The 112,500-nt window shown below is 46.8% G+C and overlaps 4 protein-coding genes and 1 pseudogene across 6 annotated transcripts; 3 read left to right on the forward strand and 2 right to left on the reverse strand.

Annotated features, from left to right (window-relative positions):
• The first annotated feature begins 11,908 nt into the window (after positions 1-11,908).
• STX4 (syntaxin 4) lies at positions 11,909-35,811 on the forward strand. The gene is made up of 10 exons (XM_040356048.1): positions 11,909-12,017; positions 14,330-14,419; positions 18,325-18,424; positions 20,343-20,417; positions 21,907-21,974; positions 24,356-24,464; positions 26,397-26,470; positions 29,077-29,214; positions 30,017-30,127; positions 35,259-35,811. The coding sequence occupies exons 1-10, from the start codon at positions 11,988-11,990 to the stop codon at positions 35,337-35,339; spliced, it is 876 nt and encodes a 291-aa protein (XP_040211982.1). The 5' UTR covers positions 11,909-11,987; the 3' UTR covers positions 35,340-35,811.
• Positions 35,812-47,105: 11,294 nt separating this feature from the next.
• ZNF668 (zinc finger protein 668) lies at positions 47,106-60,506 on the reverse strand. Of its 2 annotated transcripts, none has more exons than XM_040356050.1 (2): positions 60,366-60,506; positions 47,106-48,950 (listed from the first exon to the last, which is right to left on the reverse strand). In XM_040356050.1, exon 2 carries the CDS (start codon positions 48,936-48,938, stop codon positions 47,244-47,246), a length of 1,695 nt encoding a protein of 564 aa, XP_040211984.1. In that variant the 5' UTR covers positions 48,939-48,950; positions 60,366-60,506; the 3' UTR covers positions 47,106-47,243. The 2 variants fall into 2 exon arrangements, with proteins under 2 accessions (XP_040211984.1, XP_040211983.1); XM_040356049.1 differs by lacking the exon at positions 60,366-60,506 and adding an exon at positions 60,122-60,359.
• Positions 60,507-60,678: 172 nt separating this feature from the next.
• On the forward strand, positions 60,679-81,214 carry LOC120943013 (zinc finger protein 646-like). Its single transcript, XM_040356051.1, has 2 exons — positions 60,679-61,089; positions 73,364-81,214. The coding sequence occupies exon 2, from the start codon at positions 73,545-73,547 to the stop codon at positions 80,547-80,549; it is 7,005 nt and encodes a 2,334-aa protein (XP_040211985.1). The 5' UTR covers positions 60,679-61,089; positions 73,364-73,544; the 3' UTR covers positions 80,550-81,214.
• On the forward strand, positions 67,848-67,985 carry LOC120944501 (annotated as a pseudogene).
• A 14,504-nt stretch (positions 81,215-95,718) lies between the features above and the next one.
• Positions 95,719-109,286, reverse strand: LOC120943014 (cardiotrophin-2-like). 2 transcript variants are annotated; one of them, XM_040356053.1, is made up of 3 exons: positions 109,203-109,266; positions 98,237-98,358; positions 95,719-96,617 (listed from the first exon to the last, which is right to left on the reverse strand). In XM_040356053.1, the coding sequence occupies exons 1-3, from the start codon at positions 109,216-109,218 to the stop codon at positions 96,192-96,194; spliced, it is 564 nt and encodes a 187-aa protein (XP_040211987.1). In that variant the 5' UTR covers positions 109,219-109,266; the 3' UTR covers positions 95,719-96,191. The 2 variants fall into 2 exon arrangements, with proteins under 2 accessions (XP_040211987.1, XP_040211986.1); XM_040356052.1 differs by having other exon boundaries at positions 95,720-96,617; positions 98,237-98,361; positions 109,203-109,286.
• Between the last annotated feature and the right edge of the window lie 3,214 nt (positions 109,287-112,500).

Here is a 112,500-nt window from a genome sequence, read left to right on the forward strand (position 1 = left end):
ACGCTGGGAAAATTCGCGGACGGCGCATGCGCTGTTCGATCGGCGGGAGGACGCGCCTGATTTAAATTGTAGACGCCCCCTAGCCGCAAAATTTGAATTCCGCCTGGGGATTTACGATACGCCACCGCAAGTTTTGAGGTAAGTGCTTTCTGAATAAAGCACTTGCCTTAAAAACTTGCGCCGGCGGATCGTAAATCAGATAGGTTACGCGGATCTAAAGATCCGCTAACCTATCTGAATCCGGCCCTGTGTTTTTTTTTAAATCTCAAGATTATAGTTGCCCCACCTCTACAGTACCTTTTCGGTGTGTGTGTATACTGTATGTGTGTGTGTATACTTTGTGTGTATATTGTGTGTGTATACTGTATGTGTGTGTGTATACTGTATGTGTGTGTGTATACTGTATGTGTATATTGTGTGTGTATACTGTATGTGTGTGTGTATGTGTGGGTATACTGTATGTGTGTGTGTATGTGTGTGTATACTGTATGTGTGTGTATGTGTGTGTGTATGTGTGTGTATGTGTGTGTATACTGTGTGTGTGTGTATGTGTGTGTATACTGTATGTGTGTGTGTATGTGTGTGTATGTGTGTGTATACTGTGTGTGTATACTGTATGTGTGTGTATACTGTATGTGTGTGTGTGTGTGTATGTGTGTGTATACTGTATGTGTGTGTATGTGTGTGTGTATGTGTGTGTATGTGTGTGTATACTGTATGTGTGTGTGTATGTGTGTATACTGTATGTGTGTGTATGTGTATGTGTGTGTGTATGTGTGTGTATGTGTGTGTATACTGTATGTGTGTGTATACTGTATGTGTGTGTATGTGTGTGTATACTGTATGTGTGTGTATGTGTGTGTATGTGTGTGTATGTGTGTGTATACTGTATGTGTGTGTGTATGTGTGTGTATACTGTATGTGTGTGTGTATGTGTGTGTATACTGTATGTGTGTGTGTATACTGTGTGGCTCCATAATGTCCTATGTCAGTCCACCCTTGATACCATCCATAGTATATACCATCTATATTATATATCAGGGCCGTCTTAATAGCATCATGGGCCCCTGGGCAAAGTAATGCTCTGGGGCCCCTACAATGATGACAGTGCAGGTAAACAGACATCAAGTGGGTAAGAGGCAGACTGCCGCCCTTGTGTATCCATCACTCTCAGTGCCATCACGGGGCCCCCAATTTCGGGGCAGGGTGGGCTCAAGGACCAGCTGCTTTGGGCAAAGTGCAGGGGACCCCCATGCAGCTGGGGCCCCTGGGCAGTGCCCAGGTGTGCCCTCTCATTAAGACAGCCCTGTTATATATCATCCATATATCATCTATAGTACATACCATATACCATTCATAGTACATACCATATACCATCCATATTATATACCATCCATAATACATATCACCCATAGTACATATCATATATAATACATAACATATATCATCCATATTATATACCATATATCATCCATAATATCATCTATATTACATATCATATATAATACATAACATATATCATCCATATTATATACCATATATCATCCATAATATCATCTATATTACATATCATCCATAATACATACCATTTATAGTACATACCCTCCATATACCATCTATACTACATACCCTCCATAGTATATACCATCTATACTACATACCCTCCATATACCATCTATACTACATACCCTCCATAATACATACTACATATCATCCATAATACCATCTATATGATATGCCACCCATAGTACTTACTTTCCACAGTATATACCATCCATAATACATACTATCTATAATAAGCCCCTGTCCTGGTTGGGTTTGTCACACTCTCCACAGTACATATCATCCATACTACATACTCTCTATAATACTTACCATCTTTACTACATACCCTTCATAATACATACCCTTCATAATACATACCATCCATAATGCTTACCATCTATAAGTCATACCCTCCATAATACATACCATCCATAATGCTTACCATCTATAAGTCATACCCTCCATAATACATACCATCCATAATACATACCGTCTATAAGTCATACCCTCCATACTACATACCCTCCATAATACATACCATCCATAGTACATACCATCTATACTACATCAGGGCTCGACAAATCCCGGGCGCCAGGTCGCCATGGCGACTAGAAATGGTGTCCTGCGACTTGGCTTGGAAGGTGGGCAAAAAAAAAAAGGGCTAGAATTATTGCTCTCGCTCTACCAATCGTGACGATACCTCACATGTGTGGTTTGAACACCGTTTACATATGCACTTTTGCGCGCAAGCTCGTCGGGACTGGGTGCGTTTTCTGGCTCCTAACTTTTTTAGCTGGCTCCTAGATTCCAAGCAAATTTGTCAAACCCTGTACTACATACCCTCCATAGAACATACCCTCCATACTACGTACCCTCCATACTACATACCATCTATACTACATACCCTCCATACTACGTACCCTCCATAGTACATACCATCTATACTACATACCCTCCATAGAACATACCCTCCATACTACATACCCTCCATACTACATACCATCTATACTACATACCCTCCATACTACGTACCCTCCATACTACATACCATCTATACTACATACCCTCCATACTACGTACCCTCCATAGTACATACCATCTATACTACATACCCTCCATAGAACATACCATCTATACTACATACCCTCCATAGAACATACCATCTATGCTACATACCCTCCATACTACATACCCTCCATAGTACATACCATCTATGCTACATACCCTCCATAATACACACCCGCCATAGTGCATACCAGTGGCGTAGCGTGGGGGGTGCAAGGGGGGACAACGCCCTGGGCACAAAATTCAGAGGGGCTCTGTCACGAGTGTGGAGAGGAGGGAGCGCCAACAACAGGTGGGACATAGTAACATATGCACGACGTCACCACTCCAGGCTTTACCAGTCATTATCAAGCACGCTCTCCTCTTCCCTACAGCCACCGCTGTCTCACACTGTGGGTCACATGACCAGACTGGAGCTAGCTAAAAATAGGTAAGTCCATGGGTCAGGGGGCGCAAATTACTTGCCTCGCCCCAGGTGCTGACAACAACCCCCCCATACGCCACTGGTGCATTCCATCCAAAATACATACCATTCATTTCAGAGTACATACCATCCAAAGTACACTCCATCCATCTATAGTACCTGCCATTCATAGTACATAACATCCACAGTACACATTGGCCCGGATTCAGTAACAATTGCGCTTTTTTTTTACGGAGGCGCAGGGCAACGTTTTTGCCCTGCACCCCCGCAATTTTTTTGCGCTGCCCTCGATTCACGGAGCAGAAGCTCCGTAAATTGCGCGGGCGCGCCGGCAAAATGCCCGGCGTAAGCGCGCGCAATTTAAATGATCCCGTAGGGGGCGGGAATCATTTAAATTAGGCGTGTTCCCACGCCGATCGTAGAGCGCATGCTCCGTCGGGAAACTTTACCGACGTGAATTGCGGCAAATGACGTCGCAAGGACGTCATTTGCTTCAAAGTGAACGTGAATGGCATCCAGCGCCATTCACGATTCACTTCCGCAAACTACGTTAATTTCAAATTTCACGACGCGGGAACGACGGGTATACGTAACATTGGCTGCCCCTGCTAATAGCAGGGGCAGCCTTACGCAAAAACCGCCGTACGGAAACAACGTAAATTGCGTACGCAGGGCTCGCGCAACGTTGTGAATCGGTGTTAGTATGCAATTTGCATACTATACGCTGAGCACAACGGCAACGCCACCTAGCGGCCATCGCAAGAATGCAGCCTAAGATATGCGGGCATAAGAGCCTTATGCCGCACATATCTTAGGCTGCAGTCGGCGTAACGAGGTTCCTAAATCAGGAGCATTCGTAACGCCGGGGCAAGTAAGCAATTGCGCTGTGTAACCTATGGTTACACAGGCGCAATTGCTTCTTGAATCCAGGCCACTATTTATAGTATATATATAATCTATAGTGCACACCTATGCACAGTACATATTATGTATAGTACATATCTCCCATAGTATATATCTTCTATAGTATTCCTTATATTCACTGCACGGGGATGATGGGGAAATACATCTTAGGATTTGCCTTCTATGGGTTATAGTGTATGTGTGTGATTGTGTGGAAGTGACAAGGACATGTGTGGGCACAGCGATGATCTATAGGACACATGATGGAGGAGCGGGTCACATGACCCTATGATGACATCCCATAGACAGTGCAATGTACGGAGGAGGGGTCGGGATCGTTTGACCACAATCATTGCAGAGAAAGAGAAAAACATCTGACCCGTCACCGCGCATCTATGTCTAATATTGATCAATCTATTCTCCTATCTATCTATCTATCTATCTATCTATCTATCTATCTATCTATCTATCTATCTATCTATCTATCTATCTATCTATCTATCTATCTATCTATCTATCTATCTATCTATCTATCTATCTATCTATCTATCTATCTATCTATCTATCTATCTATCCTATGGGGCTGCTTTACTAAACCTGGAGCGCTCAGAATCTGGCGCAGCTGTGCACGGCGTCCAATCAGATTCTAACTTCAGCTTCTTCAATTAAGCCAAGACAACAACAAAAAAAACTGGAATCTGATTGGTTTCTATGTAGAGCTGCTCCAGATTCTGCACTCGTCAGTTTTAGTAAATCGACCCCAATGTGTCTATCTTCTAAGTGTCTTCTATGTGTCTAGAAATCTGTGTCTCTATCTAGAAATCTATCTATCTATCTCTGTCTGTCTGTCTGTCTATATATCCATCTATCTCTCTTTCTCTCTGTCTGTCTATCTATCTATCTATCTATCTATCTATCTATCTATCTATCTATCTATCTATCTATCTATCTATCTATCTATGTATCTATCTATCTATGTATCTGTATATCTATCTATCTATCTATCTATCTATCTATCTATCTATCTATCTATCTATCTATCTCTATCTCTCTCTCTCTGTCTATCTATCTCTCTATCTATCTATCTATCTCTGTCTGTCTGTCTGTCTCTCTCTATCTCTGTATGTCTGTCTGTCTCTCTCTGTCTATCTATTTATCTATCTAGCTATCTATCTATCTCTCTGTCTGTCTGTCTATCTATCTCTCTCTCTATCTCTCTCTCTATCTATCTATCTATCTATCTATCTATCTATCTATCTATCTATCTATCTATCTCTGTCTGGCTGTCTATCTCTCTCTCTCTCTCTACCTCTGTATGTCTGTCTGTCTATCTCTATCTCTCTCTGTCTCTCTCTATCTATCTATCTATCTATCTATCTATCTATGTCTATCTCTCTCTATATATCTATCTATCCCTGTATGTCTGTCTGTCTCTCTCTCTCTGTCTGTCTCTTTCTATCTATCTCTGTATGTCTGTCTGTCTATCTCTCTCTCTGTGTCTATCTCTCTCTCTGTCTGTCTCTATCTATCTATCTATCTATCTGTCTGTCTGTCTGTCTCTCTGTCTGTCTATCAATCTCTATCTATTTATCTATCTCTCTCTATCTATCTATCTATCTATCTATCTATCTATCTATCTATCTATCTATCTATCTATCTATCTATCTATCTATCTATCTCTATCTATCTCTCTCTCTGTCTATCTATCTCTCTATCTATCTATCTATCTATCTATCTATCTATCTATCTATCTATCTATCTATCTATCTATCTATCTATCTATCTCTGTCTGTCTGTCTGTCTCTCTCTATCTATGTATGTCTGTCTGTCTCTCTCTGTCTATCTATTTATCTATCTAGCTATCTATCTATCTCTCTGTCTGTCTGTCTATCTCTCTCTCTATCTCTATATCTATCTATCTATCTATCTATCTATCTATCTATCTATCTATCTATCTATCTATCTCTGTCTGGCTGTCTATCTCTCTCTCTCTCTCTCTCTCTCTCTCTCTCTCTCTCTCTCTCTCTATCTACCTCTGTATGTCTGTCTGTCTATCTCTCTCTCTCTGTCTCTATCTATCTATCTATCTATCTATCTATCTATCTATCTATCTATCTATCTATCTATCTCTCTCTGTCTCTCTCCCTCTATGTAGCCCTCATCTGTGTGTCATCTCTATCTCTCTGTTGGATACATTGTATATATTATTATGACGCATGTCTTCTGAAGTGTTGTATTCTTTTGCATATATTTAGGTGTCAGACACTCAGTGGATTTGGTGAGTTGTCTGATATCTGCACACAGTGATGCTTGGGGTGGATGTGTTCTGTAGTACACACATTTGCTGGTGTAACTATATAAATATCTAGATATATATAGATATGCATGGACTTGCAGCGCTGTATTTGCCCTCTGGCTTCACATTCCAGCAGAGTGGTTCCTAAATGTGACACACAATGATGTTTCTGCATTTGTCTTCCCCCTCTGGCTGCAGAGTGAAGACATAATGCAGAATCTTCAAACTCCAAAACAACAGAATACAAGGATGTCCTACGTTGGTGTATTCCCTCAATGTCACTTCTGAAAAGCCATGCCGGCTGTGTGAGGCTTGTCCCTGGGAAGGGTCATTTTAGAAGTAAGAAGGCCTTATAGCCAAGGCTGGATCTAGAACTATGTGGAGTAGGCCTGTGCCGATTAGGGCAAAAGGGGAAGCTGCCTTGGGCCCTGGGCAGCTGCGGTTTCCAAAGCGAGCAAAGTCCTTTCTTGTATAAGAGAGGTATGGACTCCAGAGAGAGAGATATCATTTTGTCCCCCTCTACAAATCATTTTTAAAGATGGCCCTGGTGCGGATAGGTGCCAGGGGTGAAGAGGAGGCTTTCCTCTCTATATTTATTAGTAGGGATGAGCTTCGAGTTCGAGTCGAACTCATGTTCGACTCGAACATTGCCTGTTCGGCGAACAACGAACAATTAGGGGTGTTCGCGGCAAATTCGAAAAGCCGCAGAACACCCTGTTAAAGTCTATGGGAGAAATCTAAAGTGTTAATTTTAAAGGCCAATATGCAAGTTATTGTCCTAAAAAGTGTTTGGGGACCCGGGTCCTGCCCCAGGGGACATGTATCAATGCAAAAAAAAAGTTTTAAAAACGGCCCTTTTCTCAGGAGCAGTGAATTTAATAATGCTAAAAGTGAAACAATAAAAGTGTAATATTACTTTAAATTTAGTACCTAGGGGGGGTGTAAAGTCAGCATGTGAAAAAGCGCATGTTTCCCGTACATAGAACTGTCCCTGCACAAAGTGTCATTTCTGAAAGAAAAAAAGCCATTTAAAACCGGCTTTGCGGCTCTAATGAATTGTCGGCTCTTTCAATTACAGAGATGATTCATTCATAAAGGGAAAAAAAAAATGTGTGGGGGTCCCCCAAATTAAATTACCAGGCCCTTCAGGTCTGAAATGGATATTAAGGGGAACCCAACCGTAAAAAAAAAAAAAAAATTACGTAGGGTTCCCTGCAAATATCCATACCAGGCCCTTCAGGTCTGGTGTGGATTTTAAGGGGAACTCCACCCCAAATTAAAAAAAAAATCCACACCAGACCCTTATCCGAGCAAGTTAACCTGGCCGGCCGCAGAAAAGAGGGGGGGACAGAGTGCGGCCCCCCCACCTCTCCTGAACCGCACCAGGCCACATGCCCTCAACATGGGGAGGATGTCCCCATGTTGATGGGGACAAGGGCCTCATCCCCACAACCCTTGCCTGGTGGTTGTGGGGGTCTGCGGGCGGGGGGCTTATCTCGAGGTCAAGCATTTGTACCAAGTCACTTTATTTCCACGAGGATTTTTTAGTCACTTATATGAACTTTTTATCACATATGTCAATTTTTATTATTGCATCTTATTATATGGCACATGGTTTTGTTTACACATCAATTGATATATGCATATTTAATTTTATGTAGTTGCATTTCTCTGCACATTTGCACTTTATCGATACAGGAATATTGATACATATTTTACAAGCGCTGCACTTCTTTTTATCCAGTTTGACTTTGTGCCTAGTATTCAGGTTATAGTGTTCAGCTGCTGTTTGATATATTTTAAACTGAGCGCGGATATTTCACCCATCTACATTTATGATAATGGTATCATTCAGCTGCCCTGCAATGTTTCTTGAAACTCTTCCAAATGTGTATGACTGACTGAATGAAAGGAATGAGGATCCCATCATTTTGGTATGTTGTGTTCTTCTCTCTGAGATGACATTGGTGGAGGAGAGGGTCACATGACTTTGATACAATCATCACTTAGAGGGGTTCTGGTTAGGAAAAGCTGCATACACATAGATAGGCAACAGTGACCTCTAGTGCTACAGTTGCAGATTGCAGCTGCCCGAAGCGCCATAAGTCTGCATGGATGTCAAAAAAAGGTCCAAAGGGACCAACAGTGAGCTCTGCCTCCAGTACTCATGAAGACCCGGCCAAAAGGAAAAGAGTATTATGTGAAAAAAGTCAAATTTACAGCAGTCATGTTTCATGGGTAAATAGTCAATGCCACCTCACAACAGTTACACTTGGCAGGAATGGTAATGTCGAAATGCTGGCGTTCTGCTTTCATTTTGGCCTTTATTTGGGAGACTTACCAAACGGTGATCATCCCCTCAACCTGGCCTGAAATACTAACCATGATATGAGATCCAGATCTCGGGAGACCTACCAAAGGGTAATCATCCTCTCTACCTGACCTGAAATACCAACCATGATATGAGATTCAGATCTCGGGAGAACCGCCAAATGCAAACCATCCCCTCTACATGACCAGAAATACCAACCATGATATGAGATTCAGATCTCGGGAGACCTACCAAACGGTGATCATCCCCTCAACCTGACCTGAAATACCAACCATGATATGAGATCCAGATCTCAGGAGACCTGCCAAAGGGTAATCATCCTCTCTACCTGACCAGAAATACCAGCCATGATATGAGATCCAGATCTCGGGAGAACCGCCAAATGCAAACTATCCCCTCTACATGACCAGAAATACCAACCATGATATGAGATCCAGATCTCGGGAGACTTGCCAAAGGGCAACCATTCCCTTTATCTGACCAAAAGTACAAACCAGATATGAGATCCAGATCTTGGGAGGCCTACCAAGGTGTAACTATCCCCTCTAACTGATCCAGATCTAGGGAGACCTACCCATGTGGTAATAATTCTCTCTACCTTAAAGGAAAACCAACCATGATATGAGATCCAGATCTTGGGAGACCCGCCAAAGGGTAATCATCCCCTCTACCTGACCAGAAATACCAGCCATGATATGAGATCCAGATCTCGGGAGAACCGCCAAAGGGTAATCATCCCCTCTACCTGACCAGAAATACCAACTCTGAATGGGCGGCTGCAAAGAGTGGGCGGCCATGGGCTCCAAGAACAGCCAAGCTGGGTGGCTATGGGCTCCAGGGACAGCCCTGCTAGGCAGCCGCGAACAGGCTGGAAGAGCAGTGTGGGCTTCAGGAACAGCCCAGGATTCATTGACCCCGGCAAATCGTCATGTGACCCCCCCGGTTGAGAACCACTGCTCTACATTGACCTGACTGGGACAATAACCCATGATATGCGATTAAGATCCTGCCCAAGGGTGACTGTTCCCTCTACCTGACTAGGAACACCCACTGTGATATAAGGTCCAGATGTAGAGAGAGCTGCCAAAGGGTAACCATTCCCCGTACATTGATCTGCCTGGAAATACTCACCATTTTCTGTCCCACTGACCCCCCACACCACCTCCAGGACAAGAAGTGAGGGGAAATCTCTGCATGGGGACACTGATAGTAACTCCACCTCCACTTACAGGGATATTTGTTACTCCTGGGTCCCTTTGATTCCTGTCCTAGGGGCAGTGAGTGGTCAGAGGGACAGGAAGTGAGGGGACACCACACCAATACAACCTCTGAGAGTTTCTGACCCTCCCTGCTGTACTGGAACATCTATTATTCTTGCCTATGTCCCCTCACTTCCTGTTCTAGGTAAAAAAAAGGACAGGAAGTGAGGGGGGTCTCTTCATGGGGACACCAACAGCAATACATGACCTAAGAGTTTCTAACCCTCCCCCACTGTAGTGTACAGGGACATTTGTTACTCCTGGGTCCCCTCACTTCCTGCGCTGAGTGTAAGGAGGAGTCAGGGGGACAGGAAGTGAGGGGAAAGCTATTCTTGAGGCATCAACACCCATACAAACTCTTGCAAGTTCTAACTCTCCCTGCTGTACTGGAACATATATTATTCCTGCCTGTGTCCCCTCACTTCCTGTTCTAGGTAGGACAGGAAGTGAGGGGAAATCTCTTCAGGGGGACACTGACAGCAATACATGACCTCCCCTGCTGTACAGAGATATTTGTTACTCCTGGTTCCCCTCACTTCCTGTCCTGGAGGCAGGGCAGTGTTGCCAACCGTCCATATTTTTACGGACAGTTCGTAAAAACGGGCACCTTTTCCCCAGTTCATAAATGTCCGTGGTTGCGGGAATGTACCAGTAAAAGTAGCCAAGATCGCTTCGGCTTGGAACTGCGCATGGAGATTGGAGGCAGGGGGTGATGGTGGCTGCGGTGGCACCACAGAGGGGGATGGAGGCAGGGGGCAATGGAGGCAAGGGGTGATTGGAGGCAGGGGGTGATGGTGGCTGCGGTGGCACCACAGAGGGGGATGGAGGCAGGGGGCAATGGAGGCAGGGGGTGTTAGTGGCAAGGGGTGATTGGAGGCAGGGGGTGTTGGTGGCACCGCAGAGGGGGATGGTGGCACCGCAGAGGGTGGGGGATGGAGACAGGGGTTGTTGGTGGCACCGCAGAGGGAGATTGGAGGCAGGGGGAGATTATGGCACCGCAGAGGGGGGTGAAGGCAGGGGGTGTTGGTGGCAGAGGGGGATGGAGGCAGGGGGTGATGTGACTAAATAATTTGCCTTTATTATTTTGAAAATAACAACAATATGTTTTTTTTACCTTAATATCTACCTTAAATCACATTGCTATTTGCCTAGTGTACTTGTTTGTAGCCTAAATACTGAAATTTGCACCTAAAAATGTAATATAGTAACTTTTGTGAAATGCCAGTAAAAAAGTGGCTGCGCCAGTAAATTTCGGGTGTCGTGCCAGTAAATTTCAATCTGGTAGGTTGGCAACACTGAGGCAGGGATGGGTCAGAGGGACAGGAAGTGAGAGGAAATCTCTTCATGGGGATACCAACACCAATATAAACTCAGAGCGTGTCTAACCTTCCCTTCTGTACTGGAACATCTATTATTCCTGCCTATGTTCCCTCACTTCCTGTTCTAGGTAGGGCAGGAAATGAGAGGAAACCTCTTCACGGGGACACTGACAGCAATACATGACCTGAGGGTTTCAAACCCCTCCCCTGTTGTACATGGATATGTGTTACTCCCTCACTTCCTGTCCTGGGGGCAGGGATGGGTCAGAGGGACAGGAAGTGAGGGGAAAGCTCTTCATGGGGACACCAATATAATCTCTGAGTGTGTCTAACTCTCCCTGCTGTACTGGGACATCTATTGTTCAATAGCAGGGATTTTTATTGCTATCAATGTCCCCTGGAGGAAATGCCGCCTCACTTCCTGTCCTACATAGAACAGGAAGTGGGGGGACATTTCCTCCAGGGGGCATAAAAATCCTTTATATTGTCACCCTCCTCCACTGTAAAATCTGGAGGTTTGGCTCCATCCACCATTAATAATGTATTGTTATGATTTCAGTGATATACAGGGGGTGCTCTGTGTGTTATACAATATGGAGAGGAGATTCATGAAATCTCAGTCAGGATATGTACAGGATGTGACCTTCCTCCACCCTCCCCCCTTCCTCCCCCTCTCTCTGCAGCAGCCCGGGTCCTCCAATGGCCCAACATGCAGCGCTCCTCCCCCTTCCTCCTCTCGTCTCTATGGTGCAGGTGGCTCGTCACAGGGTGTAGTGGGCGGTGACGCGCAGGCGCAGTGAGTGCAGGGAGAAGTTCTGGAGAAGAGCTACATTGTACCTACAGGATGAGGGACCGCACCAAGGAGCTGGGCTGTGTGAGTGACGTCACAGGGGGGGAGGGAACTACAGGGCCCAGCATGGACTGCCAGGGGCCCCCATGTATGATTTGTATGGGGGGGGTGGGGTTATTCATTGCAGACTACAGTGACAGCACTGAGGAGGGGGGGACTTCCCTCCAATCAGAGACACAGATTATGTATATGGAGGGGGGGTCACCATTACAGGTATAAGGCTTGAATCTCACTATGACATCACTGGGGGACTACAGGGCCCAGCATGGACTCCAGGGGCTTCATCCCTATAACCAGGGACATGTTTATTATTTATATATGGGGGGGTCACCATTGCAGACACAATTCCCAAAGTGACATCACTGGGGGGACTACAGGGCCCAGCATGGACTGCTAGGGGCCCCATTCCCTTTACTGGGGACGCTAGTGTTATTTATATATGGGGGGGGGGGGCTTTATATTGCATTGCAGATTCAATTCACACAGTGACATCACTGGGGGGACTACAGGGCCCCGCATAGCCTCCAGGGGCCCCATCACTCCTGCCAGGGACACTGGTATTATTTATATATGGGGGGGGGGGGGGCTCCATTGCAGATGCATTTCACACAGTGACATCACTGGGGGGACTACAGGGCCCAGCATGAACTGTCAGGGGCCCCATCCCTATAACCAGGAACATATTTATTATTTATATCTGGGGGGCTCCATTACAGACTCCATTCACAAAGTAACATCACTGGGGGGACTACAGGGCCAAACATGGACTCCAGGAGCCCCATCACTCCTGCCAGGGACACCGGTATTTATATATAAGGGGCTCCATTGCAGATACATTACTGGGGGGACTACAGGGCCCAGCATGAACTGTCAGGGGCCCCATTCCCTTTACCAGGGACACCGCTATTATTTATATATGGGGGGGGGGGCTCCATTGCAGATTCAATTCATACAGTGGCATCACTGGGAGGGACTACCCAGCATGAACTGTCAGGGGCCCCATCCCTATAACCAGGGACATATTTATATATGGGGGGGCTCCATTACAGACTCCATTCACAAAGTGACATCACTGGGGGGACTACGGGGCCCATCCCTCCTGCCAGGGACACCGGTATTATTTACATATGGGGGGGGGGGGGCTCCATTGCAGATGCTTTTCACACAGTGACATTACTGGGGGGACTACAGGGCTCAGCATTGACTTCAGGAGCCCCATCCCCTAAACCAGGGACACATGTCATTTTTTATGTATGGGGGGGCCCCATCCTCCTGACCAGGGTAATGTATGTGATTTATATTTAGGGGGAGGGCTCAGTTCACAGAGCTGTCAGGCAAAAGAAAAAAACAGGCAGTCTGCCAATTATCACAACATTCCTCAGCTGCTGAGCGAACTATAAACATTGTAACTTTTTATTCTTTAGGCCCCTTTCACACTGGGGCGGGAGCTAAAAATGGCGGCGCTATACCGTCGGATTCGCCACGGAATTCGGCTGCTAGCGGTGCGGTATTAACCCCCGCTAGCGGCCGATAAAGGGTTATTGCCATTCGCAATGCGCCTCTGCAGAGGGTGCATTGCGGGCGGTATAGCCGCGGTTTCCCATTGTTTTAAATGGGAAGGAGCCGTATACACGCCACTCCAAAGATGCTGCTGACAGGAGATTTTTTTTCCTCTCCTGCCAGCGCATCGCCTCAGTGTGAAAGCCCTCGGGCTTTCACATTGAGTATGCAGTGCAGGCGTTTTTTTCAGGCGGTATAGCAGCGCTATTTTTAGCGCTGTATCGCCTGAAAAACTCCTCAGTGTGAAAGGGGGGTCTTGGATTTGGTCATTTTCTGACATTTGTTGCTTACAAGTTAAAAATATTATTTTTTGCTAGAAAATTACTTAATACTCTGGAGAATTAAATGGTGGTTGTTGCAAAATTTTATGTCACACCGTATTTACGCTGCAGGCTTTCAAATTTATTTTTACACCTTAATGAATAAAAAAAAATAAAAAAGTTAGCCCAATTTTTGTTGTGTAATGTGAAAGCTGATGTTGGGCCGTGAGAGGATCGTGATCTTTATTCTAAGCAAAAAATGTATAAATTGTGATTCTCATTTTGGGCAGAATGGCGCAGCTCTACCGATATCCATTAAAAGTGAAATGGAGAATAGGAAAGTGCAGCTGATATAAAAGGAAACGCTTATCAACGAGGGTTTCATTTTGGGGCCTCTACCCACCCAATGGGCGCCATTGCCCCGGCTCATCACTGAGCTGCAGCAATGTCTCTGGGTAGGGATCTGGGCTGTCATATTAATGGGCGTTTTTTTATTTATTTTTCCCCCTTCTGCAGACTGAAAGCGATTCAGAACCGGATGAACACAAAGTGCTGGTGGAGCCCTCGCAGAATGGAGAAGAGCTCGACAAGCAGTTCTTTGAAACGGTAACACTAGTGGGCGCTGAGGGGGAGGGGGGGGAACCAGTGTTCAGTTTCAGGGTGCACCGGGAGGGGCAGTTAAAAAGATATCAAGGACTATTAGTGGAGTGGCAGCTAAAACAAAACTCCGGTGTATTTTCACATTCTGCTGCCTATCGTAGAATGCTGCGGAAGTCACGTGGCGGCCAACTGCGCGATGCGCTCCAAACGTAAGTGCGATGCGTTCCAATGGATTCACGACTGTACACACCAGTGAGACCTCGGCCGGCATCCAGGCTCTTTCCTTAACATCCCCGTGGATTGGAGGATGTTAAAAAAAGAGCCAGGAGGCCGAGCGAAGCGAGGACGTGAGGCCGACTGGCCACTTTCCTCTAATTCCACGTCGCCCTGAATGCCGGGTTCGCTGGTGTGTACTGCCGTAAATCTATTGGAACGCATCGCACTTGCGTTTGGAACGCATTGCGCATGCGCAGTTGGCCGCCACGTGACTTCTGCAGCAATCTACGATAGGCAGCAGAATGTGACACTACACCGGCCTTGCATGGTTCAAATGTCAGCAGGAACCAGTTGGTTTCTCTTTCTCTTTCTCTCTAAGGGTCCTTTCACACGTGCGGACCGTTCGTCCGTTTTTTTCATACGTCCGTTTTTTTCATACGTCCGTTTACGGACTGCAATGCTTTCCAATGGGATAGCGTACGTTAGCGGATGAGCATCCGCTAACGTCCGTTAACATCCGTCTCCGTTAAGCTCCGTTTTTTTCCTATTTACCCTATTTTTCTTCCGGCAAAAAAACGTAACGGACGAAAAACGGATGTTAGCGGACGATCCGTTTAACATCTGATCCGCTAACATCTGTTTTTCATCAAAATATGTAATAAAAATAAAAATAAAGTTCTAACAAAAAAAAAAAACGGATCAACTGATGATAAAAAAACTGATCTAAAAAACGGTCCGCACGTGTGAAAGAGCCCTAATTCAAATAAGCTTTATTGGCAGGACCAGATACATGTTAGCGTTGCCAAAGCAGTTGAGTTTGTATAGGAAAAGGGGAAGGGGGGTAATATAAAGGGGAAGGGGGGGTAATATAAAGGGGAATGGGCATAAGTCTGTGAAAGTCCTCAGTTTCTCATGTCCCTCTCAGTCGGTGACACGCTGTCACATATTGGGCAGCTCTCTTCACCATTGGCTCCTCTTCTCCCAGTAGAAATTGGAGTTTCCTCTTCTCTTCTGTAGAGTTGAAGTCCGGGATGAGAGCGGAGAGTCTCTGGAAGTGAGTGTCCCTCACTGATGAGTACTTGGTGCAATGTAGCAGGAAGTGTTCCTCATCCTCCGGGACCCCCTGGTCACATTGTAGCAGGAAGTGTTCCTCATCCTCCGGGACCCCCTGGTCACAATGTAGCAGGAAGTGTTCCTCATCCTCCGGGACCCCCTGGTCACATTGTAGCAGGAAGTGTTCCTCATCCTCCGGGACCCCCTGGTCACATGGTAGCAGGAAGTGTTCCTCATCCCCCGGGACCCCCTGGTCACATTGTAGCAGGAAGTGTTCCTCATCCTCCGGGACCCCCTGGTCACAATGTAGCAGGAAGTGTTCCTCATCCTCCGGGACCCCCTGGTCACATTGTAGCAGGAAGTGTTCCTCATCCTCCGGTACCCCCTGGTCACAATGTAGCAGGAAGTGTTCCTCATCCTCCGGGACCCCCTGGTCACAATGTAGCAGGAAGTGTTCCTCATCCTCCGGGTCCCCCTGGTCACATTGTAGCAGGAAGTGTTCCTCATCCTCCGGGACCCCCTGGTCACATTGTAGCAGGAAGTGTTCCTCATCCTCCGGGACCCCCTGGTCACAATGTAGCAGGAAGTGTTCCTCATCCTCCGGGACCCCCTGGTCACATTGTAGAAGAAAGTGTTCCTCATCCTCCGGGACCCCCTGGTCACATTGTAGCAGGAAGTGTTCCTCATCCTCCGGGACCCCCTGGTCACATTGTAGCAGGAAGTGTTCCTCATCCTCCGGGACCCCCTGGTCACATTGTAGCAGGAAGTGTTCCTCATCCTCCGGGACCCCCTGGTCACATTGTAGCAGGAAGTGTTCCTCATCCCCCGGGACCCCCTGGTCACATTGTAGCAGGAAGTGTTCCTCATCCCCCGGGACCCCCTGGTCACAATGTAGCAGGAAGTGTTCCTCATCCTCCGGGACCCCCTGGTCACAATGTAGCAGGAAGTGTTCCTCATCCTCCGGGACCCCCTGGTCACAATGTAGCAGGAAGTGTTCCTCATCCTCCGGGTCCCCCTGGTCACATTGTAGCAGGAAGTGTTCCTCATCCTCCGGGACCCCCTGGTCACATTGTAGCAGGAAGTGTTCCTCATCCTCCGGGACCCCCTGGTCACAATGTAGCAGGAAGTGTTCCTCATCCTCCGGGACCCCCTGGTCACATTGTAGCAGGAAGTGTTCCTCATCCTCCGGGACCCCCTGGTCACATTGTAGCAGGAAGTGTTCCTCATCCTCCGGGACCCCCTGGTCACATTGTAGCAGGAAGTGTTCCTCATCCTCCGGGACCCCCTGGTCACATTGTAGCAGGAAGTGTTCCTCATCCTCCGGGACCCCCTGGTCACATTGTAGCAGGAAGTGTTCCTTATCCTCCGGGACCCCCTGGTCACATTGTAGCAGGAAGTGTTCCTTATCCTCCGGGACCCCCTGGTCACATTGTAGCAGGAAGTGTTCCTCATCCTCCGGGACCCCCTGGTCACATTGTAGCAGGAAGTGTTCCTCATCCTCCGGGACCCCCTGGTCACATTGCTGGCACAGTCTCCTCTCCCTGGGCTTGTAGGTCTGTCTGTGCCGCCCTAATTACATTTCCAGGCTGTGGGCGCTCAGTCTGTACGGCTCATTGTCTGTCTGTCTTTGGGGTCTTGTAGCACCTCCAGGTACGGGGCCAGTTTGTATTCTCTCTGCAGTGACTGGTAAATCAATAGTTTTTTGGAGTTTGTTATTGCGTATCTCCATTCTCCAACATGTTTTTCTTTGGAGTTATCCATTATGTTTTTTATTTGAGATTTTGTCAGGCCGAATTGCTGAGAGTTTGGGGGAGACGAGGTGTTTTTATAAGTTGTTGCAGGCCACACGGTTTGGACTGGTTCTTACTGTCCAGTAAGGCTTGATGGTGGTAGGAGTTGGGACTGCTGTTTTGTAGGTGGTCCCAGTATGATAGCGCCCTCTTCTGTACTGCGAGAAGTAAGGGAAATCTGCCCAACTCGGACCGGCAAGCACTGTGGGAGGAGCTCCGATGGACTTGGAGGAGGTGCTTGCAAAATTCCAGATGGAATATTTCTGTTGGGCTGGGGTCCCATTTGGATTGGTCTGGGTAGGTGACAGGACCCCAAACTTCTCTCTCTCTCTCTCTCTCTCTCTCTCTCTCCCCCTCCTCTGTTGTAAACTCTAATGGAGTCTGGAGGGGACGCTTTGTAACAGACTGTCTAATTGACACTATTAGAGGACCCCCCCTCCCCTCCAGGTCCCATTAAAAAAAAAAAAAAAAAAAAAAAGTCAGAAGTTGTACTTTGTGCGAAATGTAGGGGCAAGGTCAGGGGTGGGATATGGGCGTGGCCTGACAGGGGGCCCTTGCTTTATTTGGTCCAGGGGCCCTGAGTTTTGTCAGTCCGTCCCTGCTGCCAGGATCACCAGGTGAAAGTAAAGGGAAAAATCAAAAAGTAATGTTATCATCACATCTAAGGACTAAGAAGCTGCAGTGTGTAACATTAAATTTAGTTCTTTCTAGGATATATATATTATAATGTATGTAGTCAAACATGGCGGACACATGGTCATAAGAAGGCGGGGTCAAATGTTGGAGGAGGATTCATAGAAAGAAGAATGTGATGTTGGGGTAGATTGATAAATGATCGATTTCAATCCTCAGACGCGGCAGATTCAAGAGTCCCTACAGCTCCTCAAGAATAAAGTGAAATCTCTAGAGTCCAATCAGACGACAGTTCTCAGCCAGCCGCTTCCGGAGGACAGTAAGTGTCTGCTCCGTCTGCCATTATGTTTATTTTTTTTATGACTGCTCAGCCCACCCTCATAATTAATGCTCAATTTTATTTACTGCTCTGCTTATCCAATGCCAACTGATACAGTTGATGCAGCACTTCTATTGACTGTCCTGTCCTCCCAGCCACTACAGCGCTCTTCCATTGACTGTCCTGTCCTCCCAGCCACTACAGGACTCTTCCATTGACTGTCCTGTCCTCCCAGCCACTACAGGGCTCTTCCATTGACTGTCCTGTCCTCCCAGCCACTACAGGACTCTTCCATTGACTGTCCTGTCCTCCCAGCCACTACAGGGCTCTTCCATTGACTGTCCTGTCCTCCCAGCCACTACAGGGCTCTTCCATCGACTGTCCTGTCCTCCCAGCCACTACAGCGCTCTTCCATTGACTGTCCTGTCCTCCCAGCCACTACAGCGCTCTTCCATTGACTGTCCTGTCCTCCCAGCCACTACAGGACTCTTCCATTGACTGTCCTGTCCTCCCAGCCACTACAGGGCTCTTCCATTGACTGTCCTGTCCTCCCAGCCACTACAGGACTCTTCCATTGACTGTCCTGTCCTCCCCTCCCAGCCACTACAGGACTCTTCCATTGACTGTCCTGTCCTCCCCTCCCAGCCACTACAGGACTCTTCCATTGACTGTCCTGTCCTCCCCTCCCACTCCCAGCCACTACAGGACTCTTCCATTGACTGTCCTGTCCTCCCAGCCTCTACAGCGCTCTTCCATTGACTGTCCTGTCCTCCCAGCCACTACAGGGCTCTTCCCCTGACTGTCCTGTCCTCCCAGCCACTACAGGGCTCTTCCATTGACTGTCCTGTCCTCCCAGACACTACAGGGCTCTTCCATTGACTGTCCTGTCCTCCCAGCCACTACAGGGCTCTTCCCCTGACTGTCCTGTCCTCCCAGCCACTACAGGGCTCTTCCATTGGCTGTCCTGTCCTCCCAGCCACTACAGGACTCTTCCATTGGTTGTCCTGTCCTCCCAGCCACTACAGGGCTCTTCCATTGGCAGTCCTGTCCTCCCAGCCACTACAGGGCTCTTCCATTGACTGTCCTGTCCTCCCAGCCACTACAGGACTCTTCCATTGACTGTCCTATCCTCCCAGAGACTACAGCACTTCCATTGACTGTCCTATCCTTCCAGCGACTACAGGGCTCTTCCATTGGCTGTCCTGTCCTCCCAGCCACTACAGGGCTCTTCCATTGGCTGTCCTGTCCTCCCAGCCACTACAGGGCTCTTCCATTGGCTGTCCTGTCCTCCCAGCCACTACAGGGCTCTTCCATTGGCTGTCCTGTCCTCCCAGACACTACAGGGCTCTTCCATTGACTGTCCTGTCCTCCCAGCCACTACAGGGCTCTTCCATTGACTGTCCTGTCCTTCCAGCGACTACAGGACTCTTCCATTGACTGTCCTGTCCTTCCAGCGACTACAGCGCACTTCCATTGACTGTCCTGTCCTCCCAGCGACTACAGGACTCTTCCATTGACTGTCCTGTCCTCCCAGCGACTACAGGACTCTTCCATTGACTGTCCTGTCCTCCCAGCCACTGCAGGGCCCTTCCATTGACTGTCCTGTCCTCCCAGCCACTGCAGGGCCCTTCCATTGACTGTCCTGTCCTCCCAGCCACTGCAGGGCCCTTCCATTGACTGTCCTGTCCTCCCAGCCACTGCAGGGCTTTTCCATATTACCCAAACTATTCCATGCACCCTGAAACTGGTGTTCTCATGCAGGCTGTTCCGGTTATCACAATGTTTTCCTGCTAACCAGTTTATTTTTGATTACACTTCAGTATTACTAGCTGATATCGCAGCTGCCAATATCTGATATGTTGTACTAAATACAGCTGCCGGTAATATGGTCTCCATAATGGCTCTCTCTGTCTGTCAGGTATGAAGAGAGATTTGCAGTCTCTGAGAGAAGAGATCAAAGTTTTATCAAAAGAGATTCGGAAGAATTTGCAGAGTAAGTGAATGGCCTCTTAAATTCATCATTTATTTGTGTGTATGTCTGACTCCTGTCTGTCCTCTTCAGCATGGCCAGCAGGGCTCCTGTCTGTCCCCATTAGTATGATCAGTCCGTGTCCTATCTCTGCTTGCATCTCTTGTCTTCTTGGTTTGTCTATCAGTAGCTTGTTAATGTCTCCTGGCTGTCCATTTATAGGCAGATGTACAAATGTTCAAGTAGACCTTTCATTGCTATATACCAGGGGTCTCCAAACTTTCTTAGCAAAGGGCCACTGTTCTTCAGACTTTAGGGGGGCCGGACTGTGCCCAGTGGGGGGAAACAATGCCCCATCTTTGGTATTAGGGGGAGAAACAGTTGGTGACAGTGGGAGGATCTAGGCCCCATTGTTGGTGATAGTGGGAGGATCTAGGCCCCATTGTTGGTGACAGTGGGAGGATCTAGGCCCCATTGTTAGTGGGAGGATTTATGACCCCATTGTTGGTGACAGTGGGAGGATCTAGGCCCCCATTGTTGGTGACAGTGGGAGGATCTAGGCCCCATTGTTGGTGACAGTGGGAGGATCTAGGCCCTATTGTTGGTGACAGTGGGAGGATTTTTGGCCCCATTGTTGGTGACAGTGGGAGGATTTTTGGCCCCCATTGTTGGTGACAGTGGGAGGATTTTTGGCCCCATTGTTGGTGACAGTGGGAGGATCTAGGCCCCATTGTTGGTGACAGTGGGAGGATCTAGGCCCCATTGTTGGTGACAGTGGGAGGATCTAGGCACCATTGTTGGTGACAGTGGGAGGATCTAGGCACCATTGTTGGTGACAGTGGGAGGATCTAGGCCCCATTGTTGGTGACAGTGGGAGGATCTAGGCCCCATTGTTGGTGACAGTGGGAGGATCTAGGCCCCATTGTTGGTGACAGGATAAAGAGCCTCAAGGGCCGGATACAGGCAAGCAAAGGGCCGCATCTGGCCCCAGGGCCGCAGTTTGGAGACCACTGCTATATACAATGTAATGTATGTGTCTTTGTTTCGGGAAGCAACGCCCCCTTCCTGATAAGCCCCACCCCCCACTTTTTTTTACAGCAGCATTATGACAGGCAAAACAAAGTGGCCACTGCCACACCCGTACAGGAGAAGTCTAGGTATGGGGCCACCTATATGGTGTCTCAGTAGGATTGTATGTTTATATATCTGGGCAGTTAGTTGGTGTCTGTCTGTCCAGCTGATCTCTGACTTCTTTCTGTGTGCCCATTTAAACCGTCTCGATTCTCTTATCTTGCTTTTTTACTTTTTATCTGCTGGCATTGGAGGGTGTAAGATGGCCCAGTGGTAAGTTTCTATCCTTAGTCCTCTTCTCTCCAGTAATCTCTCTTAGTATTCTGGTTTAGTATGTGTCTGTCTCCGATCTGCAGGATCTAGTCCTGAGACCACAGTTTGTCCCCCAATCACCCTCTTGAGGTTGTTTTTTTGTGTCTCATAGAGCTCTTCTTTATTTTAGAAATCGAGGTAAAAGATGACGATGAAGTGGTGAGAGGGTCAGTTTACAAGCGGGTGAAGAAGACGCAGGTATCGGCCACTTGTATGTGTGTATGGATGAGAGAGAGAGAGGAATGGCGAGAGAGGAAGTGGAAGAATGGATGGTGAGAGCGCAGGGAGAAAGGAGTGATGGCGAGAGAGGAGGGAGGGAAGAATAATGGCGAGAGAGAAGGTAAGGAAAAATGATGGAGAGGGCGGAGGGAAGGAGGGGTCATGGAGAGGGCGGAGGGAAGGAGGGGTCATGGAGAGGGCGGAGGGAAGGAGGGGTCATGGAGAGGGCGGAGGGAAGGAGGGGTCATGGAGAGGGCGGAGGGAAGGAGGGGTCATGGAGAGGGCGGAGGGAAGGAGGGGTGATGGAGAGGGCGGAGGGAAGGAGGGGTCATGGAGAGGGCGGAGGGAAGGAGGGGTCATGGAGAGGGCGGAGGGAAGGAGGGGTCATGGAGAGGGCGGAGGGAAGGAGGGGTCATGGAGAGGGCGGAGGGAAGGAGGGGTGATGGAGAGGGCGGAGGGAAGGAGGAGTGATGGAGAGGGCGGAGGGAAGGAGGGGTGATGGAGAGGGCGGAGGGAAGGAGGGGTGATGGAGGGAAGGAGGGGTGATGGAGGGGGCGGAGGGAAGGAGGGGTGATGGAGAGGGCGGAGGGAAGGAGGGGTGATGGAGAGGGCGGAGGGAAGGAGGGGTGATGGAGAGGGCGGAGGGGCGATGGAGTGGGCGGAGGGAAGGAGGGGCGATGGAGAGGGCGGAGGGAAGGAGGGGCGATGGAGAGGGCGGAGGGAAGGAGGGGCGATGGAGAGGGCGGAGGGAAGGAGGGGCGATGGAGAGGGCGGAGGGAAGGAGGGGCGATGGAGAGGGCGGAGGGAAGGAGGGGCGATGGAGAGGGCGGAGGGAAGGAGGGGCGATGGAGGGGCGATGGAGAGGGCGGAGGGATGGAGGGGCGATGGAGAGGGCGGAGGGAAGGAGGGGCGATGGAGAGGGCGGAGGGTAGGAGGGGCGATGGAGAGGGCGGAGGGTAGGAGGGGGCGATGGAGAGGGCGGAGGGTAGGAGGGGCGATGGAGAGGGCGGAGGGTAGGAGGGGCGATGGAGAGGGCGGAGGGTAGGAGGGGCGATGGAGAGGGCGGAGGGTAGGAGGGGCGATGGAGAGGGCGGAGGGTAGGAGGGGCGATGGAGAGGGTAGGAGGGGCGATGGAGAGGGCGGAGGGTAGGAGGGGCGATGGAGAGGGCGGAGGGTAGGAGGGGCGATGGAGAGGGCGGAGGGTAGGAGGAGTGGCGAAGGGAAGGAGGAGTGATGGGGGGGGGGGGGCGGAGAGGAGCGATGGCGAGGGCAGGGAGGAGCGATGGCGAGGGCAGGGAGGAGCGATGGCAGGGTGGAGGGAGGGGTAGGGCGGAGTGGAGGGGTAGGGCGAGGGGGAGGGGAGGAGCGATGAGGCGAGGGGGAGGGGAGGAGCGATGAGGCGAGGGAAAGATAAGAGGGAGTAAAGGATTACAGTGAGAGAGAAGGGAGGGAGAGAATGTTGGCGAGGTTTGTTTTTTATTTTCTAAATGGGTTCCTTTAAGCTCGTGCATTGCTGGTTCACTTACCTTTTCCTTCCATTTCCCTTCTAAATTTTTTTTTTCTTTGTTTTCTTCGTCTGAATTTCTCACTTCCTGTTCCTCCCTCAGTAAGCAGTTCTGGCTGACTAACCCCCAGCCAGATGATGGGGGAAAGCTTACTGAGGAGGAACAGGAAGTGAGAAATTTAGACAAAGAAAAAAAACATTTAGAAGGGACGTCATTGGTTTCGACGTGAACGTAAATGACATCCAGCCCCATTCACGGATGACTTACGCAAACGACGTAACTTTTTAAAATTTCCATGCGGGAACGACAGCCATACTTAACATTGTTGCGCCACACTTACGCCACCATATAGCAGGGGCAACATTAGGCCGGGAAAAGCCTAACATAAACGTCGTAACTTTACTGCGTCGGCCACGCGTACGTTCGGGAATTCGCGTATCTAGCTAATTTGCATACTCGACGCGGAGATCAACGGAGGCGCCACCTAGCGGGCAAAAAAAAAATTGCAGTTACGATCCGACGGCGTAAGAGACTTACGCCTGACGGATCCAATGGTTATATATGCGTAACTGATTCTAAGAATCAGTCGCAAAGATACGACGGGCCAGATTAGGATTTACGACGGCGTACATGGCGCTGCGCCGTCGTAAGTCCTTTGAGAATCTGGCCCTAGGATTCTAGATTTGCATATATTGCATTACATGTTCAAGCTGGCAAATTGCGCCAAAGTGCGGAGGAATGACGCGGAATTGTGCTGAAATCATATGACAGGGAATAACCGTTCTCCTCGCCGCGCTCTCTAGGACATGGTGATGCAGTGGATGACGTTTGGCATGTTCTCATTTTATCTTGCAGCATGGCGTCCTCTCCCAGCAGTTCATCGAAATCATTAATCAGTGCAACGTGATCCAGACGCAGTACAGAGACAACAACGTCAAGAGGATCAAAAGGCAGCTGCAGATCAGTGGGTTTATATTTATTGTGCAATATGCTTTGTTTATGGCGCGATTACAAAGATGCCGGCCATATGTTATGATCTCCTTGTTCAGTATCTGCCGTTCCCTATTGGGGGGGGGGGGGGGGTGGTGGCATTTATGGGGCCCCAGAAACCTAATCGTAAAAGGGTGACCCATAGAATGCATAAGGTGAAAAAATGCTTTCCTTTACAACCCCTTTAACCGCTTGCCGACCGCCCACCGTAGTTTTACGGCGGCAGGTCGGCTCGGCTGCGCAAAATCGCATAATAAAACATTATTTTTGCATTGCGCCCCCCGCTCGCCCCTGGTGCCGATGCGAGTGCCCGACGGGCGCGATCACCGCCAGGCACCCGCGATCGCTCGTTGCAGAGCGAAAACCGGGAGCTGTGTGTGTAAACACACAGCTCCCGGTCCTTTCAGGGGGAGAAATGACTGATCGCATGTTCATACAATGTATAAACGGCGATCTGTCATTTCCCCTAGTCAGTCCCCCCCCCCCCCCTCAGTTAGAACACACCTAGGGAACATAATTAACCCCTTCCTCGCCCCCTAGTGTTAACCCCTTCCCTGCCAGTGACATTTTTACAGTAATCAATGCATTTTTATAGCCCTGATCGCTATAAAAATGCCAATGGTCCCAAAAATGTGTCAAAAGTGTCCGATGTGTCCGCCACAAGGTCGGTGTACCGATTAAAAATCACAGATCGACGCCATTACTAGTAATAAAAATCCCATAAAACTATCTCATATTTTGTAGACGCTATAACTTTTGCGCAAACCAATCAATAAACGCTTATTGAGATTTTATTTTTATTTTTTTACGAAAAATAAGTAGTAGAATACCGTATTTATTGGGGTATAGCGCGCTCCCCTAAAGTTGCCCCCAATTCCTGTGGAAAAAAAGATTTTTGTACTTACAGTTTGGTGTTTTGCGCGGGGTCCGGCGTCTGTCTGTGGCTTCAGGTGTCCTCCTTGTCGGGTCCGGCGTCCTTCTGCGGCGTCCTCCCCGCTCGTTTCCCGCGCCGAGTTTGAATACTGCGCCAGCATATACCGAGCGCAGTACACTCGGGCAGGCTCGGCTACTCTCGCGCTGACGTCCTGTACGTCCAGGACGTCAGCGCGAGAGGAGCCGAGACTGCCCGACAATACACGAGTGTACTGCGCTCGGTATATGCCGGCGCAGTATTCAAACTCGGCGCGGGTATCGGCGTATATCGCGCATCCACGATTTTGCCCTGATTTTCAACTGAGGATTATATATATATATATATATATATATATATATATATATATATATATATATATATATATATATATATATATATATTTTTTTTTTGGGGGAAATTTATTATCGCAAAAAAGTAAAAAAAAAAATGTTTTCAAAATTGTCGCTCTATTTTTGTTTATAGCGCAAAAAAATAAAAACCGCAGAGGTGATCAAATGCCACCAAAAGAAATCTCTATTTGTCGGAAAATGACGTCAATTTTGTTTGGGAGCCACGTCGCACGCCCGCGCAATTGTCAGTTAAAGCGACGCAGTGCTGAATCGCAAAAAGTGGCCAGGTCCTTTTACCTGCATATTGGTTCGGGGGTGAAGTGGTTAAATCAAATCCACCTTGCTGCTTGCTATGGGAGCACTCGTGCATGCCCGCTCCTGAGCCCTGCTCTGTGTGTACATAAGGCACACGGGGCTCTGCCTTGATGCAAATTAGGAGGTCAAATTAACCTGCCAGTGAACTGAGAATGATCTCAGACTGATGTTCTATGTCAGCAGAATGCCCCTGGAAGCAGGCTGCAATGGCCTACTGATGAAGCTCAAAGGTATCGAAACAGGTCCTGAATGTCTGTGGGGGGGGGGGGGGGGGGGAGACCCGTCCGTTTTAGAAGAGTTTCCTAACCAATTTGTTCTTTTTTCACAGCTGGGCACAGTGTCACAGATGAGCAGTTTGATGAGATGCTGGAGAGTGGACAGAGCGACGTCTTCACATGTAATGTAAGCAGCGGTGGTGTGGGAGTTCTTACCCACTGGAGTCTTGTGTGCCGCTTTACCCCCCTAGAGCTCAACTGTTCAGCCCCTTGGCTTCTAACCTTGCTACACAGCGCTATAATGGAGCACCTTCAGTGGATCGCTGTAATGCCATCCTTGTGTGATTTACCACGTCTCTACTTTACCAAAACTTTACACAACAAGGCTAACAAAAATTAAAGGGGGTTGTAAACGGCTGAGCAGGTTTAAGTGCCTGCACACTATGGGCCAGATCCACAACCAGCGGGCGCAACTTAAATGTTCCGATTTAAGTTACACCGCCGCAAAATCTCTACCCAAGTGCCCGATCCACAAAGCACTTACCTAGAAATTTGCAGCGGTGTAACTTAAATCTGTCCGGCGCAAGGCGGGCCCAATGTAATGGGGCGAGTCCCATTTAAATTAGGCGCGCTCCCGCGCCGGACGTACTGCGCATGCTCCCGACGCTATTTTCCCGACGTGCTTTGCGTTACGTTGCGTTGCGCCGAGTTTTGTGAATCCCGACGGGTAAAAAAGAGATGCGGCGGGGGAAAAAAAATGTAAAAAAAAAATTTGACAGTGACGCGGGAAAGAAGGGTATACTTTTACATGGTGTACTAAGTTTACACTTTGTAAAAGCAGCTCTAATTTTGCGACGGCAAACTAACACGGAGAAATAACGAAGGGAAAAAGCTTTGTGGATCTCCGTAAGTGCTAATTTGCATACCCAACGCTGGATTTCGACGAGAACTCCCCCCAGCGGCGGCCGCGGTATTGCATCCTAAGATCCGACAGTGTAAAACTATTACACCTGTCGGATCTTAGGGATATCTATGCGTAACTGATTCTGTGAATCAGCCGCATAGATAGAAACAGAGATACGACGGTGTATCAGCAGATACGCCTGCGTATCCCTTTTGTGGATCTGGCCCTATGTATCTGGATCTGGAACTTTCCTTCAATATTGGCATCCGTTAGATCCACCCACAGAAAACAAAAAGGATCTCATAGCGTAAAAACGTTTATTAAAAGCATATTTTAAAAAAAACAGGCTGATTGGCCTCTTACTTGCGAGTGTGCCTACCCGACACTGGGACTGCTGGCGTGTCACCCCTAGGTTAATGGACGTGTAGACGCTGTTGTGCTGTGATGGCAGTGGCTGTGCCGCCGGGTGTCCTGTCTTCTATCTGCAATCGCGTGTGCCGGGATCAGCTGTTTGGGGAGACCTCGGCACTCCAGCTGCGGTGAAACTACAAATACCATCGCGCCCTTAAATAAACTCTTCTAAGGTCAGGTTGGCCCTTTGTCCCCGAAGAAGCCAGGCTCAGTAAATGGTGTGGCAGACCTGGCATTCCCTGTGTTGTCAAAGTATCTGCTTGGTGCTCCATTGGGTTGGTGACCAACAATATGGAAGCCTGTACCAACGCTAATGCACATAGGCATGGCATGGCAGGTTAGTTGCAGAGCAGGGAGTGTGTGGGGGGCTTGTGTCTGGAAGGAGAAGGCTTCCTACCTGATAATTCTTATGTAGCAATCACATTACCAGTCTAACTTTGCAAAGGGCCATTTTCTTCAATGAGAGGTTTTAGGCAAAATTTCCTTTATCCTATTTATGGAAATTCTGTACCACTAGCTATGAGGGTTGTCCCGATACCAAGCATTTGCCCGAGTACTTGTACTCGGGCAAATGCTCCCGATGCTTCACCCGATACTTGTACTGTCGGCGGTGATCATTGCGTGGGTAAGTTGCAAGCACCGATCACCGCTGATTTTAAAGCAGCTGAAAGCCGCCGTGTGTATCCCGTGAATGCCGCCGTGTGTATCCCGTGAATGCCGCCGTGTGTATCCCGTGAATGCCGCCGTGTGTATCCCGTGTATGCCGCCGTGTGTATCCCGTGTATGCCGCCGTGTGTATCCCGTGTATGCCGCCGTGTGTATCCCGTGTATGCCGCCGTGTGTATCCCGTGTATGCCGCCGTGTGTATCCCGTGTATGCCGCCGTGTTTCTCTCCCCTTCGGTGCTCCTCCTCCACCCCCTGGAAATGTCAGGATGGAGAGCGGGGTAGGAGCCGGTAAATCCAGCTCCTTACTGCTCCGAATGTGATCACTGACTCTGTCCATTCACATAACTGAAACATCGTAACCTGTGTTTACAAATGTTTCAGTTTATGAATGAAGAGAAGCAGCTGTCTTCACTCCATTCATTTTCAGCGCAGCTGATGCTGCTGAGAAAGGGACAGGGGAACATGTGTGCCTAGTCTCTTTCCCTGTCTCAAAGGGAAGATGTCAGAGGTCTGTTAAGAGTCCCCTGATATCTCACTAAAGCCCCCCCCCCAACAGGGCTGAAAAAAATAAAAAATAAAGAATAAAAAAAAATGATTGTAGAAAATAAAAAAATTAAAGAAAAAAGTATCGGTATTTGTACTCAGTCTTAAAAAAGCTTTATCGGGACAACCCTACTAGCTATGAGCATTTCTGATGGTAAACCTTTTGGGTGGAGAACCTGCTTACTCAGTAAAGGACGGGTTGTTGGGTTTGGTTTGATGGGGATCACAAGTAAAGACCACTGAGTCCCATTTGTATTTCCTTCCTCAGCTTCTGAAGGACACGCAGGTCACAAAACAGACCCTGAATGAGATCGAATCCAGACACGACGAGATCCTGAAGCTGGAGAAAAGCATTTTGGAATTACACGACATGTTCATGCTGCTTTCCATGGAAGTCGAAGCGCAGGTGAGTTTGGTGGACCCAACACCACCACTTGCCCCCCTTCTCTGTGTATCGTTGCTGCGGAGGAGTGTGGGGTGTAGCAAGATGGCGGCGACGGATCGTCACTTCCGTTACACATTCTGACGGGTCACCAAATCTGACCGAACACTGGAAAGGAATGTATTGCCATGTGATCTGCAATGCTTTCAGTGGAGCCCAGATGAGACCCTGCATGTCTCATTAAAGCGAACCTGTCCCCTAAAAATCCATTATATATAGGGACTCTGTCCCCTCTGTTCTAAAAAAAAAAATGGGGAGAGGGGGGGGGGGGATTTTATGTGCTTTTTTATTTAATGGAACACTAAATAACAAACATGTTGTACTTACCTCCACTGTGCGGCTCGTTTTGCACAGAGTGTATCCCCTAACCCGGTCTTCTGGGGTCCCTAGGCGGCTGTCTCGGCTCCTCCTTGCAAAAGCTTTCCACCTTAATGCGAGCTCGCATGGTGGAAAGCTTTTGCAAGCGCGCTCCCGTGATACAGCGGCAGGCATAGCCGCCGACTGTATCACTATGACCTTTGTGGTAATATTGTGTTACATAAAAAATTGGAACTGACGCTATTTTCTTCTCAAGGTTGTCTGTGTTCAGAAAATATAGACTGCTTGGGGGGTTTTGTGTTTTGTGTTTTTGTACAAAAAAATGCAGCGAAAAGCTTAATGTTCGTAAGGAAATTCTAAGGCGAACTTCCACTTTAAATGCAGGGCTGTGTTGTATTTATTGCGTTTTCTTGCAGTACATTATAAAGTGTCTCTCTTCAACCTCCAGGGTGATATGATTGACAACATCGAGAAGAATATTTTATATTCCACCGATTATGTACACAAAGGGCGAGAGCAGCTGGCGCAGGCGGTGGTGAACAAACACAAAGCCCGCAAGGTGAGCCGGAGATTTGGCGTTCCGTCGGTCTCCTCTCTTTGTATTAACACAAATTTCCACCTTTTCTACAAAAGTGTCGTCATGATTGTCATTCGCTAAATGTGTTTCTTTTACATCAATGTTACCAACATTTCCAGCATTTGTTACACAAATTGAAGTATAGGGAATCTTCCTCCTCGGTTGTACGGTCTGCTTATTCATGGTGACCCCTCTCTATAAAATCGCCATTTAATGACTTCCATAGTTCAGGGGGCGACGTCATCCAGAGTCGGTGCTAGACTAGCACCCTTTAGCGCCCTAGGCAAGACCAGTTACTTGCACCCCCCCCCCCAAAAAAAAAAACTGTAAACATTCCACATAATGCCACCCCTTTAACCCTACACCCCCTCCTGTTTAAACTGCTCCCCTTCCTGCACACACTGCTCCCTTTAATGCTACACCCCCTTTAACCCTACACCCCCATTTCTGCACACGCTGCCCCCTTTAACCCTACATCACCCTTCCTGTATACACTGCCCCCCTTAACCCTACATCACCCTTCCTGTATACACTGCCTCCCTTTAACCCTACATCACCCTTCCTGTATACACTGCCCCCCTTTAACCCTTCATCACCCTTCCTGTATACACTGCCCCCCTTTAACCCTTCATCACCCTTCCTGTATACACTGCCCCCCTTAACCCTACATCACCCTTCCTGTATACACTGCCCCCCTTTAACCTTACACCCCCTTCCTGCGCACAGTGCCCTGTATAGACTATACCCCCCCCCTGTGATGTGTGTTGCCCTCTAATTGAACTGACCTGCGCTGCCTTGCCGGACACAGCAAGCAGCGCATGGCCTGGTCTGTCCGTCCCCTCTCAGTCCAGCCAACTGGCTTGGTACTTCAACGGTTCCACCTGGTAACAGAGTTCGTATGGCGGCTCTCGAGATGACATCGAGACGGAGATAAGGAGGTGACAGGAGAGGAATGTGGCACTGGCCTAGGTGGCAGTGTGCCCTGGGCGGCTGTCTAGTTTGCCTAGTGTTAGCACCGGCCCTGACGTCATCCTCCTGATGTCAAGATCCTAGGGAATGCCAAGTGTCCTAAATCCTTTAAGACACTGCAATACAGTGCATCATCGTCTTCTTGAGGTTTGTGCTGTGCAACGTATCTTCCCCCCCCCCCCCCCCCCATCCCGAGATCTGGCTGGAAGGGGGACATTGTCCTCACCTAGGTGTTGTGGGAGGAAGTCTGGGACACGTAAGTGGATTAATTAACCTAATTTGTTGTTTTAGTGAGGTCATTAGATTGGCCACACAGTGTATGTCCCTGTGTATCAGACTAGGGGCTAGATTCAGCATTGAATTGCGCCGGCGTATCTATAGATATGCCGCGTAAATTCAAAGCTGCGCCGGCGTATCTTCTTTCTGTATTTAGAAAGCAAGATACGCCGGAATTAGGCTAAGATCCGACTGGCGTACGTCTCTTACACCGTCGTATCTTAGGGTGCATACTTACGCTGGCTGCTAGGTGGCGCTTCCGTAGTTTTCGGCGTAGAATATGCAAATGACCTAGATACGCCGATTCACAAACGTACGTGCGCCCGGTGGAATTTTTTTACGTCGTTTGCGTAAGGCTTTCCCGGCGTAACGTTGCTCCTGCTTCTATGAGGCGCACGCAATGTTAAGTATGGACGTCGTTCCCGCATCGAATTTTTAATTTTTTTTTACGTTGTTTGTGTAAGTCGTTCGCGAATAGGGCTGGACGTAATTTACGTTCACGTCGAAACCAATGACGTCCTTGCGGCGTACTTTGGAGCAATGCACACTGGGAAATTCCACGGACGGCGCATGCGCCGTTCGGGGAAAAACGTCAATCGCGTCGGGTCACCAAGATTTAACATAAAACACGCCCCCTCATCCTCATTTGAATTACATGCGCTTACGCCGGCTCCATTTACGCTACGCTGCCATAACTTAGGAGGCAAGTGCTTTGTGAATACAGCACTTGCCTCTCTAACTTACGGCGGCGTAGCGTAAATACGATGCGCCACCATAACAATGCGCGCCCCTACCTGAATCTAGCCCAAAGTTTGTGGACACCTGACCATCACACCTTTTTGTAGCAACAATTATGTGGACCTGAAGACTGAAGGGTCCTGTTATTCCCTTCATCTTACAAAGAAATTGTAGACAATGGTACACGTCCATCCTTGAGGTAACAGTTTGGTGAAGGACGTTTTCTGTTCTACCATGACTGTACCGCAGCGTACAAAGCCAGCTCTATAAAGTGATTGTTGGGTGTGGAGGATCTCCAGCCCTGACTTCAACCCTACTGAACGCCGATTTTTGTGAGCCAGGTCTTCTCATCCAACATTAGTACAGACACACATTCCCATAGACATCCTTCCCAGAAGAGCAAAAATAGGACCAATTCCAAATGAATGGCCATGGTTTAGTGTGATGGTCAGATGTTCACACACATTTGGCTATATAGTTTAGTGGGGCACCACAGTGGTTGGCACTTCTGCCTTGCAGCACTGGGGTCCTTGCCAGCCAGGAACACTATCTGCATCGAGTTTTCATGTTCTCCCTGTGCTGGGGTGGCTTTCCTCAGGTTACTTAACGTTTTTCTCCCACACTCCAAAGACATGCTGGTAGGTTAATCGGCTCCCGTTTCAATTGGAATTGTGGTCTCTTCTGTCATAAATGCCTCTCCTGGCCTGTTGGTGCCATGCATGCAAAGCTCAGACCATGTTTACGGCATTCGCTCTGTGCTATGATGAAGTGTCTCCTGTGCTCATGTGTGGGCAGGCCCGTCGCGACAAGGGAAGCAATTGCTTGGGGCCCCCGAGCTGGCCTGGGGCCCCAAGCAGGGCCCCTACCGCGCTTCCTATAAATGCTTCAGCCGCCTGAGCGCTCTGTAGAGAGCTCAGTCCCCTTGCCTGTAGTGTGGCCCGAGCTTCTCTTCCTTCCTCCTGTCAGTCTGGGTACCGCGCGGTACAGGAGATTCAGTTTCCTGTTCCCGGCCGGACTGACAGGAAGTGCACACTGAGTGTTGGGGGGGGCCTTCATGTCCATTTTTCTTGGGGGCCCCCAAATTCCTTCAAACGGCCCTGTGTGGCTATTCAAGCGTCCTGAGACAGCGAACTCGGAAGGAAGACCGGGCAAAGATGGAAGCCCCCGGGGCCAGCTAGGGACCGATGACAGCGCAGCATTAGAGGGTAAATCTTCCATAAGGTGCTAATATGCTGTGAATATTATGGCAGAACCCTCCTCGGGGGTGGGGGGGGGGTTGCAGAGTTTAATTCCACTTTAAATACAGGGAAAAAAAAAGGAAATCCGTTTTCTGAGTAATAAGGAACCTCCAAACATTTCTCCACTTCAATCTGTACCACAGGAGGTCCGACTTCTAAAAATTCCCAGAGCAGCCCGTCCTACATGAAGACACTACAAACATTACAACACGAGAACAAAAAAACTCTTCTTCTATTTACTGCTAGAAAACAGGAAATGTCACGTAAGAGGGGGAAGCTGAGATCTGGTTTCGCTTAGCACACATACTCGGCTGTTGCTGTCGGAATTTTAAATACTTTTCACTGCGTTCATAATTCTGTTTTACACACTTATCTATAGTCTGGTATTTAAGTGGTTTGCAAAGGAAAGTTTTTTTTTTTTTTTCCTTTAAATAACAAACATGTCTACACTTGCATGCTCTGTACAATAGAATTGCAATGATCGGTCCCGATCCTCTGCTTCTCGCATCCCCCGCCGGTGCCCCTGGCTCCTCCTCTCTTGCTGGTGCCCCCCCCCCCCCCCCGGGAGCAGGATCCTTTTTTTGGGGGGGGGGGGGGTTTAAACCAGGGTTTGACGAATTTGCTTGGAATCTAGGAGCCAGCTAAAAAAGTTAGGAGCCAGAAAACGCACCCCGTCCCGACGAGCTTGCACGCAGAAGCGAACACATACGTGAGCAGCGCCCGCATATGTAAACGGTGTTAAAACCACACATGTGAGGTATCGCCGCGATTGGTAGAGCGAGAGCAATAATTCTAGCACTAGACATCCTCTGTAACTCAAAACATGCAACCTGTAGATTTTTTTTAAACCTCGCCTATGAAGATTTTAAAGGGTAAAAGTTTGTCGGCATTCCACGAGCGGACGCAATTTTAAAGCGTGACATGTTGGGTATGAATTTACTCGGCGTAACATTATCTTTCATAATATTAAAAAAAAATGGGGATAACTTTTCTGTTGTCTTTTTTTTTTTTTTATTAAAAAAAAAAAAATTCCCAAAAAAGTGCGCTTGTAAGACCGCTGCGCAAATACGGTGTGACAAAGTATTGCAACGTTCGCCATTTTATTCTCTAGGGTGTTAGGATAAAAAATATACTGTTTTTATCGTGGTATACCGCGTTATACCGCGCACCCCTAAAGTTGCCCCCGAAATTCCTGTAAAAAAAATGTTATATGATTTTATTACTTACAGTTTTGGTGTCTTTCCAGCGTCCATCGTCCGGTCCGGCGTCCGTCTGCGGCCTCGATGGTGTCCTCCCGGCTTCTCCAGCGCGCGCCTCAAGTCGAGTTCCCGCGCTCAGTTCGAACGCCTCCGCCGACATATACCGAGTGCAGTACATTCGGCAAGGCTCGGCTTCGCTGACGCTCTGTGACGTTTATGCGTGAGCACGAGCGAAGCCGAGACTAGCCGAATGTACCCGAGTGTACTGCACTCGGTATATGTCGGCGCAGGATTTCAAACTGAGCGCGGGAAGCGGCTATCGGCGTATATCGCGCACCCACGATTTTCCCCTTATTTTAAGGGGAAAATATATACGCCGATAAATACAGTATATAATGTTTCGGGGTTCTAATTAGAGGGAAGAAGATGGCAGTGAAAATAGTGAAAAATTACATTAGAATTGCTGTTTAACTTGTAATGCTTAACTTGTAATACCAGCGGCCACCACCAGATGGCGCCAACTTGCACATCTGGTGGTAATAACTTGTAATACCAACGGCTCACCACCAGATGGCGCCAGCTCACATTTTGTCGAGCCCTGGTTTAAACGCCTTAATGTCATTTTAAATGTCTTGTGTATAAAGCTTCTATGAGATTTTGGTGATTGAGTTTCTGTGTTTTTGTTCCTTGCAGAAAAAGGTTTACATAGCGATCTGTGTAGCCGTCCTGGTCGTCGTCCTCGTCATCATTATCACCGTGTCCGTTATGAGCTAAGCAATCCTCATGGAGGATCAAGCCACACCCCCCCCTCCGTTTCTGGACTGGAAGCCCCTCCACCCACTGCCGTCCCGAGCCTGGCACTGAAACGGTTTATCTGGAAGCCGGACACTAGAAGGAGGGTCTGGCCGGTGGGGTCACCAGGCTACCATGGTGCCTTTTTACTCTCTCGCTGTATTATTTTGTGTGCGCGCATCTCTCCCCAAAGCCCCCCCCCCCCAGTGTGCCTTATTTCTGCTGCTAACAGACGGCCTTGTGACCGAACGCGTCCGCCGGATTTCTCCTATCATGATCTCATGCTGTATTGAGGACGTTTTTCGATCACAAGGCCCAGAGTGCTTAATTGAACGCAAGTATCTTTATATCGTTTTAGCTGTGGTGTCCCCTGTACTTTTTTTATGTAGTTATGTATAGGGGGGGCCAAGCATGTATATATGTCATGGTATAAAAAAAAAAGATGTTGTATTAACCAGGTATTAGCTATTCAATTGGACCTCAAAAGTTGTTGTGTTTTTTTTATAGTGGGGACCCCCAATTTCCTGTGTCACCGAGGCCAGAAATGGTGGAAATCTCTCTAATGCTGGCCATACACTATACGAAAAATCGCCCGAAATTCGGTCGTTTGGCCAGTTTTTTCGTTTTTTGGACAGTTAATGGGCACAAAATCAAAAATTGTTGGGATGTTTTTTTTTTTTTTTAAGCCGAAAAAACAAAGGACAAGTTTGGAAATTTTCTGCCGAACGAACGATAAATTGAAAGGTTAATGTGCTTCCCGTCCAAACTGTTTGCACTAGGTACAGTGGAACCTTGGATTACGAGTATAATCAGTTCCAGGAGAATGCATGTAATCCAAAGCACTCGCATATCAAAACGGGTTTCCCCATAGAAGTCAATGGAAATGAAGATAATTCGTTCCGCATTGACTTCTATGGCATGCAATACCGTATTTGGCCAGAGGTGGGGGGGGGGCTCGGAGAGCCGCGGAACTACTCTGGGACAGCTCGGCTGATCTCGGAAACACCCGGGAACTGAGTGTTTCCAAGTATTTCTGAACGGCTCCGAGTGTCACTGGTGCCCCCGGACCTCTAGCCAAATGCGGTACTGCACACCCCCCATTAGCTTGAATTCTGCTCATTTTGTGAGACAACCCTAGCAAACCGAGTCAGGATTTTAAAAGAAATTGCCCGTCTTTCAAAACGCTTGTTAAAGCGGGATTCCACCCGCAATTTTTTTTATTTTTTTTAAAAGTCAGCAGCTACTAAGGACACTTACCTGTCCTACTTGCCTGCGCTGATGGGCCCCCCCCCAATGCCGATCCCACGAACGATGCAGGTCCCGCGCCGCCATTCACACTAGGGGAAACGGGCAGTAAAGCAGCCTTACGGCTTCACTGCCCATTTCCTACTGCGCATGCGCGAGTCTCGCGCCGACTTGTGAATGGGCGGCTGCTCTCTGAGAACACACACAGTTCCCAGAAAGCAGCGCGCCCCATTCACTAGGAGAAGTTGAAGAAGACAGACCGCGGCTACGGAAGAGGCAGATTACGAACTTCCGCATAGCAACAGGTATTTCGGGTGAGTATAATTTTTTTTTTTTTTTTTCGCTTTTTTTTCAATTTTATTTATGATTTTTGGGCAATTGTTGTTTTCCTGGGTGGAACTCCACTTTAACTGCCTTACTCGTAAACCAAGGTTCCACTGTATATGGTGCGGGGGCGCCGGGACCGCTTGGAAATACTCTGAAACACTCGGTTTCCGAGTGTCCCCCGATTATTTCTGCGGCGCCCCCCACCTCTGGCCACATGCGGTATTGCATATCATAGAAGTCAATGCGGAACAAATTATTTTCGTTTCCATTGACTTCTATGGGGAAACTCGCTTTGATATGTGAGTGCTTTGGATTACGAGCATTCTCCTGGAACGAAGAAAAAAAAAATTGATTCATTTATTCGGTCATTACATGATGGCACCATCGTTTGCTCTCACGGCCGAATGTTCGATTTTTTTTTTTTTTCGAAAATGGGTTCAGCCGAATTTTCGTATAGTGTATGGCCAGCATAAGGCCCAGCCATACATGTTCCAATTCCGAAAGAATCTTCTTTCGAAATCTTCAAAGAAGTTTTTGTTCGAATTTCGCACCATTGGGCTCCATTCACACTAATGCGTTTTTGGTGCATTTTGCAGAAAAGCAGGGAAAATTTTTAACATGGTTTCCTATGGAACGCGTTCACATCAATGCTTTTTTGTGCCTCTGCGTTTTTGGAAAGGGTCGGGGACTTTTTTTCCAGCAAAAAGCAGCGTTTTGCATGCAATAGAATTCAATGGACCTGCATCCAAAACGCATTTTGACGTGATTTTCGTTTTGCGTTTTTTTTTTCAACCTGTTCATAGTTGGTTGTCTAAGGAAATGTAAAAAAATTAAAATTACTGGCTAAAAAAAAAAACGCAAATCGCTTTAAAAACGCACGTCAAAAAAACGCAGCAAGCACCGCAAAAAGCATTGCAAAAACGCTCAAAAGCAACATGCATAGGTGTGAATCGAGCCTAAGTGGGACACAGCAACGGCCGATTTTTTTTTTGTTTTGTGTGCGGCTATCGAATATAAATGATCGGCCATGTTGAAATTTTTTTGAAAAACCAATGATTTTCTAATCGATGACGGGCGAATTGTGTGAGAAATATAATTGAAAAAGAAATGCGCAAGAAAATTTCCGGGATGTGACACTCCCGGAAGTGTCCGATTCTAAAGATTCTCCAAGCAGCTGTATGTCCATAAGGCTGCTTTCACATTGAGGCGTGCAGCCGCGGTGACGGTATAGCCGCGCTATTTGTAGCGCGGCTATACCATCGTATTTACCGCGTTATTCGGGCGCTAGCGGTGAGGTTTTAACCCCCGCTAGCGGCCGAAAAAGGGTTAATACCGCCCGCGTTTTCCCATTGATTTCAATGGGAAGGCGCGGTATAGGAGCGGTGAACACACCGCTCCTATACCGCGGTAAAGATGCGGCTAGCAGGACTTTTAGCGTCTAGCGCACTGCTTACCGCGGTAAAGATGCGGCTAGCAGGACTTTTAGCGTCTAGCGCACCGCTTACCGCGGTAAAGATGCGGCTAGCAGGACTTTTAGCGTCTAGCGCACCGCTTCAATGTGAAAGCCTTCGGGCTTTCACATTGAACACTGCAGGGCATGATTTTTCATGCGGTATAGCAGCGCTATTTTTGACGCTGTACCGCATGAAAAACGCCCCAGTGTGCAAGGGGTCTAACAGAGCAGATCGGTGATGTGGGAGAGTAAAGTATGAACACTTGTCTTGGCAGAGGGGACACTTTCCAATGCATATTTATTCTAGGGACACTTCCAACAAAAAGTATTCAACTTTTTTTTTTTTTTTACGGGCCCCATTTCAGAGGTTTCACTTTTATTTTTTGTGCATCAACCACAGTGACACAGCAGAACATGAGTGGGCTTACACCAATGGGAGCAGCCATAGAGATATGACAGAGATTGTATTCCCTATATCTTCTTCTCTGTGCAAAATAAATAAAAAATAAATGTATTTGGGAGTTCTCACCCTTTAAACTGAACCAACCACAAGCATTAGGAGTTTGGAAATTTTGTGTGTTTTTTAATTTTGTTATTAAAAAAACTTTAATATTTTGGAATGTTCTACAAAATGGATTTTTTTTAAATAAAAATATAATATATAATCATTTTTGTTGTTTTTTTTTTTCTTTTATAAGCCTTGAGATTTATTATTTTTTTTATGAAAGATGAGGACAGAATGCGTAAAAAAATAAATAAAAAAGTGTGTAAAATATATATATATATATATATATATATATATATATATATATATATATATATACACACTATATATTGTATGTGTGTGTGTGTGTGTATGTATATGTATATGTGTATATGTATATGTGTGTGTATATGTGTGTGTATATATATATATATATATATATATATATATATATATATATATATATATATATGCACTGATCACCTATAACCTTATGACCACACACACTAAATAAAAAAAAAAAAAAAAATCTATATATATATAATAAATATAATTACACACTCTTTTTTTTTTTTAAATATATATATATAGTGTGTAATTAGATATAATTATACATTTTATATCACAAGACACCTTCTCCCATTGACTATCAATGTAAGGAGTAGCCTTCGCCCATTGACCATAAATGTAAGACGAGGCCTTCGCCCATTGACCGTCAATGTAAGGCGAGGCCTTCGCCCATTGACCGTCAATGTAAGACGAGGCCTTCGCCCATTGACCGTCAATGTAAGACGAGGCCTTCGCCCATTGACCATAAATGTAAGACGAGGCCTTCTCCCATTGACCATAAATGTAAGACGAGGCCTTCTCCCATTGACCATAAATGTAAGACGAGGCCTTCTCCCATTGACCATAAATGTAAGACGAGGCCTTCGCCCATTGACCATAAATGTAAGACGAGGCCTTCGCCCATTGACCATCAATGTAAGACGAGGCCTTCTCCCATTGACCATCAATGTAAGACGAGGCCTTCTCCGATTGACCATCAATGTAGGACGAGGCCTTCTCCCATTGACCATAAATGTAAGACGAGGCCTTCGCCCATTGACCATAAATGTAAGACGAGGCCTTCTCCCATTGACCACAAATGTAAGACGAGGCCTTCTCCCATTGACCACAAATGTAAGACGAGGCCTTCTCCCATTGACCACAAATGTAAGACGAGGCCTTCTCCCATTGACCACAAATGTAAGACGAGGCCTTCTCCCATTGACCACTAATGTAAGACGAGGCCTTCGCCCATTGACCATAAATGTAAGACGAGGCCTTCTCCCATTGACCACAAATGTAAGACGAGGCCTTCTCCCATTGACCATTAATATAAGTAGGGGCCTTCTCCCATTGACCAGCAATATAAGGAGGGGCCTTCTCCCATTGACCATCAATATAAGAAGAGACCTTCTCCCATTGACCATCAATATAAGTAGGGGCCTTCTCCCATTGACCAGCAATATAAGGAGGGGCCTTCTCCCATTGTCCAGCAATATAAGGAGGGGCCTTCTCCCATTGACCATCAATATAAGTAGGGGCCTTCTCCCATTGACCAGCGATATAAGAAGGGGTCTTCTCCCATTGACCATCGATATAAGGAGGGGCCTTCTCCCATTGACCATCAATATAAGGAGGGGCCTTCTCCCATTGTCCAGCAATATAAGGAGGGGCCTTCTCCCATTGTCCAGCAATATAAGGAGGGGCCTTCTCCCATTGACCATCAATATAAGGAGGGGCCTTCTCCCATTAACCATCAATATAAGGAGGAACCTTCACCCATTAGCCCAGGTTCACACTGGGCTGCGGGAGTGAAGCCGCGGGAGTTCAGCTGAACTCGCACGATTTCACTCCCGCTGGCAGTCCCGATTTTGGCTGCGATTTCAGAGACATCTGTGCAGCTTTCTGTACAGATGTCAATGTAAATCGCGGCCCGAAATCGCAAAAAGTAGTACAGGAACTACTTTTTGAAATCGGTGCAGCGCCGCACCGATTAGGACGGTGCCATTGCCGGCAAATGCCGCCAATTTGAGATGCGATTTGACATCTCAAATCGCACCAGTGTGAACCAGGCCTTAATGTAAGACGAGGCCTTCTCCCATTGACCAACAATATAAGGAGGGGCCTTCTCCCATTGACCATCAATATAAGGAGGGGCCTTTTCCCATTGACCAGCAATATAAGGAGGGGCCTTCTCCCATTGACCAGCAATATAAGGAGGGGCCTTCTCCCATTGACCAGCAATATAAGGAGGGGCCTTCTCCCATTGACCAGCAATATAAGAAGGGGTCTTCTCCCATTGACCAGCAATATAAGGAGGGGCCTTCTCCCATTGACCAGCAATATAAGGAGGGGCCTTCTCCCATTGACCAGCAATATAAGGAGGGGCCTTCTCCCATTGACCATCAATGTAAGAAGAGATCGTCTCCCATTGTCCATCAATATAAGGAGGAGACTTCTCCCAATGACCATCAATGTAAGAAGAGACCTTCTCCCATTGTCCATCAATATAAGGAGGGGACTTCTCCCAATGACCATCAATGTAAGGGGGCCTTTCAGCCACTGACCACCAATGTAGTAGGGGGGCTTTCTCCTTTTGGCCACCAATGTAAGGTTTTCTCCTTTCCAATGACCACCAATCTACGAGACCCTTTCTCCTACTGACCACCAATGCAAGGTTCCCCCTTTTCCATTGACCGCCGATATAAGGGAAGGAATCTGCTAATGAAAAGGGTTCCTCCCCCCAATGATCACCAGCATAAGAAGTCACTTTTCCCAATAACTTCCGATGTAAGCAGGTCCTTTCCCCCCCAATGTACCTGGTCCCTTCTCCCAGTGACCTGCAAATGTAAAGAGACACTACAACTTTTACTGGCTTCCCAAGTTCGCAAAATTCCACACAGAAACAGCCTCTCATTTATTTATTTTTTCTTCTTCAGGTAACTTTATTGTACTGGATATGCTACAAAGTGAACGATGCCCTTTGCCAGACACTCTGACACGTTTCACTCTTTGACTTTGTAACCAGTCCATGGTACAATAAAGTTATTCGAGGACAAACAGGAACTGGTGGCTTCGGTTTCGGTTTGGAATACTTTGAGCTGTAGGGGGTTTCCCAAAACCTGGAAATGTCAGGGGTTCCTCGGGGGCGGTATTAAAGCGGAGGTTCACCCGTATATATGACTATATATGACTATTTCCCCCTAGATTCCTGCTCGTTTTGTCTAGGGGAATCGGCTAGTTGTTTTAAAATATGAGCAGTACTTACCCGTTTACGAGATGCATATTCTCCGCCGCTTCTGGGTATGGGCTGCGGGAATGGGCGTTCCTATTTTGATTGACAGTCTTCCGAGAGGCTTCTGACGGTCGCATCCATCGCGTCACGATTTTCCGAAAGAAGCCGAACGTCGGTACGCAGGCGCAGTATAGAGCCGCACCGACGTTCGGCTTCTTTCGGCTACGAGTGACGCGATGGATGCGACCGTCGGAAGCCTCTCGGAAGACTGTCAATCAAGAAGGAACGCCCACTCCCGAAGACCCATACCCGGAAGCGACGGAGAAGATGCAGCTCGAAAACGGGTAAGTACTGCACATATTTTAAAACAACTAGCCGATTCCCCTAGACCAAACGAGCATGAAGCTAAGGGGAAAAGAGGAAAAAACAAATAAATGGGTGAACTCCCGCTTTAAGGCTGAGAAGGACGCTATTTAATACTCTTAAAAAGAAGACTATTTTTTTAGTTACTCAGGCAAAGTCTTTATTATTTCAGGGGAAAAAAAAAATACAAAGTCTCCTCCATCGTCCCTCCGGTGTCTATAGCTGTGCAAACTTCTGCAAGATGCCAAAATCCGGCGAGCTCACGTGGTTTCACCGGCGCTATAAACTGATCACCTCATTGGCTGTCCTGAATTCATTGATTAACAGCTCACACAGGTCCCCTAGATTACGAGTACATTCATGGCGGTTGATCGAATTCTGAAACTGATTAAAATAAAAATATAAGTCCAGCCGCACACTTAATTCATGGCGATTATGGAGAGGAAGAAGTCCGTGCGTTTGCTCTATTTATTTTATTTTTGAGGTCAGGAAGGTGATAAACTATTGCTGATTTCATAGCAAGAAAGCAAAGCTCAAGCAGATACATTGTGTACATACAGGAGGATCGATTCACCGCGACATCGAGGGGAGAGGCGGAGCGCTCATTACCTGGGAAAAATGGAGATCGACTTAAAACAAAGCTGTACACATAAGTGTTGGGTGAATTTAAGTTTTCTACATATAAAAAAAAAAAAAAAATCACTGGACTGTGGCTGTATTTTCTCTAATATGATTATTTCCTACGATCGTCAGCTCCATCTAGTGGCCATAATGGGGTATTTTCCTTATTGGGGTATTTAACCACTTGAGCTCCGGAAGTTTTACCAATTTTGTTTTTCTTTTAGGATGCGGCACTGCGTTACTTTAACCACTTAAGACCCGGACCATAATGCAGGTTAAGGACCTTGCCCCTTTTTTACGATTCGGCACTGCGTCGCTTTAACAGACAATTGCGCGGTCGTGCGCCGTGGCTCCCGAACAAAATCGGCGTCCTTTTTTCCCCACAAATAGAGCTTTCTTTTGGTGGTATTTGATCACCTCTGCAGGTTTTTATTTTTTTGCGCTATAAACAAAAATAGAGCAACAATTTTGAAAAAAAAAAAAATACAATATTTTTAACTTTTTGCTATAATAAATATCCCCCAAAAAATATATAAAAAAATATTTTTTTCCTCAGTTTAGGTCGATACGTATTCTTCTACATATTTTTGGTAAGAAAAAATAAATAAATCGCAATAAGCGTTTATCGGTTGGTTTGCGCTAAATTTATAGCGTTTACAAAATAGGGGATAGTTTTATAGCATTTTTATTAATCATTTTTTTTTACTACTAATGATGGTGATCAGCGATTTTTCGTGACTGCGACATTATGGCGGACACATCGGACAATTCTGACAAATTTTTGGGACCATTGTCATTTTCACAGCGAAAAAGTGCTATAAAAATGCACTGATTACTGTGAAAATGACAATGCAGTTGAGTAGTTAACCACTAGGTGGCGCTGTAGGGGTTAAGTGTGACCTCCTATGTGTTTCTAACTGTAGGGGGCGGGGCTTGATGTGTGACGTCATTGATCGTCTTTCCTTATATCAGGGAACAGACGATCAATGACACTACCACAATGAAGAACGGGGAAGGTGTGTTTACACACACCTCTCCCCGTTCTTCAGTTCCGGGGACCGATCGCGGGAAAATGGCTGAATAGCGGCACCAAAGCACGGCTATAACTGTAACCGCGGCTGTAAAGCGGCGCTCCAGTGTGAAAGGGCTCCAATAGGAGGGGAAATCCTCCACCGAGTGCACTAGTTCTCATGACTTGGAGGGGGGGGGGGGCAATTGATGCCCTTAATTTGCAGGGATTTCCTCTCACTTCCTGTTTCAGCTATGGGACAGGAAGTGAAGGTTAATCTCCACAATGGGGTACAGATGGTAAAAAATAAATAAAGATCGAGCCATTGTGTTATACGGAGGATAACCTGGAATGGCATTGGTGGAGGGGTAGTATCACATGACGACAGATCAGCCAATCCCCAGTGCAGGATGCCCGCCACATGAAAGGCTGAGGACAGCATGGGGGGGAGGGCTACAATTTAAGAGCTCCAACTCTAATAATTATTAAAGCGGTTCTCCACCCTAAAGTGAAGTCCCGCTGATCGGAACCCTCCCCCCCTCCGGTGTCACATCCTCCGGTTGACACCTTTCAGGGGGGAGGGGGGTGCAGATACCTGTCTAAAGACAGGTATTTGCACCCACTTCCGGCCCGGCATTCACGGGCAAAAGACGGGCATTGCGACACATCCCGTCGCCCCCCCGTTGTGCTCTGGGAACACTCGGCTCCCAGCACACAGCGGGAGCCAATCGGCGGGCGTGGCGCGACTCGTGCATGCGCCGTAGGGAACCGGGCAGTGAAGCCGCAGCACTTCACTTCCTGGTTCCCTCAGCGTGGATGGAGGGGGGAGCAGCAGAGTGACGAGCGATCGCTCGTCCTCTGCTGCGGACGCTGCTGGACTCCAGGACAGGTAAGTGTCCTAATATTAAAAGTCAGCGGCTGCAGTATTTGTAGCTGCTGGCTTTTAATATTTTTTTTTGACGGAACATCCGCTTTAAGCTTTTATTTTCACCCAACACATATATTAGCTTTATGCCCTCCTGTTCAACGTACCAATGCCAACACAGCATGGCAAGCAGATGCTTCTTCTACTTTAATTGGCTGCAGTCTCTTGTACAATGGCGACCACAGCTCCCTCTAGTGGAGTCTTAGAATCCCCCAAATTTCACACCATGGATACATTTGTGAGTACCAAGCCTGGTTCCCGTCAGCTTCCTGCGGAGAATTTTATATATAAAAAAAAAAAAAAGGAAAGCAGATTCAGCTCTACCTTTTATTAGACTCTCATTGCTGTACAACTCTCTCTGACCCCAGCAATGCTCAGCTAAAGAATGGGGGGGGGGTATTATTTTTGAACTCTCCTAGGTGGTATGTTGGTCCTCTTGCTTCAATACTTCAGAGTCACTTACCCAGGAGAAGCACTTAAAAAAAAAAAGGAGCCACCAACGTTTCTAATCTACAAGCTTATTCTGGGTCATTGGCTCAAAGTACTAAAGCCAAGGGGTGGGCATGGGAGCTTAGAAATGCCATCCCCCCCCTAACAGGGGTCTCCAAACTGCAACCCTTTGCTTGCCATTATCTGGCCTTTGGCACACCATCCTATCCACTTACACCAACAATGGGGGTAGAAGTCATATTGCTGACGCCAACAATGCGATACCATTCTTCCCACTGCCACCATCAAAAGGGCTCAACTCCGAATACTGACACCAAGATGGGGCATAACTCCTTCCATTGATACCAACAATGGGCCATTATTTCTACCACTGGCAACAATGGGGCACTATTCCTCTCATTAACACCAATGATGGGTACTATTCTTGCCATTGACACCAGCGATGGGGCACTATTCCACCCACTGATACAAACAAAAATGGCGCTATTCTTCCCACTGACACCAACGAGGGGACACTAGTCCTCCCACTGACACCAACGAGTGGACACTAGTCCTCCCACTGACACCAACGAAGGGGCACTAGTCCTCCCACTGACACCAACGAGTGGACACTAGTCCTCCCACTGACACCAACGAGTGGACACTAGTCCTCCCACTGACACCAATGATGGGACACTATTCCTCCCACTGACACCAACGAGTGGACACTAGTCCTCCCACTGACACCAACGAGTGGACACTAGTCCTCCCACTGACACCAATGATGGGGTACTATTCTTTCCATTGACACTCCATGTGTTTTGTCCCTTCTACGAATGGGCACTATTCCTCCCACTGACACCAACGATGGGGTACTATGCTTTCCATTGACACCAGCGATGGGGCACTATTCCTTCCACTGACACCAACGTTGGGGCACTAGTCCTCCCCCTGACACCAACAAATGGGCACTATTCCTCCCCCTGACACCAACGAATGGGCACAATTCCTTCCAATGAAGCCAACAACGAGGACCTATCCCTCCCACTGACACCAACAACGGGGCACTATTCCTCCCACTGACACCAATGAAGGGGCACTATTCCTCCCACTGACACCAATGAAGGGGCACTATTCCTCCCACTGACACCTACGAGGGGACATTATTCCTCCCACTGACACCAACGAATGGACACTATTCCTTCCAATGAAGCCAACAATGAGGAACTATCCCTCCCACTGACACCAACAATGGGGCACAATCCTCCCAGACACCAAAGATAGGGCATTGTTTACTCTCACTGGACGCCAGGACATTTTCTACCGCCCCAGTCCAGCTCCTAAAGCCTGAAGGACAGTAAACTGGTCCTTTGTTTGGCAACTTTGGAGACCCCTGATCTAGGAGATCTTCACAAGAGATGAACCCAGGCGTCCTAAAAACTCACATTTCTTATACTCCAGAGAGCTGTGGGCCGAGTCATTCCTAAAACTGCAGCTGGGAAATGACCTGACCCACATCTCAAAGCAGAAGTTAGTGAGGAGTTGGCGGACGCCCAAGCTCATTTCTAATCTGCACATAAGTCACGGCGAGCGCGTTCTGGGGAGGATCACATTGTCGCTCAATGAACGTTTAATAAAAAAAAAATAACCTCCGGAGAAATGAGAACATCAGGATCAGGATCATGACAAATCAATTCAAGACTGCTGTAGAGAAAGGGATTATCATCATGGACGAGGAAGGCCCCAGTCAGCTTGATGATGGTGAAGACTCAATGACCTCCATGTCTCCCTCAGCAACTTTCTCCAGAAAAGAGACCAGAGGATCAAACAAGGGTTGAGACTCTACAGAAGCTGGATGGAGCGTCAACGTTGTAATCTCCTCTTCTTCCTCCTCCACCTTCCCCTTCACCTCTTTGGCGTGTGTTCGTTGATGCTTGCGCAAGTCGGAAGGTACTAGGAAGCCTTTGCCGCACTGCTGGCACACGTGGGGGCGTACGTCGCTATGTATGCGCTGATGTTTCTTTAGCCCGGCCTTGTCCAGGAAGCCCTTCTCGCAATGGTCACAACGGAAGGGCCTCAGTTCCGGGTGGCTCTTCTGATGGTTCTTCAGGTCCATCACGCTTTGGAAGGTGATGGCACACTTCTCACAGGTGGTAGATTCCTCCTTCTTCTTGTTAGGTTCGCCTCCATCTGGTTTAATGTGGGTGCGTTCATGCTTCCTTAAGCTGGAAGACACGATGAAGGTCTTGCCGCAATCATCGCACTTGTAAGGCCGTTCCCCGCTGTGAGAACGTTGGTGCTTGCTTAGCCCAGAGCGCTCTGCAAACCCTTTCCCGCACTCCGGGCACTGGAAAGGACGCTCATCGCTGTGGGACAAACGATGACGCTTCAGATCCCAAGACGCCACAAACGTCTTATCGCAGTCCGGACAACGAAAGGGACGCTCGCCGGTGTGGATTCGTTGGTGCATGGCCAAATCCGCCGGCTGCCGGAAGGGCTTTCCGCACTTGTCGCAACGGTACGGCTTGACGCCTTGGTGAGCCCGCTGATGGCGCCGGAAACTGGACGGGTCTGAAAACATGCGGCCGCACTGTGGGCACAGATATGGCTTTTCACCAGAATGGGTGCGTTGGTGGCTCTGGTAGGATGACAGTTGAGTAAAGTCTTTGTTGCAGATGGGACATTTGTACGGCTTCTCCGCCGCGTGAATTCGCTGGTGACAGGTGAGAGAGGAGGCACGCGAAAACGCCTTCCCGCAGTCTGAGCACAAGAACGGTTTTTCTCCCGTGTGGCTGCGTTCGTGGTTCTTCAGGTCTTTCAGTTCGCTGTAGGACTTCTGACACAGTTGGCACTGGTAAGGTCGGAGCCCAGCATGGCTCCTCCTATGCTTACGAAAAACAGAGGGATCGGCAAATCCTTTACCGCATTCGGGGCAGGAGAACGGACGCTCACCGGTGTGAAGGCGTTCGTGGATTCGCAGCTTGGAGGGTGTGGCATAGGCTTTACCGCACTGCTTACAAGGGAATGGTAGCTGCCCGCTGTGGGTGGCCATATGAACTCGCAGGCAGATGGGCTGCATGAAGGATCGGCCACACTCTTTACACACAAAAGGTTTTTCACCCGTGTGGCTACGGACATGGCTCCTCAATAAGGACGCGCTCTTGTAGGACTTATCGCAGTGCTTGCACTGATGCCGCTGCTCCCCCTTCGCCTCTTGCTTTTTTGGCTTTGCAGCGCCGGAGCCCTCGGCGGACTTGTGGGCCTCACAGTGCCGCTGGGCCCTTGGCTCATTGGGGAAAGTTTTGCGACAGCTCAGGCAGCGGAACCTGCGCCCACTCTGCACATAATCCGGGGTCTCCTGTTTAATGGCCACCTCGGCCGGGGTCTCCTGTTTAATGGCCACCTCGGCCTCCTCCAGAGGCTCCACCTTTGCTGAAGACATCACAGAAGAGACCTGCAAAACAAATAAGACATACGATTGTCAATGTGTATTCTCTGCAATCCTTCACATAGCAATAAAGACCAAGCCACAAAAATAGTAGGGGGGTTAGAGCAATAAAGACTAAGCCAGAAAAATAGTAGGGGGGGTTAGAGCAATAAAGACTAAGCCACAAAAATAGTAGGGGGGTCAGAGCAATAAAGACTAAGCCAGAAAAATAGTAGGGGGTTAGAGCAATAAAGACTAAGCCAGAAAAATAGTAGGGGGGTTAGAGCAATAAAGACTAATCCAGAAAAATAGTAGGGGGGTCAGAGCAATAAAGACTAAGCCAGAAAAATAGTAGGGGGGTTAGAGCAATAAAGACTAAGCCAGAAAAATAGTAGGGGGGGTTAGAGCAATAAAGACTAAGCCAGAAAAATAGTAGGGGGGGGGTTAGAGCAATAAAGACTAAGCCAGAAAAATAGTAGGGGGGGGGTTAGAGCAATAAAGACTAAGCCAGAAAAATAGTAGGGGGGGTTAGAGCAATAAAGACTAAGCCAGAAAAATAGTAGGGGGGGTTAGAGCAATAAAGACTAAGCCAGAAAAATAGTAGGGGGTTAGAGCAATAAAGACTAAGCCAGAAAAATAGTAGGGGGGGTTAGAGCAATAAAGACTAAGCCAGAAAAATAGTAGGGGGGTTAGAGCAATAAAGACTAAGCCAGAAAAATGGTAGGGGGGTCAGAGCAATAAAGACTAAGCCAGAAAAATAGTAGGGGGGCTAGAGCAATAAAGACTAAGCCAGAAAAATAGTAGGGGGGTCAGAGCAATAAAGACTAAGCCAGAAAAATAGTAGGGGGGTCAGAGCAATAAAGACTAAGCCAGAAAAATAGTAGGGGGGTCAGAGCAATAAAGACTAAGCCAGAAAAATAGTAGGGGGGTCAGAGCAATAAAGACTAAGCCAGAAAAATAGTAGGGGGGTCAGAGCAATAAAGACTAAGCCAGAAAAATAGTAGGGGGGGTCGGAGCAATAAAGACTAAGCCAGAAAAATAGTAGGGGGGGTTAGAGCAATAAAGACTAAGCCAGAAAAATAGTAGGGGGGGTTAGAGCAATAAAGACTAAGCCAGAAAAATAGTAGGGGGGGGGTTAGAGCAATAAAGACTAAGCCAGAAAAATAGTAGGGGGGGTTAGAGCAATAAAGACTAAGCCAGAAAAATAGTAGGGGGGGTTAGAGCAATAAAGACTAAGCCAGAAAAATAGTAGGGGGTTAGAGCAATAAAGACTAAGCCAGAAAAATAGTAGGGGGGGTTAGAGCAATAAAGACTAAGCCAGAAAAATAGTAGGGGGGTTAGAGCAATAAAGACTAAGCCAGAAAAATGGTAGGGGGGTCAGAGCAATAAAGACTAAGCCAGAAAAATAGTAGGGGGGCTAGAGCAATAAAGACTAAGCCAGAAAAATAGTAGGGGGGTCAGAGCAATAAAGACTAAGCCAGAAAAATAGTAGGGGGGTCAGAGCAATAAAGACTAAGCCAGAAAAATAGTAGGGGGGTCAGAGCAATAAAGACTAAGCCAGAAAAATAGTAGGGGGGTCAGAGCAATAAAGACTAAGCCAGAAAAATAGTAGGGGGGTCAGAGCAATAAAGACTAAGCCAGAAAAATAGTAGGGGGGGTCGGAGCAATAAAGACTAAGCCAGAAAAATAGTAGGGGGGTTAGAGCAATAAAGACTAAGCCAGAAAAATAGTAAGGGGGTCACAGCAATAAAGACTAAGCCAGAAAAATAGTAGGGGGGGTTAGAGCAATAAAGACTAAGCCAGAAAAATAGTAGGGGGGCCAGAGAAATAAAGACTAAGCCAGAAAAATAGTAGGGGGGTCAGAGCAATAAAGACTAAGCCAGAAAAATAGTAGGGGGGTCAGAGCAATAAAGACTAAGCCAGAAAAATAGTAAGGGGGTCACAGCAATAAAGACTAAGCCAGAAAAATAGTAGGGGGGGTTAGAGCAATAAAGACTAAGCCAGAAAAATAGTAGGGGGGCCAGAGAAATAAAGACTAAGCCAGAAAAATAGTAGGGGGGTCAGAGCAATAAAGACTAAGCCAGAAAAATAGTAGGGGGGTCAGAGCAATAAAGACTAAGCCAGAAAAATAGTAGGGGGGTCAGAGCAATAAAGACTAAGCCAGAAAAATAGTAGGGGTGTTAGAGCAATAAAGACTAAGCCAGAAAAATAGTAGGGGGGTTAGAGCAATAAAGACTAAGCCAGAAAAATAGTAGGGGGGTTAGAGCAATAAAGACTAAGCCTGAAAAATAGTAGGGGGGTTAGAGAAATAAAGACTAAGCCAGAAAAATAGTAGGGAGGGTTAGAGCAATAAAGACTAAGCCACAAAAATAGTAGGGGGGTTAGAGCAATAAAGACTAAGCCAGAAAAATAGTAGGGGGGTCAGAGCAATAAAGACTAAGCCAGAAAAATAGTAGGGGGGCTAGAGCAATAAAGACTAAGGCAGAAAAATAGTAGGGGGGTTAGAGCAATAAAGACTAAGGCAGAAAAATAGTAGGGGGGTTAGAGCAATAAAGACTAAGGCAGAAAAATAGTAGGGGGGTTAGAGCAATAAAGACTAAGCCAGGAAAATAGTAGGGGGGTTAGAGCAATAAAGACTAAGCCAGGAAAATAGTAGGGGGGTTAGAGCAATAAAGACTAAGCCAGAAAAATAGTAGGGGGGGTTAGAGCAATAAAGACTACGCCAGAAAAATAGTAGGGGGGTTAGAGCAATAAAGACTAAGGCAGAAAAATAGTAGGGGGGTTAGAGCAATAAAGACTAAGCCAGAAAAATAGTAGGGGGGTTAGAGCAATAAAGACTAAGCCTGAAAAATAGTAGGGGGGTTAGAGCAATAAAGACTAAGCCAGAAAAATAGTAGGGGGGGTTAGAGCAATAAAGACTAAGGCAGAAAAATAGTAGGGGGGTTAGAGCAATAAAGACTAAGGCAGAAAAATAGTAGGGGGGTTAGAGCAATAAAGACTAAGGCAGAAAAATAGTAGGGGGGTTAGAGCAATAAAGACTAAGCCAGGAAAATAGTAGGGGGGTTAGAGCAATAAAGACTAAGCCAGGAAAATAGTAGGGGGGTTAGAGCAATAAAGACTAAGCCAGAAAAATAGTAGGGGGGGTTAGAGCAATAAAGACTACGCCAGAAAAATAGTAGGGGGGTTAGAGCAATAAAGACTAAGGCAGAAAAATAGTAGGGGGGTTAGAGCAATAAAGACTAAGCCAGAAAAATAGTAGGGGGGTTAGAGCAATAAAGACTAAGCCTGAAAAATAGTAGGGGGGTTAGAGCAATAAAGACTAAGCCAGAAAAATAGTAGGGGGGGTTAGAGCAATAAAGACTAAGCCACAAAAATAGTAGGGGGGTTAGAGCAATAAAGACTAAGGCAGAAAAATAGTAGGGGGGGTTAGAGCAATAAAGACTAAGCCAGAAAAATAGTAGGGGGGGTTAGAGCAATAAAGACTAAGCCAGAAAAATAGTAGGGGGGTTAGAGCAATAAAGACTAAGCCAGAAAAATAGTAGGGGGGTTAGAGCAATAAAGACTAAGCCAGAAAAATAGTAGGGGGGTTAGAGCAATAAAGACTAAGCCTGAAAAAATAGTAGGGGGGTCAGAGCAATAAAGACTAAGGCAGAAAAATAGTAGGGGGGTTAGAGCAATAAAGACTAAGGCAGAAAAATAGTAGGGGGGTTAGAGCAATAAAGACTAAGCCAGGAAAATAGTAGGGGGGTTAGAGCAATAAAGACTAAGCCAGGAAAATAGTAGGGGGGTTAGAGCAATAAAGACTAAGCCAGAAAAATAGTAGGGGGGGTTAGAGCAATAAAGACTACGCCAGAAAAATAGTAGGGGGGTTAGAGCAATAAAGACTAAGCCAGAAAAATAGTAGGGGGGTTAGAGCAATAAAGACTAAGCCACAAAAATAGTAGGGGGGTCAGAGCAATAAAGACTAAGCCAGGAAAATAGTAGGGGGGCTAGAGCAATAAAGACTAAGCCAGAAAAATAGTAGGGGTGTTAGAGCAATAAAGACTAAGCCAGAAAAATAGTAGGGGTGTTAGAGCAATAAAGACTAAGGCAGAAAAATAGTAGGGGGGTTAGAGCAATAAAGACTAAGCCAGAAAAATAGTAGGGGGGTTAGAGCAATAAAGACTAAGCCTGAAAAATAGTAGGGGGGTTAGAGCAATAAAGACTAAGCCAGAAAAATAGTAGGGGGGGTTAGAGCAATAAAGACTAAGCCACAAAAATAGTAGGGGGGTTAGAGCAATAAAGACTAAGGCAGAAAAATAGTAGGGGGGTTAGAGCAATAAAGACTAAGCCAGAAAAATAGTAGGGGGGTTAGAGCAATAAAGACTAAGCCAGAAAAATAGTAGGGGGGTTAGAGCAATAAAGACTAAGCCTGAAAAAATAGTAGGGGGGTCAGAGCAATAAAGACTAAGGCAGAAAAATAGTAGGGGGGTCAGAGCAATAAAGACTAAGCCACAAAAATAGTAGGTGGGTTAGAGCAATAAAGACAAAGCCAGAAAAATAGTAGGGGGGGTTAGAGCAATAAAGACTAAGGCAGAAAAATAGTAGGGGGGTCAGAGCAATAAAGACTAAGCCAGAAAAATAGTAGGGGGGGTTAGAGCAATAAAGACTAAGCCAGAAAAATAGTAGGGGGGTTAGAGCAATAAAGACTAAGCCAGAAAAATAGTAGGGGGGTCAGAGCAATAAAGACTAAGCCAGAAAAATAGTAGGGGGGTTAGAGCAATAAAGACTAAGCCAGAAAAATAGTAGGGGGGTTAGAGCAATAAAGACTAAGCCAGAAAAATAGTAGGGGGGTTAGAGCAATAAAGACTAAGCCAGAAAAATAGTAGGGGGGTTAGAGCAATAAAGACTAAGCCAGAAAAATAGTAGGGGGGTTAGAGCAATAAAGACTAAGCCAGAAAAATAGTAGGGGGGTTAGAGCAATAAAGACTAAGCCAGAAAAATAGTAGGGGGGTTAGAGCAATAAAGACTAAGCCAGAAAAATAGTAGGGGGGGTTAGAGCAATAAAGACTAAGCCAGAAAAATAGTAGGGGGGTTAGAGCAATAAAGACTAAGCCAGAAAAATAGTAGGGGGGTTAGAGCAATAAAGACTAAGCCAGAAAAATAGTAGGGGGGTTAGAGCAATAAAGACTAAGCCAGAAAAATAGTAGGGGGGTTAGAGCATTTCCTATCCATTTCCTGTGAAAATGGAAATCTTCCAGGACAGCACACCTGAGAGATGATTGGCCCACCTGGCAGGAAACACGATCAACACATGATGTTAGAACCCCCTCCCTTCCCCCTGCACCTCAGTTCTGCCAAAGAAATAGGTTATCCTGGCGCAAGAGGGAACATTTTCCCGGAGTAACTACACCAAAGGGTGGGAAGTCGGCCCACCGTCCTGGAAGATTTCCTAGAAAACGCACTTACCGGTAAGTGGTCATTTTCTCTAGTCATCTTCCAGGACGGCACACCTGAGAGGAGGAACAAGAGGTTCAAGGCCTACCTTAGATCCCTTTCACACTACCGCGACTCCAAAGTCGTACGATTCAGTTGCTCGAATCCTGGAAGGACAGATCAGATTTCTTGGAAAACTTTTAAAGGGCTGCATCCAATTTGGGGGTTTTGGAGAATTTTTCCTCCTCTTCCCCAAATGGAAAGCTCCTTTTCCTTGTCTTGGGTTTTAAGACTTTCCTCTCCGGGTTCTTCCATCCCCTTAAGATGACCGTCGTCTTACGGGTCTGGTGGACTGGAAGGACTTTTGGCTGAGGTCTCCCAAGCTCCCTATACATCTTGTCCCGGGCTGACACTTGTGTTGGGGGTTCCAGGAGGCCCCTCCATATCCTCCGCAGGAAAGAGGGGGACATATTCTGCTTGGAGTCCTCACTGTCCTGGCTGTCTGACTCTGAATTCCCCCCTCTTCTAAAGGAACTCTGGTCAGAATCTGGTTCCTCAAACTCCACTACCCCAGGGGTGAAAGAGGAGGGAGGTTTCTGGGTAGCCCCCGGGCTTCGGGTGCGGGTACCCTCTTGGGACGGAACACCTTCCCTAGAAGAGAGGGTCTCCGTGTTACTGGAACTGGGTCCCCCTTTTGATGCCATCACTGGGGTGGATTCAGGTAGGGGCGCGCAAAACTGCGGCGGCGTAACGTATGACATTTTCGTTACGCCGCCGCAAGTTTTACGGGCAAGTGCTTGATTCACAAAGCACTTGCCTGTAAAGTTGCGGCGGCGTAGCGTAAAAGGGGCCGGCGTAAGCGCGGGTAATTCAAATGATCCGGTAGGGGGCGTGGATCATTTAAATTAGGCGCGTTCCCGCGCCGAACGTACTGCGCCGTCCCTAAAATTTCCCGACGTGCATTGCGGTAAGTGACGTCGCAAGGACATCATTGGTTTCGACGTGAACGTAAATGGCGTCCAGCGCCATTCACGGACGACTTACGCAAACAACGTAAAATTTTCAAATCGCAACGCGGGAACGACGGCCATACTTAACATTGGCTGCGCCTCCTAATACCGGGAGCAACGTTACGACGAAAACGACTTACGCAAACGACGTAAAAAACTACCGCCGGGCGCACGTACGTTTGTGAATCGGCGTAAGTATGTCATTTGCATACTGTACGCTGACAACTACGGAAGCGCCACCTAGCGGACAGCGTCAGAATGCACCCTAAGATACGAAGGCGTAAGAGACTTATGTCGTATCTTAGGCTAATGTCGGCGTATCTAGCTTTCTGAATACAGAAAATTGATACGCCGGCGCAGCTTTGAATTTACGCGGCGTATCTATGGATACGCCGGCGTAAATCGTTCTTGAATCTACCCCACTGTTTTCAGAGACTTGAGCGTAGCCAGCATCTCTGACAGCATCCTTCATAACTGCTGAAGTTTCCTCGCCTGACAATTTGCGAATCCATCTATCGCAAAGAGTTTTAATGTGATCATGTGGGAGCTTCTCATTACAGTACCCACACCTACAGTACCCACACCTACAGTACCCACACCAGGGTACAGTTAATGCTGTACCCCCCCCCCCACAGGGGTGTAAGTAAGGCTCCAACCTTCCCCCACCACCTGCCAGAAGAGATAGACTAACCACCCCTGGCCTCCTCCTGGACTGCAGCCATTGCTTGTTCCTCCGCTCTCTCCCTTTCCTCCTCGGCCAGGTCCACGGTGGGTGGTACGGTGTAAGAGAGGCACTTGAGGACCCTCCGCCTTGCCCCTCCGGGCTTTTATGGCCTCTGTAGGCCTGTTGAAAGTCTTGCCTGATGGCATCTTGCCGGAGTCCCACTGTCGGAAGTGACCTCAGCTTCTAGAGTGAGGCCTGGAAGGCAGGAGCGGCCGGGAGTGGCACCGATCGCGATTACAGCCGCCATTATGCTGTAGCCCGGCCACCGGAAGCGACTTCGCCATCTTCCTTCACCCTGGTGTCTGGCGGCCGGAAAAAACCCTCCCTCTTCAGAAGAGGGCTGGGGAAATGAGGGGTGAAGCCCGCACCGGCGGGAGAAGCCCCCATGCTGCCTGGCCACTATCCTGCGCTTCCTCCTAGCATAGACTCCAGCTGACCTGCCGGCCCTTTTAACCCCCATAGCCCCGCGGCCTGAGTGGAAGGTAAGGGGGGAAGATGCACCTAAGGAGCGCCAGTAATACTTCCCCCTGTGTCTGGAAAGCTCCTCATTGGGGGAGACCCCTGGAATGGGAACAAACCCTAGCTGGACCCGCAGCCTTCCCTGGCTTTGGCATCCAGCACCCATTGGGGGGGGACCATTCGGTACCGACTTCAGGTCCACAAAAAAAAAAATGTTTCACTGCCAGGGAAACACAATCAACAACTGAGGTGCAGGATGAAGGGAGGGGGTTGTAACATCATGTGTTGATTGTGTTTCCTGTCAGGTGTGTCGGTCATCTCTCAGGTGCGCCATCCAGGAAGGTGACTAGAGAAAATCTGTTATTTGGGGACACATTCAAAACATAAATCCGGATTTGGCACGCGGGCCTTGTGTCTGACACCTGTGATCTAGAGGAAAGGGTAGAGATCAGGGTAACAGTCTAAGAGGCACAGCTTTACAGAAGGTTCTGGGGAGAGTCTAGAGAGGCGGGACTCAGGAGAAGAGACACGGGGGGTGGGGCTCAGGAAAAGAGACACGGGGGGTGGGGCTCAGGAAAAGAGACACGGGGGGGTGGGGCTCAGGAAAAGAGACACGGGGGGGTGGGGCTCAGGAGAAGAGACACGGGGGGTGGGGCTCAGGAAAAGAGACACGGGGGGGTGGGGCTCAGGAAAAGAGACACGGGGGCGGGACTCAGGAGAAGAGACACGGGGGGTGGGGCTCAGGAAAAGAGACACGGGGGGTGGGGCTCAGGAAAAGAGACACGGGGGGTGGGGCTCAGGAAAAGAGGCCCGGGGGGTGGGGCTCAGGAAAAGAAACACGGGGTGGTGGGGCTCAGGAAAAGAGACACGGGGGGGGTGGGGCTCAGGAAAAGAGACACGGGGGGGGGGTGGGGCTCAGGAAAAGAGACACGGGGGGGGGGGGTGGGGCTCAGGAAAAGAGACACGGGGGGGGTGGGGCTCAGGAAAAGAGACACGGGGGTGGGGCTCAGGAAAAGAGACACGGGGGGGGTGGGGCTCAGGAAAAGAGACACGGGGGGGGAGGGGGCTCAGGAAAAGAGACACGGAGGTGGGAGCAGGGCTCAAGAGAAGAGTCGGGGGGGGGGGGGAGTTGATCGATACAGTCAAAGATGAGGAGGGCAACGTGGGGTCAAACATTTCAGGAGAGTAATCTAGGGGGAGGAGGGCACAGCTATGGGGAATAGTTTAGGCGTTGCACAGTTTGGGGGAATAATGTAGGGGCTGTGGGGAATAATCTAGGGGGGGGGGGCACAGCTGTGGGGAATAGTGTAGTAGGGGGGGCACAGCTCTGGTGGAATAGTTTGGGGGATTAATCTAGGGTGGGCACAGCTATGGGGAATAGTTTTGGGGTTGCACAGTTTGGAGGAATAGTGTAGGGGTTGTAAGGAATAATCTAGGGGGGTGGGGCAGCTGTGGGGAATAGTTTTGGGGTTGCACAGTTTGGGGGAATAATCCAAGGGGGAGTCACAGCCTCAGGGGAATAGTTTTGGGGTTGCATTTTTGGGGGTGTAGGGGCTGTGGGGAATGATCTAGGGGGGCACAGCTGTGTGGAATAGTTTGGGGATTGCACAGTTTGGGGGAATAATCTGGAGGGGTAGCTGTGGGAAATAGTTTTGGGGTTGCTGTTTGGGTGTTGTGGGGAATAATCTCTGGAGGCACAGCTATGGGGAACAGTTTTGGGGTTGCACAGTTTGGAGGAATAGTGTAGGGGTTGTAAGGAATAATCTAGGGGGGTGGGGCAGCTGTGGGGAATAGTTTTGGGGTTGCACAGTTTGGGGGAATAATCCAAGGGGGAGTCACAGCCTCAGGGGAATAGTTTTGGGGTTGCATTTTTGGGGGTGTAGGGGCTGTGGGGAATGATCTAGGGGGGCACAGCTGTGTGGAATAGTTTGGGGATTGCACAGTTTGGGGGAATAATCTGGAGGGGTAGCTGTGGGAAATAGTTTTGGGGTTGCTGTTTGGGTGTTGTGGGGAATAATCTCTGGAGGCACAGCTATGGGGAACAGTTTTGGGGTTGCACAGTTTGGGGGAATAGTGTTGGGGGGGCACAGCTCAGGGGAATAGTTTTGGAATTGCACAATTTGGGGGAATAGTTTTGGAGTTGCACAGTGTGGGGAATATTGTAGGGGGGCACAGCCCAGGGTAATAGTTTTGGGGTTGCCCAGTTTGGGGGAATAATCTAGGGGGGAGCACAGCCTCAGGGGAATAGTTTTGGGGTTGCAGTTTGGGGGGAATAATCTAGGGGGCACAGCTTGGGGGAATAGTGTAGGGGGGGGGGCACAGCTCAGGTGGAATAGTTTTGGGGAATAATCTAGGGGGGCACAGCTATGGGGAATAGTTTTGGGGTTGAAGAATAGTGTAGGGGTTGTGGGGAATAATCTAGGGGGGCACAGCTTGGGGGAATAGTGTAGGGGGGGGGCACAGCTCAGGTGGAATAGTTTTGGGGAATAATCTAGGGGAGCACAGCTATGGGGAACAGTTTTGGGGTTGCACAGTTTGGAGGAATAGTGTAGGGGGTTGTAGGGAAAAATCTAGGGGGGGGGCAGCTGTGGAGAACAGTTTTGGGGTTGCACAGTTTGGGGAATATTGTGGGGAGGGGGGCACAGCTTGGGGGAATAATCTAGGGGGAGCACAGCCTCAGGGGAATAGTTTGGGGGAATAGTTTAGGGGTTGTGGGGAATAATCTAGGTGGGGGTGGGGGGACAGCTATGGGGAATAGTTTTGGGGTTGCAGAATAGTGTAGGGGTTGTGGGGAATAATCTAGGGGGGCACAGCTTGGGGGAATAGTGTAGGGGGGGCACAGCTCAGGTGGAATAGTTTGGAGGAATAATCTAGGGGGCACAGCTGTGGGGAATAGTTTGGGGGGATAGTGTAGGGGTTGTGGGGAATAATCTATAGGGGGGGAGGGCACAGCAGTGGGAAATAGTTTTGAGGTTGCAGTTTGGAGGAATGGTTTGGGGGTTGTGGGGAATAATCTGGGGGGGGGGGCACAGCTATGGGAAATAGTGTAGAGGAATAATCTAGGGGGGGCACAGCTATGGGGAATAGTGTAGAGGAATAATCTAGGGGGGGGGCACAGCTATGGGGAATAGTGTAGAGGAATAATCTAGGGGGGGCACAGCTATGGGGAATAGTGTAGAGGAATAATCTAGGGGGGCACAGCTATGGGGAATAGTGTAGAGGAATGGTTTGGGGGTTGTGGGGGAATAGTCTGGGGGGGAGCACAGCTATGTGGAATAGTTTAGAGGTTGCACAGTTTGGGGGAATAGTTTGGGGGTTGTGGGGAAATAAGGAGGGGGGCACAGCTATGGGGAATAGTTTGGGGGTTACACAGTTTAGAGGTTGTGGGGAAATAATCTAGGGGGAGAGCACAGCTATGGGGAATAGATTAGAGGTTGCACAATTTGGGGGTTGTGGGGAAATAAGGAGGGGGGCACAGCTATGGGGAATAGTTTAAAGGAATAATCTAGGGGGGCACAGCTATGGGGAATAGATTAGAGGTTGCACAGTTTGAAAGAATTGTTTGGGGGTTCAGATAGAAGGACACCCACCTGATGGCCCTCCTCCTGGGCAGTTGATGGGGGTGATCCTTCACACTGATCCCCAGCTACAACACCTCCAGCCAGCAGACAAAGCCTAACATGGCCGGACCTAGGACCCTGGGGGTGGTGGGGAGGAGCACACACCGGAAGTCATTGTGCACCTTTTATAAGTGTCCTCCCATTATATCAGAGCTTGGCTGTAATTCAGGACAGGCCGGGAGGGCGATGATAAGGAGGTGGGCGCCGGATTTACCTGCCGCTGACTACACAGCCCAGAGCCACCGCTGGAACCTTACGCCGCTATTTATCCCGGAACGCTACGGAACTATCCAACTAAGTCTTTATTTTCGGCGGACGGTGACGACTGGCGCTCTGAGCGAGGCGTGGATCGCACGCCCACAGCGTTAATTGGTCGATTCGCCATCACGTGGACTCATTTCGCTCACTCGCCAGCCAGTGGCGGCCATTTTGCGATTGGCAGCCCGTCCCTTTTTTTTTTTTTTTGAGGAATTGCGCCATCTTTTGTACTGGCATCTTCATGTCACTATAGGGCAGCGGAGGAGGGGCCAGGGCGGGCAGTTGGGGAAGGCGATCCAGGGTGCACATTTCCTGTTTCCTAGCAACAAAAGGAAGTGTTTGTTTGTAGTGAGAGATGAAATAGAAGAGCCCTGATTGATTCCTCAGGCCTCACCCCCCAGGCTGGGGCCCCTCAGCGGGGACCAGACGGCACCTAGAGGCACAGGAGTGGCCCTGGGAGAGGATACAGTGGCTGTGGAGGGGCCCTGCCTGACTAGGGGCCCCCTCTGCCCTCATTTACACCAGTCATTAGGAATTATCAGTATTGCCCCCCCCCCCCCTCCCCCCCGTACTCCTATCTACAGAGTACGACTGGACCGCAGAGCTCGCACTCACTTATCGGACATGGGCTGAGCCGCCCGCGCTGCGCCATCCATCCGCCTGGACGCCATTGTGACATGGTGAGTATCGCCAACGCTTCCGCTTATTATTATATTTATAATTGTATTTGTTATAAAATCATTTTCTAATAATTTTATTCAATAATTTATACATCTATTATCAAATCATTGTATTATATCTATTATCAAATCATTTTGTAACCAGCGCCCCAAAAAACTGAGAACGGTCACATTTTTAGAAGAAAACCCTTAGAATTAAAAGTGCGTGAAAATTAAAAAAAAAAATTATTTTGTGTCCAACTTATTGAAAAATTTTATGATACACTTTTTATATTTTTTTAGGGCCTTAGGAGTCCCCAAAATTCCAGATTTTCTAATATTTCCACAATTAAAGCGGAATTCCGCTCTAAAGTGAAACTTCCGCTCATCTAATTCCCCCCCCACCCCCCCGGTGACACAATTGGCACCTTTCGGGGGGGACGGACAGAATATCTGTCTTTGACAGGTATCCTTTTCCTCTTCGGGGAGTCCGGGCCGCGGCCTGTGACGTCACCGCGGGGATTCTTCCTCCTCCCCCTGGCAGCCAGGCCAATAGCAGAGAGGGGGCGGGGACTCGCGCATGTGCAGTAGGGTTCCTGGCGTGAAGCCGAAAGGCTACACTGCCGGGTTCCCTTACCCACAATGGCGATGGCGACAGCTGACGGAAACATCGAGGGGCTCCAGTACAGGTAAGTGTCCAATTAACCACTTGCCGCCCGCCAATGACAGATTGACGGCGGCAAAGTGGTTTCAATATCCTGAGTGGACGTCATATGACCTCCTCAGGATATTGAGCCGATGCGCGCCCCCGGGGGCGCGCATCGCGGCGATCGTTGTTGCAGGGTGTCAGTCTGACACCCCGCAACACCCATCTAGGTAAAGAGTCTCTCACGGAGATTCTTTACCACGTGATCAGCCGTGTCCAATCACGGCTGATCACGATGTAAACAGGAAAAGCCGGTAATCGGCTTTTCCTCACTCGCGTCTGTCAGACCCGAGTAGAGGAGAGCCGATCGGCTGCTCTCCTGACAGGGGGGGTTTGTGCTGATCGATTATGAGCACGCCCACTGGACCACCAGGGATGCCCACTGGATCACCAGGGATGCAAAACAAAAAAACACAGGTATGCCACACCAGGGATGCCAATCATTGCCCGCAATGGATGCCAATCAGTGTCCGCAATGGATGCCAATCAGTGCCCACAATGGGCATCACTGATTGGCAGGCATTGTTTGGCACTGATTGGCATCCATTAGTACAACACATACGATAGTGCGACCTATCCGTGCCGCCCTTGAATGTACATTACGGACATGTAGGCTGCATGTCCTTTAACGGACAATCCTGGAAAGATGCAACAATTATGTATTTTACAAACTATTCGTAAATTTACTGAAAGTTGGCAACCCTGGCCCATGCCTCACTGTGCCCATGCCTCACTGTGCCCATGCCTTGACTGACGTTTAACATGGGAGTATATAGAAGGGGTGCCTAGGTTTGAAAAATCGGTGCTCCCCGGCCGTAGGTCCCATAGACAGCAAACTTTGCACACTTGTAGAGGAGAAATGGGGCTACATGTGTGCCAAGTTCCGGGCCCAGGGGACCTACGACCGGCCGGTACCGGGCCCCCAAAATCACCAGAGAACTGACTGTTTAACATGGCAGTCTATGGAAGGGGTGCCCGGGTTTGAAAAATCGGTGCTCCCCGGCCGTAGGTTCTCTGGACAACAAACTTTGCACACTATAGAGGAAGAGTGGGGGCTACATGTGTGCCAGGATTGGGGTCCAGGAGACCTACGGCCGGCCGGTACCGGGTCCCCAAATTCCGGGAGATCAGACGCAAAAAGGTGAATCGAGTATAAGCCGGGGGGGGGGGCATTTTCAGCACAAAAAAAATGTGCTGAAAAACTCGGCTTATACTCGAGTATATACGGTATGTATATTTTAATTGTTTTATTTTATATATATATATATATATATATATATATATATATATATATATATATATAAATTTACTATTACACTTATTAGGTGGATATTAAATTGGATTTATTTTTTTGGGATTCCTTTAAAAGTGAAATGCGTGGCCCAAAGAAAAGTTAATTTATATAAAGTTTTCCTAAAACTGTTTTTTTTCAATCTTTTCTTGCACCGTTTTTTTTTTTTTTTTAATTATTGCACATCAAATTTTACTTCTCCACTTACATCATTTTCATGATCTATTAGGTTTCAGTTTAAGTGGAAAAAAAAAAAATGTTATACATTCACTTGTATTGAAACTAGAGGTGCACCATTCAGCAGAAAAAAAAAGGGGGGCAATCCGCCTCGGGTGCCGCACATTGTCGGGGGTGTCATCCTGGTGTGCCCCAGTCCCCCCTTCCTCCTCCTCCCTCCCCCCTTCCTCCTCTACTTGTCACGCAGAGCGGCGATCTTACTGTGTAAGTCAATGGGCAAAGTCTCACCTCCTGTGATAGGCCGCACACCGATCCAATGGCAGGAAATTGAATCAGTGTGACGTCTGTGGTAGGAGGCGGGACTTTGTTTCTGTGGCCGCCCCGGCCCAGGCAATTCAAATCCAGCTGGCACAGCGGGAGATCACCGCTCTTATGTGTTCCGGGCGTGCTGCCTCTGATGGGGCACTGGCAAGGCTGAATTTGATGAACACTGAGGCTGCATTGATCTTTTGTATCCTGTCTGCAGTCTCTGACCGTCTCCTGTATCATGTCTGCAGTCTCTGACCGTCTCCTGTATCATGTCTGCAGTCTCTGACCGCCTCCTGTATCCTGTCTGCAGTCTCTGACCGTCTCCTGTATCCTGTCTGCAGTCTCTGACCGTCTCCTGTATCCTGTCTGCAGTCTCTGACCGTCTCCTGTATCCTGTCTGCAGTCTCTGACCGTCTCCTGTATCCTGTCTGCAGTCTCTGACCGTCTCCTGTATCCTGTCTGCAGTCTCTGACAGTCTCCTGTATCATGTCTGCAGTCTCTGACCGTCTCCTGTATCATGTCTGCAGTCTCTGACCGTCTCCTGTATCATGTCTGCAGTCTCTGACCGTCTCCTGTATCATGTGTGCTAGAGGTAGAGGTGCACCAAATGGTAATTTTGCTAATACTATTAGCAGTGTGTCAAGTTTAAGAAAGAGATTGGGGAGATGATACAAGAGATGGTCAGAGACGGAGGACACGATGAGTGCACTTCTAAGTGAAAATTTCCAAATTGGGTCCAAAGTGTCAATATTTTGTGTGGCCACCATTATTTTCCAGCTCTTCCTTAACCCTCGTGGGCATGGAGGTCACCAGAGCTTCAAAGGTTGCCACTGGAGTCCTCTTCCCCTCCTCCATGACGACATCACGGAGCTGGTGGATGTTAGAGACCTTGCGCTCCTCCACCTTCTGTTTGAGGAGTCCCACAGATGATCAATAGGGTTTAGGTCTGGAGACATGCTTGGCCAGTCCATCATCTTTACCCTCAGCTTCTTTAGCAAGGCAGTGGTGGTCTTGGAGGTGTGTTTGGGGTCGTTATCATGTTGGAATACTTCCCTGCGGCCCAGTCTTCAAAGGGAGAGGATCATGCTCTGCTTCAGTATGTCACAGTACATGTTGGCATTCATGTTTCCCTCAATGATCTGTAGCTCCCCAGTGCCGGCAGCACTCATGCAGCCCCAGACCATGACCCTCCCCCCACCATGCCTGACTGTAGACCAGACACACCTGTCTTTGTCCTCCTCACCTGGCTCCTCCCCCCCACACACGCCTGACACCATCTGACACCAAATACCTTTATCTTGGTCTCATCAGACCACAGGACATGATTCCAGTAATCCGTGTCCTTAGTCTGCTTGTCTTCAGAAAACAGTTTGCAGGCTTTCTTGTGGATCATCTTTAGAAGAGGCTTCCTTCTGGGATGACAGCCACACAGACCAATTTGATGCAGTGTGCGGCGTATGGTCTGAGTACTGACAGGCCGCCCCCCCCCCCCCCCACCCCTTCAACCTCTGCAGCAATGCTGGCAGCACTCATACATCTATTTCTTAAAGACAACCTCTGGATATGACGCTGAGCACAAGACCTCAACTTCCTTGGTGGACCATGGCGAGTCTTGGCCACCGTGCTGCCGCTCAGTTTCAGGGTCTTGGCAATCTTCTTATAGCCTAGGACAGTGATGGAGAACCTTGGCACCCCAGATGTTTTGGAACTACATTTCCCATGATGCTAATTCACTCTGCAGTGTAGTTGAGCATCATGGGAAATGTAGTTCCAAAACATCTGGGGGAGGCCAAGGTTCTCCATCACTGGGCTAGGCCATCTTTATGTAGAGCAAGAATTTTTTTTTTTCCAGATCCTCAGAGAGTTCTTTGCCATGTTGAACTTCCAGTGACCAGTAGTCCAAAAAAGTTGATTTCAGTCTGAAATAAATGGAACATCGGTCCCACACGCTCCTGACCCACCACTGCTAACCAAAGCCCCCTTATCAGCGCACATCAATGAAGGAGAAAAATTTCTAACATACTATGAAAACGTGCGGTGTGTTATTTATGGGAAAAAAAAAACACTGGCCCGGATTCAGATAGGAGATACGACGGCGTATCTCCGTGGTCGTAACTATGCGACTGATTCGTAGAATCAGTTACGCATAGATTTCCCTAAGATCCGACCGGCGTAAGTGTCTTACACCGTCGTATCTTAGGCTGCATATTTACGCTGGCCGCTAGGTGGCGCTTCCGTATATTTACGCGATGAATATGCTTATTAGGTAGATACGCCGATTCAGAAACGTACGTCCGCCCGGCGCATTTTTTTACGTCGTTTACGTTAGGCTTTTTCCGGCGTAAAGTTACCCCTGCTATATGAGGCGTATCCTATGTTAAGTATGGACGTCGGGCCAGCGTAAAATTTTCCGTCGATTAAGTCGTTAGCAAATAGGGCATTGCGTAATTTACGTTCACATCAAAAGCATTGACTTTTTGCGGGTTAATTTGGAGCATGCGCACTGGGTTACGTTCACGGACGGCGCATGCGCCGTTAGCCAAAAATGTCATTTACGTGGGGTCATGTTTTATTTACTTAAAACACACCCACCTCTTCACAATTTGAATTAGGCGCGCTTACGCCGGCAGATTTACGCTACGCCACCGTAACTTAGGGTGCAGGTTCTTGGTGAATACAGAACCTGCCTCACTAAGTTACGGCGGCGTAGCGTATCTGAGATTCTTACGGAGGCGCAGCATCCCGTTTTTGCCCTTGCGTGGGCGCTCCTCAAAAATGCCCGGCGTAAGGGCGCGTAATTTAAATGATCCCGTAAGGGGCGTGGATCATTTAAATTAGGCGCGTTCCCGCGCCGAATGTAGTGCGCATGCTCCGTCGGGAAACTTTCCCGACGTGCATTGCGGCAAATGATGTCGCAAGGACGTCATTTGCTTCAAAGTGAACGTGAATGGCGTCCAGCGCCATTCACGATTCACTTACGCAAACGACGTTAAATTTTAAATTTGCGACGCGGGAACGACGGGTATACGTAGCATTGGCTGCTAATAGCAGGGGCAGCCTTAAGCAAAAACCGACGTACGCAAACGACGTAAACTGCGTACGCAGGGCTCGCGTACGGTTGTGAATCGGCGTTAGTATGCAATTTGCATACTATACGCTGACCACAACAGGAACGCCACCTAGCGGCCTGCGTAAGAATGCAGCCTAAGATATGACGGCATAAGAGCCTTATGCCAGTCATTTCTTAGGCTGCAGTCGGCGTAACGAGTTTCCTGAATCAGGAGCATTCGTAACGCCGGCGCAAGTAAGCAATTGCGCTGCGTAACTATGGTTACGCAGATGCAATTGCTACCTGAATCTGGGCCAATGTCCTGGGTATAGCGTTGCATGACTGCGCAATTGTCCTCATTCAAAGTGTGACAGCGCTGAGAATTGGCCTGGGCAGGAAGCGGGTTTAAGTTCCCAGTAAGCAAGTGGTTAAAAAAAAAAAAGTGTTGTGTTTTTTTGTTTTTTTGTTTTATGAACGATTACTTTTTTACAACAGATACAAAATGTAGGAGCAGCAAACTTTTTCTGTTATTTCTATTGGAAGCTCCGGCAGTTTAGGGCAGATGATCTGACACGTGAACTTGTCGGGATTGCGACGTCCCTGGTTTGTTGTGTCGGCGCGCTCACCTGCCGCTCCCCCATCATTTCATTATTTGTTTCCTGCGGTGAAGAAGTCAAGTTCACCTCCTGATCCCGTCTGTCGGCATCCTTGGCCCCGGGCAGGATTACTCAGCAGGTGGGTTCAGACAGTGAAAACAAATCCCGTGCAACGAACTTCTCTGCTGCTTCTTTTAATGACACAGAAGAGCCTCCTAGAGGGCAGTAAAGCCGCGTCCGTCCGTCCGTCCGTCTGTATTTAGGGACACGTGGAGCCGATCTTCGAAAGTTTTTTTGCTGTGTTGCTGCAATTCAAATGTAACTATAATCAAGTTTTTTTTTTATTTTGTTTTTTTATGGATAAGGGAGGAGGCCTAGTCAGGTTTTTTTTTTTTTTTTTTTTTTTTTTGCCATCTGTGTCACATTGGAGGGGTTTCTCTTCACTTCCTGTCCCATAGCCAAAACATGAAGTGAGAGGAAATCCCTACAAGAGTGAGGGTGTCCCCAGAACTAGTGTCCCCATTAGAAGATTTCCACTCTATTAGTTTTCTGGGGACAATGGCCCGGATTGCACTATATATAAATACCTGTAATAAATATAATGAGAATGGGTACCAAAAGGATATGAACTTTAGCAGAAAAAAAAGAAGGGCAACTAACTGGCAGGGGAGACACCATGATCATTAAGGTGGTTCTCCCAGGGCGAGGCTCGGCCATTGCACTCCGGCCGTGCTGATCGTGGTGTCTTCCCTGTCGCTTCTCGGGCTTTTGGCTAAGACCTACCCCGAAAATAAGACCTAGCGTTATTTTCCAGGAGAGCTGCAATATAAGCCCTACCCCGAAAATAAGCCCTAGTTTAAAATGCTTGTAACATCCTATAATCCACTCTATTACAGTATTATATAATGTACAATGTGTGTGTTTCTGTAATATAATTGTGGGGAAGAGAGCTCCGGCAGGTCATAGAAGCACAGAATGAAGGTATTTGGCACAATTATATTACAGAAACACACACATTGTGCATTATATAATACTGTAATAGAGTGGATTATAGGATTTTACAAGCATTTTATCTCAGTTTACACTGGGGGTTCCTGTCAGGCAGGGAGAGAAAGGGGGAGAGAAGACAGCACATTACATGGTAAGACCTACCCCGAAAATAAGCCCTACCGTGTCTTTTGTTGCCAAAGTTAATATAAGACCCGGGCTTATTTTCGGGGAAACATGGTATCTGTTGTTATCAGTTGTCAGCAGAGCGCTGAAGCACCTCCTACATGGTGCAGGAGGTGGCCAGAGACTGCCGATATGGTACAGGAGGTGGCCAGAGACTGCCGAACATGGTGCAGGAGGTGGCCAGAGACTGCCGACATTGTGCAGGAGGTGGCCAGAGACTGCCGACATTGTGCAGGAGGTGGCCAGAGACTGCCGAACATGGTGCAGGAGGTGGCCAGAGACTGCCGAACATGGTGCAGGAGGTGGCCAGAGACTGCCGCCATTGTGCAGGAGGTGGCCAGAGACTGCCGCCATTGTGCAGGAGGTGGCCAGAGACTGCCGACATGGTGCAGGAGGTGGCCAGAGACTGCCGACATGGTGCAGGAGGTGGCCAGAGACTGCCGACATGGTGCAGGAGGTGGCCAGAGACTGCCGACATGGTGCAGGAGGTGGCCAGAGACTGCCGACATGGTGCAGGAGGTGGCCAGAGACTGCCGACATGGTGCAGGAGGTGGCCAGAGACTGCCGACATGGTGCAGGAGGTGGCCAGAGACTGCCGACATGTTGCAGGAGGTGGCCAGAGACTGCCGACATGTTGCAGGAGGTGGCCAGAGACTGCCGACATGGTGCAAGAGATCAATGCAGCCTCACCTGTGCCCGTCAGATGCAGCCTCACCTGTGCCGTCATGCAGCCTGCCAGTTCCCGAATCAGAGCGGCGATCCCCGTGTGTCACAGCTGTATTTGAATTACCCAGATTGTAGTAACATTGTCCCGCCTCCTGTGATGACGTCACACTGATTCAATGTCCCACTATTGGATCAGTGTGCCGTCTGTCACAGGAGGCGGGACAATGTTACTGCGGTCTGTGTAGTTAAGCTCCGTGACACACGGAGATCGCGGCGAGGGGAGAAGGAGAGGACTGCGGAGCGCCAGAAGGACACCCCCGGAATTGGCGGTACCAGGAACGGGGGGCCCTGCCCCCCATTTGCGGCTCAGTTTTCTGCAATTTTTTCAGCAATGTGCCAAAAAACTAAATTTTCGGCCGATATGTTTCATTGCCCGAAATTTCGGTGCATCCCTACTTGAAGGTATTTTGTGACTTATTTAAAAAATGGGGAAAAATGTATTTCTACCAAAATGTAAATATCGGTACCCGTTGTGGGTGGGCTGACCCAGTCAATGGATTTTCCCATGACTCCTGCTGCTTTATTGGATGCCTCAGTGAGTTCTAATTCCTCCTACATGCCAAGTCTTGCAGATAATTACCATTGGTACAGCGTCTGTAGACCAGGAATGTAGCCGCTGTATTCTGCTGTTGTATACGTTGGGTGTGCCGCTCTCAGGTAGATGATACGTTTTTTATTACTGGCGTAGGAGATGTAAACGAGAGGGCGGGTACAGACATTGACGAGCTGCACGCTCCTTGTCTATAATCCCCCATGATCACAGAAGCTTATGCCGCTAAAGAATGCTTTATGATCTTACAAATACCCAGCAAGTGTTTTTACGCTGGGTGTTGATATTTTTATGGAACGCCGCCAAATTCATATGGAACTCCAAGAAGCGGCCATTGCATTCCAATCTGGGTGCTTTGTGCACATTTTAAAGAGGGCCTCCGGCCAATAATTGTTTTACAGAGAGAAAAAGTATATTTACAGCTAACCATGCATCGGCACAATCCAGTAGATTTTAGATATAGCACTTTTTTGTTTAAGAAAAAACAAATTTTATTTCTTTAACCAAGTGGGGAAAAAAGGACGCCAATTTTGTTTGGGATCCACGTCGCACAATTGTCAGTTAACTGCTTGCCGACCAGCCGGCAGCAGGTCGGCTCTCCTGGGCGAGAGCCCGTAGCTCTACGTCGGCTCTTTGAGCTGCCACTAGGGGCTCCCGTGCGTGTGCTCGGCGGGCGCGATCGCCGCCGGGCACACGCGATCGCTCGTTACAGAGCGGGGACCGGGAGCTGTGTGTGTAAACACACAGTTCCCGGTCCTGTCAGCGGGGGAAATGCTGATCTTCTGTTCATACAATGTATGAACAGAAGATCAGTGTTTCCCCTAGTGAGGCCACCCCCCCTACAGTTAGAACACATACAGGGAACATACTTAACCCCTTCCCCGCCCCCTAGTGTTAACCCCTTCACTGCCAGTGGCATTTTTATAGTAATCCAATGCATTTTTATAGCACTGATCGCTATAAAAATGCCAATGGTCCCAAAAATGTGTCAAAAGTGTCCGAATTGTCCGCCATAATGTCGCAGTACCGAAAAAAAATCGCTGATCGCCGCCATTACTAGTAAAAAAAAATATTAATAAAAATGCCATAAAATACCCCCTATTTTGTAAACGCTATAACTTTTGCGCAAACCAATCAACGCTTATTATGCAATTTTTTTTTTTTTACGAAAAATATATAGAATAATACGTATCGGCCTAAACTGAGGAAAAAAAATGTTTTTTATTATTAATTAGTAATTTATTATGGCAAAAAGTAAAAAATATTAATTTTTTTCAAAATTGTCGCTATATTTTTGTTTATAGCGCAAAAAATAAAAACCGCAGAGGTGATCAAATACCACCAAAAGAAAGCTCTATTTGTGGGAAAAAAAGGACGCCAATTTTGTTTGGGAGCCACGTCGCATGACCGCGCAATTGTCTGTTAAAGCGACGCAGTCCCGAATCGCAAAAAGGTCTCTGGTCTTTGGGCAGCAATATGGTCCGGGGGGTAAGTGGTTAAAGCGACGCAGTGCCGAATCGCAAAAAGGGGCCAGGTCCTTTACCTGCATAATGGTCCGGGGCTTAAGCCCCGGACCATTATGCAGGTAAAGGACCTGGCCCCTTTTTGCGATTCGGCACTGCGTCGCTTTAACTGACAATTGTGCAACGTGGATCCCAAACAAAATTGGCGTCTTTTTTTTCCCCACAAATAGAGCTTTCTTTTGGTGGTATTTGTTCACCTCTGCGGTTTTAATTTTTTTGCGCTATAAACAAAAATAGAGCAACAATTTTGGAAAAAAATGCAATATTTTTGACTTTTTGCTATAATAAATATCCCCAAAAAATATATAAATTTTTTTTTTTCCCCTCAGTCTAGACCGATACGTATCCTTCTACCTATTTTTGGTAAAAAACAATCGCAATAAATCGTAAAAAAACAAATAAAATCGCAATAACCGTATAGTGACTGGTTTGCGCAAAAGTTATATTGCCTACAAAATAGGGGACATAATTATGATTTTTTTACTAGGAATGGCGGCGATCTGCGATTTATTTATCTATTTTTCGGGACTGCGACATTATAGCGGACACATCGGACACTTTTGACACATTTTTGGGACCATTCACATTTATACAGTGAACAGTGCTATAAATATGCATTTATTACTGTATAAATGTGACTAGCAGGGAAGGGGGTTAACCACTACGGGGCGGGGAAGGGGTTAAATGTGTAGCCTAGTGAGTGTTCTAACTGTAGGGGGAGGGGGGTGACTGGGGGAGGTGACGATCTGTGTCCCTATGTACAAGGGACACAGCATCGGTCTCCTCTCCCTGACAGGACGTGGATCTCTGTGTTTACACACAGAGATCCACGGGCCTGCTCAGTTACTGGGCAATCGCGGGTGCCCGGCGGCCATCGCGGCCGCCGGGCACGCGCATTGTGTTCCCATTAACGCAACGGGTGCGCACCTCCTAGCGGCTTTAAATGACAGGACGTCATATGACGTCCTGTCAAGACAATGCAGTCTTCCGCCCGCCGTCATTTGACGGCGTGTGGTTGACAAGTGGTTAAAAATGCATTCGTCATAAAGTGCTGTTGGCTCTACAGAAGTCTACCTCTCTCCAGAATTCTTCTGAGTCTGTTAAAGGATTTATCAGTATTAAAAAGGAACACATTATATGTACAGTAATTCTCTTCCCAACGCCTTATTTTTTTTCATTAATTTATAATAACCCTGTAGTAGGTACCAAATTAAAAAGTTGGCAAATGGCACTGACCCTGACCTACCTTTTGGGCACCCCAGGAGCCCCTGAATTTTGGGTTCTTGCTATGCAAGTATTTACCGTATTTATCGCGGTATAGCGTGCTCCCGCGTATACCGCGCACCCCTAAAGTGGCCCCCAATCCTGTGGGGAAAATGTTTTTTTTGTACTTACAGTTTTGGTGTCTTGCGCAGCGGCCTCGTCGGGTCGGGCGTCCTTCTGCGGCGGGTCCGGCGTCCTTCTGCGGTGGGTCCGGCGTCCTTCTGCGGTGTCCTTCCAGCCACGAGTTTGAATACTGCGCCGGCATATACCGAGCGCAGTACACTCGTGAATCTTCGGGCAGGCTCGGCAACTGTCGCGCTCACGTCCTGTACGTACAGGATGTCAGTGCGAAAGGCGCCGAGACTGCCCGAAGATTCACGAGTGTACTGCGCTCGGTATATGCCGGCACAGTATTCAAACTCGTGGCGGGTATCGGCGTATATCGCGCACCCACGATTTTGCCCTGATTTTCAGGGCAAAATAGTGCGCGGTATACGCCGATAAATACGGTACCTCCTGGTCTGAAATCTGTCTGTGATTGCTCAAATATGAACTTTCAAAAGGGACAGCAATACATTTAAATAGTTTTCATGTATTCTATTGTACATTGAAAGAATAATTCGGTTTTTGACTTCTCGTGCAAACGAACTTCTTCTCATCGCTATGCATTCCTCTATTACTGTTTACATAAACACCAGAAGACTAAATCCAGATGTGAGCTGTTTAGTTTAGTTCTTCAATGTTTAGCTGGGGGCATTATTTTCAATATATACAGTATGTTTTCATCTAATGTTTTAAAAAATATATATATATTAATTTATCATTGGATAATACAAAACACATTTTCAAACTTGTATTGTCACTATGTAGTTAGGGGAGAATTACATTTTGTATTCCCATTTTAATTGTGACTTTAATTTTGTGTTTTACAGGTTTGATGGGAAGAAACTACGACAATAATGGACCTGGCTGTGGAAGTGAACTCCAGATGTATACTTTACTATAAGATTCCACACAAGCTGGAAGTCAAGCCTGTTCAACCCAATGCCTAAGTTTTCTGGTGACGGGTAGAGAATTCATGTTTTGAAAAGCCCAGCCCATTCCAGATCAAGCATGGAGGAAGAAATTTTCGGGGCCAACCAAGCTACAATGGCTTTGGACAGATCTCTGGACACTGACCAGTGCTCCAACTTGTTCTCTAGCCCAGCAGAACTGAACACCACACAGGGAAGCCATAAAGAAGAGAGACCGTACAAATGCAGTCTGTGTGACAAGAGTTATCGGCATGCTGGAAGCTTAGTAAACCATAAGAAAACTCACCAGATTGGTCTCTACACTTGCCTCATCTGCCAGAAGGAGTTTTCTAACCCTATGGGGTTGAAAAGTCACTTGCGCACACACTCTGAGGACAAGCGATTCAAGTGTGATCAGTGTGGAGAGGCGTTCCGTATGTCTCAGCAGCTTTACAACCATCGAAGGTCTTCACATACTTTTTCCTCAATCTCTATTGCAGAAAGTTTAGCAAGAAACCACGTAGTTGATGTGCAAGCTCCTATCCTAGTGGATAGTAGCAATTTAATTAGTAACTTGGAAAACTATATTGCTGAATCCATGGTGCCAGGAGACTTTTCTCATGTTGCTCCAAAGTATTATCAAGATGGAAATTCTGCAGAAGAACCTGCAAATGATGATGCTTTAACTCAACAGGGGTCCATGGAGGATACTAGAGAAGAACAAGCACCCAATGACAACACAGAGGAATATCGTTACAAATGTAATCAGTGTGAGAAAGCTTATAAACATCCAGGAAGTCTTGCAAACCACAGACAGAGCCATATGGTGGGTTTGTACCAGTGTGCAATTTGCTTTAAGGAGTTCTCCAACCTCATGGCCATGAAAAACCATTGCCGCCTTCATTCAGACTCCAGAGCTCGCCAAAGGTGCAAATCCCCTCGATACTCTGCAAAAATTGGTGGTCCTCTGTTAGAAAATGCAGATACACTACAAAAGGATATATTGTACCCAAAAGATACTGAACACCAACATGAGGATCTGCCTGCAATATCGCAGGTTTCTGAGAGCAGTAGTTATGAGGAAGACACAGAAATGTTACCTTCACCAACTCAAAAACTCCAAGATGATCTTCATCCTGATTCCCTCTGTTCAGAACGGGCTCTACAGAGTCCGAACAAGGACAGTATGATGGTGGAGAAGAATGCAGTGGATCATAATTCAACCTTCACATCAGAGGAGGAAACTTGTCAACAGTCTGAGCAGCAACAATACGATGAAATCCTTGAAGAGGGCAAGCCTGAAGATTCGGAAAATAGACCTTTTAGGTGCCAAGATTGCGGAAAGACTTACAGACATGCTGGGAGTCTCATAAATCACAAAAAAACTCACCAAACAGGGGTGTATAGTTGTCCCCTGTGCTCTAAGCAGATGTTCAATGTTGCTGCCTTAAATAACCATTTTCGAGCGCACTTTAAGTCTAGGGCAGGGAGGAAGTTGGAGGATAGTTACGTTTATTCAGCGAATGTGTCTGATCTCTCCCAGAATCTAGAAGACTCTTTCCAGTGTAGAATCTGTGGTGACTATTTAACCAATGAGAATGATTTTTTGCAACATCAAGTCATCCATCAAGAGGAAGCAATAAAAGAAACATACGGCGATACGCAAAACATGGAGGGGACTCTTGGATCGGGCACTTACTGGCCTGAATATACTCAAGTATCTCAAAGTAACAGTGACCCCTCCAGCCATAGTTTACCCAACCCTGTGAAGCCAGAGATGGAAGATCTTGCTCAACAGCCATCCCTGCATCAGTGGACACACGAGGAGACCTCAACTACCCCCCATGATGGAACTCCACAAGACAATGGTGCTAAAGTCCAGGATACATCCGGTGACATTGAACAGCTTACCGTAGATCAGATGGTCTTTAAAGAAGAATCTTCTCCATTAGAAGAGCATGATGAATCGCCAGTGGATAGGCCCTATAAGTGTGAACCTTGTGGAAGGACATACCGGCACAAAAGCAGCTTGATAAACCATAGGCTCACACATAAGACTGGAATATATCAGTGTTCTCTGTGCCCAAAGCAATACTCTAATCTGATGGCCCTTAGAAACCACCATCGCTTTCATGGTCGTTCATATGCAGGCCGTAGGGGAATCTTATCCAGAAGGGGCCATCCGTATCTTCGTGGTAGGCCCAGATTTTTGCAAAATAAGACTATCCACTCTCTTACAGAATCAGTAAAATTAAATGAGAATGTGTCCCCCCAAACAGATGATGATACAGCTGTTGAAGAAACTTTGACACAAATCTCCTGCTCCTGTGGAGAATCCTTTGACTGTACAGAGAGTTTTCAGTGTCACAGCCAGATGTGTCAAAGCTCAACACCAGTTTCTTGCTCTACAGAACCACCTATAGACCTTAAAAAAGAGGAACAACTGTTGACTGATCCTCTGACTGCTTATAAAACTATAGAGAAACAGGAATCTCCAGTAAAGCTTCTTGAAGCCTCAGAACATCAAGGAAGGCGGGTATATGAATGTGACCTTTGCAACAAGTCCTACCGGCATTCAGGGAGCCTAATCAACCACAAACGAACCCACCAAACCGGTGACTATATGTGCCCTTATTGTTCTAGGCATGTGCACAACATGGCTGCCTTAAAAAATCACATAAGAATTCACCACAAAGGTAAAAAGAGCCAGCCTGGAGAAATGCATGACAGTTCTAGGTTTCTCTATCCTGATCTCTGTTACTCCCATCCAGGTGCTAAGAACTTCTTTGGTTGCGTTAATTGTGAGGAGATCTTTCATTGTGAAGAGGATCTTGTTGCCCATCAAATGGTGCATATGGCTCTAGAGGGAGATCCATGGGAACAGAGGGTATCCAATACAGGAGAGGATGACCAAAATCTCTCTTTAGAAAATGTTAGCGATTCTGAAAGGGAACATTCTAATAACTCTGATATCCATGGGGCTGAGAATCCTGGAAATACAGAGCTTATGTCTGAAGACTATAGTAATCATATTGATTATACATGCATAGAATGTGGGGAAGTTTACACAAGTATTGAAGACCTAAATAACCATAAACTTACCCATCAAATTGGCATCTATCAGTGTTCGTTTTGTCCAAAAGAGTATCCCAACCTTCCAGCACTGAGGGAACATTTTCAGTCACACACAAAATCTCTTGCTCTCAGGAATGTTGTAAAAGACAATTCCCATGGGGAAGAGTTGGATGAAACTGTGCAAGACCAGCAAGCTTTTGACAATTGTTACGACTGTGGCCATTGCGGTTTGATTTTCTCTGATGAAGTAGACTTTCACCAGCACCAGGTTGCACATGAAAAGCAAGTGAAGGCGGAGTCTCTTTCTGTCACTGATCCAGAGGGAAAGGAGCCAGAATTCTCCTTTCCTATGGATTCTTCAGAAAGGGAATTGTTAAGAAGAATAAAGAGTGAACTGGAGGAGGCTGAGCACACTGAAGCACCAGATGGTGGTTCCCAGCTTTCCCATATATGTGGTTACTGTGGCCAAACCTATGATGACCTAGAGAGCTTACAGACCCATAGCTTGAGTCACAGCGCTGAAGAAAAACCTTTGACAAATGAAAACATTAACAGTGAAGCAGATAATCAAGATCACAATTTCCAACAGACCCCAACGAAGGAAGAGGAGATATCTGATGAAATGCCTAAGAACGAGGAAAGCCATGAGAACCGACCTTATACCTGTGATCAGTGCGGAAAGAGCTATAGACATGGTGGAAGTTTAGTAAACCATAAAAAGACTCATTTAGTTGGCAATTTCCAATGTGTAGCTTGTTCTAAACAGTATCCCAACATGGCAGCTTACATTAACCACTTGAGGCACCATCCACAGTGTAAGCAGCATGTAGCATTGAACAGTCAACATGAACCTAATGCTTCAGATCTTCATGACTCTCCATACACTATTAGAGAAGGGGGGCGTTTGAACTTTTCCTCTAGTGCTACCTTTCTCAATGCTTCTGCTTCCGCCGTCCTCCCAAGTGACTTTAAACCATGCATAGACACTTTATCCACAGATAATTCCTGCTTCAATCATTCCAATACGCAAACAAACTTCCAACTTACACCAAACCATCCTAAACTATCCAGGAAGCGATGTTTAGGACAAGGTGAAAAGAGAAGGGACCCAGTAATGGGTCCATCCCCTGAAGGTGGGAGCACATGTCAGCCTGATGTAGATGACAAATTATTTCAAGGTTGTGAGTTCGCTGGCAAAACAGTCATTGGGGTTGAAGCATTATCACTACATATTGCTGGTAATTGTGAAAAAAGCAATGGAATAGAGGTAGTAGGTCACTCAGAAGAGACCATAAAAGCTGAAGAAGATACAATTCCACCTCTGGCTAGTATAAATCATAACCAGAATGAGGGTGAGGCTGGCTACTGCGGCCAAACCTATGATGATCTAGTGGGATTACAGGCCAATAGCTTGAGTCATGCCAATGAAGAGAAACATTTGGTCAATGAAAGCATTCATAGCGATGCAAATAATCAAGATAATGATCTTCAACTGACTCCGGCAGTGAAGGAAGAGGAGAATTCAGACGAATCTCCTAAAAACGAGGAAAGCCAAGAGAACCGACCTTATACTTGTGATCAGTGTGGAAAGAGCTATAGATATGGTGGAAGTTTAGTAAATCACAAAAAGACTCATTTAGTTGGCAATTTCCAATGTGTAGCATGTTCTAAACAGTATTTCAACATGGCAGCTTACATTAACCATTTGAGGCACCATCCAGAGTGTAAGCAGCATGTAGCAGTGACCAGTCAACATGAACTTAATGCTTCTGAACCTCATGACTCTCCATACACTACTGAAGAAGGGGGGCATTTAAACGTTTCCCCTAGTGCTTCTTTACCCAATCCTTCTGTCTCCGATGTCCTCCCAAGTGACTTTAAACCATGCATAGACACTTTATCCATGGATAATTCCTGCTTGGATCATTCCAATACGCAAATTAACTTCCACACTCCAGCAAACCATGTTAAACTATCCAGAAAGTACCCAGTGACCAGCACACCTATGAAAGCTGAGAGCACACCTGGGTCTGATGTAGATGACAAACCATTTCAAACTAGAGAATTGGCTGGCAAAACTTTCTTTGGGGTTAAATCATTATCACTACGTATTGCTGGTAACTGTGAAAATAGTGTAATTGAGTTAGTAAGACCTTCAGAAGAGACAATAAAAGTCAAAGATGAAGTTTCATCTCTGGCTAGTTCAAGTCGTAATGAGGATGGGCGTGGATTTTATCAGCGTCCCTTTCGTTGTGAAGTCTGCGGCAGGAGTTACAGGCATGCAGGAAGTTTGATTAACCATAAACAGACACACAAAACTGGGGTTTTCCGCTGTTCCATTTGTCAGAAGCGCTTCTTCAACCTTATGGCCATGAAGAATCACAACCGCATCCACTTTGAGTTAAAAAGACACAAGTGCCTGGATTGCGGCAAAGCCTTTCGGCTTCGTAAACAATTGGACACTCACCAAAGATTACACTGGCAAAGGGCTGCAATAAGGAAGTCCGGTCGACGTAAACGTCTGAACACAAGATGCAGAAAATTTTCTCAAATGCAGCAGCGTAAGATCACGCCACTTTGTGAAGACATTACTTTAGATCGAGCTGATTGCTCTGGTAAGAAGAGCTCTGATTCTTCAGTGAAAAGGGAACTGGATCCAGATTCCCGTCCTTACCAATGCGAACAATGTGGGAGGTCATACAGACATGCAGGAAGTTTGTTTAACCACAAGAAAAGCCACAAGATGGGTCAGTACAGTTGTCCCATTTGTCACAGAACTTATTCTAATCTCATGGCCTTGAAGAACCATGAACGCAATCACTATGAAGCAAAAAGGCATCATTGTTTGCAGTGCGGAAAGTCTTTTAAATGGAAGAGACAACTAACCAGGCATCTGTTTGTTCATGCACAAGAGGAGTCCCAGTCTAACTCCCAACCACCCGTAGAACGAAAAGCAAGTACTGTAGATGATCATCAGGCTGAAAGATCCACTGGATTTCGTAAGAGATCCAGGAAATCAACTAGCCCCATTTCTAGGAATTTAAAGAAGCAGCGCAGTTATTTTGGTAACAACGCACCATTCACAAAAGATCCGATTTGCACAGCTTGTGACGTTTTGTTTTCCAGCAGTGATGAGTTAAGAAAACATGTTTGTAGCGAAAGCCTCATTAAAATGCCAAACACTGACAACGAAGAACTAGGAAAAACAACATTGTCAAAAGAGGATTCAGAGCGCCCATATGGTTGCGATGTATGCGGCCGCACCTATCGGCATGCCGGAAGCCTTCTTAACCACAAGAACACTCACAAGAAAGGACTTTATAAGTGTTCGTTATGCAACAAGCAATTTTCCAACCCTATGGCCATTAAAAACCATCTCCGCACTCATGCCGTTAAGAAGAAATTTCAGTGCGTGGAGTGTGGAAAGGCATTTCGTTCTTCCCAAAAGTTGGTCTGTCACATCAGATCTCACACGGGTGTAGGGCCCTTCCGATGCCCAATTTGCAGTCGTGAATTTAGCAGCAAACTGACGCTTAGGCACCATCAAAGGACACACAAAAAATCGCATTCTTTCCGGTCTTCCTCTCCAGCAGTGCCATCTGATGAAGAAACAAACATTTGTGAAAACACATCAGACTCTTGCAAGGTGGAGCCAACTCAGGATTTCCCACCCTCCCAAGAACGGAAATACAAGTGTAACCAGTGTGATCGGTCTTACCGCCATGCCAGTAGTCTATTTAACCATAAAAAAACTCATCGGACCGGTGTCTACAAGTGCCCCAACTGCCTAAAGGAATTCTTTAACCTGATGGCCTATAATAACCACCTCCGTATTCACAAATTCCCTTGCGAAGACTGTGGAAAAGCCTTTCGTATTGCTGGTCACCTTGAAGCTCATCGCAAGATCCACGAGCAAGAAGGAGCTTTCAATTGTTCCAGTTTTGAACATGACCAACTAACACATAATGGTCCGGATAATGACGTTCTAGAACCTCAGCCAATATCCAACTTAATGGTTGAGGTGACATGAGCGCAGCGGTGGAGGGCGGCATGGCCCTTTTGTATGTACGAGTAAATTATCTCTTCCTCTTCGTTTCCTAAAACTGATCTTTCCAAGGACTCTCATTCTTTTTTTCAGGAACCTCTGCTGTGTGCCATTAACACTTCTAAGGATGTCCTCATGTAAATAACTGAATAACGAATTGTCATGCAAAGTCACCTTCGAAATGGAACAAAGTGGTACAGTTTGTTCCTACATTACATGCCTTTTTTTTTCTTCTTCTTTAAAAAAGAACAATGAAGGATCAACCTTCACTTAACTGATGCACTTCTGTGGAAAAAAAAATAATTAAATATGGTGCTTTATTGAAACATTTGACACCAAGGTGTCTCGTTACTGCAGCGTGATGTTGTAAATCACACCTGCTTTGTTTAGTTAGGTTATTTGTACACTTTTTCTCTGCACCCCTCTAGGGGAGGATAAAAGAACAATGCGACTGGGACTCAAAGTCTGAGCAACTGGGGTTGGAGGGGTACATCATAGGGCAACGCATGTTGCTTCAAAACGGGTTTACAAATTGCCCAGCCAATGTCTACAGCACTGTGCAGCGGTCTGGTTTTAATAATTTATATTGTACAGGGTTCTGGGAACCTGCAAAACTGACAGTGTGGGTAGATAAACTTATTTGGAAAATCCTCTGTCTTGACTTCTTTCTGTTTTTGCTAATGAGTGTTTATTTATAAGGGGCCCCGTTCACACCTTCATGTTGTGCACCAAGCACAGTGAGATGCATTGCAGTGACATTCATTTTGGATGCTACCCAACTACCTTCGTAGATTGCACATGTTCCATGTGCCATAGAATACACCAAACACGTTGGGGTTGATTTACTAAAACTGGAGAGTGCAAAATCTGGTGCAGCCGTGCATGGTAGCCAATCGGTTTCTAACTTCAGCTTGTTCAATTAACTTCTTCCAACCCAGCCATAAGTCTGCTACAGAACTGGCTTCCATTCTTGGATGGTGTCCATGGATGTCTTCCCAGATCCCTGCTTCCTGCACACCCCCTGAGGTGCGCATATGGTGCACTCTGTTACCACTGTGTCCTTCAAACACAGCTGATCACAGATTGCAGGTAAGGGCCAATTCCAGCGTCACTTTACAATGTGATCAGCTGTATTTCACCACAGCTGGTCACAAGTAAACAGACTTGCTGATTATTTGCAGTCCTTTCACATGGTGTCTGTGGGAGGAAAGGAGAGCTGTTAACCAGCAAGACTATCAGTCGGCATCAAAGGGTAGTTGATGCTTGTAGTTTCCATTAGAGGTAGTAAGCTAGTCAACAGTATAGTAAATGGCTTCAAACATGCCTGGGACAAACATAGATCTATACTCAGTCAAAAAAGTTAAAGAAAAAAAAAAGTTCAAAACATATGAAAAACAAAAAAGGATAAAAATTGGGCAGACTTGTTTTGTGGGGGGTTTTTTTTTCTTTCGGCGGTTACACTTCTGACAGAAACTAAGGTTTTTGTTTTTTTCCCCATATTTTTGGTCTTTTTTTTTTAGTTTGTTTAACAGAAAATAAACCCCCGTGGTGATTAAATACCACCATAAGAAAGCTCTATCTAAAAAAAAAAAAAAAAAAAATTAAACAAACTTAATTTGGGTTTAGTGTTGCATGACTGAGCAATTGTCAAAGTGCAGCAGCACTGAAAGTGAACCAACAATGCACGAGCTTAAAGGAACCTATTTAGAAAATAAAAAACGAACCTTTACAACCCCTTAAAATGCTCACCAGCTTGAGACTTCTCTTGTATAATGGTTCAAATCGCACTCGTGCTTAACAACAATTAAGTATCGGTCTCTCCTCTTCCCTCCACTGCTTGTCATACCCCCGATGCCTAAATAGAATACTTGCCCCTGCCGCCGCCGCCGCCGCCGCAACGAATGCCGCCGCCGACCCCGTCGCATACCGCAACAACGCCGCCGCCGCATGGTTAAACAGCGTGCGGGGAACATCACAGCTTTCATTTGAATAGCTGTAGTGTTTCCCGCCGCGTATAGACACTCCCCCTTGCTCGGGATTGGACGGATCTGTCTTAACTAGACTGAGGTGCAATCTGGCGGCACCGGATGGACCAAAACAAAATGTTACCAAGTTACATCAGCCATATTCAATAAGAAGTACAAGAAGCAAAACCTCAAGTGCAACATTCTAAAACCCCAAACAACCAATTGGAATTCACTCTGCTGAATTCTGACCAGTACAAGAGGGATTATGATTGGTTGCCATTACTAAACTTTGCTCCTAGTGGAATTTACTTGTTAGGTGATTGGACACAATGATGTTGATTTACTAAAGCTGGAGAGTAAAAAAAATGCTGCTCACACAGGGGGGCCAAAACAGCAGGGGTAATTCATGCAGTTGGGAGAAGGGCAATTACAGAAGGATGGCCTGTGCTACTCTCTGCAGCAGATAAAAGCCAGTTTCTCCCCCTCCTGCCGGCTTTTAGCTGCTGCAGGGAGAGACGCAGACACAGGGCATCGTTCCTGTAATTGCTTCCCCGACACGATCCTCCTCCCTGTTCTTCCTGCTTTTGTCCCCCCCCCCCCCCCGTGTTTACCCCTGTCAATGTGCCATTCCCCATTTGATTTTAGTGTATTTTTGGTGAAAAGATGGTCTTGATATATTGGGAGGGGAGCCCTGCCAGGTAGGCTGTATGGGGTGCCTGTGATTTCTAACAGCAACCCTGGGTATGGGGATAGGACAGCAGAGCTCATCGTTGTACTCTGTAGCACAGGACCATATAGTGTTCTCATTGAGTCAATGTAAATGTAATTCCACACACACTTGTGTAACATTATATTTCTGGACACCTATGTAACAAATATAAAAAGAGACCCCGGACACAGAGCGGGTCTGACATTGGCCTTTATGCACAAGGATTATTCTTAACCTAAGATGTTCTTCTCTATGCTTTGATGTGGTTTATTTTTTACCTTTGTTTATATGCCTTTGATCCGGTTTCTTTTGATATGCTCCCTCAATGCAAAGCTAGGATGTCAGGTTTTTTTGTGGACGCTGATCATAAACAGCTTCTCGGATTGCATGGAGGCTGCACTGGTGGGGGTTGATGTCTCTGTTCCCTTCATCTAACAAAAGGTGACTGACGCTCTCTCCAGTTTGGATTCTGTAATAATTTAAAGTTGAACCCATGCGGGGCGCGTGTTCCAGGTTCACTTTCCCTTAAAGCGGTGGTTCACCCTCCATAACAACATTTTAGCATAAAATTTGGCATAATAGCGCGAGCTACAGTATGCCTGTATTTATTTTTTTAGCCCGGTACTCACCGTGTAATCGTATATTGAAGATTCCGACTCCCCGCGGGGAATGGGCGTTCCTATCCAGAGGGAAGGTGATTGACGGCCGGCTCTGGCACGTCACGCTCCCCCCCCCCCCCCCCCGAAGACAGCCGGAGTAGGTCTCGGCTCTTCACGGCGCTATACGGCGCCTGCGCACAGACTATGCGCAGGCGCCGTGAAAAGCCAAGTCCTATTTCGGCTATTTCCGGAGAAGCGTGACGTGCCAGAGCCGGCCGTCAATCACCGTCCCTCTGGATAGGAACGCCCATTCCCCGCGGGGAGTCGGAATCTTCTATATACGATTGCACAGTGAGTACCGGGCTAAAAAAATAAATACAGGCATACTGTAGCTCGCACTACTATGCCGAATTTTATGCTAGAGGAAATTTTTTTTTTTTTAAGGTGACCAGATTTTTAAAATGAAATCAGGGGACATATTTTTTTTTTATACTAGTAATGGCGGCAATCAGCGACTCTCTGCCCGTTACCACCCCCCCTCACATGCTAGTCTCACTCTCTGGACACTGACTACTACTGGGTGGGGAGTAGAGGAAGAACACTTCGCCAGGAGATAAGCAGGCAAGCGGCTGGTCGGGACTTGAGCCAAGGCAGAAGAACATGCGAGCGGAGCTGAATGGGCATTCACCCGATACTGAAGAAATATTCCCTCCGCTCCGACCAGCAAAGGGGCACGGACAATGGAAAAAAATACACCCCCTCCTAAGCTAGTAGGCGCGGCGGAAGTGTGTAACTCATTATTTTTTTTAAATAATTCTGCACTGACTGGATTTGAAATTGCCCCAGCCCCTGTTAAAATCCAATCCGGGGACAGTGTCCTCAATCCAGGGACTGTCCCCTGAAACCGGGGGTGTCTGGTCACCCTACTCTCCCTCTTCCTCAGGCTCAGCATGTGGCTACCTTTTCTTTGCTGTGGAACTGAAGGCTCATTTAGAAACGACTGTGAACACACAGGGTACTATCGTAAAAAAGATACATGCAACAGCTCTCCTGCGATAAAATACACCTAACTGCCAGCTCACAGTCTTCTGCGGCATGTAAATTGAGCTGCGCATGCCCACCAGGAACCACGGAACACCAGGTGAAGTGGATGCAGCTACTTGTATTAGGTCTTGAGATCCTGATGCACTTGTATAAAACAAACACAAAGAGGGAACAAACGCACTCACTAGTTAAAAGTAAATCAAGGCTTGTAAAAAACCCATATAGACCTCCATAGGATTACCGTGATCCGGCAGGCAAGCGGCTGCCCCTTGGTTTCCATTATCGGAACCATTGCACATTCATTCAGACCATGCGGTTTAGTGTTCCAGCAATGTCCACTAGAGGTCATAGGCGGGCAATTCTCAGCCACGGTAAGGAATGTTGGCACAGGGCGGTGTGACAATCCAAGCATGTTTGGTAGTAGATGTGTGGTGTATTGCTTGCAGTTTGCACTGTGCTGGCATTTTTATTTTGGGGGTGTGTGACTCCTGAGAAAGGCTCATCGTAGAGGTTTGTCTCTAAGCACTAGTCTAACAATGTACACATGGAAGCAAAAATGTTAAACTTGGACACACGGGGGTTGATTTACAAAAACTGAAGAGTGCAAAATCAGGTGCATCCGTGTATGGTAGCCAATCAGCTTGTTTAATTAACCACTTAAGCCCCGGACCAATATGCTGCTAAATGCCCAAAGGCGTTTTTACAATTCGGCACTGCGTCGCTTTAACAGACAGTTGCGCGGTCGTGCGACGTAGCTCCCATACAAAATTAGCGTCCTTTTTTCCCCACAAATAGAGCTTTCTTTTGGTGGTATTTGATCACCTCTGCGGTTTTTATTTTTTGCGCTATAAACAAAAATAGAGCGACAATTTAGAAAAAAATTCAATATTTTTTACTTTTTGCTATAATAAATATCCCCCAAAAACATATATAAAAAAAAATGTTTAGGCCGATACGTATTCTTCTACCTATTTTTGGTAAAAAAAAAATCGCAATAAGCGTTTATCGATTGGTTTGCGCAAAATTTATAGCGTTTACAAAATAGGGGATAGTTTTTTTTTTTTACTACTAATGTAGGCGATCAGCGATTTTTTTTTTTTAGTGACTGCGACATTTTGGCGGACACATCGGACAATTTTGACACATTTTTGGGACCATTGTCATTTTCACAGCAAACAATGCATTTAAATTGCATTGTTTATTGTGAAAATGACAGTTGCAGTTTGGGAGTTAACCACAGGGGGCGCTGTAGGAGTTAGGGTTCACCTAGTGTATGTTTACAACTGTAGGGGGGTGTGGCTGTAGGTCTGACGTCATCGATCGAGTCTCCCTATAAAACGGATCACTCGATCGATGCGCCGCCACAGTGAAGCACGGGGAAGCCGTGTTTACATACGGCTCTCCCCGTTCTTCAGCTCCGTGGAGCGATCGCGAGGGGGCGGCTAGAAACGAATAGCCGCGCCGTCGTCCCGGATCGCTCCCCGCGGGTTAGCGCCCGCCGCATGTACCGGGGGGGTCCCGATCGGACCCGCGGCAAGGAGGAGACGTACCTGTACGAGCCATTCTGTGGATGTATATGTACATGCGGCGGGCGTTAACCGGTTAAACTAATGCATTTTTGGTTCACTTACCTTTTCCTTCCATTTCCCTTCTAAATGTTTTTTTCTTTGTCTGAATTTCTCACTTCCTGTTCCCCCTCAGTAAGCTTGCCCCCATCATCCGAGCCGTTCTGGCTGGGGGTTAGTCAGCATGCTCGCCCCCTCCCTTGGGACTACATCACTGTGATACAGCGTGTCCCCGCAGGGATGTAGTCCCAAGGGAGGGGGCGAGCACGCTGACTAACCCCCAGCCAGAACGGCTCGGATGAGCTTTAACAAAGAAACCTGGAAGCTGATTGGTTTCTATGCAGAGCTGCACCAGATTTTGCACTCTCCAATTTTAGTAAATCGACCCTAAAGTGACCCTTGATGTGGCAGAATCCGAATTCACCCGTATGGTATTAAAACCATTTGCAAAATATGACAGGAAATTAATTGGATCACAAAGCCAAAGCCCCCGAAGAGTATCCTAAAGTGATTGTAAATCTCAGACATGAAATATGAACAAAGCATGTATGAATGTGAGTTAGGGGACCTTAGATTTCACGCTCCTTGAGGGTAGGGACTGATGTGAATGTACAATGTATATGTAAAGCACTGTGTAAATTGACGGCGCTATATAAGTACCTGAAATAATAATATACCGCTATAGCAGTGGTCTCCAAACTGCAGACCGGGAGCCTGATTTGACCCTTTTGCTTGCCTTTAACTGGCCCTCGGGGCACTAATTTCACCAACCGACACCAATGTGATGGGGCACTCTTCAATTATTGATACCATCAATAGGCCGCTCTTCTTCCATTGGCACCATCAATGGGGCGCTCTTCTTCCATTGGCACCATCAGTGGGGTGCTCTTCTTCCATTGGCACCATCAATGGGGTGCTCTTCTTCCATTATTGATACCATTAATGGGGTGCTCTTCTTCTATCGACACCATCAATGGAGCGCTCTTCTTCCATTGACACCATTAATGGGGCGCTCTTCTTCCATTGACACCATTAATGGGGCGCTCTTCTTCCATTGACACCATCAATGGGGCGCTCTTCTTCCATTGACACCATCAATGGGGCGATCTTCTTCCATTGACACCATCAATGGGGCGATCTTCTTCCATTGACACCATCAATGGGGCGATCTTCTTCCATTGACACCATCAATGGGGCGATCTTCTTCCATTGACACCATCAATGGGGCGATCTTCTTCCATTGACACCATCAATGGAGCGCTCTTCTTCCATTGACACCATCAATGGGGCGCTCTTCTTCCATTGACACCATCAATGGGGCAATCTTCTTCCATTGACACCATCAATGGGGCAATCTTCTTCCATTGACACCATCAATGGGGCAATCTTCTTCCATTGAAAACAATAGGGCACTCTTCTTCCATTGATACCATCAATGTTGTGCTCTTCTTCCATTGGCACCATAAATGCTAGCGCTCTTCTTCCACTGATATCATCAATGTTGCACTCTTCTTCTATAAAGGACTTGTGTCAAAGGTCTTGTTGTTCCTGGAAATTTCCAAATCTAGAAATGGTATAGTATGTTCTTCTATCTGCCAGGTCAATTTGATGTTTTTGGAGTTAATATTCAGGCTCTCAAAGAAGGCCACCAGTGACTGGTGATTCCCTTTCCATAATACAAAGATATCGTCGATATACCTTTTGTATAATACGAGGTCCGTAGGTTGAGTGGTAAATATCGATTCCTCTTCCCATTTAGACATGAATAGTCCTGCGACGCTCAGAGCAAATTTTGCCCCCATAGCCACCCCGGTCCTTTGTTGGTAATATTGATCTTTATACCATAGGTGGCTATGCTTGAGGCAGAAGTCCAAGCACTTGATAATGTACTTCCTTTGTACACATGGGAGCTCGGTGAGGTTCCGAAGTCCCCATTTAGTAGCATCGCAGGCTAGATAATGGGGGATAATGGTGTATAACGACGAAACGTCCGCCGTTGCCATCAAAAGAGGTCCATCCTCGTTCATCTCGCCCAACAGTTGCAGCATATCCTTCGTATCTTTAAGATACGCGCGTGTACGTTGGACGGCCGGTTGAAGAAACCGATCTACATATTGACCGAGTCTAGCTGTTATGGAGTCTATCCCATTAACTAAGGGTCTAAAGGGAGGGTTCTCTGTCTTTATGGATCTTGGGCAATGCGTAGATGATGGGAGTTCTACAGGCATCTGGAATCAAATACCTTGCCTCCTTTTTATCAAGGACTCCCTTTTTGAGGCCTAGGTGCACGACTTGTTCGAGCTCCTTTCTCCATTTGAATATTGGATTTTTTGACAGAAGACTGTAGGTCTCTGGATCATCAAGGAGTTTCTACATACCTGTATGGTATTGTTCCGTAGTCAATAGAACAATCCCCCCGCCCTTATCTGAGGGTCTAATCACAAGGTCTTTATTTGTCCTGAGTTTTTTAATCTCAATCTTCATAGATGTAGGTTCCTCGATTTTCTTAATTGATAGATTTTAAATTTCTTCCGTCACCATATTTCTGAATACTTCTATATGTTTCCCATCTTTTACTTCCGTGTTGAAGGTCGATTTGTTCCTTAATTGACTATGTACCACTGCATCAAATTCCCTTCTATTGGACTTAAAGGGTTTTCCAATCAGGTACTTCTTTATATTCAGTTTCCTGACGTATTTTTCTATGTTTATGTAGGTCTGAAATTTGTCCATATTTCTAACCGGTGCATATTTAAGTCCTTTGTCCAGTACTAGAATTTCTTCATGGGTCAGTGGTGTGTCGGTAAGGTTAAAGATACCTTCTCAAATTACTCTTTGTTTCTCTCTTTTTCTCTCCTGTTTACTTTTCCCTGCTCTGCAGCCTCTTTTCTTGGAGGGCTTCTCTGCTTGGTCTCCTCTGTTTTCCTCGGGGGGTGGTGTACCGTGTCCCGGTCTAAAAAAGACCTACTGTATCCTTGCTCATAGCGGTAATCTGTGAAGGCCGCAAAGCCGAGGCCTCAATCGCCGGCCGGTAATTGAGGCCGCGGCTTTCTGCAGTCCTCAGCTTCCTTCTGTGAAGGCCGCAAAGCCGAGGCCTCAATCGATGGCCGGTAATTGAGGCCGCGGCTTTGCGGCCTTCTGCAGTCCTCAGCTTCCTTCTGTTAAGGCTGCAAAGCCGAGGCCTCAATTACCGGCCACTGCGATTGCGCCCCCCGCGCCAGCCGTGGCTTTGTGACGTTCTGCAGCCCTAAGCTTTCCCAGGCGCCAGGTCACAATTTCTTGTCGCAATTGCGACCTGGCGCCCGGATTTTGTCGAGGCCCGGCATAGAGAATGGTTCTTTATGCATCATCACAAAAAGCAGGTCTATAGCAGGTCTGGAAAATGGTAATCAACAGCGTTCATCTCTGAAAGCTGTAGACACAACTCTGTTGGTGGCGGTAACTAGAGAGACACGGGAGTGATTAGTGTTGTAGATTTCTCCTTGTCTGGAATATTGGCCCAGTTCCATCATAATTAGTATTTCTGAAGTTCTCAGGAAAGAGAACAGTAGCAGAGGTAACAGTGTGTAGATGGAGGTAGGCCAAACGCCTCTGCAGGAAAGACAGGAATTCATGGAAGGAATATAAACACACAGCTCTGGAGTCGGAGGCAGAAGCCTTTATAAAAAGTTGATCGTATATAAAGTTCTTGTTGAAGCTCGTCTGCGTCTTCTCAGGAGGTGCAGCTCACATTCCCGATACACAAAACCAGCCGCTCAGAGAAAATAAATCTTTTCTGAAATTTCAGAATCAAAACATCAGCAAGTGGTTTATATAAAAGCTGCTCCCAATATTCAGACACGTGTATAGAAGACTTTCAGGGATTTCTTCATGAACCAATATACCTGGGTGAGAAACCTTAGATGGAAGCCGACGTTCTTTTGCTCCCAGGCTTCAACTAGACGCAGGAGAGTAGAGAGAAATCTATTCCATATTTTTTTTTTTTTTTAAAAGAATGCACGGATAGAATGAGTAATTTAAGGGGTTGTAAAGTACAATTTTTTTCCCTAAACCGCTTCCTTTACCTTAGTACAGTCCTCCTTCACTTACCTCATCCTTCCATTTTGCTTTTAAATGTCCTTATTTCTTCTGAGAAATGCTCACTTCCTGTTCTTCTGTCTGTAACTCCACACAGTAATGTGAGGCTTTCTCCCTGGTGTGGAGAAAGCCTCTTGAGGGGGCGAGCAGGAGTGTCAGGACGCCCACTAACACACAGCTCCTTTCTCTATCTGCAAAGGAGAGTGTCTTGACTTAGCCTCTTGAGGGGGAGGGGGGCGAGCAGGCAAGTCAGGACACTCTCTACTTTGCAGATAGAGAAAGGAGCTGTGTGTTAGTGGGCGTCCTGACACTCCTGCTCGCCTCCTCCCTCCTCAAGAGGCTTTCTCCACACCAGGGAGAAAGCCTTGCATTACTGTGTGGAGTTACAGACAGAAGAACAGGAAGTGAGGATTTCTCAGAAGAAATAAGAACATTTAAAAGCAAAATGGAAGGATGAGGTAAGTGAAGGAGGACTGCACTAAGGGAAAGGAAGATATTTAGGGGAAAAAAAATAAAAATAAAAAATAAAGTACCTTTACAACCCCTTTAAGGGCCTGCAAGTACAGGGCTTAAAGAAGAAGTCCAGCCTGACCTTCTACAAACTACATTTTGCACTAATCAGCATATACAGTCTTAGTGCAGAGAGAGAAAAAAAAAAAAGTTCAAACAAACTCAAAGTCCACAAGTGGAAAAACAGCTCTTCACGCTTGAAAAGTGCACGAGCCACCATGAGATTATAATGCGACAAACACCAATCAGACCTCTTGAGATGTGGGGTCTGAACATTGGGTAGGATGACAAATCGCACATGGATGGATGGATGGCTCCAGTTATCTCACAGCCGATTATGCCTTGAGCCCCTTTCCCTCATAGATGGCATCCCCCCAAAGTCACTGGATCACTTCTCATACATGTTGCAGCACCACAGACACATACCAAGGGAAACCACAAGGAATTGCATAGTGAAGTACATTTCTTATCACCATTTATTATTGAAACCAAGTAGGTAAACAAACCCAGGGCTTTTTTTCTCAAACAATAGGTGCTGGAACATAACAATGACCCCACAAAACCCCTCCCCTACACACACACACACACACACACTCTCCAAAATCACATGAAATAGTGGGTGTGGTCGGTCAAATTTCACGACCAGTAATAGGGTCTTAAAGGAGAAGGAGGGAGGGAGAAGGAGAGAGGGAAGAAAGAAAGGGAGAAGGAGAGAGGGAAGAAAGAAAGGGAGAAGGAGAGAGGGAAGAAAGAAAGGGAGAAGGAGAGAGAGGGAAGAAAGAAAGGGAGAAGGAGAGAGGGAAGAAAAAGGAAGGGGAGAGAGGGAAGAAAAAGGAAGGGAGAAGGAGAGAGGGAAGAAAAAGGAAGGGGAGAAAGGGAGAAGGAGGGAGGGAAGAAAAAGGGAGAAGGAGGGAGGGAAGAAAAAGGGAGAAGGGAGGGAGGGAAGAAAAAGGGAGAAGGGAGGGAGGGAAGAAAAAGGGAGAAGGGAGGGAGGGAAGAAAAAGGGAGAAGGGAGGGAGGGAAGAAAAAGGGAGAAGGGAGGGAGGGAAGAAAAAGGGAGAAGGGAGGGAGGGAAGAAAAAGGGAGAAGGAGGGAGGGAGGGAAGAAAAAGGGAGAAGGAGGGAGGGAAGAAAAAGGGAGAAGGAGGGAGGGAAGAAAAAGGGAGAAGGAGGGAGGGAAGAAAGAAAGGGAGAAGGAGGGAAGGAAGGAAAGAGTGAGGGAGGAGTTATCAGCTAACCACACCCTCCTGCCTGCATGCCTGAGCTGAGGGCAGATGGCTTCCAGGAAGTAAATGCTACATTAATTATCTGCCCTTATGCAAGACAGCCATGGGCAGAAATGCCAGAAGGGTGTTTTTCAAAGTGATTTCTCCACAAAATAAAGCATTGAGACATGGATGGGTGGGGGAGTTTGTTTGAATATTAAAAAATGTTATTCAAAATGGTGTTCTTGATTAGTGTTGTTCAGCTGCAGTGTAATTCCGCTTTAAAAAGGACTCGATTATAAGACCACAGAACCCCTTTTCAAGCTTGAAAAAAATATCCACAATTCATCATTTTTGCAAACTTTTTATTAAAAAACAGGTACATTATATATAAAAAAAAATTCTGTTAAGCTGTGGTATAAAGCGATTGACAATTCCCGATACTTATTAAAATACTTCACAGAACTGGAAAGCAGAATACAGTGTTAAAAAGAATGATTGAGGGTTTTGACAGTAATATTAAACCGCATGTACTTTGTTTATAAACCTGTAATCCAAGACTCTTGTCAGTCCTTCCAAAAACCATCAAATCCTTTGTGCCACTAGAATTGAGGGCTTGGCTGCCAGCCAGTTGTAACCCCAATCCTCAATCGTTGGAGAACATTCCCTCCTGAGCCGTGGTAATCTCAGTGGAATCAGATTTCAGTAAAAAATAAAAAAAAAGTCTTTATAAATAAACAGAAATTCCAGTGGATTACGTTTGGAGAAGATGGGCCTCTCTGGTGACTGCAAAAAAGGTTTCGGTGAATCTTCAGATCAGCCCAGAGACATATTTGCGGAACCTTTACAAAAGTTACTTAAAACAAAAATTTCTGATAAAACCGGATTTCTTCACCGTGCCGAGCTGGTTGGTTTGCTTTTAGGTATTGACGAAGGTTACGTGGTTCTTCGGAAAGGAGATCCTCAGATTTAACTAGAAAAAGATGAATCTTCATAAAATCGTGAAAAGGTGTGTTTGGAGGGACCTTCTAAAGTTCCTATGAAATAAGTTGACAAAATAGATATTTCTTATGCCCCGTACATACGATCGAAATTTCCGATGGCCTAAAATCCGAGGGAATTTTTCGGCGGGATTCCATTCAAGCCGTCTTCCATACACACTGTCAGGCCAAATTCCGATCATCCAAAACACAGCGACGTAAAACACCACGACGAGCCGAGAAAAATGAAGTTCAATGCTTCCGAGCATACGTCGACTCCGGTTCTGAGCATGCGTTGGTTTTTTCCTCCGTCGGAGTTGCACACAGACAATAGGTATTTCCCTTAGTCACCCCCCCCCCCCCCCCATTGGAAAAAAACAAACAACAACATGTTCTATTTCTAAACACAGACAGAAAAAAGTCCAATGGGTCCCACACACGCGATCGGAATTTCCGATGAAAAAAAATCCATCGGACTTTTTTCATTGGAAATTCCGATCGTGTGTACGCGGCATTATACATGTGCATTTGTTTTCGTCCGAATGCATTCGTCCGAATTTCGCGTTTGTTTTAACGATAACGAATGTGCATAGTCCGAAATCCGAAAGATCCCACATAAAAAAAAATCCTTTATTTTCATTTAGTTGCGACAACAGTTCGCTATAGATAGAAGATTCGACAGGACGGTGATGATAGCGATCTGTGTCTATAGAACCTGCAGTTGAATGTGCCTAACCTTAAAGCGGAGGTTCACCCTAAAAATCATCTATATACCATTAGATCCAGCCTACTGCTGACATCTACAGTATGCTGGTATTTTTTTTTCCGCTGTACTTACCCTGTTATACTTACCCTGTTATCGGCTCTGAGTTCTCACTCCCGCGGGGAGTAGGCGTTCCTATGAAGAGGGGTAGATGATTGACGTGCGGGTAAGGCACGTCACGCGTTCCCGAAAATAGACGAACTAGGACTCGGCGCTATACGGCGCCTGCGCCTGCCGTGTAGAGCTGACTGCGCAGGCGCCGTATAATGCCGAGTCCCAGATCGTCTATTTTCGGAACACGTTACGTGCCTTACCCGCACGTCAATCATCTACGCATCTTAACCACTTAAGACCCAGACCAAAATTCTGCTAAAGGACCTTGCCCCTTTTTGCCATTCGGAACTGTGTCGCTTTAACAGACAATTGCGTGGTCATGCGACGTGGCTCCCAAACAAAATTGGCTTCCTTTTGGTGGTATTTGATCACCTCTGCGGTTTTTATTTTTTGCGCTATAAACAAAAATAGAGCGACAGTTTTGAAAAAAATGCAATATTTCTTACTTTTTGCTATAATAAATATCCCCCAAAAAATATATAAAAAAACATTTTTTTCCTCAGTTTAGGCCGATACGTATTCTTCTACATATTTTTGGTAAAAGAAATAGCAATAAGCGTTTATCGGTTGGTTTGCGCAAAATTTATAGCGTTTACAAAATAGGGGATAGTTTTATTGCATTATAATTTTTTTTTTTTTTTTTTTTTTTTACTACTAATGGCAGCGATCAGCGATTTTTTTCGTGACTGCGATATTATGGTGGACACTTTTGACACATTTTTGGGACCATTGTCATTTTCACAGCAAAAAATGCATTTAAATTGCATTGTTTATTGTGAAAATGACAGTTGCAGTTTGGGAGTTAACCACAAGGGTGCGCTGAAGGAGTTTAGTTTCACCTAGTGTGTGTTTACAACTGTAGGGGGGTGTGGCTGTAGGTCTGACGTCATCGATCGTGTCTCCCTATAAAAGGGATCACATGATTGATGCAGCCGCCACAGTGAAGAACGGGGAAGCCGTGTTTACACACAGCTCTCCCTGTTCTTCAGCTCCGGGGACCGATCGCCGCACTCCAGCGGCGATCGGGTCCGCGGGACCCGCGGTCCCGGAGCTTCGCACCAGGTCGCGACCCACGGCTGGGTACTAGTACAGGACATACCTGTACGTACATGTGCCCAGCCGTGCCATTCTGCCGACGTATATGTGCAGGAGGAGGGCCTTAAGTGGTTAATAGGAACGCCTACTCCCCGGGACAGTGAGAACCTGGAAGCCGGGTGAAAAGAACTATAACAGGGTAAGTAAAGCGAGGAAAAAAAAAAAAATTACCAGCATACTGTAGATGTCAGCAGTATGCTGGATGTAACGGTATATAATAGTTTTAGGGTGAACCTCCGCTTTTATTAGTCCAAGATTATTAAAACAGAGAGAAAAGATTCAACAGAAGATTCGACGAAGATTCGACCAAAAAACATACGATCGCCACGAGTGGACATTCATGGTGAAATGCTCCTCCCATAGGCTACAGAAGAACATTCGACTGGAAATGTACGATCGCGGCGCCGTACAGTTTAGTCGCTTCGTCGAATCTTCTTAGAACATTCGACATACACCATAAGCCTTCAATTGACAGATTCAACCTTAATTAATTTGGATTTTCGGACGAATACATTTAACGAAACAAATTAAAAATGAATTTCGGAACTAAATAATTTAAATTTTTTGGATGAAAACAAAATTCCGAAACATTTCAGTGTGCACACGTTTAATATGCCTTTACTCGGTCTGGTTGATATGGGAAAGTTAGGTGGCCCCTTCATAAAAAAAAGTTCTTAAAAAGGAGGAGAAGACTTAAATTTTCCAACTAGGTCAGTTGAACTTTTAGAACGATGCAAGAGCCTTACAGAGAACCGGCTCATGTATCAAATCTTAACACAACGGGAAATCTGAGACAATCCAACTGTTCCCATAAGAAGTCCATTTTCACAGATTTAAAAAAACAAAAAATAAAATAGTTTAGTAGCTGGAGGAAAATTTTGGAAGCCATCCTTCACTGTATTGAGACAGCGGACACGAAAGCATTGATCTAGCAGTATTATCCTCAATGAGGTAGGCAGGTCTACACTAGATGTTGCACGGGAGTTACATCAGAAGATTTCTACACGGAGCTCTCTGCTATAAGAATAAGCAAGTCCTTTTCCGTTTGTACGAGCAAGTCATAATAATTTCTACAAACCAAGAAGCCAGCAACTTTCTGCTTGTAGGCGCTTGAAACCGTTGGCGAAGATGGAGCAGGATAGTCATTTTGCCCAAGAAGACCACCAAGGTTCGAGCTGATTGCCATGCATCGAATTCTGGAGTTTTCCAGACTTTTGAGAAGCTCCCGAGATTTAGGATTAAGCGACTTCTGCCAGTCGATGACAGAAGCAAACCAACCTCTGAAGGACAGGAAGGCAGACAGGCTCAAGGATAGGCGCTTCCAAGGGGACGAAGGGAGTGCCATGCTATCCATCACAGGTAGATTCTCCATCTTTAATGTAGGAGGTTTGGAGTTGTCCGAGAATGGAGGACCTTGTTGGCTGAGCTGTTAGAAGGAGAAAGAAAAAAAAAACGTTAGAGAGTTACAATGCCAGGCCAAAATATTTTAGGATTTAGGTCACTGTGAGAAAAACAATCTACAAGTTATAGGAGGTCTAATGAACAGTCTAATAATAGACAGCTTAGATAAGATCTAAATCTGTCACAATGGAAGTTGTGCCCTTGACCAAGGCTGAAGGGCAAATGAAGACACATCCTTCCTCAGTGGGAGGCAATAATCAAGTCGTTTTTGATGTATCAGTAGTTTTTTTTGGGCCCCCATAACCAACACAGGGGGGGTTCCAAACTTTCTAAAAGGGGAGATAGAGATCTGGTACCTCTTCCGCTTCTCGGACGATTCCTCCAATATACACAATTAAGATTCTCACTGACTCCTCCTCTGAAATTATGGTGTGTACAGGATAGCGTTCTCTTTGACGTGACGGAGTTGCCTGGCAATCTAAGGGTTCCTCCCCCCCTCGGACAGGCTCACCTTGGGTATAACCTGCTTGAGGGGTTTCATACATACAAGAATGTTTTGTATTTCTTACTGCCTTCAATATTTGTCTTGACCTTTCATAACACAGTACAAAGTACAGTGGAACCTCGGATTGCGAGTGACGCGGTTAACAAGCGTTTCGCAATACGAGCACTGCATTTCCTACAATCCTAACTCTGTTTGCCTCGCAAAACAAGCAGGATTCAGGCCAAAGCGGTGTGCAGTAACACGTTTGGCCTGAGGTTGGGGAAGGGGGGCGTCGGCGCCGTTCAGAAATGCATGGAAAGGCCAGAGGACAGTTCGGCTTTCAGAGTCTTTCCAAGGTCAGCCGAACTGTCCTCGGCCTTTCTGGCCTTTTCCGAGGCTCTCTGGCGCCCCACCAGCCTCTGGACACATGCTGTATTGCATGCCATTGAAGTCAATACAGAACAAATTAATTTTAGTTTCCATTGACTTCAATGGAAAAAGTCGCTTTGATAGGAGAGTACTTTGGATTACAAGCTCGTAATCCAAAGTTCCACTGTAATGGTTGTGCTTCACATTGATAGTTCTGAGAAGTTGCATTTTTATTGTACCTGCGACACATCTTTAAATAAAGAATAAAAATAAATAAAAAAAAAAGTCCTGTGGTCCATGGGAGGAATAGTGCCCCACCACTGGTGCCCATGGGAGGAACTCTTCCCCACTGTTGCTGACCCATGGGCTAAAAGCAAGAAAAAAAAAAAAAAAAGGGATGCATTCTGCCCCTTGGCTGAGGTTTGGAGACCAATTTGAGCATAAACATGCCCCAACCACGTCCCACAATACAGCGGGCATTACCTCTGCTCTATTGAGAAGCTTGGGCATGGTCATTTGGGAGCTTAAGCCCAGTTCATCCAGGTGCTTCATTGTCAGTGAATGGCCAAATACTGGAGCCTCAATGGACACCAAAGGCTCTGGTCTTTTTCATTTGAATATCAAATGGTGGAGCTTACTACTAGAAGGCATAAAGTACAGCAGAGGGCAAACGATAAAATGACCTATAATGCCGTTTGTCCCTAGCACCAATACAGATTTCGTTTTTCTCCAGCCCCCAGAAACAGTGTGAGACTTCCCGTAAAACAAACACAACCACGGCTAAAACTTACATAATCCTGCACCAGGTTCTCCGCTTCCGATCTCGCCATCACCACCTGAAGCCGCAATTGCCGCTCTGCCTCTTTTCCATCCGATTCCTGCGGCAGAGATAGGAGTCCTGCCAGGGCGTCCACTGCTAAAAGAAGAAGAAGACCACCATGAGATTAAAGGAATTCCACCATGTCCTCCTACAGCAACATGTTAAAGTGGACTGGTCAGTAGATCTACAAGTCGGCACGAATGCATTCCTGACATGTCACATTATACAGCAACGGGATCATTTCTCAGAAAAACTCCACTTTTAATAAAAAAAAAAAAAATTAATAATCCGTCCAGATGATGTCACCTGTCTACTGCAGGCAGGAGGTAGTATTTCCTCAGTCTCCTATCATCCCCCACTGATCAGACTGCAGACCTCCCAACTTTGGGATGGGAACGAGGGAGACATTGGTCCAAACCAGGGACAGTCCCTCAAAAAAAAAAAAAAAAAAAAAAAAAAATCAGGGACAGCTGGGAGCTACAAGACTGTATATTGTAGTAGCAGGGACTGATCGGCATTAGAGATAAGTGAACACAGCCAAGATCTGCACAACCATCAGGATTGTGTCATCTCCAGGCCGGCATCTCAGTCCAGGGAGTGTATGGTGACCCTAAACAAAAAGATGGTGCTGTCCTTCCAGAGAGAAAAGCAGACGGAGGGATATGCGGGGACAGTACTGTGATCTGAGAGGTGATGAATATCTGGAAGTGCTGTAATGATACAGGGATCTCCCTGCCCTCATGTGGGGGGTCTCCACCTACCTTTGTGTGCTCCTGCTTCTCCTGTTTTATTCTGTTACAGAAAATAACGGGCGCACAGACCCAGGAACCCAGAACAGGGATGGTGGGAACCCCTCATAATGGGCACAGGGGGTGTACAGACCCGGGAACTCAGTACAGGGATGGTGGGAACCCCTCATAATGGGCACAGCAGGTGTACAGACCCGGGAACTCGGCACAGGGATGGTGAGAACTCCTCATAATGCCCTCCGTTTGTCCCCGGGTGGGGGCTCTTGGCTTTCTCTCCCTGGGGAGAGACTTTTTGCCGCTGCCTTCTGGAAGCCACACACTTATTGCCATGGTCAAGTTCAGCGGTAAGTATGGGGTCCTTCATTTGTGACCCCTCTCACCCTGTTACTTTATAACCAACTCCTCATAATGGGCACAGCAGGTATACAGACCCAGGAACTCAGCACAGGGATGGTGGGAACCCCTCACAATGGGCACAGCAGGTGTACAGACCCGAGAACTCCGCACAGGGATGGTGGGAAGTGGAACCTCTCATAATGGGCACAGCAGGTGTACAGACCCGGGAACTCAGCATAGAGATGGTGGTAACCCCTCACAATGGGCACAGCAGGTGTACAGACCCGGGAACTCAGCACAGGGATCTCACCAATAGAGTAACTCTCCAGCATCTACCAAACAATGAATTGTCAGTTTCAGGCGGACTGTCCCTTTCATGCTTGAAGTTGCTGGGTGAGGAAGTAGGACTGCGATATTTTGGCTCCTAGAGATGACAGATTCCATAATTGAAGGAAGACATGAGAAGAGGATCACACAATGGATACATTGTTACAGAGCCACCTCCTCCTCAATTATATCCTCATAAATTCCTGAGATGTTATGTCTCTGCCTACATGTCGTAATGCCAACCAGCACCTCGCCCCCATCCATTCCAGCAATGCCCGACTTGGGACAAAATACCATTGTCATCGCTGTCCCCAAACTATTCCGCATCCATTCTGTAATATTCAGCTATTATATAATAAGAAGAATATCAACACACATCAGTGCAATAAATCTATCAATCAAAAACACAAGGTTAATGTTATAACCCCCTGATGTGGCCTGCACAGAAAAAAATAAAAATAAAATGCATGTCAATGTAAAAACAGCTCATCCTCATGAAAAACGAACGCCAACGCGCACGAGTTTTACTTTTAGTGGAAACGTCTTGTCCTCCCACTCCAGAGCTCTGTGCTGGCCACACCCCTCTGCACAAGCATCCTCACATGGGAGAGGGGGGAAGTGTCTGATCAGAAGAGGGGCGTGTCCGATCAAAATGGGCGTGTCCTGACCAGGTCTGCTGGAACAGACTCCCTCCAGAGGTGGTTCTGGACAGCTCAGTAGATTTCTTTAAGAAAGGTCTGGATTCTTTGCTAAGTGTACAGAATATAACTGAGTACCGACAATTATAGGCAAAGTTGATCCGAGAGGCAATCGGATTTTCCCCCGGGGAGGATCAGGAAGGAATTTTTTCCCCTGCTGTAGCAAATTGGATCTCATGCTCTGCTGGGATTTTTTCGCCTTCCTCTAGATCAACTGCGGGTACAGAATTGGGTATATGGGATTTTATGATAATTTTTTATTTTATTTATTTTTATGATTGAACTAGATGGACTTGTGTCTTTTTTCAACCTGACTAACTATGTAACTATGTAAGGCCTGCTGGACTACAGAGTGTACCAGGCAGTGTGGAGAGAGGCGAGGGGTGTGTCCAATCAGAGGAGGGGGCAAGCCCTGACCAGGTTTGTATTACAGACTGCACTGGTCAGAGGAGGGGCGTCTGACCAGATCCGTTAAACTACGAGTGCACTGGTAAGTGTGGAGAGGGGGTGTGTCTGATAAGGGGCGTGGCCTGCCCAGCTCTGTTGGACTACACAGTGCACTGGTTAGTGTGGAGAGGGGGCGTGTACGATCAAAGGAGGGGGCGTGTCTGACCAGGTCTGTTGGACTACAGAGTGCACTGGTTAGTGTGGAGAGGGGGAGTGTCTGATCAGAGGAGGAGGGGCATCTGACCAGATCTGTTAAACTACAGAGTGCACTGGTTAGTGTGGAGAGAGGGTGTGTCTGATAAGAGAAGGGGCGTGGCCTGACCAGCTCTGCTGGACTACAGAGTGCACTGGTTAGTGTGGAGAGGGGGCATGTCCGATCAGAGGAGGGGGCGTGTCTGACCAGGTCTGTTGGACTACAGAGTGCACTGGTTAGTGTGGAGAGGGGGAGTGTCTAAACAGAGGAGGAGGGGCGTGTGACCAGTTCTGCTGGACTACAGAGTGCACTGGTTAGTGTGGAGAGGGGGGGAGTGTCCGATCAGAGAAGGGGCGTGTCTGCCAGGTCTGTTGGACTACAGAGTGCACTGGTAAGTGTGAAAAGGGGGTGTGTCTAAACTGAGGGGGCGTGTGACCAGGTCTGTAACAATACACATTAGAGGGGTTAGAGGGGGGCGTGTCTGGCCAGAGAAGAGGGGCGTGTCTGATCAGAGAAGGAGGGCGTGTCTGGCCAGGTCTGTTGGACTACAGAGTGCACTGGTCAGTGTGGAGAAGGGGTGTGTGTCCAATCAAAGGGGCGTGGCATGACCAGGTCTGTAAGATGACAGCGTAGACTGGCCAGTGTGGTCAGACTCTGGTGCTGACTGGACAATGCAGTCATCTTTAGACACCCAGCACAGCTGCTACAGCAGGAAACTGGGATTATGAACATGGAGACTATTTGTACAAATGTCCGTCTGTCTGAATATCTGGATCTGAGAATTGCATTTGGCTTTAAGGCTTCCTATTTCCAGGACTGAAGGCTGAATCACATCCAGCTCCTGTTTATCTTCTGATGCTCTTTCCAGTCATCATTCCGACACTTTGGCATGGAGGGAGCCTTTGGACACAAGTAAATGGGCACTACCGGAATACTTCAGGTCTTGTTATTTTTGGCAGAGCAATTCCTCTCAGTGCCCATGTACCTTTCCACTGAATTTCAGACACATTAAGGAATGCATTCTACTCACTCCCTTCTTGAGGAGTGGAGAATGTGATAACAGACCGTTTACTCAAAACTGACAGTTACATTCCTGTTTAATTTTCAGTAGTATCGTTTTTATAAAGTTTTGTTTGTGATCAGGACTTAAAAAATAAAAATAAAAAAAAACAACGCCCTACATACATACATTTTAGGAAGGTCATATATAGCAGTTTTTTCATCCAGCCAGCAGATGGAGCTTTAGGCATCTTTTACATTTTCTTTTGTACAATTTGCTCCTTTGTTGTAAAAAAACTTTCCAGAGCTCAATAGCGTCAAACATAAAAGGCAAAAGCTTTTTCTCTTTTAGGCTTTGGACAAAGCGTAGAGGGATTAGACCCCCTTTAAATGTATCTCATATCACACTGCAAATTGAAAGATGCATGTTCAGGTGCCATTCATTTTCAATGGCACCTAAAACGCGGTGCGGTTTTACCGCGATTATCTCATTCTTAAAAAATAAATAAATAGAAAAAATAAAAAAAAAATCACACAGCAATCCGCATCATGCGAAGCTTGTCACCCAAAAAAGAGCAGGAGGACAAGCTTCTCGCGCTGCAGTTCGGCGCAATAATTGTGGCAAAACCGCAGGGCCTTTAGGTGCCATTGAAAATGAATGCAACCCAAACATGCAGTTTGTGATTGCAGTGCAATTTGAGATCGCGGGCAGAATCACAGCGATTCTGCAAGGGAATCCAAAACTCCAAGTGTGAAACAGGGGCTTCACCCCTTTGCGCCAGCACCTCCCAGCCCTTGAAGAGGTTTCAGATGCCGTGAGGCAGGGCGGGGTTTATGATCATGTGACTGCCGTGCTTGGCTGTCACAGTGATCACGTGATCGGAAAGCTTTCCATTACCCACCAATAACTGTGCCGGGATCGCATGCTTTCGTCACAGCTGTGTCTGCAAATCGGTACACCAATATGTGACCGCTCTGCGCTAGAGCCCACCCGCCGAGAGGCCGTATATTTGCATACGGTCGGCGCCTAGGGGTTTAAAGTTATTGTGAACCCCCCCCTTTATTTTTTCCTCTTTTTTTTTTTAAAAATACCAAAACTTATACTTACCTGCTCTGTGCAATGGTTTTGCACATAGCAGACCTGATCCTCTTCTGGGGTCCCCCACTAGCTCTTGGCTCCTCCCCAAGTTCCCCTAATAGCAAGCAGTGTGTGGTTGCGCTTCCAAGCCAACTCTGTGTCCATAGATACAGAGCGTAGCTTGGCTCCGCCCCCTGCTCCCGCCTCACTGGCTGTGATTAACAACAACAACCGGAAACCAGACGCTCCCCCTGCTGTCTCTGAGCCTATGAGGGGGGAGAGCGCCACATTATTATACACACAGGGCCAGATTCAGATAGGTTAGCGGATCTAAAGATCCGCTAACCTATCCGATTTAAGATCCGCCGCCGCAAGTTTGCGAGGCAAGTGGTTAATTCACAAAGCACTTACCTCAAAACTTGCGGCTGGCGTATCGTAAATCCCCCGGCGGAATTCAAATTCCGCGGCTAGGGGGCGTGTAGTATTTAAATCAGGCGCGTTCCCACCCCGATCGAACAGCGCATGCGCCGTCGGCAAATTTACCCAGCGTGCATTGCTCCAAATGACGTCGCAAGGACGTCATTGGTTTCGACGTTAACGTAAATTACGTCCATCCGTATTCGCGAACAACGAAATTCATAACTCGGCGTGGGAACGACGCCCATACTTAACATTGAGTACGCCTCAGTATAGCAGCTTTAACTATACGCCGGGCGGTCGTTCGTTTCTGAATCGGCGTAACTCATTTGCATATTCATCGCGTAAAAGATACGGAAGCGCCACCTAGCGGCCGGCCGGGAATTGCAGCCTAAGATCCGACGGTGTAACACAGTTACACCTGTCGGATCTTAAGGATATCTATGCGTAACTGATTCTATGAATGAGGCGCATAGATACGACCGGCAGAACTCAGAGATACGACGGCGTATCCCTTTGTGAATCTGGCCCGCAAACATCAGTTTAAAATAAAAACTGACCACAATTATTCTAGTTTACTTTTAACCCGATCATTTCGCCAACTTCAAAATGATAAAAAAAAAAGTGAAAATAAAAATTAAGACTTTTCAGAAAAAAATAAAAATTATATTTCTTCTGATCGTCCTAGAGGAACAATTATGGCGTTACGTGTCTGACCACACACTTGTGGAAGCCGGTAATTTGGAGAACCGCGGCCCTATGACATAATTCCCCTCCTGGATTATAATTGGCGGTTTGTCCTGGAAAAGGTTTAGTCTTGGTGCGCCCCCCCATTTCTTTTTTTTTGTCTGAATAAATGCGGCTTTTTCTCTGGGCTGAACGCACCGGTTAATCTTCTTGCGGTCCAACTATTCCAGGAATTTATGGCAAATGTCAGAGTGTACCGCTCAGGATGCCAGGCTGTGTCTATGGAGTGGAACATTAATATAGATGGGAGATCCGGGTTACTCAATAATGGTCATCGCTCAACAAGAGGGCTGCAGAGTGTAGGACCATGCATGCGTGGTATGCACACATACTTTCTATACACAGCAGTAGCTATGAACATAATAATGACCTAATCAGTGACAGGTGCCGCTTAAAGCCCATTGCCATGTGCAGCACAGATTAACCATTTCATGACCACGGTGTATTGTGTGCCCTTAGGACCAGAGGGATTGGCAGCGTCAGGGTCACACATCCTCTGCAGTGCGTTAAGGTGCATGGTCACATATCAGCATGCGGTGATGTGCAACATATTGGATCAAAACGAATGGACTGCCAACACACCACAGTATGTGAAAAATTGGACATGACCTTATTCTAACACCACAAAACATACAGCAACGTAATGCCATGCATGGTAGTATTCTACAATGCCATTGTGAACCAGGCTGCCAAAAAGCATTGCCAGGGCAACCCAGCATGCCATCACCACATGCACAAAAAAAAAAAAAAACACCAAGAAGCCACCCCCAAAACAAAAGACCAAGAAGCCACCCCCAAAACAAAAGACCAAGAAGCCACCCAAAACAAAAACCAAGAACCCACCCAAAACAAAAACCAAGAAGCCACCCAAAACAAAGACCAAGAACCCACCCAAAACAAAAGACTATGGGCCAGATTCACAGAATAAGTACGCCGGAGTATCTGCTGATACTCCGGCGTACTTTCAAATTTGCCGCGTCGTACAGTATCTTAATTTGTAATTCACAAACAAGATACGACGGCATTTGGCTAAGATCCGACAGGCGTACGCCTTCGAATGTTAGGATGCAATACTTCGGCCGCCGCTGGGTGGAGTTCGCGTCGTTTTCCAGCGTCGGGTATGCAAATTAGCTGTTTACGGCGATCCACGAAGGTACGCGCGTTCGTCGCATTCTCTTACGTCGGTTTTTCCCGTCGTAAAGTTAAGTGTGCTATTTAGATGGTGTAAAATTACACCATCCATGTTAAAGTATGGCCGTCGTTCCCGCGTCAAATTTAAATTTTTTTTTGCGAAAGACGTCGGGAAATACGAAAGTACGTTACGCACGTCGCCATTCAAAAAACACGTCGGGGCGCCGTAACTCGCGCAAAGCACGGCGGGAAATTTCCAAACGGAGCATGCGCAGAACGTTCGGCGCGGGAACGAGCCTAATTTAAAATGGTACACGCCCCATTTGAATTAGGCGGGCTTGCACCGGACGGCTTTACGCTACGCCGCCGAAAGTTTACACGCAAGTGCTTAGTGAATCAAGCACTTACGCTGGAAACTTGCTGCGGCGTAACTTAAACGGGATACGATACGCCGCTGCAAATGTACCTGAATCTGGCCCCCAAAGAACCCACCCCATAAAAAAATAAAAAAAAGACCAAGAACCCACCCCCCCCCCCCCCCAAAAAAAGACCAAGAACCCGCCAAAAAAAAAAAACAAGGATCCGCCCAAAAAACAAACAATAACCCGCCTAAAAAGACCAAGAACCCTCCAAAAAGAGGACCGACTTAGGCCCCTTTCACATTGGGGGCGTTTTTCATGCGGTACAGCGCTAAAAATAGCGCTGCTATACCGCATGAAAAATCATGCCCTGTAGTCTTCAATGTGAAAGCCCGAAGGCTTTCACACTGAAGCGGTGCGCTAGCAGGAACGCTCCAAAAGTCCTGCTAGCCGCATCTTTACCGCGGTATAGGAGCGGTGTGTTCACCGCGCCTTCCCATTGAAATCAATGGGAAAGCGTGGTAATACCGCCCGCAACGCGAGCGGTATTAACCCTTTTTCGGCCGCTAGCGGGGGTTAAAACCTCACCGCTAGTGCCCGAATATCGCGGTAAACACAACGGTATAGCCGCGCTACAAATAGCGCGGCTATACCGTCACCGTGGGTCCACGCTGCAATGTGAAAGCAGCCTTAGAAAAATGTTCTTGTACGACTTTGGGGGCGACTTGCATTGACTTCTTTACAAAAGTCATTTTGCAAGTCGCCTCTGAAGTCGTCTTCAGGTCGCCTTGCCGAGTCGCCCCCAAAGTGGCCCCGCCCCCTGTGTGCGAATGGGCTCTTATAGTAACGCACTATGGTGCTTTGCATCATTCTACAAATGCAGGTGTGTTGGGTGCCGTTGAAACTGAATAGCACGTTACGCTCATTAACGCACGTTGTGGAAGCACGTGCAGAACTATGATGCAGGAATCGCTCAGATGGGATTTTTTTTTTTTCAAAAATCGTCTCAGAAATTCACAAATGCAATACAAAAGTGGAAATATATGGGAAGGGACGGTATTCTTCACGGCCCCTGTGAAGCTTTACATTTCTCTTTAGGAGCCAATTTGTTGTCTGCATTTTAGGCATGCCCTGCATCACCGGGAGCCCATGAATAATAATGGAAAAAATAAAATATAAAATAGTGAACAGATCAAGATGTATATAAAATAAATCCAGGGCCAGGACAAGGGGTGGGCAGATGTGGTATTATGAGGGCGACACTTTTCTGCTTTGGGAGGCCCACAGAAGTCAATGGTAACACAGTGACATTGAGACACAGGTAAAGTGTTGGCAACAGGTATCAACAAGCCCCCGTCAATGGCTGCTATCCATCCCATCAAAAATTACAAGACAAAACACAAACTAAAACTAAAACAAAAAAAGCTCCAAGCACACAGATCTAAATGGACCCTTATTTAGGTTTTTTTTTGGTGTGGAAAACAGATTTCAGGACAGACCTGAAATGAGGAACTTTTATATTCAGGTCTACAATAATCTTCCTTCAGGATAAAGCTTTTGAATTGAATGCCAAGTTGGATCAGCAGCTGTGGAACCACAAGTCTCAGCAGAACCCTAGTAAGGTTATGATACAGCAAGGGGTGGCTTGTCAGGTGCTGTGGAACCACAAGGCTCAGCAGAACCCTAGTAAGGTTATGATACAGCAAGGGGTGGCTTGTCAGGTGCTGTGGAACCACAAGTCTCAGCAGAACCCTAGTAAGGTTATGTTAGAGCAAGGGGTGGCTTGTCAGGTGCTGTGCAACCACAAGGCTCAGCAGGACCTCAGCAAGGTTCTGATGAAGCAAAGGATGGCTTGGCAGATGGTCTGGAACCACAAGTCTCAGCCGAACTTTATAAAGGCTGTGATAAAGCAAGGGGGTGCTGTGGAACCACAAGTCCCAGCAGGACCTTAGCAAGGAGGTGGCTTGTTAGCTGCCCTAGAACCACAAGTCCCAGCAGAACCCTAGCATGGTTATGATACAGCATGGGGTGAAACCACAAGTCTCAGCAGGACCTTAGCAAGGTTCTGATGAAGCAAAGGATGGCTTGGCAGCTGGTCTGGAACCACAAGTCTCAGCAGGACCTTAGCAAGGTTCTGATGAAGCAAAGGATGGCTTGGCAGATGGTCTGGAACCACAAGTCTCAGCAGGACTTTAGCAAGGCTGTGATAAAGCAAGGGGGTGCTGTGGAACCACAAGTCCCAGCAGGACCTTAGCAAGGTTCTGATGAAGCAAGGGGTGGCTTGTTAGCGGCCCTAGAACCACAAGTCCCAGCAGAACCCTAGCATGGTTATGAAACAGCATGGGGTGGAACCACAAATCTCAGCATGGTTTGTGGTGCTGTGGAACCACAAAGTCTCAGTGGTACCTCAGCACGGTTCTGAGGAAGCAAAGGATGGCTTGTCAGCTGCTGTGGAACCACAAGTCTCAGGAGGATCCTAGCAAAGTTGTGATGAAGCAAGGCGGTGCTGTGGAACCACAGGTCTCAGCAGGACCTTAGTAAGGTTCTAATGAAGGAAGGGGGAGGCTTGTCAGCTGTTGTGGAACCACAAGTCTCAGCATAAACGTTGCAAGATTGGATGAAGCAGGTGGTGGCTTGTCAGCTGCTGTGGAACCACAAGTTTCAGCAGGACCTAAGAAGAGTCTGATAAAGCTAGGGGGTGGCTTCTCAGCTGCTGTGGAACCACAAGTCTCAGGAAGACCCTAGCAAAGTTGTGCTGAAGGAATGCTGTGGAACCACAAGACCCAGCAGGGCATTAGCATGGTTCTAATGAAGCAAGGGGTGGCTTGTCAGCTGTTGTGGAACCACAAGTCTCAGAATGACCCTAGCAAAGTTGTGATGAAGCAAGGGGGTGCGGTGGAACCACAGGTCTCAGCAGAACATTAGCAAGGTTCTATAGAAGAAAGGGGAGTCTTGTCAGCTGCTGTGGAACCACAAGTACCAAGAGGAACAGGGCCCTCAGCAAGGGTCAAGTGCAGCAACAGGTGGCTTGTCAGCTACTGTGGAACCACAACTCCCAACCTGACCCTCAGCAAAGTTCCATCATTGCTGGTTTCATCGCCTGTTGGAGAACCACAACCCTCAGCAGGCCACTCATTGTCAAAGCCTCAGCAAGCCATAAAACCAGAAATCCAAGCAAGACCCTGAGACTTGTGGTTCTCCAACAGCTGGTGCAGCTTCCTTAAATGTGGATTATCTGAGGGTGGGGTGGGGTGGACGCCCCCCCAACTCTACAGAACCCTAGAAAGATGCTGGGTCTTGTAGTTCCACAACAGCTGAAGAAGTTCAATGACTCCAACTAGTAAGAGGATCCCACCAGCTGCCTGAGCTCCAAGATAACATAACAAGGCAGATAGAGTTACATTGTATCAGCTTTAGTAGAGAGAAGTTTTCATCAACTTTATAGAAAGTTCCTACCTGTTATGAGCTCCATCTCTTCTCCTCTCTGCCCAGAGCCTGTAGTGAGAGTGCAGAGCTCCTCTCCTCCCTTATCCCTGTCCTTCCTCCTCCCCCCTTATCCCTGTCCTTCCTCCTCCCCCCTTATCCCTGTCCTTCCTCCTCCTCCTCCTCCCTGCTGGCCCCACACACCAATTCCCTTCTCTGATGTCAGGATCCCACCTCCTCCTCCCAGCACGCTCTCTCCCCCCTCCCTCCAGGAATCCCATGGCGCTGCGCCACGACTGGACGCCGCTGCCGATTCGTCCCAAGAGCTGACTATCTGCAGGGATCCTGAAATGATAAATAATAAATAAACAAATATAAATAAAAGTAATAAGTGAATACAAATAAAATAAAAGTAAATTTAAAAAAAATGAATACAAATGAAATAAATGTAAAATACATAAATATAAATAAAATAAATAAATGAATACAAAAAATACAAAAAAATTCTGGGGCAGGACTGGACGCGCTGCCGATTTGTCCCAAGAGCTGACTATCTCCAGGGATCCTGAAATGATAAATAATAAATAAACAAATATAAATAAAAGTAAATAAAATAAATAAATCAATACAAATAAAATAAATAAATCAATATAAATAAAACAAAAGTAAATAAAATAAATAAATGAATACAAATGAAATAAATGTAAAATACATGAATATAAATAAAATAAAAGTAAATAAAATAAATAAATGAATACAAATTAAATAAATGTAAAATACATGAATATAAATAAAAAAAAAGTAAATAAAATAAATAAATTAATACAAATAAAATAAATAAATGAATATAAATAAAACAAAAGTAAATAAAATAAAATAAATAAATGAATACAAATGAAATAAATGTAAAATACATGAATATAAATAAAAAAAAGTAAATAAAATACATAAATTAATACAAATAAAATAAATGAATGAATATAAATAAAACAAAAGTAAATAAAATAAATAAATGAATAAAAAAAAATAAAAAAAAATTCTGGGGCAGATCCACAAAGATCTGCCCCGGCACACCGTATCTGAGATACGCTACGCCGCCGTACCTTACTGCAGTTTGGTTTGAATCCATAAAGATTTCGCGCCGTAAGTTACGGTGGCGTAGTCTATCTCTCGCGGCGTAACGGCGCCTAATTCAAATCGGCGAGTAGGTGGGGCGTGTTTCATTTAAATGAAGCGCGCCCCCGCGCCGAACGAACTGCGCATGCGCCGTCCCTAAATTTCCCGCCGTGCATTGCGCTAAATGACGTCGCAAGGACGTCATTGTTTTGACGTGGACGTAAATTACGTCCATCCCGATTCACGGACGACTTACGCAAACTAAAATAACATTTTCAAATTAAACGCGGGAACGACGGCCATACTTAACATGGCAGGTCTAACTATACGCCACAAAACAGCAGCTTTAACTATACGCCGAAAAAAGCCGACTAGAGACGACAGAAAAGAATGCGACGGCCGCTCGTACGTTCGTGGATCGTCAGAAAATAGCTAATTTGCATACCGGACGCGGAAATCGACGTGAACGCCACCCAGCGGACGCCAAAGAATTGCACCTTAGATCCGAAGGCGTACGAGGACGTACACCTGTCGGATCTAACCCAGATGCCGTCGTATCTTGGTTTGAGGATTCAAACTAAAGATACAACGCGGGTAATTTAAAAGGAAGCCGGCGTATCAGTAGATACGCCGCCGTACTCGCTTTGTGGATCTGCTCCAATATGTTATTTTTTTAATTTTGGATAAAGTGGAGATTTTTTTTTAATAGGCTTATTAGTACCCTCGTTCAGAAGATCCCACACTCAGTAGTACCCCCCCCCAGATGTGCATGGCAGCCAATCCGATTCTTACTTCATCTTGACTTAATTAAGCTTTGACAATTAGGCCTGGGTCACACTGGTGCGTTTTGACATGCGATTTGGCATGTCAAATCACATGTCAAAACGGCGGTATTTGCCGCAAATTGCAATGGCACTGTCCTAATCGGTGCGGCGCTGCACCGATTTCAAAAAGTAGTTTCTGTACTACGGGCCAGATTCACGTAGAGCGGGCGCAATTTTACGTAACCGGTTTACGTTACACCGCCGCAATTTTTTTTCCGATTTAGTGCCCGATCCACAAAGCACTTACCTGGAAACAGGTCCGGCGCAAGGCGGTCCAATTCAAATGGGGCGGGTACCATTTAAATTAGGCGCGCTCCCGCGCTGGATGTACTGCGCATGCTCCCGTCGCAAATTTCCCGACGTGCTTTGCGCGAAATTACGACGCGCCAACGTTTTGTGAATCGCGACGTGAAAAAAGAGTTGCGCCTGGAAAATTAAAAAATTGAAAAATAATTCAAAAGCGACGCGGGAAAGACAGGCATACTTTAACATGGTGGAGTACTTTTACACCATGTTAAAGGTGCACTATCTTTGCGACGGAAATCTAACACTCGCGACGGCGTAACGACGGGAAAAAGCTTTGTGGATCGCCGTAACTCCTAATTTGCATACCCGACACTGGTTTACGACGCAAACTCCCCCCAGCGGCGGCCGCGGTACTGCATCCTAAGATCCGACAGTGTAAAACAATTACACCTGTCGGATCTTCTGGCTATCTATGCGTAACTGATTCTATGAACCAGTCACATAGATAGAAACAGAGATACGACGGAGTATCTCTTTTATGAATCTGGCCCCTACATTTTTTGCGATTTCCGCCCGCGATTTACATTGACATCTGTACAGAAACCCGCACAGATGTCTCTAAAATGGCGGCCGAAATCAGGACTGCCAGCGGGAGTTCAGCTGAACTTGCACAGCTTCACTCCCGCAGCCCGGTGTGAACCAGGGCTAAAACCTGGAAGCTGATTGGCTCCCATGCACAGCTGCACCACATTTTACACTCTCCAGTTTCAGTACATGGACTTCATAGTGACAATTCAATAAATAAATATAAAGAAAAGTAAGTAAAATAAATAAATAAATGAACACAAATAAAATAAAAGTAAATAAAATAAATACATGAATACAAATAAAGTAAAAAAATAAATGAATATAAATAAAAGTAAATAAAATAAATAAATGAATACAAATCAAACAAAATAAATAAATTAATATAAATAAAACAAAAGTAAATAAATGAATTGATTCAGAATGAACGGGCTGCCACCGCATTAAATGGGCGCATTCACCATTTCTGGCCGTGCACCGCACAGCCAGCAAGATACATTGGGGGGCATTCAGTATGAGAAGCAATGCATTGCACCGATGTGTTGCTGCCTTGCGCCGTT

This window comes from Rana temporaria, chromosome 6 (genome assembly GCF_905171775.1).
Source record: "Rana temporaria chromosome 6, aRanTem1.1, whole genome shotgun sequence".
In the NCBI taxonomy this organism is placed as follows: domain Eukaryota; kingdom Metazoa; phylum Chordata; class Amphibia; order Anura; family Ranidae; genus Rana; species Rana temporaria.

Bases quoted from the DNA above. Each gene is read 5' to 3' on its own strand.
- LOC120943014 (XM_040356052.1), bottom strand. The intron at 96,618-98,236 runs GTAAGTTTTAGC...TCCTTCTAACAG, and splicing joins AGAACCTGGTGCAGGATTAT to CTCAGCCAACAAGGTCCTCC.
- ZNF668 (XM_040356050.1), bottom strand. From the start codon at position 48,938: ATGTCTTCAGCAAAGGTGGAGCCTCTGGAGGAGGCCGAGGTGGCCATT.
- LOC120943013 (XM_040356051.1), top strand. From the start codon at position 73,545: ATGGAGGAAGAAATTTTCGGGGCCAACCAAGCTACAATGGCTTTGGAC.
- STX4 (XM_040356048.1), top strand. From the start codon at position 11,988: ATGAGGGACCGCACCAAGGAGCTGGGCTGT. The intron at 18,425-20,342 runs GTAAGTGTCTGC...TCTGTCTGTCAG, and splicing joins CCAGCCGCTTCCGGAGGACA to GTATGAAGAGAGATTTGCAG. The intron at 29,215-30,016 runs GTGAGTTTGGTG...TTCAACCTCCAG, and splicing joins CCATGGAAGTCGAAGCGCAG to GGTGATATGATTGACAACAT.